We start from the raw sequence: 144,179 nt of genomic DNA, 5'->3' as shown, positions 1-144,179 counted from the left end.
CTTCAAAATACACATCACGGAACCAGAAGGTCAGTTCAAGTTTAGGCTAGCCAGATGGCAAGCCTTTGTCAGTGCACATCAAGGCCTGTTTCACTGGCCTAGAAGCCATTCCCATTTCTTAGGCATAGTATCTTACTGGTACCTTTTCCTTTCATCTCTCTATTATAGACAAGTGAGTCCGTAAATGGCTGTGGAGGCCAATTCTGGATTCACACAGATAGGTAGCCGTGTTGGTCTGCCATAGTCAAAACAAAAAAAATTCCTTCCAGTAGCACCTTAAAGACCAACTAAGTTAGTTCTTGGTATGAGCTTTCGTGTGCATGCACACTTCTTCAGATACGTCCTTCCACAATGGGGACATAAGTTTCCAGGTAGGAGTTGATCACGGTGAGGGTTTGCCAAGTGTGCCTTCCTCTTAGCACATTTTTCCCTTTTGTCCTGAGTTCAAGGGTCTTAATTTCATGAGAAATTCCCATTTCTTAGGCATGTTATCTTACGGGTACCTTTTCCTTTCATCTCTTTATAATAGACAGTAGAGGAGGGGCAGGTTGGTTCATAGATGCAATGGAAATTCATGAATGCAGGGGTGTCATTGTTTTAGGATAGCTCTTCAAAAATTATAACTATCTTGCAAGAAACTTGTTTGCCTAGAGAGACCAGGTTTCAGGTATTTCACATTAATAAAACCAGTGCATGTTCCTTCCTTCCTTCCTTCCTTCCTTCCTTCCTTCCTTCCTTCCAAACTTCAATGTGACAGTTTAATTTTTGAGCAGAGATGGCAGCTCCAATAAAGGCAAATTCCATGTTAGGGATAACTAGGAGAAGAACTGAAAATAAAATGTGACTCTCCCCATTTATGGTATGAGATACTCCAGCAAGTAAATCACTCCAAAAGAGGAACAGGAGTAGGTGGTTTGGGAATGTTATGAGCTGCTGATTTTAATATGAAGGTTTGGATTGTCTTCCGTTTCAATGGATGGTTCCTTTTGCATCAATGGATATTATGAAGCCCTGAAACATATACATCAGATGATACTTCTCAAAGGCCACTCCTTTCACCCCCAGTTCCTAGAACACCTTAGAAGACAAAGGAATTTCTCCATGCAACCCATCTTCTAACAATCCTAGAATAAAGCCCCGATGCTATAGCCAAAGTAATAAAACAGAGCCAAATTAGAGCAAACATCAGTCACTGAAAGAAAGCAGTAGGCTGTAGTGGTTAAGAGTAGTGGACTCGTAATCTTGTGAAAACCAGGTTCAATTCCCCGCTCCTCCACATGCAGCTGCTGGGTGACCTTGGGCTAGTCACATTTCTCTGAAGTCTCTCAGCCTCACTCACCTCATAGAGTGTTTGTTATGGGGGAGGAAGGGAAAAGGAGATTGTTAGCCGCTTTGAGACTCCTTAAGGTAGTGATAAAGTGGGATATCAAATCCAAATTCTTCTTCTTCTTCTACCTAGCTTGCTACATCCTTAGCAGAACCACAAGAACTATTAGCCCTCTACGCTGGAGAGGATGTGGAGCGAGAGGTACCTTCTATCATATGTGGTGGAGCTGCCCAGGATTCCTGGGCATGGAGATTTCATGAAGTCTCCCTAACAGCAAGCCAATTAATATCACCTATTCCTTTGATGAGGACGCAGGTGGCGCTGTGGGTTAAAGCCTCAGCGCCTAGGGCTTGCCGATCGAAAGGTCGGCGGTTCGAATCCCTGCGGCGGGGTGCGCTCCCGCTGCTCGGTCCCAGCGCCTGCCAACCTAGCAGTTCGAAAGCACCTCCGGGTGCAAGTAGATAAATAGGGACCGCTTACCAGCGGGAAGGTAAACAGCGTTTCCGTGTGCGGCTCTGGCTCTGGCTCTGGCTCTGGCCAGAGCAGTGATGTCACGCTGGCCACGTGACCCGGAAGTGTCTCCGGACAGCGCTGGCCCCTGGCCTCTTAAGTGAGATGGGCGCACAACCCCAGAGTCTGTCAAGACTGGCCCGTACGGGCAGGGGTACCTTTACCTTTACCTTATTCCTTTGATGGCTTTCCTGTCAATATCTGACAGAGAAAGATCTGGTGTACATTAAGGGAACCTGTCAAATTTCCTTTTTTTCAGCAGTAAAAATCCAAATATACTCATTTTTGCAAAGCAATTTCCTCATATACAGTGAAAATTCTGTGTGGCGAATCAGCCTTCATTAATGTATGCCTTTGTGTGTGTGCATTTTACCCTAGACAATGCATTTCGGTACACATTATTTGACTGTGAGAACTGCATTGCAAATTTCAGAGAAGTGTGGATTTTGAAATATGGTTGTGTTTTGGTTCACATATTGTACTGGAAAGTGCAAATTATGTAGGTTTGCCTTTAAAACACCCCCCTTGCATCCCTAGGTGTGTGTGGGGGGGGGAGAGACTTCTGAGGTGATAAATCTTCTCTCCCTAATTTGCAAATTGTAATTATATGTAGGGAGTTCTTTTTACACGAGAGAGCTTTCAAAACTGATGTCACTCCCTGCAGTCTGAAATGATACTGTTTGCCCTAGTACCTCAGAACTCCTCATTCTGCTGCATGCATATACCAGACTTCAATGTCCCATCCATGCATTTGCCAAAGAATGCTGCAAGCTTGCCTTGACAGATGGAACATTTTCTCTAGGAGTTTAAAAGGTCTGCATAATATGGAGGACAAAAACTAGGTGGCGAATCAGCTGCAACTGCATTTACGAGGGATCGTTGACAGCAATCATCTGGAATTAACAGCTGAATCTCTCAAAAGCCACCCTCTTCAATTTCACGAAATGTTTAAATTATTGCCCTTTTGGGACCTCGTGCAATCAGGAAGGAAGCTTGAAGGAAACTAGATATTATTCAAAGATGTCAGTTGGCTGCTGATTGGGTTGTTTACTGAACAGCTGGAAGAATGAGGAAAATGTCTTTCTGAAGTTGCTAGATCAGCAGTGTGCTCCTCAGACAGAATCTGGCCTCATGTGCTGATCAGGGCTGCAATGGCTCATCTACCAGAGTGCAAGCTTGGAAGAGCTGGCTGAGGTCCCTGCAGAGACATGGGGCTGATATCGCAGAAACGCCTGAGTGATGTCGGGTCACTGCCCTTTAAAGAACAACACTCAGCTTTTCAGGGTTATCTATCTTATTATTATTTCAAATGGTGAAAATATCCAGCTTCTTCCTCTTAGAACATAAAGCAGTTGAACCAGAATCCCGCTCACTAAAGTCCACCCAAAATTGACTTGATAAAGAACAGTTTTTGGGACAATTGTGTTTCCCCTTCCTCAAGGATTGTGTTGGTTTTGCAAAAACCAGGTAGTGAAGACTTGCACTTCTTCTCTTTTGTTTTCTTCCAGGCTCTTTTCCCTTTTAATTGTGTGTGATTCTCAGCAATAAGCAACCCATAGGAGCCAACTCCTAGGAGCCGAGGTCCCTTTGGCCCCCCCCAATAAAATATTTGAGGGGGCTGCCCCCCCAAAAATTTATAGGCATTGCTATTCAAATGGTGTGTGCTCACCGTGTCATTTGATCAATTCTGCAGGGTGGAGCTTACCTGCCCCCTCATATTTTATTAAAGTTGGCACCCCTGCCTTAGGAGTGCCCACGTGTTACATGAAACGAGCAGTGCCGGCCCACCCATGAGGCAAGGTGAGACAAGTGCCTCAGGCGGCAGGATCCACAGGGATAGCAGATCCAGCCTCCAAGGAATGCATTGCCCATTGCTGCTCCCTCCTCAGCAACAGCTCCCAATGCTACAGTAGACTCTTAGGGAAAAAGGCGCTGCTGACCTCCCACCCTTGTTCCTGATGTAGATCTTTATTCCTGCCTTGTTCCTGATGTAGACCAGGCACGGGGAAACTCAGTCCTCCAGATGTTTTGGGACTACAACTCCCATGATCCCTAGCTAACGGGACCAGTGGTCAGGGATGATGGGAATTGTAGTCCCAAAACAGCTGGAGGGCCAAGTTTGCCTATGCCTGATGTAGATCTTCACTCACCCCTTCTTCCGGGCTGTGTATGGTTCCTGTTCAGGTGCCAAAATGTCTTGGGCTGGCCTTAGCAATCAGTGTACAATCTGTACACTTGTGTACACAAATCATTGAGCTGTGCGCTCATACAGTTACTAACATGCAATGTCCAACGAGCTTACAGCCAAATTAGATGTGTGCTTTGGTACAGTGCATACCAGCAGTGGCGTAGCGTGGGTTGTCAGCACCCGGAGCAAGGCAAGTAATTTGCGCCCCCTAACCCGTGGATTTTAGTAGGGGCAGAGAGCTGCGAGTGCAAGCGCCCCCCCCCCCCAGATGTTGCGCCCGGTGCAGCCGGCCCCCCTGCACCCCCCACGCTATGCCACTGCATACCAGGCAGTTCCATATCTTTTGTTCCTAGCCCAACCTTTACTGTGGAGGCACCTGCATGGGCAGATGAGGCTTATCTCTTCACCTCCCTCCAAGATTGGAGTGGAGATTCCACACACAGGGAGAGAGAGCTAGGAGACTTTGGTGGAAAAGTCCTCATGGGCACCAACATCTTTGCACCAGAGTGAAAATATTGCTTCATGCAAGAAAAGCTTCCCAAAGCAAAGAGAGGTCATCCAAGAGCTCAAACTAGGACCAACTGGTGTCGGTAGGGGATATCCCCTCAATACAAAACAAAACTAGCTTGTGGAAATATTTTCTTTAGGGTTGCATTAGCGAGGAAAGGGTTGAAATCTCCTCCTTTGCTTACTGCGATCCCATTAGCATTCTGCCCCTCTGCTGATGCAAGACAAAACAAAATTGTTTAATTTTAAACACCCCAGAACGCGCGCCAGCCACACCCTTGTCTGCTCTCCACCCCCGGTGCCAGAGCATGCAGTTTCGCCACTGATCAGGAGCATGTTAATTTCCAATTCTTATTATCTCTGAGAGAACTTTTGCCACGGCCAGAGTCCCGTATATACTCGAGTATAAGCCAACCAGAATATAAACCAAGGCACCTAATTTTACCACAAAAAACTGGGGAAACTTATTGACTCAAGTATAAGCCGGTTCACCACACCACAAACCTGGTGGTAGTGGCAGCGGCGGAGGAAGAACAAGCAGCCTGAAGGGACTGCTTTCGGGCTGATGGTTCCTCCGCCACTGCCGACAGTGGCAAAGGCGGCGGAGGAGGAAGGAGCAGCCTGAAAGGACCCTCTCTCGAGTATAAGCCGAGGGGAGCTTTTTCAGCATTAAAAATGTGCTGAAAAAGTCGGCTTATACTCGAGTATACATGGTAATATCATTTGTCATATATTCGAGAAGATACTTAAGATGAAAGGTTTCGGAATTTCCAGATAAATTTACCAAGGAAGGAAGATGCAAAATGCAAAATATAAAAATGAATCGGGAAGAGAGGGAGAGAAGGAGGGTGGCAAGGGGAATTTTCCCTCTTTGCTCCAATCAAACTGCCCCCATCCTGGCCAATGTACATCGTCAGCCCTGTGGGATGGAGGAAAGACAGGCAGGGAAGGAGGGAGGGAGGCTAGAGCAACATCATCTAGCCCTGATCCAGACACACTGTGCCCTCTCCACCACAGGGCAACAGACACCATTGGCCCTGTGGCAAGGAAGAAGAGAGCAAGGCAGGGATTGAGGCAGGAAGGCAAAGGCAGCTGTCAGATTGCTGCACTGGCTTATTTTAGTATTTTAAGATTGCAAAGTGCCTTGGGTGCCTTGCCTTATTATAAAGGCAATAAATAAATAAGGAAACCCTGGAGCATGCCTAGAAGCAGAACAAAAGTGGCAGAAAGTCTCAGCTTCGTATTCTTCCATCCTGGATATAGTTTTTTGTTTTTAATGTGAGCATGAAACCGAATGGATTCTCTGTGCTTTGTGTTTGCTGATGGAATATTACCTGCTCCGAGAGCTACCCTTTGCGAATGTTTGTGTTTTCCTGTTTTGCACTGCGAAGAAAGGATCCCTTGTTCTTCAGGAAGGGAAGAACGGTAAACATATAACTAGAAGATTACACGTCCTCACGATAACTGCTACTTCTAAATAACCCACATACCTCTTGCATTGTCTCCTGATGAGTGTCCCACTATGGCTAGTGGGATTTGCTAGAACGGTTAGCAGACTACAGCGTCTAGTGCAGCTGCAGACCCTCCAAGTTCCCCTGTTTTTCAGGGATGTCCCTGATTCAGAAAAGCTGTCCCGGTTTCTGATTTGATACCGGAATGTCCCACGTTTCCTTTAGGACATCCCTATTTTCATTGGAGAAATGTTGGAGGGTTTGGAGTTATCCAACCCCTGAGCCATCTGAAGGCAATCCTGTACAGTGGTACCTTGGGTTACATACGCTTCAAGTTACATATGCTTCAGGTTACAGACTTTGCTAACCCAGAAATAGTGCTTCAGGTTAAGAACTTTGCTTCAGGATGAGAACAGAAATCGCGCTGCGGTGGCGTGACGGCAGCAGGAGGCCCCATTAGCTAAAGTGGTGCTTCAGGTTAAGAACAGTTTTAGGTTAAGTACGGACCTCCGGAACGAATTAAGTACTTAACCCGAGGTACCACTGTATAGGGAAGGGTTTTTTTATATTTAATGTTTTTATTATGTTTTTATAGATGTTGGAAGCTGCCCAGAGTGGCTGGGGCAAGCCAGTAAGACATGTGGGGTATAAATAGTAAAATTATCATTATGCAATGGGACGTCCTTATTTTCACCGGAAAAATGTTGGAGGGTATGCAGCTGTCTCTCTCCCCTCCCTCTTAAATTCTGTGGTTTGAAATCTGCTAGAACAAAGCAGAATAAAGCCGCTGTTTGTTCTGATTTTAAAGCAAAATAATGAATGTCCTTCACTTGTACTGCCCCCTTTTACAAACAAGAAGCCCACCCCAATCCTAGAGGAGCTTGCACCAAGGAATAAGTACATAAACTACAGTCCTACATTGCAATCCTGTCCTTAACTCAGGTAAGTGTGTATAAAGGGATTGCAGTCATAATCTTTCACTTTCCCCCATAAGCTGTTTACAGAGACTGTCTTAATAGCTTTGCAATTTTAAAAGGAACAATATTTGCATAGAAACAACTCTCTTGAACTTTGCTTGCCCTGATAAACTGGCTTCATCCCCAGCATGTCTCCTTGGCTGGAATTATTATGAGCACCATGAGTAAAATCTTGCAGTGGAAAGGAAGTTTAATTTCTTGAAACCATGCTGGTGTTCTTGAGCACCATCTACTGGAACATATTCTAGTGGCTTTCTGAATTGGAAGAGATTTGAAGGTCATTACTTAGCTCTTTGCATTCTCCAGCTCATTTGGGTGTATATATTTTTTTAATTGGGTGTATATATATTTTTAATAAAAAAAGGATGGTAACAATATTAATTTTTTTAAAAACCCTAAAATCATAAAATTCATGTTGGATGCTCCCTGCTCATATAATGATGTTGTTTCAATTGCCCAATCATGTGTTAAGTCTCTATAACTTATGGTAGATCCTAACTCTCTCCGCTCCTGTAAATGGGAGAACTGCACTTGCTCAACTCTCCTTAGTGAGTTTAGAGCAGGTGTATGGAATCGTTGGTCCTCCAGCTGAACCTCAGCTCCCATTGTTGTTGTTGTTGTTGTTTAGTCATTTAGTCGTGTCTGACTCTTCGTGACCCCATGGACCAGGCATGCCAGGCACTCCTGTCTTCCACTGCCTCCCACAGTTTGGTCAAACTCATTCTGGTAGCTTCAAGAACACTATCCAACCATCTCGTCCTCTGTCGTCCCCTTCTCCTTGTGCCCTCCATCTTTCCCAACATCAGGGTCTTTTCCAGGGAATCTTTTCTTCTCATGAGGTGGCCAAAGTATTGGAGCCTCAGCTTCAGGATCTGTCGTTCCAGTGAGCACTCAGGGCTGATTTCCTTCAGAATGGAATCGGTTTGATCTTCATGCAGTCCATGGGACTCTCAAGAGTCTCCTCCAGCACCATAATTCAAAAGCATCAATTATTCGGCGATCAGCCTTCTTTATGGTCCAGCTTTCACTTCCGTACATCACTAATGGGAAAACCATAGCTTTAACTATATGGATCTTTATTGGCAAGGTGGTCATTAGCCATGTTTGCTGAGGTTGATGGGAGTTGTAGTTCAGCAACATCTTGATGGCCAGAGACCTGAATTAAAGGTTAAAACCCAAGCTGTTTTCAACAGCACCAGTGAAGGCCATTTAGGGTGGCCAGGTGAAATCAAAGCAGGATTCTTTTAACTTGAATAGTCTTTTTTTAAGAATCATAGTTGTGTAGAATAGATTTATTCCGCACAACTATAAAATGTGCAGGTACCCTGTTCTCTTTTGCATCTGGCTGTTCTACTTGGATTTGGTGTGAGGAGAGGGACCAGGATGCCTTTGTCCCCAGATTTTAGGATTTCCCCAGGCAGCAGGATTTGGTTGTTCCTCGCCAGTGGAGGAGGGTCAAAGACATGCAAATTGACAGTGTCCTGGTTGTCATGAACAGAGAGGGGACTCTCACTTTTCATGGGACTCATCCTGCCTCTGACACACTCCTGCCGGACTGCTGGTGTGCTCTTTAAGATCCCATTGTGCTCTCAGCTTGGGGGGCGGGGTTGCTTACATAACCTTCCAAGTCTCAGCAAGTGTCCTGCCTCACTTGCTTAATAAGAAGAATGAATTTTTATTTATACCCCGCCCTTCCCGGTTCAGAAAACCAGACTCAGGGCATCTAACAACAAATTTAAAACACTTAATTGATGCAACAAAAACAGCATAAAAGAGTATAAAATGTGAATAACAATAAATTCAGAATTCAAAAATCAATTTGCCTCCTAGAGGCAGCTCACAGTGGAGGCATGCTATATGCTTGGGCAGGTCTACCTATGAGGAGTCCAGACACTCCAAGTGTCCCTATTTTCCAAGGACAGTCCTGGATTTACAGAAGCCACCCCAGTGTCTAATATGATCACGGAATGTCCCACTTTTCCTTAGGGTGTCCCCATTTTCACTGGAGAAATGTTGGAGGGTATGCAGTTATGTGACCCCCAAGACTGAATGCATTGCCCTCGGCTGTACCCAAGGGACGATTCCAACAGATTCCACACGAAAAACGCTTATGTACCTTTGGAGATGGCAGTACCGAATCAGTGGCTCATGCCCTTCTGGCTTGCACTCTTTATAAAGACTTGAGGAATGAAATTATCACCCTCTTTTATTGTCCATTCCAAGTCGCCCAACCACTGCCACAGTGCCCTTTCTCTTGGCAGATCAAGATGAGCAGGTGACAGCAAAGGCTGCAAGGTTTTTAGCTGGGGCGATCAGAATAAGATCCACTATTTGACTATTGATTCAAAACCCTAACATGTATTTTATATAACTGACTTATTTCTATTCTTTGTATATCGTATTGTTGTTTTATTGCTATAGCCAATGGCTGACACAAATAAAGATTTATTCATTCATTTGACCCCCAAGCCAAGGAGATAAGTAACCATACAACCTTTAGAAGACATCTGAAGGCAGCTCGGCATAGCAAAGTTCCTTAAGGTTTTATTATGTTCTTATATATATGTTGGAAGCTGCGCAGAGTGGCTGGGGCAATCGAGTCAGATAGGCAGGGTATTATTATTATTGTTGTTGTTGTTGTTGTTATTATTTATTGAATAGGACATCCCTATTTTCATTGGAGAAAAATTGGAGGGTATAGGAGCCCTGCTGGAGAGTGGCATGCAGTGAAATTTTCCATAGGGGAACAGAGCCAGCTTGCGAGGACGATTGCAGGTTGTTTGTGTGACTTTGTGACGTCTTAACATTGAGTGTGAGAGCATTGCACCTCCCTCCCTAAACAGGACAGGAACTTCCTAGGCTTTGGGAAGGAGATACCAGGCCTCTGACAGAATGCTGGAGCTCTGCTGTCTCCTGTTTGCCCAAACTAGGAGAGCTTTGGGGAAATGGCGGGAGGGTTCTCAGATCTAGTCTACTGACCGCACTCCACTGCTGCTTAATCCCACCAAAGGCCAATCTAGTGCAGTGTCCCATTTCCCACAACAGCTGATCAGACAGGTTCCCACCCAGATGGCTTCCAAGACAATGTCTGCCTTGTTTTAACCCTTGGTTTCCTGCGCCTTTGTGAAATCAGCCAGGAAGGGAAAGGGGAACTCATGCGAAAGGATTTCCTGGCAGATTGTGAGGCGAATCTACAACAACAGGATGCCTTGAAAGGAGTAAAGTAAAAGCAACTTTGTCATCACTTGTAGCAACATCTTATAGGTTCTGTTCAAGGAAAAAGAGACACTAAAAGCAGATAACCTGTCAACACTGGAAATACAAGTTTCCGCTTCACAAAAGATGCAAAAGCAGGGCAATGTTTCCAGCTATCCCCCACCCCCAAAGGCAAAGAAATAAGAAATGATACACCAAGACTATACAGCTCTAATACATTGCTGCACACTTGTGGGAGAGAAACTGTGGTCCCCTCATTTCAGCTTCTGAAACAGTGAGAGTTTATTCTGAATTCTTCAGCAGAGTTTGGTTTTATTGTTATTTTATTTTTCAAAACTTGGATTCGGACTCTTTTCGCAATCTTTGATGTTTTAAAAATAAGCTTCTAGCCTTCATTGGTCCAAACATGAATTGGAAATCACCAGGCAGAATTACAAAAGGCTCAATTGACACTGCGCATCATTCCTGCAAGAATTTTCTTTTTCTGATGAAACATAACACCACTGTTATACATCTCTTCATCTAAATTTCCTCTTGCTACCATACTCCCCCTCTCAAAAAAGGTATACATTTCCCATTCTACAAAGGTGCTTATTAAAAAAAAAGATACAGACTAGAAAAAAGAATTTACTCAAAATCTGCTCAAATTTGATACAGAATTTGAACCAGAAAAAATCAAATACAACAACAACAACAACAACAATTTATTTATACCCCACCGTCTGGCTAGGTTTCCCCAGCTACTCTGGGTGGCTTCCAACAAAGATTATATATGGTGAAATGGGCACAAAGTATTGGAGAAAATATTCCTTTGGACACCTGGGGAAATCTATGCATATCAGATTCACAATTTTCCCTTCAATATGGGTAATCTAGAAAATTGCTGCAAAGTTATGAGTGACTGGTACATTACACCAGCAAAGATAAATGAAGTTAACAGAAATTACCCATCTTTGTCAAGGAGAGGTAATTCCACCTGTGGTGGAAATGTCAGCTGTCAAAAATATTAGAAGATGATAATAAAAAAATCAAGTCACAAGCATTTTGGGATATGAAGTACTACTTCACCCTGTTTTCTTTTTACTAACCTACAGTATATGAAACAGTTGGCTAGACCAGAAAATAAAGAACTAGTTTCTTATATTGCTGCCTCAGCCAGAATTATTCATGCCAAATATTGGAAATTACAAACTATACCTAAAATCAAAGAATGGATTGATAAACGTCAGGATTTTGCAGTTATGGACAAATTGAGAATATATCGAGAAGGAAGAAAGAGACAAGATAACACATTTTGGTAAAATGGCAGAAGTTTATTTATCATAGTAAAACATACGGAAAAGCAATGGGTTTGCAAAGTTGATAATGGGTTTCAAATTTATGGCGCCTTATGGTAAGTAGATATAGATATGCTTTATTATTTTGAAAAATGTTAGCAAAATGTTGAAACCGTGCTCCTGGTGTGTTTATAATTTGGGACTAAAATAGGTAGGAATGATCAAATATATCCTTCTGTAAGGTTCTTGTTATAATTTCTGCTCATGGGTGAAGCGATGATAGTTTTATTGCTTGCTCTTGTTAGGACCAATAATTTTAATTTATTTTTTATCTGGCATGAAAATATGTATGTTGTTGTGAGCATCATAATCAGTGGAAGTGGAAGTACAAAGGAAGTAATGTAATAGCCATCTCTATAAAAGAGAGAGAGAGAGAGAGAGAGAGAGAGAGAGAGAGAGAGAGAGAGAGAAATGGCCATGTTGGGTTCCATATAGATGTAGCCATCGCCATGACACCTCCTGCCACAGAGTCCTGGGTTGGTGACTGAGAGATGACTGCTTGTGGACTTAAGCTCAAACAGTTCAGTTCATAGTTGAATAGGAATGCAAAGGGAGTTCTGCTTGATTAGGCAAATGCTATAGACACTATACCACACTGCCTCTCCCCCATGCAAGGATAGCCTGGAGGCTGAGGGTTCAAAGCCGTCTGTCCCTCATGCTGAGAACAGGCAAGAAACAAACCGATAAATGTGTTATTTTTTATTAATATTTTACTGAATGTTCTATTGAAGAATTCTGGGGGTTTTTTTTAATGAAAGTACCCTTTCAGAACTGAAAACCATTAAAGGTTTTGCTTTGAAAGATGGCCATGTGTCCTACTTTACAAAGGATAGTGCTCTGTTTGAAGGAGTCTGGTTTTGAGATAAAGAAGATCTGGTTTGAAGATAAAGAAGGGAGAGGGGCGGAAGCTCTAAAGCTGCTCATCAACAGGTCACCTGCTCAGTTTTCTCAACGGTGGTGAGATGTATTGCATTTGTACTTAAATCATAGCAATTATTTCTAAATTTACATCAATGCAGCTCAATTAGAATTTGCAAACTTTATTGAAATCTGTGTCCTTGGTTGGTTTTTGGTTTGTTTGTTTTTGGCGATTCGTTTCCTCTCTTGTTTTGGTGATGAGTGAGTGGTTGGTCATCCCTATTACTCTGTTGTTGTTGCTGCTGCTGCTGCTGCTGTCTATCAGAGGTGAAAGACACTTTGTGTGTGCTCAGAGGAACTGTGATCTTGGGTTCATTTCTGCAGACACCAGTTCCCTTCAGAAATAAAAGGCACTCTTTAGAGAACGTAAAGGTACTTAGATTAAGGAGCAAATTTTTATTTTATTTTTTAAAAAGAAGAAGTTCACACCCCTGCTTGTTCAGCCAACAAGGACAGAGTCCTGTGCACTTTTAACAGAATGATGAGCATGTTTTCCAAAAAGCAGCTGCAAACTAACATCCTGTGAATCTCCCACTTACCTGTCAAAAATTCTCCTCTGGCATTGAAACGCAGAGAAAAATGTTTATTGTTCTTTTTCCGATGAGAACTCCCTTGTCCCAGAATTCTCCCACGTGATTCCAAACCATCAGCAAACTTTCTGGGGGGGAAATTGCTCTTTGGAAAATCAGTCAGGGTTAGGGCTTTTTTCCCAGGCGGAACTTGCCGGAACTCAGTTCCAACCCCTCTCATTTGGGCGCCATTGCCCTTCTAAGAGAATGAGGCAAATCTTCATGGTGAGTTCCTCATTTTCTAGTAAAATAGCACTGGTCCGGGTGATAGATTCTCAATCTTCCACTCCCTTAAAAAAAGTGTTTAAACTGCTTCCTGTGAAATGAACAAATATATCCTAGTCTGACTAGCATTTCCCGAACTTCTGACTGCTGAAGCACACTTTGTTTCCAAACTAAAAAGTAGGAGGCGTGCATTAGTCTCTAAAAAAATAGTTTTCATTTAGCATGTTTGCTAGTAAGGCTGCATACAGATATATATATCAGTTCAGCTGTGAGCCCAATGTGAAAGTATACCCATCACATATCTGATAAGCGTAAAGCCGTCTTTTGAGGATTGGACTCAGTTGAGCCTGTTCTTCTAGTTTAGAACAGAAAACAAATTTCCACAGCACAGACCTGCTAGCCATTGTATCAATCATGAAGCAAATCTATCAGAGCCGGTGTGGATTGGGGGTAGCCATTTTATATCAGTCTTGAAACCACCTCCCCTTCCTATCAGAGTAGATTTCAAGGTTTGAACAGACTGTGGGAAATAAGCTCTTTAAAATGCTGAACAAACCAAAGCAGGTAATCTACCCGGAACCAACTACAGACAAGCACTTTCAATCTCATGTGCTATTGAGGAACAAAAAAGTTTTATGTTTTGGACGATGGGGGAGATAACGTCTCTGACAGCAACCCGTTCGTGAATGGCTGAGTCAGACAAGTGATAACAGCAGGAACCTTTACTAACCTAACAGAACCGGACAACAGGGCCAAAGTAACTGCTTATATACATTTCACAAGGCCTGGGCCACTCCCACTCTCAACGTGATTGGTTGCCTAAACTCCCAAGCTGCAAATCATGACTCAGAGTTTAAGGGCCAATGGCAGAGGCCCAAATCCTGAAATGTTCTGTGATTGGATATCATGTATCAAATCAGATCACAGGGGCTCAGAATCCTTAGTCCAGTCTCAAGCTCAGGCAAACACAGACCACTGAATAGAAAAAGACTCTCGTTCACTAATCCAGCCCATGGCATCTCGTGGCCACAGAGCACGCTCAGTCCTCGCTGGGCTGTTCAGGGTTCACTTGAAAAATGCATTTATTAGAAGATATATACACAGTAAAAAGCGGACTAATTGTTCTGAGAATTCTTTTTGCTTGAGTCCAATCCTACCGGGGTTCATTCCCTGATAGGATTGGGTGGATCTGTCAATTTCAAGTTTTTAATGTTGGATGTTTTATTGTGTTGGATGTTTTAATTTGTTGGAAGCCGCTCAGAGTGGCTCGGACAACCCAGTTAGATGGGCGGCCTAGAAATTGTTGTTGTTGTTGTTGTTGTTGTTGTTCTCATTTATTAAGTTCAATTTCAAGCATCTGTTTGCATTTTTCTTAATATAACAAATGTGGTGAAGGGAACCTAAGATTGAAGAAATAAGAAAAAGCAGAGAGACTGAAACTCTCCATTGCTGCAGAGGGGTGAGCCCCCTTGAACAAAGGTGGGCTTTGTTGTTGTTTAGTCGTTTAGTCGTGTCCGACTCTTCGTGACCCCATGGACCAGAGAACGCCAGGCACTCCTGTCCTCCACTGCCCCCCGCAGCTTGGTCAGACTCATGCTGGTAACCTCGAAAACACTATCCAACCATCTCGTCCTCTGTCGCCCCCTTCTCCTTGTGCCCTCCATCTTTCCCAACATCAGGGTCTTCACCAGGGAGTCTTCTCTTCTCATGAGGTGGCCAAAGTACTGGAGCCTCAGCTTCACAATCTGTCCTTCCAGTGAGCACTCAGGGCTGATTTCCTTCAGAATGGAGAGGTTTGATCTTCTTGCAGTCCATGGGACTCTCAAGAGTCTCCTCCAGCACCATAATTCAAAAGCATCAATTCTTCGGCGATCAGCCTTCTTTATGGTCCAGCTCTCACTTCCATACATCACTACTGGGAAAACCATAGCTTTAACTATACGGACCTTTGTTGGCAAGGTGATGTCTCTACTTCTCAAGATGCTGTCTAGGCCTGTCATTGCCCTTCTCCCAAGAAGCAGGCGTCTTTTAATTTCGTGGCTGCTGTCACCATCTGCAGTGATCATGGAGCCCAAGAAAGTAAAATCTCTCACTGCCTCCATTTCTTCCCCTTCTATTTGCCAGGAGGTGATGGGACCAGTAGCCATGATCTTCGTTTTTTTGATGTTGAGCTTCAGACCATATTTTGCACTCTCCTCTTTCATCCTCAATAAAAGGTTCTTTAATTCCTCCTCACTTTCTGCCATCAAGGTTGTGTCATCTGCATATCTGAGGTTGTTGATATTTCTTCCGGCAATCTTAATTCCGGCTAGGGATTCATCCAGCCCAGCCTTTCGCATGATGAATTCTGCATATAAGTTAAATAAGCAGGGAGACAAAATGCAGCCTTGTCGTACTCCTTTCCCAATTTTGAACCAGTCAGTTGTTCCATATCCAGTTCTAACTGTAGCTTCTTGTCCCACATAGAGATTTCTCAGGAGACAGATGAGGTGATCAGGCACTCCCATTTCTTTAAGAACTTGCCATAGTTTGCCATGGTCGACACAGTCAAAGGCTTTTGCATAGTCAATGAAGCAGAAGTAAATGTCTTTCTGGAACTCTCTAGCTTTCTCCATAATCCAGCGCATGTTTGCAATTTGGTCTCTGGTTCCTCTGCCTCTTCTAAATCCAGCTTGCACTTCTGGGAGTTCTCGGTCCACATACTGCTTGAGCCTTCCTTGTAGAATTTTAAGCATAACCTTGCTAGCGTGAGAAATTAGTGCAATTGTGCGATAGTTGGAGCATTCTTTGGCACTGCCCTTCTTTGGGATTGGGATGTAGACTGATCTTCTCCAATCTTCTGGCCACTGCTGAGTTTTCCAAACTTGCTGGCATATTGAGTGTAGCACCTTAACAGCATCATCTTTTAAAATTTTAAATAGTTCAGCTGGAATACCATCACTTCCACTGGCCTTGTTATTTGCAGTGCTTTCTAAGGCCCATTTGACTTCACTCTCCAGGATGTCTGGCTCAAGGTCAGCAACCACACTACCTGGGGTATATGAGACATCCGTTTCTTTCTGGTATAATTCCTCTGTGTATTCTTGCCACCTCTTCTTGATGTCTTCTGCTTCTGTTAGGTCCTTTCCACTTTTGTCCTTTATTATGGAAATCTTTGTACGAAATGTTCCTTTCATATCTCCAATTTTCTTGAATAGATCTCTGGTTCTTCCCATTCTATTGCTTTCCTCTATTTCTTTGCATTGCTTGTTTAAGAAGGTCTTCTTGTCTTTCCTTGCTATTCTTTGGAAATCTGCATTCAATTTCCTGTATGTTTCACGATCTCCCTTGCATTTTGCTTGCCTTCTCTCCCCCGCTATTTGTAAGGCCTCATTGGACAGCCACTTTGCTTTCTTGCATTTCCTTTTCATTGGGGTGGTTTTCGTTGCTGCCTCCTGTATAATGTTACGAGCCTCCATCCATAGTTCTTCAGGCACTCTGTCCACCAAATCTAAATCCTTAAACCTGTTCCTCACTTCCACTGTGTATTCATAAGGGATTTGACTTAGATTGTATCTTACCGGCCCAGTGGTTTTTCCTACTTTCTTCAGTTTAAGCTTGAATTTTGCTATAAGAAGCTGATGATCTGAGCCACAGTCAGCTCCAGGTCTTGTTTTTGCTGACTGTATAGAGCTTCTCCATCTTTGGCTGCAGAGAATATAATCAATCTGATTTCGATGCTGCCTATCTGGTGATGTCCATGTGTAGAGTCGTCTCTTGTGTTGTTGGAAAAGCGTGTTTGTGATGACCAGCTTGTTCTCTTGACAGAACTCTATTAGCCTTTGCCCTGCTTCGTTTTGATCTCCAAGGCCAAACTTGCCAGTTGTTCCTTTTATCTCTTGACTCCCTACTTTAGCATTCCAATCCCCTATAATGAGAAGAACATCCTTCTTTGGTGTCACTTCTATAAGGTGTTGTAAGTCTTCATAGAATTGGTCAATTTCAGTTTCTTCAGCACCAGTAGTTGGTGCATAAACTTGGATTACTGTGATGTTAAAAGGTCTGCCTTGGATTCGTATCGAGATCATTCTATCATTTTTGAGATTGCATCCCAGTACAGCTTTTGCCACTCTTTTGTTGACTATGAGGGCCACTCCATTTCTTTTACGGGTTTCTTGCCCACAGTAGTAGATATGATGGTCATCCGAACTGAATTCACCCATTCCCGTCCATTTTAGTTAACTGATGCCCAGGATGTCAATATTTATTCTTGCCATCTCATTTTTGACCACCTCCAACTTACCCATGTTCATGGTTCTTACATTCCAGGTTCCTATGCAATATTTTTCTTTACAGCATTGGACTTTCCTTTCGCTTCCAGGCATATCCGCAACTGAGCGTCCTTTCGGCTTTGGCCCAGCCGCTTCATCAGCTCTGGATCTACTTGTACTTGCCCTCCGCTCTTCCCCAGTAGCATGTTGGACGCCTTCCGACCTGAGGGGCTCATCTTCCAGCGTCATAACTTTTATATGCCTGTTGTCTTTGTCCATGGAGTTTTCTTGGCAGGGATACTGGAGTGGCTTGCCGGTTCCTCCTCCAGGTGGATCACGTTTGGTCAAAACTCTCCACTATGACCTGTTCATCTTGGGTGCCCTGCTCGGCATAGTTCATAGCTTCTCTGAGTTCTTCAAGCCCCTTCGCCACGGCAAGGCAGTGATCCATGAAGGGGAAAAGTGGGCTTACTTCTTGGTAAACATGCACAGGAGTGCACTGAGGAATGGTTGTGTACCAGAAAAAAAACAAGCAAATATGACTTTTTAAAAAGCTTTGTTTCTCTCAGGAGTTTCCAGAATAGGCACTCTTGATAAATCAGTGCGACGAAAGATCTGAGCAGCATAGGACTACATGTGACATGCAAATCAATATATGCACTACAAGCATGTTCATGTTTACTCAGAAGTAAATCTTAAAAAGCAGAGACATCACCTTGCCAACAAAGGTCCGTATAGTTAAAGCTATGGTTTCCCCAGTAGTGATGTATGGAAGTGAGAGCTGGACCATAAAGAAGGCTGATCGCCGAATAATTGATGCTTTTGAATTATGGTGCTGGAGGAGACTCTTGAGAGTCCCATGAACTGCAAGAAGATCAAACCGATCCATTCTTAAGGAAATCAGCCCTGAGTGCTCACTGGAAGGACAGATCCTGAAGCTGAGGCTCCAATACTTTGGCCACCTCATGAGAAGAGAAGACTCCCTGGAAAAGACCCTGATGTTGGGAAAGATGGAGGGCACAAGGAGAAGGGGACGACAGAGGACGAGATGGTTGGATAGTGTTGTCGAAGCTACCAGCATGAGTTTGACCAAACTGCGGGAGGCAGTGGAAGACAGGAGTGCCTGGCGTGCTCTGGTCCATGGGGTCACGAAGAGTCGGACACAACTAAATGACTAAACAACAACAACAAATCCAGTTGAATTCAGTGGGGCTTACTCCTTAGTACAGGCTTCCTGAAACTCAGCCCTCCAGACGTTTTGAGACTACAATACCCATCATCCCTGACCACTGGTCCTGCTAGCTAGGGATCATGGGAGTTGTAGGCCAAAAGCATCTGGAGGGCCAAGTCTGAGGAAGCCTGCCTTAGAACGTATGTTTAAGACTGGCCCTGTTTACATCGATCGAGTTCCAGCACTCAGTCTTGTTTTATATCCCTCTGATGGGTGGTTGTGTGCATAATATATGTCCAAGCATAAGTAGGCACATAAATGCACACCCTCTGCGTGGGAAGCCTTGTAGACCAAAGCATAGAAGCTATATATGAGGTACTTGTGACCTTCGTTCCAACAGAGCATGGGAAGATTTGTTTTAAAGGCGGTGCTTTCCAAAGTCTGTAAAAGAAGTAATGGTTGGCGATTAAAAGCATATCAAAGCCACATCAACATCTCAAGGTTGCTGAATACCCAGAGTGACTCATCATGTGCTCAATGCGGTCATTCTTTCAACACATAGAAAGAATGTCACATAGAGGAGGGAGAAGGGTTGTTTTCTGCTGCTCCAGAGAAGCGGACACGGAGCCATGGTTCCAAACTACAAGAAAAAAGATTCCACCTAAACATTAGGAAGAACTTCCTGACAGTAAGAGCTGTTCGACAGTGGAATTTGCTGCCAAGGAATGTGGTGGAGTCTCCTTCTTTGGAGGTCTTTAAGCAGAGGCTTGACAACCATATGTCAGGAGTGCTCTGATGGTGTTTCCTGCTTGGCAGGGGGTTGGACTCGATGGCCCTTGTGGTCTCTTCCAACTCTATGATTCTATGATTCTAACTTCCCCTCTCTGGTTTGTTTATGAATTTTACTATTGCTCTCAGTCAACAATCACATAAGGGAAGCAGTGGTTAATGGCAGGACACTGTGTGAGAAAGCCTCATCCTACCTTCCACATTTCCCATTTATAGGGCCAAGATGGGGAACTCACGTCTCTGAATCGGTTGTTGGGCTCCAACTCCCATCAGCCCCACCCAGAATGGACAGTATTAGGAATGCTGGGAATTGTAATCTGGAGGGCCACAGGTTCCCTATTTTTGCCATACGTAAACTGCTCTGTGAATTCTGCCTTTACTAGCCATAAAAAGGTAAAGGGACCCCTGACCATTAGGTCCATTCATGGCCGACTCTGGGGTTGCGGCGCTCATCTCGCTGTATTGGCCGAGGGAGCCAGCGTACAGCTTCCAGGTCATGTGGCCAGCAGGACTAAGCCGCTTCTTTTTTTTTTTTTAATAATATTTTATTGAGATTTTTAAATACCAATGCAAAATTAGTAAACAATGTAACATATTTCATAACATAGTTTCATAACTTCTTTGGACTCCCTCACGTCTCCCACTCCCACTTACATCATTATAAATTTTTGCCAGCAATTTATCAACTTGTTTGCGTTCTTATGTCCCGCTCGTTTAAATATAATTAATAATTCTCCAAAAAATTTATATTTTCCTCAATCTCACTTATCATCCTAATTCCAACTATTTTAGCGGTGCTCAATTGTTTGTGATCTAGCATCCTTATTAACATTCAACCAAATTACAATATTTTTGTAGGTAAATCTTGAATTTCTTCCAATCTTCTTCAACCCTCTCCTCTCCCAGGTCTCGGATTCTGCCGGTCATCTCAGCCAGTTCCATATAGTCTATCAGTTGCATCTGCCATTCTTCCAGTGTGGGTAGATCTTGGGTTTTCCAATATTTAGCGATGAGTATCCTTGCTGCCGTTGTTGCATACAAGAAAAAAGTTCTGTCCTTCTTTATCACCCTCTGGCCGACAATACCCAGAAGAAAGGCCTCTGGTTTCTTAAGGAAGGTATACTTAAATACCTTTTTCAACTCATTATATATCATTTCCCAGAAAGCCTTCACTTTAGGGCACGTCCACCAGAGGTGAAAGAATGTTCCTTCATTTTCTTTACATTTCCAACATTTATTATCAGACAGGTGGTATATTTTGGCAAGTTTAACTGGGGTCATGTACCATCTATATATCATTTTCATTACATTTTCCTTCAAAGCGTTACAAGCAGTGAAGTTCAACCCAGTGGTCCACAACCTTTCCCAGTCATCAAACATGATATTATACCCAATATCCTGTGCCCACTTTATCATAGCCGATTTAACCGTTTCGTCTTGTGTGTTCCATTTTAACAGCAAGTTATACATTCTTGAAAGTACCTTAGTCTTAGGTTCTAACAGTTCTGTTTCCAATTTCGATTTCTCCACCTGGAACCCTAACTTTTTGTCATTTTTAAAAACTTCTTTAATCTGAGCGTAGTGTAACCAGTCTCACACTTTATCCTTTAATTTCTCCAAACTCTGCAATTTCCAATTGTCTCCTTCTTTTTCTAGTATTTCCCAATATTTTGGCCATTTGGCCTCCATATTGGGTCTTTTTCGGGCCTTAGCTTCCAGAGGTGAAAGCCACCTTGGAGTTTTGTTTTCCAATAAGTCTTTATATTTTGTCCAGACATTAAACACTGCTTTTCTGACAATATGGTTCTTAAAGGCCTTATTGATCTTAACCTTGTCATACCATAAGTATGCATGCCAACCAAAAGCATTATTGAAACCTTCCAAGTCCAATACGTCAGTGTCTTCGAGAAGTAGCCAATCTTTTAGCCAGCAGAAAGCTGCGGCTTCATAATACAACTTTAGGTCTGGCAGGGCAAAGCCCCCTCTTTCTTTCACATCCGTTAATATCTTAAACTTAATTCTGGGCTTTTTGCCCTGCCAGACAAACTTAGAGATGTCTCTCTGCCACTTCCGGAAGCACTCCGTCTTGTCCACAATCTGCAGTGTTTGGAACAAAAACAACATTTTTGGCAATACATTCATCTTGATAGCAGCAATTCGGCCTAACAAGGAAAGTTTCAATTTTGTCCAACTATCTAAGTCTCTCTTAATTTGTGACCAACATTTTTCATAGTTATCCTTAAATAGACTCAGATTTTTTGCTGTTATGTTTACCCCTAGGTACTTTACTTTTTTAACCACTTTTAATTCTGTCTCTCTCTGAAACCGTTCTGACTCTGTATCTGTCAAATTTTTTTCCAACACCTTAGTTTTCTGTTTGTTTAATTTAAAACCCGCCACCCGACCAAAGTCTTGAATCAATTGTATTACTCTTTTCGTACTAGATTCTGGCTCCTGCAGGGTCAAAACTAGGTCATCTGCAAAAGCTTTAAGTTTATATTGTTTCGCTCCGACCTGAATTCCTTCCACCAACCGGTCCTCTCTAATCATATTCAAGAGCACCTCCAGGACCGAAATAAAAAGCAAAGGGGAAATGGGGCAGCCTTGTCATGTTCCTTTTTCAATTTTAAACTCTTCTGTAACCACATTGTTAACTATCAATTTGGCCTTTTGTTCTGAATATATTGCATCAATCCCATTCTCAAAACCCTGTCCCACTCTCATTTCTTTTAAATTTCCCTTCATAAATTTCCAGGAAATATTATCAAAGGCCTTCTCCGCATCTATAAAAATTAATACTGCTTTTGTATTTATATCTGTTTGCAGAAGTTCCAAAATGTCAATAATGTTCCTTGTATTGGCGAACAAATGTCTACCTGGGAGAAAGCCTGCCTGGTCCTTGTGGATTACTTCATTTAGAACTTTTTTGAGTCTACTTGCCAAAATGTCTGCAAATATTTTGTAATCCACATTTAAAAGAGAGATGGGACGATAGTTCTTAAGTTGTGTCTTTTCAGCTTCCGATTTTGGTATCAATGTGATAAAGGCTTCCTTCCACAATTCCGGCGCCCTCTTCCCCTCCATAATTTCATTGCTAACCTCCATCAATGGTTGTATCAAGTAGTCTTTTAATGTCTTATAATACTAGGAGGTCAACCCATCTGGCCCTGGAGATTTGCCCAGTTGCATGTTCTGAATGGCTTGTTCAATCTCTTGTCGTGTTATTTTACAGTTCAGGATTAATCTATTTTCTTGTGACAATTTTGGTAGTCCATTTTTTTCCAAAAATTGTTTAATCTCAACCTCATCTTGCGGCCATTGAGTGTATAATTTTTTGAAGTATCTCTGGAAGCACTTTCTAATGTCTGCCGGGTTCTGAATGTTTCTTCCTTCAATCTCTAGATTTGTAACTGTATTTAGTTTTTGTCTCCTCTTCAACTGCCAAGCTAGCAGTTTTCCACATTTATTCGCCGATTCAAAAGTTTTTTGTTTCATTAGTTTAACCTTCCACTCTATTTCCTGATTTATCAATTTAGAATATTGAGCTTGATAAAGTTTAATTTCTCTCAGAATCGGCTGTGACTTCGGGTTTGATCTTAACTTCTTCTCTAATTCTTTGATTTTCTCCAAGATCTTATCTTTTCTCTCATTTTGTATCTTTTTCTTTACAGCGTTCTGTTGTATCAAGAACCCCCTCATCACAGCCTTACTTGCATCCCAGATAATTCTTTTTTCCACCGTAGTGTTCATGTTTATCTCGAAGTAATCCTTCAAGGCTTTTTGGGCCTTCTTAATAATCTCCTGATCTCTAAACAAGTTGTCATTCATCTTCCATCTAAAGGAACCGGTTGGTAATAGTGTCATATCCATCTTTACTGCGTTATGGTCGGAGCAGGTCTTTGGGCAGATTTCCACCTTTCTGGCCTTGGGTGCCAGACCTCTAGATATCCATATTTGGTCGATTCTTGTCCAGGTCAGCTGGGCTTCAGAGAAAAATGTTCCCTCTCTTCCCAAGGGGTTCTTTGTTCTCCAGGTGTCAATCAGATCCATATTGTCTGTCATTTCAAAAAAAGTCTTTGGTAGTCTGCCGTCTTTTGTGACGTTTTGGCTTTGTGACTTATCCATGTTAGTTGATACGACCCCATTCATATCTCCCATCATAATGATGTTGTTGTAGTCCAGATAATCAAACATAGTCTCATGCAACTTCTTATAAAATTCCGATTTCCCCTCATTAGGTGCATAAATTCCTAATATCAAAAGCTTCTCTCCTTGATGCTGTATCTCAATTGCCAAAATTCTTCCATGTTCATCTTTAAATAAAAATTTAGGTGACAGGCTCTCTTTTGCATATATCACCACACCTCTCTTCTTTACTCTGTCTGAAGATATAAATTCCTGGCCAAGTCTTTTATTTATTAACACTTTTCTATGGAGCCTAGTCACGTGTGTTTCTTGTAAACAAATAATGTCCAATTGTTCTTTTTTTAATATATGAAATATTTTCCTCCTTTTTTCTGGGATGTTACAGCCATTTATATTCCAACTCAAAAGTTGCAGAGACATCCTGAATAAATCTGGTTAATTTCCTGGGGGTGGTATCTTATTCACTGGATCTTCCGGTTCCGAAGGTGCAGGTACCGCCGGTGCTCCAGGCCCAGGAGGTAGTTCAATTCCTTTTTGAAGGTCCTCTCCGTGTGCAATCAGAAATTTGTCTCTATCTTCCAATGTTCTGATTTTGACCTTCTTCCCTCTGAAGGTAAAGGATAATCCTTGAGGAAATTCCCACCTGAAGATAATTGAGTTGCTCCTCAACAGTCTGACCAATTCCAAGTAAGCAGATCTAAGATCCAACAGTTGTTTAGGAATGTTTTTATAAATTTCAATTCTTTTGTCCAAAATGTTCAGTGACTTTTCGTAGTGTAGGACCAAAATCTTATCCCTTTCCTCCTTTGATCTCAATGTTATCAAACAATCTCTGGGCTTCTCTTTCTTTGCCAGTCTTCCAAGCCTGAAAGCTGATACAATTTTTAAGTCATTTTCCTCTAAATTCCAAAACTTGGAAAATTCTTTGGTCAAAAACTCAGCTAAGTTGCCTTCTTCCGCTTCTGGTATCGACCTTATCCTTAGGTTACTCTCCCTATTCCGCAGTTCTATCATAGAGAGATAGGTCTGGTGTTCACCTACTTGTTTGCAGAGTGGTCTTACCTCTTGTTCTAAATTTCCAAGTCTTTGGCTAGTATCCTCAGCCAATTTCCGATTTTCTACTGTGGCCTCCGTCAGTTCTCCAATTGCTTGTACGTTCGGTGATACTTGACCAGTTAATCTATTTAGGCATTCTGTGTTTTGGTCAATTTTAGCTGTTTGTTCGTCAGCTTTCTTATCCAAAGATTCCACTCTCTTATCCAAAGATTCCAATTTTTCATAAATTTTCTCTAATATAGAAGCAGTTGCTCCTGAGGCCATATCTTCCAATTGTAATTGCTCAATTTCTCCCTCCCCTGCTTGTGGCAGAGAAGCAGCTTCTTCCTCTGAAGGCAGAGTAGGTACAGATGATCTACGTGTCTGTGAGGCTGAGGTTAAAGTTGTTAAAGTTGTTTGTCTAGTTTTTGGTCCCTTTTTTCTTGCGCCACTCATTCCAGAGTTATCTAAAAGTCAAGGTCAAGCTGAGTTGTTCCCATGAGAAAGCAACAGCCCAGATGTTAACAATCAAACAGGAGGCCGGGAAAAGGAAAGTAAAATGATGTCACTGTTATAAATCCCAAATCCTCTAGGGGGAGCTTAAAATGTCTTTAGGAAAGAGATCAGTTCTGGTAAAATTACTAGAGTCAAGTTTAAAATCCAGGAACCTTCAATAACAGGTTTTAAGCAGAGTTAATATTGGCAGTCACAATTGTTTCAGACAGTGCATGCTGGTATTCCAAATGTTACTTCAAAGTAGCAAGTCCAAACTCCCTCAGATTGTTGCAATTTTTAATTCAAAGTGTCCAAATCTGCAAACTGACAGCTCAGTTGCTCAGGCAGCTCCAACACCTGGGTTTCTTACTCAAATTATATTTCCAATAGAAGAAAGGTATCACAATGCAGATAAAGAGCATAAATCAAATGCTTAAAGTCCTTGTTTGCTTACAGGAAAATTCAATGGGTGCTCAGATCAATTAAGTTAAAAATTTCTTTCTTTGCCTCCACTCCTCCAGCTCTTTGCTTTGAGGTTCAGTGACAGCGGAAGACGGACTTCCTGTTTTTACGTCGCTCCGCTTTCAGCCAAATTCAGTAGTTTTTAGTCTCAGATTTTATAAAGTCCTTCTTTACTCACGGGTTGTTGCTTTTTCGAATCAGAAGTTTTCAGGAAGAGAGGTCAGCGCTCACCGGCAGCAGCAGCGCGGCTTCACTCCGCAGATCGCGAAACGACTCACAGTGCCGCTACCCCTCCACGTTCCGGAGCCCCTTACGGGGTTCCTTCAGCGCTTTGGGGGTCGCTTCTGGCGCCCACCGAGTCTCAAGACCACAGGCTCTTGCTGCCTGTGGGTTTCCAAAGTGGGTCTCCGCTTCGCCGTAGCGGACGACCCAATTCCGCGGAGCTTCCTCCTCACTAGTGGAAGAGGACCGCCATTACCGTTCGCGCCGCCTCCGGAAGGACTAAGCCGCTTCTGGCGAACCAGAGAAGCACACAGAAACGCTATTTACCTTTCCGCTGGAGTGGTACCTATTTATCTACTTGCACTTTGATGTGCTTTCGAACTGCTAGGTTGGCAGGAGCAGGGACCGAGCAATGGGAGCTCACCCTGTCGTGGGGATTCCAACCACCGACCTTCTGAATGGCAAGTCCTAGATTCTGTGGTTTAACCCACAGCGCCACCCGCGTCTCTTTTACTAGCCATATCGCTGGATAACTTATGCTAATATGTTTGTTTCCATATGAACTGACCCAGACCCTCTGCTTGTAATCGGAGGCCCATCTCTATGTACCCACTCCCCAAGAGGTTTGAAGGGTGACAACATGAGAATGGGCCTTTTCTGTGGTGGCTCCCCATCTGTGGAATGCTCTTGCCAGAGAGGTTCACCTGGCACCATCACAGGTCTTTAGTCACCAAGCAAAAATGTTCCTCTTTTCCCAGGCCTCCAACCATTAAATAATCTGAATAATGTTAAAGTTGTGGGGCGGGGGACCATTATTATGACCATTTTTATTAGTATGCTGTCTAATACTATGCTTTGTTTTATGTGTTTTATAATTAACCTCCGTAAAATGTTTGAAAATGTTGTACGCTGCCCTAAGATATTTTGATAACGGGTGGTATATAGATCAAATAAATAATAACAATAAAAATCATTCCCATTTTTATTCTATTCCTTTCCCTAAACTGAGGGTATGTAATGATAGTTTCAAGGGCAGGAGGTGTAACAGAATACAATGCCCAGCAGAGGTGCATATCTTTTTCAAATATTTGCTGGACGGTTGGGGACAAACCAAAAGCTTAGCAAAAACAAACATAGAGGAAAGATGGTTTCCCCCCCAAAAAAAAATTTTGGGGAGGGGATTGCCGTTTCCTTACCCTTACAAGGTGGAGAAGACTTTCCCATTTTTTATTTTATTTTAAAACTTAAAGTCCCCTACTGCTCAGGAGCTGCACTTCCCGGAATATTTTAGCTTAAGGATGACTGAAAAGATCCCTCTCCCCACCACTCACCCCATATGTTTTTTAAAAAATCACATACAGCTTCCCAGCTGGGTTGAAAGGAGTAGAGAGTCAGTGTGGTGTAGTGGTTAAGAGTGGTGGACTCGTAATCTGGTGAACCGGGTTCGCGTCTCCGCTCCTCCACATGCAGCTGCTGGGTGACCTTGGGCTAGCCACACTTCAGAGAAGCGGACACGGAGCAATGGATCCAAACTACAAGGAAGAAGATTCCACCTAAACATTAGGAAGAACTTCCTGACAGTAAGAGCTGTTCGACAGTGGAATTTGCTGCCCAGGAGTGTGGTGGAGTCTCCTTCTTTGGAGGTCTTTAAGCAGAGGTTTGACAACCATATGTCAGGAGTGCTCTGATGGTGTTTCCTGCTTGGCAGGGGGGTGGTCTCTTCCAACTCTATGATTCTATGATTCTATTCTATGAAGTCCCTCAGCCCCACTCACCTCACAGAGTATTTGTTGTGGGAGAGGAAGGGAAAGGAGAATGTTAGCTGCTTTAAGACTCCTTTGGGTAGCGATAAAGCGGGATATCAAATCCAAACTCTCTTACATGTAAGTACATATGTACTATCAATTGGATGGATGTAGAATCAGAGAAGGGAAGCTGGCATTCTGTCAGCCTAATAAATATATTTGGATGCAACTCTCCTGCAGCTGGAGCCTGTGATAAGAAAATGCTTAACAATACATGTCAGTTGCTTTGTCAATGTGTCTGCCCCAAAACAGCTCTACGCAAGGCTGCACCAAAAGGTTTACTTTGGCTCTGTGCCAGTGTGTGTTGCAAATCCAGAATAAATTTTGGAGTAACTTACTTTGACTCAAAAACCAGTCTAAGAAGCTAGAAGAGGCCCAAGGTTTCATAGTAGGTGAGTGTGAAGTCTGGGTCAATATCTTTTTATGCAATATGGATGCTGGCTCCCTCGGTCAATAAAGCGAGATGAGCACCGCAATCCCAGAGTCGGCCACAACTGGACCTAATGGTCAGAGGTCCCTTTACCTTTTTAAGCATCGGTTGGGAAGGGTGTTCTGAACTCACTCTCCATCCCCTGAGGCCAGTGCAAAAAGGTGTGCCTTGGCTTGACACTGAGATGTATACAATGATGAAGCTAGGGAGAGTGGACCTGGGGGCCACTGTAGAAAAGGCCCTGTCATTCACTGCCAACACACTAGCTTCACAGAGGAACACAACTGCCAGCTAAGCAAAAAAAAAAAAGCATATTGCTGGGGTAAATATGAGCATAAAAATGTGTATAGTCATGAAAACCACGAACAAAGCATTATTCTACTGGAAATATTACTGCAAAAAATATAATTAGGGGAAACATGTCTATTAAGACAAATTGTCGTAAAAATGTTGATGCATTTCCATGGGATATATATATTGGGGGGGGGGGCTGAATTTAATAGTGGAAAAACTGAGATAAACTGAAATTCTGATATTTGCCCTACCAATTTAGTAGATGGACTGGGTCTTTATAATTCATAGCTTTTTTTTTTTTTTACATACTGATCATAGCTTTAACTCTAAAAAGTGCTCCCCCTCCTTTGTCAACAAATCACCCTTCACTGAGAAAGGAAATTAGATGACAAGGACACTGAATGTTCCAGCAGGTACACGGCCGGATGGCTGCATGAGAGTAGCAGCAGTACCATGATAAACCTCAGTGACTCAGTGGAATGGACATATATTCTGTGGAGTGAACATTTAAAAACAACAACAACTAGCATCTTTTGCCAAGAAAGGCATTTGATTTATACTTTTTTAACAACTCTGATAAGAGATAATTTAAAAAAAAAATACTGACAGAAAGCATTTATTAAGGGGTCTTTTTTATAGAAACAAAAATACATTTCTCTTTTAGAGCTAAAATAAAATTAAAGCTTTTCCCATGAGGACTTGGGGTTGTGGGCAATTAATTCCTACTCAGAGTAGGCCCACTGAAATTAATGAACCTGGATCACATCCCATTGTTAACAAGCAGCAGCTCTAAGCACTGTCTGTCTAACGTATGATGGAGTTTTGCTCCTCTCCATTTGCAAGTAAAACTTTGACAATGGCTGCTTTGAAGTCCAGGTTCTGTTTGAAGAAATCGGAGCATAGATACATCTACTTGAAGGATTGCTACCACCCCCAGCTCTCCTAACAAAAAACTAGATCTTTTCACAGGTTCACCACAGGTAGGCTATTCTAATGTGCTGGTGCAGTTTCCGCCAGTGTGAAACTGTAGTGATGATTTCAGATATTTCAGATTTCAGAAATTTCAGATTTCAGATTTAAGGTAAGAATCCTGCTAGGAAGAAAGAGGTCAGCCCCACACCATACCTGGCTGCTAATATGATTCTGTGGTTTTATCGTTTGGATGATTTAATTGTATTGGTTTTTAAATTATATGCCACCCATCGTGTCCCGTTACTGAGGGCCAGCTGATCAACAGCCAAAGAAAGTAAATAATATGTGAATATTATCACATAAGCAGAAACTATGTATATGATCTGTTTAAGCTTCTTTTGTGTGCTTATCCTGCTTTTGATCTCTGCCTTTCTTCCTGGTGGCAAAGTTTCCTAAGTAGAATCAAGGAGCCTTTTAACAGTGTGACTCTCTCAAATATCCCAGTGTGACTCTCAAATCTGTCAGAGCAATGTTATAAGACTTTGGAATGTGTGTCACATGCTAATCAGTCCCAGAAAGAAAGAAAAAACCCCTCTCACTCACTGCAACCAATTATTGTCGGGAGTGATTTCAAGGGCTAAAAAGAAAAAAAAAAAACTGACATGAAAACCCAGCCAAGAAAGAAGAGACTTTGAAAATAAACATCACATTCCCGTGATGAAGCCAGAGCGGAAAGGAGGTTCTTATAGCAGCCGCAGACAAGAGGAATTTCTCATTCACGTGGTAAAGCACTGAAGCACGGGACTTGACACAGGACTTGTCATCACAGACTGTGTGGGGGACTTTCGTTCAACAACGGTGAGAAGCAGTATTAGACATCTGGTCGGGTTAATATTCTACCATTTCAGTCTGACCCACGCCCAGATTTTGCAGTAAGATTGTCATTGCACAGCTAACGCATCCCAGAGATTCTGCTGGGAAAGCGAGTATGTTTGCACAAGAGCAATGCTTTTATGTAATGCTTTTGAGGGATTGTTCCTTTGAAATATGTCTTCACTGTCTTGGTGTTAGAACTCAGCACCATCAGGTAGCTGCCAATGACCCATTCTCACAACCGGACGCCTTCATCTGCCCCAACTGCAACAAAACATGTCCCTCTACAGCTACAGCAGGTTTGTCTTCACCCCCGAAGGTGGAGTCTTCCATTGTCTCCCAAGACAGATGGGTGCCAACCAACGAGAAATTAGCACTAAAATGCTGGCTAATTTTCATGAGAACCTTTTGGGGTGGGGGAAGAACCAGCTGAGGTGGAACTGATTGGGAGAATAAGAAACCAAAACGGAGAGATTCAGTCACCCATCCCTAGGCACAGGTGGCTGGGGAGAAAGTCTGGTCAGATTCCCAGAGGAAGCTTGGCTTACGTCTTGCCACTTGCTTAGTGTGGGAGACATGATCCGACCTACAGTGTAAATGAGAACCTGGCAATGCTCTCATGGAGAACTAAAGCACAGCTGCTGGGGCATACATCGGAAGACTGTCCAAGCGTCCTTGCTGGCAAAACAAAACATAAAGGCAGTGATGTCTGCACCCAGTACAGAGATAAAGACAGCAGTGACCTCATTCCCTTAACTCAGCATTGGACCGATGAGTCTGTAGCATCCTGGCACGTCCCCTGTGGCTCAAAACATGTGTCAGAACAGAACAAGGAGAGATCACGGCTCCGGCCGGCCTTCTGCATTTCATTGGTTCAAAGTATAGCAAACAATGTCCCAGATTTTGTAATGGAATATTAAGAGATTGGTGACAGGATAGAAAGTAGTAAGAGAGAAATATCGTCATGTCGAGAGACACACGGAGTCCTCTGTGTGCACTTAATGCAGTTCTTGTCATTTCATTTCACAAGAGTATAAAGCTTTTAATAATAATAATAATGATTTTTTATTTGTATCCCGCCCTCCCCAGCTGAGGCTGGGCTCAGAGCGGCTAATGTCATAAAAAAATCCATTTTTAGAGATAAGGGAAGAGAACAATACCAACCACCAGGTCCTTGAAAAGAGACTACAATTCAAGATTGAAAAGGGCAGGGTTCCCTTAGCTTGGGCAAGGAGACAATTAAGGTGAGGGCGTGATTAAAGCACGGAACGCTTTGCGTGGATTTTCAGAACGGAATGGTGATTCTTTGGAAATCCTTCCTTGGAATGACCCACAAGTCATTTTCTTGAAGGTGCCTCTCAAAAAAGGTGAAAATATTTTTGTTCCCAGAAGCTGTCTTTGTGGTATTAGCTATATAAACTCCAACTGGGCAAGGAGAAGAGACCCCTGACCATTAGGTCCAGTCATGGACGACTCTAGGGTTGTGGTGCTCATCTCGCTTTATTGGCCGAGGGAGCTGGCGTACAGCTTCCGGGTCATGTGGCCAGCATGACTAAGCCGCTTCTGGTGAACCAGAGCAGCGCACGGAAATACCGTTTACCTTCCCGCTGGAGCGGTACCTATTTATCTACTTGCACTTTGACGTGCTTTCAAACTGCTAGGTTGGCAGGAACAGGGACCGAGCAACGGGAGCTCACCCCATCGCGGGGATTCGAACCGCCAACCTTCTGATCAGCAAGTCCTAGGCTCTGTGGTTTAACCCACAGCACCACCCGTGTCCCGGGCAAGGAGAAAGGGGGAGGCAAATAAAGCTAGCGTTCCATTTCAGTCCACGCTCTCCGTTAACCTGGTCGCCTTCAGCTATTAACAATTCTAATTAACTCCTTTAGTTAAATGTCTAAGTCATATTTGTGTGTGGGCTGGTTTGCACATGTGTAACGTGTACAGGGCTCCATTAAAGCCCAGTTTGTTCCCAGTTGTCAGAGGGGAACAAGGGGTTCATGCAAACTTGGGGGGCCACTAGGGGGCGCATCAGAAGATGGCTGACAATAACATCTCTCCGACCCACGCGAGGTAATTTGGAGGCTATGATGGGAGTAATTAGCCTCCCTATCGCCCCCAGGATGGTGGGGGGGGGACTGCCCTTCCCTGCTGTGCCCTATACCACCCCCGAATTTGTGGGGATGGGGGCACTAGGCACTGTTATGTAGTGAAGTTTCACCCTGGGCCAGCAGGGGAATACTGTAGATAGTTTTCACTCAGGTCTGTAGATAGTTTTCACTCAGGTCCACGTCAGTTATTTTAGGCGGGAAACTCTGGGTTGTTGTTGCTACAATGTTGACAGCCGGCTGCCTATAAAAGCAGGCCGGCTGAGCTGTTTGCTAGTCAGTTCTATTCCAGCTTACAAAATAAAGAGCTGCTTTGGAGAAATCGCTGTGTCGTCTGCTATGTCAACCCACAACTTAACACTGGCGACGAGGATGGGATTGATGGACATCAGAGCACAGCCAGATGCGGCCAGCCTCTGAACTGAGCTGAATCACAGAGCGAAATCACTGAGCGAAATCACTGGACAGAACCAATTCAGAGCTGACTGTTCTGGCTAGAGCACTGTGTTCCATCCATCGCCCTTCACGCCGGCATCGGAATCATGGCTTCACTTGTGCCTCTACCGCCGTTTGCGCCATCCTCTGAATCATGGGACTCCTACCTCGCTCGGTTCGACTGCTACCTCCAAGCCAACGAGCTGACAGAAGTATCAAAGGAGAGGAAGCGGGGCCTATTCCTCAGCCTCTGTGGGCCTGAGGTGTTTGAGACGGCCCGAGCATTGGTTGCGCCTGAAGCAGTCCAGGCAACACCATGGGACACGATCCAAGAGAAGCTCCGCAACCACTACGCACCAAAGCCGTCCAAGATTGCTGCCCGCCATGCGTTCTACCACCGGAACCAGGCAGAGGGGGAGTCAATCAACAACTACACCACCGCCCTGCGACAGGCTGCAATGCACTGCGAGTTCCGAGACTTAGACGATGCCCTGATGGATCGAATCGTCTGCGGGGTCCGGGACATCCATCTGCAATGGCGTCTCCTCGCCAAGCCAGACCTCACGCTACAGAAAGCCATTGAGGAGGCTGTGGCTTCAGAAGCTGCTGAACGCTCCGCCCAGGAGATCCGCAAGTCCAGCAGCCCGCGTCTTGCTAGGGAGCCAGTTCCGGTGCATCATGAAGAGGCCAGCAGTGATGAGGCATCCTCCAGTGAAGACGATGACGTGCACCAGACAAAGCGGGAGCGCAGGAAGTTCCAACAGAAGTCCAAGGGCCAACCGGAATGTGCCGGCTGCGGAGGCAACCATTCCCGTGCCAAGTGTCGATTCAGAGACGCCATTTGTAGGAAGTGTTCCAGAAGGGGCCACATCGCTAAGGTCTGCCGATCGGCTCCGTCTGACACCCCCCCTTCACCGACTCGCAAGTCCAAGTCTTCACTCCAGTCTGCCAAGGAAAGTTGTTTCGCTCTCACCAACTGCCGCTGCCTGTCTGGAACCACGATTGGCCAAACCGGCTCGCCTACGCGACGCAAGCTGAACGTCACGGTGCTCATTGAAGGAGCTCCATGTGACATGGAGATCGACACCGGGTCTGCCCTGTCCATCATGTCTTGGAGCACCATCAAAAGACTGGTACCCAGAGTGTCCAAAAGGCAACTCGACTCTCACCGCGTACACCTGAGAGACTACCAGGGAAACGACATTCCCGTGGTAGGCGTTGGCTGGTTCCGGATCGCCTTCAAGGATTTTTCGGGCCTGCTCCGGTTGGTGGTGGCCAAAGGTCAGCGGCCAAGCCTCCTAGGGCTAGACTGGTTTGATGCCCTCGGCCTGAAAGTCACCGGCATCAACTACATCTCTAACGCAGAGACTGAGGGTCTGGTCAAAGACTTTTAACAGAAACCATCTCGATTTGAGGATTGGAAGAACGGAAAAATTCACACAGGATTATTATTGGTGTTTATCGGCTTAAGGAGACTATCAGAAGAGATCATAAAGAAAAAAGAGAAAATATATGAACAAGATGTGATGTGGAAACAGCAAGATAAGACTGGATAGAATTATGAACTCTGTTTGGACTGATTTGGATTGATTTGGACATTAACGCAGTAGCAAGAAGATGATCAGAATCCCCCTTCGGATCTTGAAATATGGGTCCCCCCAACAAAAATTTAAAATTCGGCTTTGTAATTCGGAATTTATGTGATGTGATTTAATTTGATTTTATTGGCCGGTTAATAAAAAATTATTTAAAAAAAAAAAGGGTTCATGCAAACTTACCTTTTGCCCATGCTTTGTAGGAATAGATCCATGCATTCCCAGTCCATGTCTGAATACTTTTTTTTTTTTTTGCCCTGATGCTTTCCCTGCCAAAATCTTTTTACCACTGAAAACAATTCCGCAGTGTTAAAGAGCGGGGGGGGGGGGTCTGGAGAAAGCCACAGGAGCTTAAAAACACAGACCTATGCCTATATATGTGACACGAAAGGAAGTCTGGGAGAGCCCTGTGTCCATACCATTGGGTACCTTAAAAATCAGCCTAGCAACACACTTTTTAAAAAATAACATCAATTGGAGTTTTTGGTGTTTTTTAGTGTGAGTTGGTCACTCAAAATAGTCTTCCAGCACATACATCATGGAAAACGCATGCACAGGTCTGCAGTATAGATCAAAACCTTTGTTTTAAAGTAACGTACAGTGGTACCTCAGGTTAGATACGCTTCAGGTTACATACGCTTCAGGTTACAGACTCCGCTAACCCAGAAATAGTGCTTCAGGTTAAGAACTTTGCTTCAGGATGAGAACAGAAATCGTGCTCCTGCGGTGCAGCAGCAGGAGGAGGCCCCATTAGCTAAAGTGGTGCTTCAGGTTAAGAACAGTTTCAGGTAAAGAATGGACCTCTGGAACAAATTAAGTACTTAACCCGAGGTACCACTGTATTTTCATCATCTGATTCATCTTCTTCTTCCAGAGATTCCTTAGCATATTTCTCTGCTTCTTCCTTAATTTCTTTTGGGACACCTTCATCTTTTCTATTGGTTATTTCTCCAACGCAACTGAGTTCAAGTTCAAAAGCTTTATCTTTTACTTCACCACAGCTCAAATCAACAAGGCAGTCCAATGGTTGCACCCTGCTTCCTTCCCCTCCCAACTTTTTCTCTTTAAAACATCTGATATGGTGTGTTCATCCACCCACAGCCTGAGTGGCTAGCGTTTGTGGGTGGGTGGGCTTCTGAAGTAGTCCATTGATCTCACCTACCAGGATCAGCCAGGTGAGCAAGGCAGATTCCTCCTCCATCCCTTTGGGCTACACCCACTTTTGTGCCCTGCCCTCTGGCAGCCCCTAGCCTCCCACAGGGGTTACAATGGGGCAGTGCTGGAAAAGGTTATCCATCTCTTAGCTCAGCAAAGGACAAAGGGCAAATGACTTTGGCACTGCTGATTCAGTCACTGACTGACTCAAAGCGTTCTTTCACCCCCTTCTCCCAAGGAGTAGCAACAGAGGCTCTGTCCAATCGATACCCCTTCTCTTTCAGATCGTGTTTCCTTGAGGTCTATACTGTAAGAGAAAGTCCTTGTTGCGATTCACAGTGGAGTAATTTGAGCTGTTATACCTTGGCTCTTGTGAGTGTGTGGTGTTAAGATAAATAATAGGTAGGGGGTCTTTATTATTGGGATGTGCTGGAAGTCTGATATAAAGCATGTACGCTTTAGCGATCAGGCAGTGCCGGCGTTTTATACTGTTGGGATCATTTTATGGTATTATACCTTTTAATGGCTACACTGGATGTCCGTTTCTTTGTTTCTCTTCTGAGGACCTCAAAACGGGGTACATGGTTCTCCTCCACTCCGTTATTACTTAATGAATATTACTTAACAAAAAGTAACCAATAAATGCATATATAATGCCAAACAGCTATTTTGCAAAAAACTCAAAGCAACTTTAAAAGTATATATGATGCCTTAAAGTGTCCAAGACTACAAATGAATTGCGGAGATTGGAGAACTCACATTTGCAGGTAACTCTAACTCACTAGTCTTCGACCTCTTCAGACCTCTTTCAGCCCAAAGAGACTTCCTTCCTTCCTTCCTTCCTTCCTTCCTTCCTTCCTTCCTTCCTTCCTTCCTTCCTTCCTTGTATTTTTATGGTGCTATCATTGCTGTTGCAACTTGCAACCCACCTTAGATCAGGCTGGAAGCCAGTAATGGGGGGACTACAATTCCCATCATTCATGACTGCTGGTCCTGCCGGCCAGGGATGATGGAAGTTGTAGTCCATAAACAGCTGGGGACCGAAGTTTGGGAAACCCTGCTCTACACAAACCAGTTCATAACCTATGGTTTGCAATTGTCTTGCGACCAGAATCAACACTCTGGGTCTAGCAAGTCCTAGGTTCTGTGGTTTAACTCATAGCGCCTAGCTAACTCACATCTCAGTTTGCTTCTCTGTATGTCGCTATACACACACACACACACTCCTGCCCCCTCCATCGAGCTGGTATGGAGGTGAATCACCTTCCCATAATTCTGATGGATCTTCCATTCAAAACACATAAGAAATACCTCTATATCTAGGAGCTATGCATCACTTAACAAGCCCATAAGAGGATATCAACTGCCCATTCAATATTCTTAACAAGCTTTTTACTGAATAAAGAAATAACCAGCTAACTTACGTCACAATAGCATGCCTCTTTGGCACTGGCCAAAAGAAACAGATTTGTATACATTTCGCAAATTACTTTTAAATTCCAGTTTTGCAGTAGTTATCCCTAATCCTGAAAAATAATCCAGCGAAAAACTGTGGATTCCATCATCTGTGGAAGCCTCTGAACTGAACTGAATCTGTTTATCTTTAAACAGATTTTCAATAATTGTTGAACAAATGCCCCGACATTTGTGTTACAAAACATAATAACTCAAAACAGGTTCAACTTGAAATAGCTCCTGGAACAAACCACCAAGGATTGCTGTGGCCAGGGTGGCATCCTTAAGAATTTCTTAAGCTGAAGTCTGAGACTCTTCTGTGCAAAGGTTTGAGACACTCCCATTGTCATCAGAGGTCTTTTGATGAAGCTTGAAAACCCTTCTTAAAACCAAAAGGTCATATAACTTCACACACACCTCTCTTAAGGATACACACACCTCTTTGCCAGAACAGACAAGATCATATTCAAACCCTAAAATTGAAAAGCTCAAATCACATTATTAGTGGTGATGAGGAGAAATGCCATCTTTCTCAGCTCAGGCATATAACCAGGCCTGTAATCCTATAGGATACACACTTCCCTAGGAGTAAGTTCAGTGGAGCTCAGTGAGGCTTTCTTCAGAGAAGACATGTATCGCTGGAAGGCAAAACAGCCGTCTCCCCCACCCCACCCCTTCTCCAAACTTCTGGCTGATATCCCAACTTTTTATTTCTAGCTTGCCCCAGTGCTCTGTCCTAACAGCAACAAAGAGAAACAAAACAGAGCGTATAAAATATATGCAAGCTGTTTAACACAGAGGTGAAAAGAATGCCATATTTATTCTTAACTGCCAGTTTAAACGACAGGCCCCTCTAGATGGTTTGGGTTTTTCCTCAGGTGGACACTGCAACATGCCACTGGCACAATAATAGTGCGTGAGTGGTGGATTTGTACTGGAATAATGAAGTTGTTCCACTTATTAGTTGTTCTGTGATGCTTCCTCGGTGTTGCCACATTAGTGTTGCCTGGAGGGGCGCTTCTGAAACAGTGCAACAAAAGCAGGACAACCCACAGCACGTTTGTGGCAGAGATATTTGGGTTTGGGCATGACCCATGACTCCAACCAGGTCCCAACCCGCATCCCCACTAAGCCTCATGTCGTTGCTCACCTCCTTCTCCAACAATTTTGGGGTATTTCCCACATCAAAAGGATGGCCGCCTGACTTTTCTCTGACTTGTCATGTACTGCAGTTAAGGGTGTCCTCAAGAAAGCTTCCTTCTGAATCAAACAAACCACTAGACTGCAACGTAAGAGAAAATGGCTGGATGGACAACAGCCAGGAACTTAATTGGAACAGAGTTCGTTGAGATTTATTTTCAGGCTGGAGAAGAAGGGTTTGTATCTGCAGCATTAATAGAGTGAAAACCACAACAGAGTGTCAACACAGTCATCAGCTGCCATGCCACTGCAGATGTTAAAAGGATTTTGAGCACATTAACTTCTGGATCCGTACTAGAGACAAGCAGGAGAAACTGAGGGCAGTTAAGACTGCCATGGCACTGTTTCATTATGCCACAAGCTTGATAGATGGACATAGCTATTTCCATGTGGCTGGCCTTGATTCTGAGAAATCATTCCTACTCAGACACAGGGAGGTAACACAACTGCAAGGGACAAGTGGGAAGAGACAGGAAGCGGCAGCAGCCTAACATACAACTAGGTCCTTACATAGGGCTTTCTGGCTGAAGAACTGCAGACAAATGTATTTGCGTTCTCCAGAACCAGCAGCACATCGTTCTGGAGATGTCCTCACTCTGGCCCTGGCATGCAGCTCTGCCTTGTGCACGGGTGAAGTGGGCACTTTTGGTATTCTGGCATCAACAGTCCTGTGCCCTCCATAAGGAACTTTTTCCAGTGCAAGTAGGGTGCCAATCGGATGCTTGGCAGAGCATCTCTAATACTCCAGCTTAGGCACAACGCTGTACTACAACCAACCTGCAGCATTCAAAGTGGTGGTGGGGGTTGGTGGTGGTGGAGGAGAAACGACATAGGAGAGATGGGGCATCTGAAAGCTCAGTCCCTCTCACTTGCATAGAAATGAATGCTGCTCCAAGTTTCAGCACCACGAAGGTCTGCTTGCAAACGTATGCTTGAAATTTGGAGCGGGGCAATGGCAGGTAGATAAAGGGTTAAACCTGGAGTGTGGAATCCGTGGCTCTACAAATGTTTAACACAATCAGTTGTGTTATTAAAAAAATATCAAAGTGGTTGGATTCCAGCAATACTTGAAGAGTCATACGATTTCCACCCCTGGGTTAAGTGATCCCGCTCTTGCTGATTCTTCCTTCTTAATTTCTCCTGCCCAAAGTGGCATTTCAAATTATTATTTTCTTCATTTATTTTAAGAACACATTATTTGTTTGTTTGTTTATGACCTTTCATATAAATTTCAACTAAAAATAGGTTTTAAAACACAAAAGACAACAATTAATGATGCTTTACATGTACTTTTCTAAAACAGTATGATAAAAACTGTAAGGCTACAGTTCTATATGTTGTTCTTGTTGTTGTTGTTTAGTCATTTAGTCGTGTCCGACTCTTCGTGACCCCATGGACCAGAGCACACCAGGCACTCAACATCTCGGTCTTTTCCAGGGAGTCTTCTCTTCTCATGAGGTGGCCAAAGTATTGGAGCCTCAGCTTCACGATCTGTCCTTCCAGTGAGCACTCATGGCTGATTTCCTTAAGAATGGGTAGGTTTGATCTTCTTGCAGTCCATGGGACTCTCAAGAGTCTCCTCCAGCACCATAATTCAAAAGCATAAATTCTTCGGCGATCAGCCTTCTTTATGGTCCAGCTCTCACTTCCATACATCACTAACAGTTCTATATACTTGGGTGTAATATATAGCTTCAGGGACGCAGGTGGCGCTGTGGGTTAAAGCCTCAGCGCCTAGGGCTTGCCGATCGAAAGGTCGGCGGTTCGAATCCCTGCGGCGGGGTGCGCTCCCGCTGCTCGGTCCCAGCGCCTGCCAACCTAGCAGTTCGAAAGCACCTCCGGGTGCAAGTAGATAAATAGGGACCGCTTACCAGCGGGAAGGTAAACGGCGTTTCCGTGTGCGGCTCTGGCTCGCCAGAGCAGCGATGTCACGCTGGCCACGTGACCCGGAAGTGTCTCCGGACAGCGCTGGCCCCTGGCCTCTTGAGTGAGATGGGCGCACAACCCCAGAGTCTGTCAAGACTGGCCCGTACGGGCAGGGGTACCTTTACCTTTACCTTTAATATATAGCTTCACTCCAATTAATACTGGAACCAAAGCAAGTTTTAAAGTGAAAAAAGACAACAAGGTGAAAAATAAAAGCTTTTCTTCTTTTAATTCCCAAGTGAACAGTGTAGCTTTGGAAACATTTTGCCTTGAAGAGGCTTCCAGTGACAGCAGTGTAATCAAAAGCATGTAGCAGTATCTAAAGTACAGAAGAATGTATTATTATAAAAAAAAGCCTCAGACTTAGATGGCTCAGTGCTTTGTGACTGCAGCCTGATGCAACAGACCAGCTCAGCTGAAACATGAGATAGTATTTCCTTATTCATATATACTTTTTACTGGAGAATGTAAAAGCAATGCTTCCCTTTGTTTTTGGATTGAGAATTTACCTCCCCACCCCCCAAAAAACGGCCTCAAACAGAGGCTGAGGGTAAGTTACCACACTTGCTAAGGATTTCAAGAACTTTTCCCCCAACACAGTTCAGAAATGAAAAGCAAATGAAGGAAATGAGGTACCAAACCAGAAAATATCCCTTGGCTTCCTAATGTGGAAACCGTAGCTGGCATTCTGTGGGTGGATTTGCTTGTTCCAAGCACCCAAGACAGGGACTACCATTTTAAAAACATGATTCTCTCTTTACAGGTTATTGGTGGATGCACACATTAGAGAAGAGAGACAGTCTGAAGCATGGGAGAAGAAGACGATGCAATGTTCTTCCTGGCAATATCGACAGTGATTGAAAAATGTCCAGTATCGTTGGAAAATGCTTTTCTGGGCAGTGAAGATGTAGATATGTGCTGTGTCGTGCTGCATTGTACAGATAAGAAACCACGAAAAGGAGTTGACGGAGGGAGGAAAAACAACAACAGTTAAAGTTAAAATACTCTGTGCATTGAGCTACAAAATCTGCATAGAGAAGAATCTGATTCACAGTTGGCCACTTCCCAGAATATACAGTATCTGGAATTTATCCAGTGCATAATTACCCAACCCTGCAATGGGCCAGGGTTTGTTTAGCCAAGACTCCGTGATAAAAAAAGGTACACATTGTCCTGCAAAACTGGGTATAAATTATATTGCTGAATAGTGCCCTTGAGCAGAAGGCAAAGTTGCAAAGCTTTCCAATTCCCCCCCCCCCCCCACAACTGGCTCCCTAGCAGTCCCCTCACGTTCAACACATCAAGTCAATTTCCTGCGTTTCTAATAAAGGCACAATCCTATCTTAATCTGCTATCATCTTTATTGTTAAATGCCTTCTGCAGTAAAATAAATAAATAAATACCTACTCCAGATAGTTATCATTCTAAACAAAAACTCAGTTGGGAGTTTTAAAATTACATTAGATTTATCATACACTACAGAGTCAGGAGGGAACAGGTATCAGTGCTTCCCTGGTCAACTACCAATTAGGAGCACAAAGGCACTATTGGGGAAAACTTTGCTTTGGGATTTGAATCATGAGAATCTAATTAACTCCCCATCCCCAAAGCAAAACCCTCCTTGTTCATTATTCCCTCTCTCTCCAAATATCTCTCGTGCAATTCTGAATGCCAAACATGCAGATTAAATTGACTAGATCTTCCCAGTTCCTAAGCAAAAATAAGCAGGCCATTTGCCTCTCGGGTGAGACATGAAACAGGAGAACAGAAATAAAGTGTCCACAAACACACCTCTTGGTTGAAAACGTATTTAAAATTACCAAACAGGCAGAGCTAAGTGGCAAAGGGGATCTTATATATTGAATGGGGTTATGTGAAGAAAGAGGGCCTGTTCAGACGTAATGGGAAACTATGGATTACGTAAAAGAGCTTGAACAAGAATCAGGATTGCACACTTCCTCCTTACCCTGCCTCCTTTTGAGTGGCCATGAGGATGGTATCTGAAGCATTCGCTTATTTTTGGGCTTATCCACACTAACTTTTCCCAGACACAGTCCGCACTTTGAAGCTCTGTGTCTGAGCATCCTTTTTTTGATCTGGAGCTTTCCCAAACTGATGGGTGCTCTGATTGAGCACTAAAGAACGGGTTTTCATGGGAAAAGCTCCACAGCAAAAAAATAAATACAATGCTGTTGGGCACATGGACCTGTGCCTGGTAAGAGCGGGGCAAAAGCTAAGTGTGAATAAGCCCTAAAGCAAACCACAGTTCTCCATTATGTCTGAAACCCAGGAACTGTGGTTTGTTTAAACTGTAGATTGTTAAAACAAAACAGGAGCAAATCATGGTTCCGGCTTGTTCTGGCTTGTTCTAAGAAAGCACAATTTAAACTTCCTTTTGTGTGGACAGAATAAAGGGGAAATGATTTCTTTAAAAGCTGAAGCTTTTGATATCCTCCTTGTGGCCAAACAGGAAGAGAGAAAGAAGAAATGTATGAACCTGAGGGTCATTCGTGTAGCAGGAAATTGTGGTTCTGCATTATGTCTGAACTGGCCCATATTTTTTTAGCCTTGAAATACGTTTTAAGCATGAAACAATTACTGTTTCTCTCCCTTGATCAAAACAACTGGCTCAGTAATAGAGACAGGGGTGGTCTGATACTATTAACCACATTGTCCTCTAGATGTGGTTGGACTCCAACTCCCATCAGTTGCAGCCAATGGTCAGGGATGAAGGGAGCTGCAAATCCAAAGGACCACAGCTTTGCCACATTTTGGTTGTCACTGAAAGGCTCCGCAGATTTTCCAGCGCGAGATTTTCAACACAGTTCTAAGGTGCATGTTCCATCAGTGCAAGGATTTCTCATTGTGCAGTGGGAGGTTCCTCCCTCTCCTTTCCCCATGCCCTCCTAGATTTGTTCTAAATTTGCTCCACCAACCCTCTAGAGCAGATCTGGAGACAACGCAGGGCACATATGGGGAAATCCTGTTGTGCAAACGGAAGTACTTCTGCTTGCGCAATTGTTTAACTGAATGCCACTCTGAGTCTTTTTGACCTGATGGTGCTAAGAGCCTTATGAATAGTGTCAGTGACATCACTAGGAACCTCACTGCCTGTCCCAGTTCCCTAGTTCCCAAATTAGCTTTGCAAGATGAAGGTGAAAGGTATCAGTTTTGTGTGCATGTGCAGTGCTGCTTTTTTCTTTTAAAGGACACAGATTGCCCAAAACATAATTTGGGGTTAGGGGAGACAACTGAGGGCTGGCACAACGTTGTGGAATGGGAGGCAACTTGCTGGAGGAGCATTCAGCTCCCTCATATGTATGTCTGTAACAAAAGTTTCAAAGTGGGTTCACATTGCAGGCAAAGGTCTCCTGTAACTGCCCTCCAGAATGCTACATCAGTCTCCCTCTTAGCTTCCAAGAAATTTACTGTGTTATCCATTCTTTTGTACACAGTTAAGTCTAGCAGACAAGAAGAAGGTTACCAAAGTGAATTCTTAGCACCACATACCATGCCACAGAGAGCAACAGTAACAGGATGGAGCAGAGAGCAGCAACTGACCCCAATAAAACAATAGTCAGACGCTGTGGCGGGGATGATAAATCTGAAAGAAAAGTAAATTAAAATTCAAGTAGGCGCCCACCAAATGACGCAGTTCAGTCTTGTGATTCATTGTCAGAAGGGACTGAAGTTTACGTACTGTAACAAAGCTCAAATGCTGGGTTTCCTGCTTTTTTCTCTCCAGACATCAACCAGACAGTAGCCAGCACCCAACTGAAGAAATGACACGAACTACATGGAATTGTCTTTCTCAAAAGCAGTTGTACTTCTTACCCATGGCTTTCTTGTCTTCCTTTACGGTAATGTGGTGATCCCCAAACTTCCCCATTTATCCTGGGGCTTATAGGAATCCCCAGGATGCTGAACAAGATAGATGAATTCAAGCAAAGGTAGATCTTGTTAACTGCATGCAATGGTGACCAGCTGATTTCTAAGGTCCAGAGACAGTCCTTGGGACTTCCCAGAGTGCAGGGGAAAGCCAGCCTGCAATAGCACCCAGCAGAGTGAGTGAATGGACTTCCTTTCTCTACATTTTGAGAGTTTTGTCACATTCACCCATCTGCTCTAGTCCTTCATCTCTTTAGTTCTGAAGCATGATAGTGTGACATATTGTTATGGGTTTAAGAGGGGGAACCTCCCCGGAACCCTAGAAATTAATAAATGCCAGGGATTGGATTAATTGGAATAGGGATTAAAGTACAGAACGGTGCCAGATAGGGAATTCAGTGAATTCCTGAGCTGGCTTATGCAAAGCAGCCTGGATGACTGAGTGAAGGTCAAACCTATTAACATGACAAAAGGTGTTGGTGGGCCATTGTTACCAAGGTTTGAGGGGACAGGCAAAGAGTTTCTGGGAAGAAAGAGGAAGAAGAGCTGAGATCCATCTTGGGCAGGCAGGCTGAAGGTTGCCTGCACTGCAGTTAGCCATGCTGTAAGATCTGGACTCCCTCCATGCAGACTGAAGGTGTAAATAAGTGAATAAACCATATTTATGAAAGCCACGACTGTCTCTGCTGTGTCTTCAGTTCTGCAAAGGAGCACAGACGCTGTGTGGGTACCTGGGACTCCATGGGCTCTTGCCACCGCTCAGCAGAGGGAGGGGGAAGGCATCTGACTTTTGTAACAATATAAATTCGTTAAGCAACAGCCACATGAATTGCTATTTTCATAACAGGAGCAACTGGAAGTTAGTTGTTGCTTCCTCAGTCAACAGAAAACTTACCTTTAATTTGAGCCCAGACTACACAGGATTGCTTTTTCACCTGAGGAAAAAAACAAAACAACCTGCATCATTGCTTTCCTAAGGGACAAAGGCTGAAAGCTCACACAGATATAATTATTTATTTTGTTCATTTATATATCACCAAATTGCCAGGTCTTCTGGACACTTTGGGGGGGGGGGCTCACCAATAAACTGCAAATACAAACAAAATCAATACATGCAATTAAATATCAAAACAAAAAGAACATAGCATAAAACCATTGCAAAAACAATAAAACCCAGCAAGGGGATTAAAATGCACTGAACCAAAGGTATCAAAAAGGCTGGTAGAATAAAATAGATATTTGCCAATAACTTCCTAGCATAGGCACAAGGTCAAGCCTTTCTGTAATCTATATCTGAACTGCATTATATTAGATGGCAGAGTGGGGAGAGGGAGCACTAAATATTCCTCCACACAGAAAAATAAAATTCCTGAACACAGAAAGCTGGCATGTCAAGGAGAAGTGTTCTAGCCTTGCTTCATAACCTATCAGGGAATTTTATTTATTTATTGTATGGAGGAAAATTCTGTCACGTGAGCTGCGCCTGCAGTCCGAATTAATACAGTTCAAGAACAAGATAGGAATTAGGGTTTCAGGTTTGCCACCCTTGCATTACTGTGACATCCATCTCTGACTGCAACCCAGCACACCATCAATGACTGCTTGCTAGCTACATTGACATCAATGGGCTAGACTACAGCCTACTTCTTTCAGAGGTTTGAGTATGATGTATTGTATCCATTAATGGCATTTATCATTAGGTATAATGCCTAAGGTCCATTAGCTGCGACCTAGGGTTTGGACATACTTTGTGGGGTTTTCTTTTATTCCTTTTCCCTATGCTGAAGCATAAGCGACTTTTGAAACACCCTTTGGCTTCAAATGAAGTTTGCCATGCATCATTGGGGATGGGGCTGCTCAGAAACCACATCCAAAATCTCTTTTGGACTTCTGGAACTAGTTACATTGTTCTGTGAATCCAGGGCCATGGCAAGTATCCACTGCGTACTATTATTTGAGCCTAGGTTTTGAGATCTGTGGGAAGGTTGGGTGGGCTGTTCTTGGCAGTGGAACTCCCATCTCCACAGCGGCCTGACTGTGGCGCTTCAGTCGCCAGCAACTTGAGATATCTTTATTCATCTGGGTTCATGATGGACCTAGTTAGGCTGCACTAATCCACAGAAGTTTTATACTGAAGTTATTGTCCTGTTGGACCATAAAGAAGGCTGATCGCTGAAGAATTGATGCTTTTGAATTATGGTGTTGGAGGAGATTGCAAGAAGATCAAACCTATCCATTCTGAAGGAAATCAGCCCTGAGTGCTCACTGGAAGGACAGATCCTGAAGCTGAGGCTCCAATACTTTGGCCACCCTGGAAAAGACCCTGATGTTGGGAAAGATGGAGGGCACAAGGAGAAGGGGACAACAGAGGACGAGATGGTTGGGCAGTGTTCTTGAAGCTACCAGCATGAGTCTGACCAAACTGCGGGAGGCAGTGGAAGACAGGAGTGTCTGGCGTGCTCTGGTCCATGGGGTCATGAAGAGTCGGACACAACTAAATGACTAAACAACAACAAGATGCAATCCTTTGTGTGTTTACTCATTTAGTTGAATGGGAAAGGATAGCAGTCACAGAAGGGATTACTAGTGTTTAGCTAATATCTTTTCTTTAAAAGAAGCCAGTGGTGAAAAGCAAAAGGGTTTTAGGATAAATGAAGCTGCTACAAGAAACAAAAGTAACAACTGAGCAAGTTTCTTACACTGGCTAATAATGTTGGGAAGGGGAGTGATTGAAGCTTATGACAATGCATAAATGAGCAAAGCAAGTTTCTAATTGCCAAGAGCGCTGGTGTTTGCCAACATTTTTGTTCTGCTTAATAGCACTCACTGTTCTGCTGTTTCATTTAGACCAGTGCCAGATTTACGTATAAGCTAAACAAGCTATAGCTTAGGGCCCCACTCTCTTGGCCCCACCCCCCCAAATATACTTCTTCTTAATTGTATTTCACTATTAATAAACTTCTTCTTAATTGTATTTCAGTTCAACAATCACTTTGAAAAATACATATTTTGTTATGAGCAAATGGCTTTAGATATCTATTATGTCCTTAAATTACCATACAGTCATACCTCATGTTACGTTTGCTTCATGTTACGTTTTTTCAGGTTGCGTCCCGCGGCGACCCAGAAGTACTGGAAAGGGTTACTTCTGGGTTTCACCGCTCACGCATGCTCAGAATTGCTAAATCACACTTTGCGCATGCGCACAAGCACCAATTCACATATCGCAGATACAGCCCTTCAGGTTGCGGGCTTTTCATGTTGCGAATGGGCCTCCGGAACGGATCCCATTCGCAACCAGAGGTACCACTGTATAGCATATATTCAGCACAAAAAAACAGCGACAATTTGTTGTTGACAAAGGACAGCTGGACATATAAAGGGCCCCATTACCTTCAGTAGCTTAGGGCCTCATCAAACCTAAATCTGATTTAGACTATTTGTCTAAAAATTCACTGCTGTTGGAAGCAGTGAAGACTGATCCATAAGGATGAATGGGGCCCTGTCCCACCAACCTCAGTCTCTCTTCTAACTCCTACCTGTAATTACTTCCTACCTGGTTGGAAGGAAAAACCCAAATGTATCATTGATGTGATTTGAGGAAAATATTTTATCACACAGAATGGCCTGCAAAACAAATGGCTTAGCCTGGCGGAATTATACTTTGGGATGACTAAAGGAAAAAACCTGTCCTGATACAAAGATTGAATTTCCTGTCCACAGTTGGAAGTGAACGCAAAGCTTTAAAGAAAACAGCATCTTGGAATGAAACAATTTGGAAGAATACGCCACACAATAACCAACTACTGTTCACTAAATATGCACAACTTTAATTCCACTGTTAATAAGATATGGTACATGTGCCTCACGGGATCATTTTTGCTTTAAGTTTCTATTTTTAATCCTATTTCAACATATAAAAGGATATGTCTATTCATGTGACGAGGATTTCTGAAAGCACTACTTAAGCTTTCTTCATTTGAAAAGGGTGAGTGACTTGAGAAGAATTTGGAAAACCAGACATTTCAATAAATGAAAGTTCTCTTTTCACACAGGGGATATAGTGCACTTGGATACCTTTTTAAAAAAAATTGATAGATTAGGAGTTTTATGGGGCATTTCTGTTGGAAATCTTGAATTTGTTTTGGACAACTAGGGTATAGAAGTTATAATGTTAAATATTTAAAAAACTGTAAAGTTATTTAATACAATGTTTATATACAATGTGTAATATCATGTTATAAAAGACCAACTTTTCCATATAAAACCCATCAGTTTGGGATTAGGATGCCTGAAGGTTTGCTTATCTCTACATGTACACAAAGATCAATTCCACAGTTATAGTCCAACTGCGAAGTGCTCTCTACATGGATCCTTGCGGGTGTTATTTTGGCGCCTGCCAACCTAGCAGTTCGAAAGCACCTCCGGGTGCAAGTAGATAAATAGGGACCGCTTACCAGCGGGAAGGTAAACGGCGTCTCCGTGTGCGGCTCTGGCTCGCCAGAGCAGCGATGTCACGCTGGCCACGTGACCCGGAAGTGTCTCCGGACAGCGCTGGCCCCTGGCCTCTTAAGTGAGATGGGCGCACAACCCCAGAGTCTGTCAAGACTGGCCCGTATGGGCAGGGGTACCTTTACCTTTTAATTATCATCATCATTATTATTTTCCCAAGTTCCTTAACCTTCTGAACAAAGTATTTTATGCCGTCTGGTGTCTCTTTTTAGTTCCACTAACTGCATTTACAATATACAGTCGCACCTTGGATCTCGAACGCCTTGGCTCCTGAACAAATCGGCTCCCAAACGATCGAAACCCAGAAGTGAGTGTTCCGGTTTCCGAACGATTTTTGGAAGCTGAAACATCCGGTGCTGCTTCTACAGCTTCTGATTGACTGTAGGATGCTCCTGCAGCCAATTGGAAGCCGGGCCTTGGTTTCCAAATGGTTCCAGGAGTTGAACAGACTCCCGGGACGCATTCTGTTTGAGAACCAAGGTGTGACTGTAGTCTTTTAGGCTGCATCCGAAAGCAGATGCTCCACCACTGATCTACAGCTTTTCAGTTCAATGGGAGTTGGGGCCAGCCCAAGACATTTTGTCACCTGAGATGGACCCCCAAATGCTGCCCCCCTCCCTGGCAAGGAAAGATCTACACTAGGAACAAGGGAGGGGAGATAGATTGACATCAGAACCTGCTGCCCCGGTGGATCCTGCTGTCTGAGGCAGTCGCCTCACCTGGCCTCATGGGTGAGACTGACTTCTGTAGCTCAGTAGCAGAGCATCTCCCTTGCATGCAGAGGCTCTCAGGTTAAATCCCCAGCATCTCAAGGTAGGGATGAGAATGTACCTGGTCTATCCTGTAGACAATGAGGAGCTGGGTGGACCAATGATTTGACTCCATCTAAGGCAGCTTCTGACATCCCCAACTCAATAAAACTTACTTCTGAAAACACATGTATAGGATTGCAACCAGGGCTGGATTTAGGTATGATGAGGCCCTAAGCTACTGAAGGTAATGGGGCCCTTTATATGTTCAGCTGTCCTTTGTCAACAACAAAATGTCACTGTTTTTTGTGTTGAATATGTGCTATATGGTAATTTATGGACCTAACAGGTATCTAATGCCATTTGCATATTAACAAAATATGTATTTTCTCAAAGTAATTGTTGAACTGAAATACAATTAAGAAGAAGTATATTAATAGTGGTAGTGATATTTAGGGAGCAGACTAGCAGGCGGGGCCCATTATTTACATCATAGGAGCCTACACAACACAAAACACTGTTGCTGTATGTAGGTTTTATTTTATTTTTTTATCTTATATTTTGGAAATGTACATCCAGGTGTTTTTTTCTTTAATTTTTTTGGGGGCCCCCAAGAGAGTGGGGCCCTAAGCTATAGCTTGTTTAGCTTATACGTAAATCTGGCACTGATTGCAATGTTCATGTTTTCGTTTTAATTTGCTTAACTTTTTGTAAGTCATCATGGGAATCTGTTGAAAGGTAGGGTATAAAATCAAATCAATAAATGCATCATTCTTGTTCAGGAAGAATTTTGGCCTGCGTCCTTACCCCATTCCATTTACTGATTGTCCTCAGTATAACACAATAATCTTTTCCTTGTTTCAGGGGAGCATTGTAAAAATCCCCATAGTAAAGTCTGTCTCCGAGGGCAAAGATCCGAATGTTGTCAGCAACGACCTTGGCTGGGATTTCTGCTGCCACATAGCCTTCTGAGTCAGTGCCTCTGCTGAAATAGTCTAGCCTAGTCAAGGAGTAACAATCAAAGTTGCACTGTAGGCTCCAGGGAATGACAATCACTTGGTATGAACTAGAAAGAGATGGAAGAGCATCAAGGAGTGTCAGAAGTGATTTATACACAACTGCCTTTTGATTTCTGCATTGATTTTCTTCAACGTGCTGCTTTGTTTAAAAGCGCTCAATCACTGGCCATCACTGAATGGCTTGTTGTACTGTATTTTATTTTATAAAAAAACCCTGTAATCCTAAATTGTTATGCTTTCTTCAATAACGCTAGGCTAAACCACACTATTCAGAGCACTGGATTTACAAAAGAGCAAGTTAACTGGGGGGGCTTTATTGCTTACTTTACCAATGCTGGGAAACTGGGAAAGAGGGGCATATACTGCAGGGATCTCAATAGAATGTAGTGTGTCTCTTGGCATTCCACATAGAGAGATCCATTCCATCCATAGCTGTCAACTTTCAGATTTGAAAATAAGGGATCAGCAGCCTTGAAAATAAGGGATCAGCAGCCTCACCTGTCCTGGGGACAGTCTACGGGATATCTAACAATCCGGGATAGTAGCGGGAAGCAGCGGGAAACGGTGCTGGAATAAGGGAATTTCCCGCAAAAAAAGGGAAGGTTGACAGCTATGATTCCATCTATTGTTAAGCATCTCTCTCCACTGAACACAGAGGCAACAACCATTAGGGACAGGTGATGCTACATCCAATGCCTTAATCCATACGAGTAAATGGTAGCTTCTAATTTACAGGGAAGAAAGTACTGTCTGGGACCATTTGGGTGAAGACAGCTAAACCCATCCCCTCGCTTTGAAAAATAGGCTAGCCCCTATTCTAGCAGTCTTGGGTAACGCAACCGTGAGGTTTCCCTGCTTCCATGGAGGCCACGTAAATCAAGCTTGCCTCTTCACCTCCATTGTCCGGCCCTAAGGCAAATTAGATATCTCTTATTATCTTTTCCCCATACAGTGGTACCTCTGGTTAAGAACTTAATTCGTTCCAGAGGTCCATTCTTAACCTGAAACTGTTCTTAAGATAAGGTACCACTTTAGCTAACGGGGCCTCCCGCTGCCACCACACGATTTCTGTTCTCATCCTGAGGTAAAGTTCTTAACCCGAGGTACTACTTCCGAGTTAGTGGAGTCTGTAACCTGAAGCATTTGTAACCCGAGATACCACTGTACTAATGAACCTACGGAATGAGTACTTACTTATGGTGAAATGGAGATCAAAATCTGTTATGGACTATAGCTATGGAACTGAGGGGGTTTGTCTAGATTAAATAAAGAAGACTGTAAGGGCTATAAATCTTGCATACATGGCACAAGATTCTGTGTTTTGGTTGATTTTTGCATCTTTGGGTCCAAAAGCAGTTAGCTATATGCGATAGAAAGTAAATTCAGATATGGAGGAAATTAAATCCTTTGAATTGTAATGAAATTTGAAAGGGAAAAAATAATCTAAGCAAATAAAGTTTGAAGTGTAAGTATTATGTGTTTGGGGAGTATCTTAAATGTGTAGCAAAAATCCAGAGACCTTATTGGTCCATTTTTGTCTTCTGCCTTCCTCAGGCTGAATAATGGTGCAGAACCTTGTACTGATACAAAGTCTACTTCCGGAGATGATGGATCTAAAAAGCAAACAACATGTCATTCTTATTACAATGGTATTATTCATGCGTTACTTTTTTTTAAAAAAAAAAAAATCATAACCTGGTCTTCTTCACAAAGAAAGCTGAGCAACTTGCAAAATCAAATGCACGGCAGTATCAACAGCAATGATAAAAACCAAAAAAGTAACAGAACAAGGGTGTTCCTTATATTGGTGCCACAACCAAGGCGGCCCTGGTCCTCACAGACCAACACTGCATTTCAGCTGGCTGGGAAATCCAGGACAAAGCCTCTGATGTTCAGAGGAACAAGCAGGGCAAGTTAGTCCTTCAGGCATGTGTTACACGACCATTTATACTGTTCTGTACACACTTTTTAAAAAGCCATTATTTGCCATCCGTTTTAAAGATAATAAACTGAAGGCTTATGTGTGCCACCTTTAATTTTTATAAGTATTTCTATTAAAATTATTGATTCTGCTCCCAATTAATTGGGCTACCTTTTTAGGTAAGTAAACGGTGCTGCTAAATGTTGCTGCCAAATATTTTATCCCCTTTCAATCTAGCAGTTCAAAAGCACGCCAGTGCAAGTAGATAAATAGGTACCACTGTGGAGGAAAGGTAAACAGCATTTCCGTGCACTCTGGTTTCCATCACAGTATCCCGTTGCACCAGAAGCGGTTTAGTCATGCTGGCCACATGACCCGAAAAGCTGTCTACGGACAAACACCAGCTCCCTCGGTCTGAAAGCGAGATGAGCGCCGCAACCCCAAAGTCGCCTTTGACTGGACTTAACCGTCCCGGGGTCCTTTACCTTTACCTTTTACCCCTTTCTAAATCTCTGTAATTCATTCAATTCTGGAATTATGAACGTTGCTTTTTCTACAAACAGCTAAAAAGATATTCTTTTCTATATTTTAAGCTTTGTCCATTAGCCCACCCTGTTTGCAATGGTAAACATACAACTAGTGCTCTGTACGAAGGGAAAAGATGTGCAATGGTGAAAGTTGCAGGTGGGAGAAAAGCTGTTGAAGAAAGGATTCCGCACGTCCTCAACATCCACAAACTCCACTGCGTCTCCCTGCAAAACTGCGACATCTCAAAGCTGTGTCTGTTTACAAAAACTTGTATCAGGGCTTTGTTTAGCATGTGGGTTTTGCCCATCAATCCCTTTCTCATAACCCAAAGAGCAGGTATTTGAATTGGGAGCACCAGTAATTTGAAAGACTGGGGTACCGGCAGACAGCATAAGGAAGTTTCCTGCTCATGGGCTGCAAAAGGAAACGAGCACAGCCTGTGCATCCTTGCAATGTAGGCTTGTCCACATTTCCGCTTGACTAGTGCCTAGAAAGCACAAATCTGACCCATTTCCTGCCTCTCTTGTGCTCTCTAGGCAGAAGTTTGAGCAGTTCTGCCTTGCCCCACTGCTTCCTGTCATAAAACCCACTCTACCACAAACGGCAATCGGCAGAAAACCCAGTTGGTTGAGCCCTAAGCTGAACTCAGTCCAGCTCAGCACATCTCCTGTTTATGCTGCCTGGGAATGTAGGGACTATGGAGGGAGGGATGGGGGCATCAGGCAGCTGGAAGAACACAATGAATGGCTGATGATGATGAATTTTGCTTGGTGAGTCACAAATTCTGAAGGCTTGGAATACAGGCAGATGAATAATTCAGCAGATGGTTATATCGAGTTGGTGGACAAGAACAGCAGCAGGATCCTTACTGAGCTATTTTAAATACAGAACTATCCACAATATGTGGCAAATACAGCACATGACTATCAATCGGAATAAAAAATTTAGATTGTGTTTTATGTTTTAAGCTCAGCTGCAGTGCACAGGCAGAAGAAAAGAAGGATGGGAGCAGTTGAGGTTATTAAGGGGGGTGGGACTTCTCTGTTTCACCCTAACAAAGGAAGGAACAGCTGAAGACGCTGAAACAATTTATCTGCCGAAGATAAACAGCTTCACCTAGCGGATGATTACAGACTGGGGAGAAATGTAAAGAAATTGCAAAGACTGCCTTCTTCTGGTTAGCAGACAGAGTAACCACAAAGTGCATGAGAAATGGCAATGTCTCGTCCTCTTTCCACACAGCGCATGAGAAATGAGGATGTTTTTTCAAGTTTATGCAACATTACAATGACCAAGACTGTATGGTGTTCCATACAGAGAAGCTATTCAGTCAGTAACTTCTCCAAGCCCACTCACATATCTACCCCATTCATATCTAAAGCAAGCACAGGTGCCAATTCCCTGGGATCTTGGTTGCCCAAGCACCCATAAAAATTCCCCATGAAGGGGCCAGGTATCCACAAATTTCAGTGCCAAGGCCATGCATGCTGCATGGCACCCACGGTCCTGGGCACTCAGAGTCACAGGGCCTAGTTGGCACTCCAGAAAGCAAGGGATGAGAGGCGTAAAAGGAGCACACAGGAGAGGAGACTTGAACCCTCTCCCTCGTGGGCCTCATCTCTCCTGCAGCTGGTTGCTATAACCATTTTTTTCTCTTCCTGGTTCTGATATCAGAAAAGAGCCCAGAATGCAAAAAGTGGCTGGAGCAACAAAATTAGGGGAGGTAAGGAATGGGGAGGGATCAGCAAGCTTCTTTTGCTGTTTGAGAATCACCACCCACCCATTCACACACACACCCTATTCATAAGTGAACAAGAATGGCACGTGAAACAAAATGTACCTGTCATCATCACTGCTGGTTCAGCAATCAGCAGGTTATTGGGAAAACATGTATAGTCGTACCTTGGAAGTCGAATGCCTTGCAAGTGAAACGTTTTTGCTCCCGAACGCCACAAACTCGGAGGTGAGTGTTCCGGTTTGTGAATGTTCTTTGGAACCTGAACATCCAACGCGGGTTCCACAGGTTCCATTTGGCTGCAGGAGCTTCCTGCAGCCAACTGGAAGCCGCACCTTGGTTTCTGAACAGACTTCCGGAACAGATTCCATTTGACTTCCGAGGTACGACTGTATTTGAATCTAGGTGTAAAGGTAAACGTAAAGGTACTCCTGACCATTAGGTCCAGTCACAGACAACTCTGGGATTGCAGCGCTCATCTCGCTCTATAGGCCGAGGGAGCCGGCGTTTGTCCGCAGACAGCTTCCGGGTCATGTGGCCCGCATGACTAAGCTGCTTCTGGAAAACCAGAGCAGCACATGGAAATGCCGTTTACCTTCCCGCCGGAGCGGTACCTATTTATCTACTTGCACTTTGATGTGCTTTCGAAATGCTAGGTGGGCAAGAGCTGGGACCAAACAATGGGAGCTCACCCTGTCGCGGGGATTTGAACCGCCAACCTTCTAATCGGCAAGCCCTAGGTTCTGTGGTTTAGACCACAGTGGCACCTATGTACTCAAGTCCAAAGGTAGCTCTCGTTCCATCATGGCAAGAGCTGGTGCCTCTGATGCAGTAAGACTCAACATAAGCACTAAACCTCACTCTTCATATTCTACATCTTGCTAAGTCATTGTGATGTCGGTAGGGTAAGTGGCATAGAAAATTATTTGATCAAGTAAGGGAGGGGCTTCCTTAGCAAAAATGGAAAAGTGAAAGGTAGTACTGTAAATTCTATGGCTTTCTTCCAGATGGTATAAAAATCAACTGAAGTGACGTCCTGCACTTTTAATTTTCCAACCTTGTCAAAATACTAGGAGAAAAATACAAAGCAAGGCCTTACCAGTGATGGGGGTTCTCATGTAGATGAGAGCACTGTGGTTGAGATCGGTTGTGGAGATGTTAACGGTGTAATTGGTGCCCGGCAGTAAGTCAAGGCACACTGCTGGAGTCTGAGAACTTGTGGTGAAGTTATAGGTCATGTTATCACGGAATTGTTTCTGATACCACCGTAGACCCTCTATCTGAAGCTGCAAATGGAGTGTGTGACCCAGATGAGAATGAAACACTTTAAACATTTGGCACATATTAGTAGCTAGTGGGGCCTCTTAAATTTAAGTGCACTAAGCAAACGTTTTGGTGGTTGCAGCAGGAAGCAGAATACACTACGTTTGTCTGGTCTGAATGTCCTCCATCTATTGGGAGTGCCTGTGCAGCAGAATGAAGCAGAAAGGAAGTGCAAAACCACTTTTGAAAGCTGCCCCACTGTAAAGTGCTCTCTGAAAATGGAAAACTAGCACAACAGGACAGAAGTGTTTTAACCTTTAACATAACCTGTTTCCTCCCCTTAATGGATCACTGCCTTGTTGTGGCAAAGGCGCTTGAATAACTTCAAGAAGCTATGAGCCATGCTGTGCAGGGCCACCCAAGACAGAAAGGTCATAGCCGAGAGTTTAGAGTACATGTGATCCACCTGGAGAAGGAACTGGCAAACCACTTCAGTATTTTGCCAAGAAAACTCCATGGACATAAAAAAAAGGAGAAGCTTTGAGAAGAAAGTGAGAATTTCCAAGGCATGCTCTGGCTCCTGGGGTCACGGAGAGTCAAACACGACTAAGACGACTAAACAACAACAACCTGTTTTCCTGCTGTACTAGCTTTGGTATTTGCAGAGAGTCTTTTATGTCGGGGCCTGTTAAAAAAAAGTGAATTCCTGCTTATAGTCTGAAATGGTACAATCCGTTCAACCACCTCTGGGCCACTTCTACCATCTCATTCCCACCTCCTTCTTTAGCTTGTGCAGACCAGGTTTCAGATAGCATCATCGGCTGAGTCACACCTGCAAGTTCATCCAGCCTGACCAGATTTCCAGGATTCACATTTTGAGTCCTGAGGGAAGGCCTGCTGTGTGTGGAGACAAACGTAGCATTCTATGAGCTGTCAGAGCAAGGTCTTAACTAGGGCTTTTTTGTCCCCCAGGTGGAGCTCACCGGAGCTTAGCTGTGACACCTCTTTTTCTAGAAAAACAGCACTGGTCTTTACCCACAATATAAAGGTTTGCATGTTTTGTTGACTGGCAATTGGTTTCTCAGATCAAGAAGTTCTGACAGCCCTCTCTCTTCCCCCAAAGCGTTCTGCATTAGGTAGGCTGTTTGGCTTTAAAAAGAGTGATAAGCAACATGGAACTCCAGGAAAGGGGCCTGAATTTTAATGAGGGGGGCAGATAATCTCCACGGCTGGAGTGCTAACACACAAGAGACTATACAGAAATCATATGTCCACATGATCTTCCTCAGAATATGTTGCAAATAAGAATGTATGGCACACAAGTCCCTCACAAAAATTCAGCAGTTTGCTTGCAAATCTACACACTACCTAATCAGTCACTGCAACGGTTATATCTGGTATGTTTTTCAACCGCGAGGCATTACACTGGGGAACATTTTTTTTTTTTCATTTTCTGTTGCATGAGATTTTTCAACTGTTCTTATATGTTCTCTTAATGCTGATTTCAAATCTGAAATCGATTTTCGTGTACATGCTATAGTTATCTTGCAATTTCTGACTTTTGACGATATGTCATATTTACACTGGGGATAAGTGGACACTGACACGTTGATCTACCCTAACCACATGGTAATTATTGTTTTGCAAACTTAATTTTTCTTTATTTTTATAGTTTTGTAACCTAAATATTTGTATTTTTCAGATCAGACCATGGCTTCTTCAAGTAGACCAAAATGTGTAAACGAAATTTGTTCCCCAGTATACTGTGTATCACAAGGGAATACATTTTTTTGCATACCTCCAACTGTACATAGATATACATGTCATTTTCAATGCTATACATGTCATGTTCAATGCTATATAAGTCACTTACATTTATACTCATATTGTACTACTTTGGCTATGTGTTTAATAAAATATTGAATTCTAGTATTGTGAAAAACAAAGATTATGGTGAAAAGTGAAAAACATGAATTGCAAAAAAAACCTAGAGCTTACAGAACAAAACCACCTTCAGATATGAAATCAACACGTCAAAATTAGGTTAGAACAACTGCAGGTGTCAATGCAACAAAAATATTGTTCCCCAGTGTTATCAGAGTTCAAGGGGACACCGCAGCCAGGCAAAAGGGTGTGTGTGAAGGAAGGCTGCTGACAGATGTGGCCTGAGAAGAATTCCAGTTGTGAAACAGAGACCTAGGGGGCTGCATTTGGCCCCTAGGCCTAAGTTCTCCACCCCGGTAACAATGGCATTGTTGACTTTCTTGAATAAGTAGAGATCCCTGTTGTCTCTGATCAAACCGTTTCTTTGAAATGCACCCAAAATCTGCAAAACTTGTATCAGGGGTGACAATGGGATGGATGCTGTACTGCTGTCAACACTCTGAAACACGCATGTCAACATGAGATTTAGTCCCAGTACTTCCCACTGTAATCAGAAACTGTACATCACTTACTACATAGTTTTCCTCAGATGATGATTCTCTTTGCCATTTAATACAGGTGTCATTAAATATGGAGATGTTGCTGAATGCAGCTTTCTTTTCTGGGGGGGAGAAGTGTGACGGGGAAGAGAAACTCTTAATCAGCTATGCTATGCTGGTATGTTATTAATAATAACAGGTAACGCAACACAAAGAAGTTGCCTGCAATCAGAACAGCTTGGTTTGAGCAAATCCAGTATGCAAAATTCAGGCCCACTCACCTGTTTCTTGACTGCCATGGCTATTTTTGGGTAGCCAGGTCACAATGCTACTGCAGAAGACACAGTTGGCATAATTCCTGATTTGCAACCCAACTCTCTTTTGACCCCTTCCCTTGCTTGCCCTCCTGGTCCAAAGCACACAATGTCTCTAGGCCCTATATGTAGCTTTCCAATTTGGTTCTTTGGCTCATTTTAATCCACTAATCATTATCACAAGGGTTCACCAGCCCATTGTGCTACAGAATCTTTAGCATACAGTTGCAATCGAAATTATTCAACTCCATATCTGTCAACCTTCCCTTTTTTTGCGGGAAATTCCCTTATTTCAGTGCCATTTCCTGCTGCTTCCCACTGCTATCCCAGATTGTTAGATATCCCATAGACTGTCTCCAGGACAGGTGAGGCTGCTGATCCCTTATTTTCAAATCCAAAAGTTGGCAGCTATGCTGCTGATCCCTTATTTTTGAGGCTGCTGATCCCTTATTTTTGAGGCTGCTGGTCCCTTATTTTCGAGGCTGCTGATTCCTTATTTTCAAATCTGAAAGTTGACAGCTATGTTCAACTCCCCCATTGCAAATCAGGTTTATTATCAAAAATTTACAGACTTTCAGCTGTTTGCAATGAGCAAATCAATTGAAATAGCTCAACACAATGGATGCTTCAAGTGGTTCCCCCAAATTCAGCTGAAATTGCAACTTATACTGGCTTCTCCAGTCTTACTTTTATTCAATTCCTTCATGGCAAGCATCTTTAGTACTTAGTAAAGCAGCCTTTTGCTGCTATGATCTGCTGCAAACGAGATGCATGGCCAGATCTTAGCCAATCTTAGCGCCTTCCTCATGAGCAGTGGCCTCCAGTTCAGTATTATCAGCCACCAGTTTAAGAACACTGTTTTGTGTCATCACCAGCACTGAAGATTTTCAGGTAAAATTTCCTAACTATCAGTATTGATGATTTGCCAAACTGCAGCACCTACCAACTACTGGGTGCATTATTCGGACTTTTAAAGCCAAATTGGTGGATCCTGTAGTTACTTCCACACTGTAGTTTGCATCCTGACGTAGCTCCAAGCATATCTTTATAGCCTCCTCGGCTGTGGTATAGCTAATCTTTGATTCAGCCACAGTTTTCTTCGAATCATTCCCTAGCATTCTCATTGTGAGCTGCATGGGAAATGAAAGGGAAGTCAGTTCTCAGAAACAAAACTTCAGGGCATAGCTATAATATAAACTTGGTTAACGATCCATTTTGTCTCCTCAAAGAACTCCGGAGATGTTCATTTTGAAAAGGCCACACTTTTACCACATGGGTTTTTCCAGGAGTCTTTGGGGAAGAAGTCAAGACAGATAAGCTGGTACAAATTTGTTTATTTGTTAAATTTCTATACTGCCCTTCATCCGAGGATCACAGACAGGGCCGGATTTAGGTTTGATGAGGCCCTAAGCTACTGAAGGTAATGGGGCCCTTTATATGTCCAGCTGTCCTTTGTCAAAAACAAATTGTCACTGCTTTTTGTGTTGAATATATGCTATATGGTAATTTATGGACCTAATATATATCTAAGGCCATTTACACATAACAAAATATTTATTTTATCAAAGTAATTGTTGAACTGATATACAATTAAGAAGACATATATTAATAGTGAAATCATTATTAAGCTCTAACTTAAAATGATTTTTTACTCAGAAAAACTTAATAATGCAAACACATTGGCATTTGGCAATAACAAAAGTTCCTTTAGAAACACAATTTACAAAGACTCATAATCTATCTTTAGAAACTTGCTATAACATGAAATAATAATAGGTGTAAATATATGATGCAAACTTCTAATAATTATAAATAGCTTTATTAATATGAAATTAAGTGTTATAACCTGTACAATGCCATTGTAGTTAATACAATCATTTTTAGGTTTTATTTGTTTTTTATCTTTATATTTTGGAAATGTACATCCAGGGTTTTTTTCTTTAGTTTTTTGGGGGGAGGCCAAAGAGTGGGGCCCCAAGATATAGCTTGTTTAGCTTATACGTAAATCCGGCACTGATCACAGAGCCATTTGAAATATAAAAACACAAAAATATACAACATAGTAACGAAAGCCCACAATAACACACCCACACTGTGTTTAAAGGGCCATAGATTATTTAAATAGCCAAAGGCCTGAGAGGAGAGTATGTTTTTGCCAGGCACCTAAGGATATGTAATGAAGGCAGCCAGGCAAGGCACCCTGGGGAGATCATTCCACAAATCCTATTTACCGAGATTTGTATATACCCTCAGAATAACTGTGAGATGGAAAGGAGACAGGCCAAGACAGTTAATCAGCATTAAAGACATAACTGACTTGGCCAGAACAGAAGCCCTTCTGGCCAATCAAGAAGCAGTTATATATTTATCAAGTTGCAAATGTCTCCAGGCAGCTCAGAAGTTCTTTGTTTCTGCTTTACTTTGTGTCTAGATGTTATGGCATCTAGAAGAAATGGTGAGCAATCAAATCACATCCTTTAAAAAAACATTTGCAGATGTTATTGAGCAATATTTTATTAAAATGTTTATACATCCTCCCGTACTTACAGAAACCTGCCTGTCCCCCACTAGAAAGCTAAGAACCTCTTATCTTTCTAGTACAAAAAAAGATTTAAAATATCTCACGCACTTGGTAAGTCTCGTTGATGGCTGTATTTCCATTAAGCCTCCTCCACGTCAAACAAGAGTTATTTAGTGCAATACCGACAAAATCTTTAACTTCTGCAAAAATAACAAACGAAAACATTTCCCATTGTTGAATGGCATGTAAAAGCCAGTTTCTTCTTGTCGCTGTTTCGATTGCAGGATCTAGTAGTGGTCAGCTGCAATCTAAATCCAGCTTTTTCATCATACAAACTTTGCAACTTGACAGGGAAAGGGCAGTCATTCTTTGCCATCATCACTTACCTTGTTCCATCAACAATACAGGGAACTGCCATATCATTGCTCTAGAATGAGACCTGTTACGGCTTCTGCTAACGCTTCATATTACATCTTGCCTATTTGCTGAACCCAGTTTTGATCAATCATCATTACTATATTTGTCACATGCATGTTGTTAACAAAGAAATCCACTGGATGCCACTGTTGTTCTGTTAAACTCAGAGCTCCAAAAACTTCAAGAGTCCTCTCTGAAAGTTCTACAGCATGGGAGAGGGTAGTTCATGAGAAGAGAAGACTCCCTGGAAAAGAACCTGATGTTGGGAAAGATGGAGGGTACAAGGAGAAGGGACGACAGAGGACGAGGTGGTTGGACAGTGTTCTCGAAGCTGCTAGCATGCGTTTGACCAAACTGCAGGAGGCAGTGGAGCACTTTAACCCTTTCTCCTCATCCAGGGAGATTCCAACAAACAACCTCCTCTGGTTCTTAACCCGTAGACACCTGCCAAAGGGATAGTGCCCTCACTTCGCTACAAGAGCAATAACAACTCCAGTGTCCCTTAGTTAGAACTTGCCCACAACGTCTGTGCTAGGATTATCATCATGCACTTACTTTCACATCTTAGATCCAAGATTTCCCACGATCCATTTTTGGTACAGAATGAATGTTTTTTCATGCTCGTGTTGTAGAAGCCCTTGACACATCTGTATTCCACAAGGCTTCCCGGCTTTGATATCCCATTCCATATCATGTTGGAGTGATGTATGGCAGGAGGTTTGCCACATTTTATTTCTAAATGGGATCAGAAGCTGTTTTAATTCAGAAATGCAACTGCAGTAGTCTATAGACTTTTTGTCATCCCAGTCTAAACCACTGAGCCTCTTGGGCTTGCCAATCGGAAGGTCGGTGGTTCGAATCCCCGTGATGGTGTGAGCTGCCATTGCTCGGCCCCTGCTCCTGCCAACCTAGCAGTTTGAAAGCACACAGTGCAAGTAGATAAATAGGTACCGCTGTGGCAGGAAGGTAAACTGTGTTTCTGTGCGCTCTGGTTTCCATCACGGTGTTCTGTTGCGCCAGAAGAAGTCTAGTCATGCTGGCCACATCACCCAGAAAGCTGTCTGTAGACAAACACCAGCTCCCTCAGCCTGAAAGTGAGATGAGTGCCATAACCCCAGAGTCGTCCGCGACTGGACCTAATTGGGTCCCTTTACCTTTTTTATCTACCATATTGGCCCAAATATAAGCACTGCATGCTTTCAAACTGCTAGGTTGGCAGGAGCTGGGACAGAGCAGCAGGAGCTCACCCCGTCGCGGGGATTCGAACCGCCGACCTTCTGATCGGCAAGCCCAAGAAGCTTAGTGGTTTAACCCACAGCGCCACCTGTGTCCCCAATAGGGTAGAAACCTGACTACAAGATAATAAACCTCTTGTCAAGCAGCAATGGGATAGAACTGGGAATATGAATATTTAATAATAATAATATTAATAATTGTATTATTCATACCCCGCCCATCTGGCTGGGTTTCCCCAGCTACAGCATGTATAAAAATATTGTAAAACATCAGGCATAAAAAAATTCTCAATACAGGGCATATGACCATCGTGCCTCGTATACCGTGTTCTCCAATTTCCATAACCAAATAGAAAATGTAAACCAAGAATCAGCCATCTGAGCAGATGAGAGGTGGAGCTTTTTCCAGGGATGCTGTTTAACTTCTCAACTAGTCTGAACCTGAACCTCTAGTACTTGTCAAGATACCTAAAAATCATTTTGCCATTATTAAGAAGAGGTAAGAACCTTGGGATTTTCAGGAAAACATTTCTTCTTCTTCACAAAGGATAGTTATTATGGTGGTGTTCATTCATAAATAATGAGCGTTTTTAATGTAGATTACAGATGATATTTTTACCTTTGCATTCAAAAGTGATGTTTCCCCACTTCTGAGATGCTGTGCATTGTGAAAAATTATGCTCTCCAAAAGACTGAAATCCTTCCCTACATTTATAGTATATCGTGCTTCCTAAAGTTGTTCTGTTATTCCAGATAATATATGTATTATTTGGAAACCACCATGGTTTTCCACAATCGATTTCTAATGGGAAAGAAAGAGAAAGATGACAGCATTATTAAGATAACGGTTTCCCCATTAATATTTATTTATCAGTAAAATATTTTCTGCTGAGTATTTTGTGAAGCAGCACTTTGACCAAATGAAATCAAGAGAACCAAGCCATTTAACTACATACTTAAGTCCCATTTACTTTAATTTATAAAAACTTTGATTTCCTTGCAATTTAAGAGTGCCTAATTTTTTAAAGATATGCTTACAATTAATGTAACAAATAGTCTTTGTTGAAATAAATGTTGCAATCATTAAAGCTTTTTAATTGTTTTCTTTACCTTTGCATACAAAATCAGCTTCCTTCCATTGTCCGCTGGAACTGCAAACTGCAGTGGAATTTCCACTTTCAATGACATAACCAGGCTGGCAAGTATAAACAACTTTGTTTCCATAAGTTGTTTTGTTGACTGCAGAATATGCATTTGGAACAGAAGGTGGGAGCCCACAGTCCACAACTGCACCAAAGGAGGGGGGGAGAATAAGTTAAGACACTATAAGGCACTATGACATGCAAGGCCCAATTTCTTAAAGTAACAATGGCTGCCACTAATCACACATTTGAAGCACATTCGTCACCCCAAAGAATATTGAGAACTGCTGCTTAGCCCACAAAGCTATAATTCCCAGCACCCTCAACAAACTACAGTACCCAGGATTCTTTGGTGAGAAAAATGTACTTTAAATATATTGTGTGTATGTAGCCCTAGGGTACACAACACAGAACTGAGACAACTCCAGCTGCTTAAATCATGAATTTACAAACACATTTTGCTACATTTACCGGTATATGTCTTTACTGTTGCCAGCCACTCCAATCTCTGCTGAGCAGCAAAAGATTCCAGGGATCTCGGCATTTAATCAAAGTTTGTGTTTCCTTTGAGGAAAATGAGGCATGATGGAGACCGTAGCGCCTTTATGAAATATGGTTTATTTGCACATATTTACACCTGAGCTTGGATAGAGAGAGGATTCTGAGCATCACAAATTGCGAGGGGCTTGCTCCCGACAGCAGCACACCATTGGGTTCAAAAGCAGCCCAAACACCATCTCTAAGTCTCCCTCCCCCCCCATACCATGTCTATCCCTCAGGCTGTATGGCATCTCTCTCCACCGTTCTTCTTCCCCAAACCCTTGCTAAAACACAACCTGAGCCTCATGCAAAAAGGACACTTTTTTCTGTGGTGACATCACACCCGCTGTAGCCCTGGCAACCTCCCCATCCCAGCTCTGCTATTGGCTTTTGCTAACTGGCACACAGCTGGGGGAGGGACTCCACCTCACTTCCTGTCTGCCACTGAATGTCCCGATGGGTAAAGACTATGCCATCGCCTGTTTTGTTCTTTGATGGCACCTCTCGCAAGTTAGTCTCCTGAGGAAACTGGCTTGACTATTGTAAAAAGGTAAAGGACCCCTGACAGTTAAGTCCAGTCACGAACAACTCTGGGGTTGCGGCGCTCATCTCGCTTTACTGGCCAAGGGAGCCGACATTTGTCCTCAGACAGTTTTTCCGGGTCATGTGGCCAACATGACTAAGCTGCTACTTGCAAAACCAGAGCAGCGCACAAAAACGACGTTTATCTTCCCACCAGAGTGGTACCTATTTATCTCCTTGCACTTTGACGTGCTTTTGAACTGCTAGGTTGGCAGGAGCTGGGACCGAGCAACAGGAGCTCACCCCGTCGTGGGGATTCGAACCGCCGACCTTCCGATCGGCAATCCCTAGGCTTAGTGGTTTAGACCATAGTGCCACCTGCTTCCCTTGTAGGCCTTGCTAAATCCATTGACCAAACCCCACATTTACTGATTTCAGACATTATGGGGAGCACTGGCACCCAGAAATTTTAGGGGATCCTTGCCCCCCCTGCAAACCCATAACAATACTGTTAAGGAACTAATGAGAATAATTACAGTTTTGATCAGTGGCGTAGCATGGGGGGGTGCAGGGGGGGCCAGCCGCACCGGGCGCAACATTTGGGGGGGCGCTTGCACTCGCAGCTCTCTGCCCCTACCTGGCTCACTCATTTTCTCTCACTGCAGTGCTGGCTGTGCGAATCCGATCCGAGCTGCCGGGTCGCCGCCCACTGTGGAGGGGGAGGGTGCCAGGCGTGCGTTGCGGTGCAGAGCGGAGAGAGAGCGAGGGAGGGACTATCTGGGGGAGGGACAGTGCAGCGTCCACCCAGCGCAGCGCTGAGCGCGGGAGAGAACCACACCCAACCAGCCCAGGCAGCAGCAAGAAGAAGCTGGCAGCGGCGGCAGGTTAGGGGTTAGGGGCGCAAATTACTTGCCTTGCCCCAGGTTAGGGGGCGCAAATTACTTGCCTTGCCCCAGGTGCTGACAACCCATGCTACGCCACTGGTTTTGATGCCATACTTTTTTGGGAGTGGTTGGGCAGGGGATGGGGGATGGGAGCAGCTTTGTGATGTGCCAATTTAAAAGGGAAAAGCAGCGGAGGCGAAGAGTGCTAAAACCCTTTCCCATATTTTCCTGCTCAGAATCACAAAGCCAAGCAGCTTTCTCTCCCCAATGGGTTGAAACCACTGGAAAACATCTAATTTGAAAGATGAGAGGAACATGAGGATAATCTGTAGCAAAGAAATGACAGGTGAAGCTAAGCACCTCTCCCCATTCACATCTCTGCTCTCTGCTCAAAACTGCCCTCCAGCAGAAGCCTCTTTTTTTAAAAAAAAAAAAAATGTTGCAGAAAACAAAGACAAGAAAACATTGAGATTTCAAAGCCCATTTAGTGAATCTCCAGCTCTGCTACTAACTACTCTAGAAGATTGACACTTTTGCACTTTAGGTGTGGCATTTAGGTCAGATCGGTGTTAGTGCAAGGGCAGGAACTATCCCCTCTTTTATCAGATCCTCTAGGCCCATGCTGCAGCACATGGGACCATCATCTCTCTAAAATCCCATACTTCACATAAGCCCTGAGTCGGTTGAATTAGGTACCTAGTAGAGGCACTGGATGTTTTTCACCACAGTTCTAAAACATTTCCGCGCCTGCCTGCGATGTTGCCATAATACCACTGCGATGCCTGCATAGCATCGCCTTTTGAAATGTGCTGGCACACCTACTGGCATGGCTCATCAAAAGCCTGTGCGCTGGTACAACGAGTCTTGCACTCAAGCAATTATATAGCCTCCTTGAAGTATTCTGCCTTTTTATGATCATTATTATAATGATTATTTCTACTATATTATTACGATGACTGCCAAAGCACAGTTCTCAGGAGGTGCTGCTATCTTATTTAAAATGAGTCATCCGAAGATTATGCCAACTCCACATGGCAAAGTGGTAAAAGCTCCTGACTCTTGCAGGAGTGCTGCTGTTATTACTTTCATTTCTTTACATTTCCCCCCTGAAAACACAAGTCACTGTGATTATATATTTTCCCATGAGATAACTATCGTGCTAGGCATTTTCACAGAGAAAAAAGTGACAGAACTTGGCAGTTAAATTCTGTGTGTTCTTCCTCTTTTTAGGGTCCCAGACAATCGTACAACACACAAGCGACAATGTCTTAAACCGAACTGCTCCAGAAAACAGAAATTAAAAAGCAGAGGGCTGTTTTATGGGTGTAGGCGCAGCTACATTTTTTCTGAGTCGTATCTAGGACAGACTTTCCTGCTCCCCTTTCTCTTGTTAGCAGCGCATAACATGGTTGTTTTTACACTGTTTTACTGCAGACCACAAGGCAGAGGGAAAGAAGAAGAAGAAGAAGAGTTTGGATTTGATATCCCGCTTTATCACTGCCCTAAGGAGTCTCAAAGCGGCTAACAATCTCCTTTCCCTTCCTCCCCCACAACAAACACTCTGTGAGGTGAGTGAGGCTGAGAGACTTCAAAGAAGTCTGACTGGCCCAAGGTAACCCAGTAGCTGCATGTGGAGGAGCAGGGAGTGAACCCGGTTCACCAGATTACAAGTCCACCACTCTTAACCACTACACCAAGCACTGCCTTGGTAAAGAAAAGAAGGAGAGTTATGCTATCACCTCTGCTGAGAGGCCAACTGCCTTTCAGCCTTCCGCAGCTGTCACCTAGTGGCAACCATTCCATCAAGCTCCCTGAACTTTTTCATTGCAGCTGGTCGTTATAATATCTCTAATGTAAAAAACTAGCACGTAAGGATATATTTTTTCTCCTCCCACCCCATCTCTTATTCTTTGCATTTCAGGTCTTTTAAGCCTGAGGGCAGGGGCTGTCTTACTACCGATTTCATTTTTTTTAAGCCACTCTCTTTTCAGCTAAACAGAGCGGAAAAAAATTAATTACTGAAATAAATAAATGCATTGCTGCATTTATTCATTTTATGCACTACTGCTTTGTTTTCGTAAGACACTGTGAGATATATGAGGAAAAGTGGGGGTATAAAATACTTTAAACAACACAGCTCTACCATTCAGTGTTTTGCTTTTTACGTTAGTAAAAAAATGGAATCTTACTTTCACTATGAGTAATAATTCAATTGCCTAATACTTGCAATGTAAAATGAAGCATTTTCAGTAACGTAGTAACTATTAAAGAGCTGGTCAAAACTGATAACAAAATGATACCAAGGTTTACCATCAGCATGGCTCTGTCTTAAGGGAAGGGATTTATCATGTAAGGTAAAGGACCCCTGGATGGTTAAGTCCAGTCAAAGGCAACTATGGGGTTGCGGCGCTCATCTCGCTTTCAAGCTGAGGGAGCCGCCGTTTGTCCACAGACAGCTTTCCGGGTCATGTGGCCAGCATGACTAAACTGCATCTGGCGCAACAGAACACTGTGATGGAAACCAGAGTGCACGGAAACACCATTTACCTTCCTGCTGCAGTGGTACCTATTTATCTACTTGCACTGGTATGCTTTCAAACTGTTAGGCTGGCAGGTGCTGGGACAGAGCAAAGGAGCTCACAGCATTGTGCGGATTCAAACAGCCGACCTTCCGATCAGCAAACCCAAGAAGTTCAGTGGTTTAGACCACAACGCCACCCACATTCCTATTTATCATGTAAGCTGCAATCTTATGCCTGTGAACCTGGGAGTAAGTCCCACTAAACACTGTGGGAAAATGTTCGCAAACCTGAACACTTAACTTTCAGGTTTGCGGTGTTCGGGAGCCGATTTGTTCGACAACTAAGCCATTCAGGAACCAAGGTACCACTGTACTAGGGATTCAACCTTGGAATTTAGTGCTTGTCAATCATCCCGGTGCCTCATCAGCTAGAATACTGGAAGATGGGTTTACCACTTACTGTACAATTGGGCAGAGCATACAGACATGTTTTCCCTTGTATTTCAATACCTAAAGGGGCCTAAAACTGTACTCTTTTTAAAAATACAAGCATTCACCTTTGCACGAAGTATTTGCTGTACGCGAATGAAATGGTTCCACTCCATTTTCTGTTCGATATCCTTCAATACAGTAGCACTCATAGCTTCCTAATGTATTCACACATCGTCCTCCAAGGCCACAGATGCCTGAGATTCCACATTCATCAAGATCTAGAAAATGTAATACAATTGTGACCGTCTTTTTATGAAGACTGCTTCAAATATTTTGAACCCATTGGTAGGCAAGAGCCAACATGCAGCAACAATTATTGTTTAGAGCTTACCTAGCACCAAGTTGCCCCACTGAAATTAATGGACCTAACTTAGCCATGTTCATTCATTTCAGTGGGCCTGCTCTGAGCAACTACCACACATAGTGCTTTAAACTATAACATACATGAAAATGACTAGTCCTTGGGTCAGGGGGCTTTCAACAGTGAGGGAAACAAGAAAGGAAGGGGGAGAAATGAAGAGGGAAGTATAACTGGGGTGTGTGAAGATGGACTAAGGATGGAATCCAGTGTTGTAATATTATGACTGTTCTGTGAACACAAGCATTGCAATTTGCCCGACAGAAAAAAACCCCATCCCTTCCAGCTGCTGTGGGGTTTCTCCTGATCAGCGGCAGAGCATATGCCCATGCTGCCCAGGGCAGGCACGCTCCCAAAGGGGGAGGGACGTGGAGGGTGCCCTCCCAGGCATGGGATAGCAGCTCAGGTGCACAGAGTGGCGCAAGTGGGCCGCCCATGGGGGCGGAGCGAGCCGCCAATGGCGGACATTCGGCACACCACCTGCCCACAACTCCCAAGCCTCCCCCAGCTGTCAAAATGAAGGGGGAAGGGGGGATGCAGCCGGCAAAGCGGCGCAGCTCCCCCCTTCCCCTGACGGCTCGGGGTAGGCTGGAAGTCGCGGGAAATGTCACCCACCTCAGCGAAGACACCCAGGGTGATCCGTTTCCAGCGCACCCCCCTTCCTCCACCCCTGCTCCTGATGCCCCCAGAGCCAATTCAGGGGGGGGGGAGAAGCCCCACTGCACAAGCAGAAATATTTGTGCCTCATTAGGGGAATCCCACCCTTAGTTTCAAATGATAAGAGGACTATGGAATTAAGCCAAAGACTTGTTGAAAGAAATGAGGGGAAAGTCCCTACCAGAGAAGAATGACAGATTAAGTTGATGGATGATGCCGAAATGGCTAAAATGACCAGAAGAATCAGAAATCAGGAAGACCAAAATCTTAATAAGGAATGGGGGGAATTTATAATTTATCATAAAAACCATTGTAAACAGCTAAAAGCGTCAGTAGGTTTAGAATAACACTTGTAGTTTAATGGTGAATTTTGGCCATAATGGAGATGTAAAAGATTTTGGATTATCATAAAAGATGCAGGAGGAAATGATTAACAATAGGACCCACAAAGGGGAGTTCAAGAGATTCCTTGGAATCTTGTTTTTATGTTGTATGTTGGATATGTGACTGTAAAATGTTAGTCTGGAAAACCAAATAAATAAATAAATGAGAAAAAGAGGAGGATGGCAGTAAGCAAGTATTTGGAGAAGGGGGTGCAAGGGGGAAAGGGCAGGGCTATTTAAGAGAGCAGGAGACTTTGAGGTCGCTGAAATTGGAAATATCAACAGATCAGAGACATGTCAATAGATAAGACTGGGGCAAGCTCACACCAAAGTTTCAAAGGTAAGGGCAAACAGTTAACACTGGGCATGGAAGGGGATGGGAAGCCAGTAAAGAGATCTGAGGAAAGGCATCAGCTGGACTTAGATCAGGAAATCTTGGACTCAAGTTCTACCCCTGTCAGTGGCGGAGCAAGCCGATTGGGTGCATAGGGCAGCGTGCGTGTGGGGGCGGGGCCAGCCACCCGAGGGGCAGGGCCAGCCAGGGCAGGACACTCCGAGTCTGCCTGCCTCCTCCCTCTCAGCTGCCCTGCAGCTGAGGGGGAGGGCAGGCTGTTTGGGGCAGCACAGAGCCTTCGGGCACCCAACTACCGCATCACTCCCAGGAGAGACATGTGGCACAGGTGCGCTGCAGGCCCCGCGGTGAGTGCCACCCGACATTTTGACACCCCCCTCAGTGGTGACACCCGGGGCGATCTGCCCCCACTGCACCCCCTTCCTCCGCCCCTGATTCTACCCCTGCCACTGATTTGCTATGTGCCCTTCAAGAAGTCAGTCTCTCACATCTGCACACATACATATTGCAGCACTGAAGCAATTTTCCCACATGGAAAGTAATAACCACGAGCTTGCATACACAAGACCTCAGATATCAGAGTACAAAACACAATGGCTATGTTATCAGCTGTGGGAGAAAACAGATGCAAAATACGTAGAACAGTAAGCCTGGACTTGGACTATGATGAAGAGGGGCTGGGGTGATCTGTCAGACCAGCAGCACGAGAGGCCTGGGTGACAGAAACCAATGCCAGCCTTGAATTGGGGCCTCCAGAGTCCATAAGGGCTCATGCAGACTCCCGCTTGGTCCTGCCACTTTCTCCTGTAGAAATCCAATCTTTACTGCTGGACCGGAGCAAACATCAATTGGATTTCCTGTGGATTGACGTTTGCTCCAATTTAGCACGAAAGAGCTGGTTTTCCCAGGGAAAGCAAGTGGGGCAAACAGAAGGTTTGTCCACACTTCCAGTTGTCCTGTGCCTTAGAAAGCATGGATCTCAACAGTTTCCCATTTGTCTCATGAAAAAACACTAATATAGCACATTTAGATGTATATATCGCAACAAATTCAAAGCTTTACCTGGAAATTATTTTTACTGGGAAACTTGTAAATCTATTGCAGACTCAAATATTCCCTTCCCTGAACATTAATTAGGTTTCGGAGGTGGGGGAATGAAGGCTTCTCTAAATCAGTTAAAAATAATAATAACTACAACTTTTATTTTAGATTTGACTGGTATATATTTTAGTTGTCAGCTTAATCAGCATGATAGTCACTCCTGTATCTTATTAATTTTATGAAACAATGCATTTCTAAAAATGAAATACTTTCTGCCAAAAATATATAGCAGAAAATTCCCCCTCTCCTACATAACTATGTGGAAATATGGGTTTGATCTTCCTCAATTACAGCTCCCAACAATTTTGAAAATGAAAAGTATCAATTTAGACATGCTCAAGTAGTGGAAAGGACATACATTAAAGAGAGAAACAGCTTTAGATGGAAACTAAAACTCTGTGTGTGTGTGTGTGTGTGTGTGTGTGTGTGTGTGTGTGTTCTAAAAAGAACATAAAGGAAAACAGTAAAAATTCCTTATGACTTGTTGCTGCTGTACTTACCTATACATTTTGTGCCATCATTGGGAATGAATATCTTGTTTTTACTGGAAGCCTGGAAGCCTTCTAGACAAATGCAATAAAAGCTTCCTTGTGTATTGTGGCATGAAGCATGCTCTCCACAAATCTTGCTTGCCCCAATATCACATTCGTTTTTGTCTGACAAAACATTTTTTAAAAATTGCAGAGGTTAAAGCAAACCATTAAATATCAGTATTATTCTCTAATTATTTTCTACCATTTAAAAAGAGAAGTTGTTTTGGTTTGGGTTTTTTTAAAAAAAAATTATTAAGTTTTCCACAATTATACCACATAACAGAACAGATAACACAAAAAGGAAGGGGGGGAGTGCATCAAAAAAGAAAACAGTACAATAAACATCTTATCCACCACCATAAAAGAGATAAACAATATGAGCGAACTTAATCCTTTAAAAGCCCATACTTATTTACATATTGGTTGACTTCCTCCATTCCCTTCCTTCTGAATTGCCTTGTGTCTGTATGTAACAGCTTTCCAATATCATTCTTAAACCAAAATATTTCCAGTTATTATCTAGCTTATTCACTTTTCTTACTTCCTAAACCCCATTTATTTAGTAAATCCTATTTTAATCCTAGGCCTATTTGGTACTTTCAAGTGATTTCTAATTTTTTATATTAGAATATTTATTCAAATAGTCTTTTAATTTCTTCCAATCATCTTGGTATTCCTCTTCTTTCCAGTTGCAGATTCCTCCAGTCAGGTCAGCTAGCTCTGAAAAATCCATCATCTTCATCTGCCAGTCTTCCACAGTTGGTAATTCTTGTATTTTCCAGTTCTTAGCTAGTAAAATTCGAGCAGCCGTTGTGGCATACAAAAATAATTTAACATCTTTCCTGGGCAATTCCAGACCTGTTATCCCAAGAAGAAAGGCCTCTGGTTTTTTAATAAATGTATATCTCAACATTTTTTCCAATTCATTATAAATCTTCTCCCAGAAGTCTTTCACCTTGGGGCAGGTCCACCACATATGAAAAAAGGTGCCTTCTTTTTCTTTACATTTCCAGCAAAGATTATCACTGTTGTGGTAAATCTTTGCTAGTTTTACTGGGGTTAAGTACCACCTACACATCATTAAAAAGAGAATTTGTTAAAAGAAAATTGATTCCATCAGAGGCGTAGCAAGGTCAGGTGGTACCTGGTGCGGAAATTTTTTTGTCCCACCCACCCACACCACATCGACGGCTCAGGGTAGTCTTGGGAAGAAGACTATTTCAGCCGTATTCAGCATAGACGCAGTGAAATTAATGAACATTACTAACCAAAGTCCATTGGTCTCAGTGGGTCTATTCTAAGTAGAACTTAGATGTATACAACCCATTGTTCAGATAATTCACCCAATTTACTGTGAGCCCCTGTGGGGGTTCTATCTGTAGGGCCAGATTTAGGTTTGATGAGGCCCTAAGCTACTGAAGGTAATGGGGCCTTTAATATGTCCAGCTGTCCTTTGTCAACAACAAACTGTTGCTGTTTTTTGTGTTGAATATATGCTATATGGACCTAATAGGTATCTAAAGCCATTTGCACATAACAAAATAGGTATTTTATCAAAGCAATTGTTGAACTGAAATACAGTTAAGAAGAAGTATATTAATAGTGAAATAATTATTAAGCTCTAACTGTATGTAGGTTTTATTTTAATTGTTTCTTATCTTATATTTTGGAAATGTACATCAAGGGTTTTTTCCCCTTTAAATTTTTTTGGGGCTCCCAAGAGACTGGGGCCCTAAGCTATAGCTTGTTTATCTTATACGTAAATCCGGCATTGCCTATCTGTGAAGACAACCTAGCATGCCAGGATAGTGCTGGTGGGGCAAGCTTCCCACATCACAAAACCTGCCTTGCCACACTCTAACGTCCTATATCTATACAGTGGACACTTGGGTTGCGAACATGATCTGTGCGGGAGGCATGTTCACAACCCACAGCATTCACAACCCGCGACCTGTGCGTCTGCACACAGGCGGTTCGCAATTTGGCGCTTCTGCACATGTGCAAGAGCTGAAACCCGGAAGTAACCTGTTCCGGTACCTCTAGGTTTGACGCAGTGCGCAACCCGAAATCACACAACCCAAAGCGTCTGTAACCTGAGGTATGACTGTATAGGTTTATGTTCTAGTAGATGTGTCTATCTCTTTAAGGGAACAAACTTTCACAGAGAAGAAGCGGAGCAAACTGAAAGTTGCAAGCAACGATTCATGGGGCTCAGTTTGTTCAGTTTAGGGACCCCTGACCATTAGGTCCCGTCGTGGCTGACTCTGGGGTTGCGGTGCTCATCTCGCTTTATTGGCCGAGGGAGCCGGCATTTAGCTTCCGGGTCATGTGGCCAGCATGACTAAGCCACTTCTGGCGAACCAGAGCAGCGCACGGAAATGCCATTTACCTTCCCGCCGGAGCGGTACCTATTTATCTACTTGCACTTTGACGTGCTTTCGAACTGCTAGGTTGGCAAGAGCAGGGACCGAGCAACGGGAGCTCACCCTGTCCGTGGCGTAGCGTGGGGGGTACAGGGGGGGCCGGCCGCACCGGGCGCAACATCTGGGGGTTAGGGTTAGGGGGCGCAAATCCACGGGTTAGGCGGCGCAAATTACTTGCCTTGCCCCGGGTGCTGACAACCCACGCTACGCCACTGCACCCTGTCACGGGGATTCGAACTGCCGACCTTCTGATCAGCAAGTCCTAGGCTCTGTGGTTTAACCCACAGCACCACCCGCAACCCCAGTTTGTTCAGTAAAGGCATATTATTAATATCTGGAGTATATCTGAGCAGTTCTGCGTGAGCAGCAGTATGTCACGCCATTCACCCCTGGAGGCCTTTGCGTTGTTATAACAAATCCTAAATTGTAACAGTTCAATTGTTATTCCACGCATGCCTTTGTGAAGTTGCAAGGAATCACAAATGTCCACCTACCTTGACAGTAAGTCCTCCCATTGCCCACAAATCCATAATTACAGGTGCAGACATTTTTGCCATCTCGCTGCTGGCATGTGGCATTAGCATGGCAAGTGGCGCACACGTCAGAAGGTAAAGCACTTGTAGCATCTATAAAAATAAAGCACTGTGAATTAGGACTAGGGGATTACCAAGAAATGCACTGGACAACAAACATTTGGGGCATTTTCAGCCTCCCAATGAATCACACTCAAGTATAACAGCAACACAGGTACACAAGATAATGTGAGTTGTCATACCAGCACCATGTGCTTCTAGAGCCAAGGAGCAGAGAAGCAAGGCAGACATAATGACACAAGCCTTCTTCTATCCAGATAACAGGCCTAGATGGGCTCATTCCCACAAAAAGCTAAGGATTAATAATGACTGCAATGCGTTATACGTAGGGCTGCCTCTGAAGATGGTTCGGAAACTTCAGCTGGTGCAGAATTCAGCGGCCAGGTTGCTCAAGATAGTTTGAGCATATTACACCGATTCTGGTCCGACTACACTGGCTACCAATTAGTTTCCAGGCCTAATTCAAAGTGCTGGTTTTGACCTATAAAGCCTTAAATGGCTCAGAGTCACAATACCTCAAGGACCGCGTCTTTCCATATGAACCTACCCAGACCCTGAGATTGCCTTCTGAGGCCATTCTTCATGTGCCTCTTCCTTGAGAGGTTCTGAGGGTGGCAACATGAGAACAGGCCTTCTCTACAGTGGCTCCCCGTCTGTGGAATGCTCTCCCCAGGGAAGTTCACCTGGTGCCTTCATTATACACCTTTAGGTGCCAGGCAAATACATTCCTTTCTAACCAGGCATTTGGTTGACTTGATCAGTATCCTATACCCTTTTAAAATGTGGCTCTTTGGGGGGGATATTATTGGGTTATTGTTTTTATTTTATATACAGTGGTGCCTCGCAAGACGAAAAGAATCCGTTCCGCGATTCTCTTCGTCTAGCGGTTTTTTCGTTTTGCGAAGCAAGCCCATTGACAGCTTAGCAGATTAGCGCTATTAGCGGTCTAGCGGCTTTTAGCGATCAGCTGTTAAGCGGCTTATCAGCGGAACAGCTGATAAGCGGCTTAGCGGCTTAGGAAAGGGGGGGGAGCGGAAAAAAAATGCAGGAACTTGCAATATTTTTTCATCTTGCGAAGCAACCCCATAGAGAAATTTGTTTAGCAAAGCGCCTCCAAAACGGAAAACCCTTTCGTCTAGCGGGTTTTCCGTCTTGCGAGGCGTTCGTCTTGCGGGGCACCACTGTATTGTGATCTGTTTTGTAAACTGCCCTGAGACCTCCGAGTATAGGGCGGTATATAAATTTTAATACAGTGGTACCTCGGTTTACAAACTTAATCCTTTCCAGAAGTCCGTTCTTAAACTGAAACCGTTCTTAAACCGAGGCACACTTTCCCTAATGAGGCTTCTGGCAGCCGGTGCCCTTCCATCGTTCAGTTTCTGTTCTTAGACGGAGGTAAAGTTCTCAACCTGGACCATAAAGAAGGCTGATCACCGAAGAATTGATGCTTTTGAATTATGGTGCTGGAGGAGACTCTTGAGAGTCCCGTGGACTGCAAGAAGATCAAACCTATTCATTCTTAAGGAAAACAGCCCTGAGTCCTCACTGGAAGGACAGATCCTGAAGCTGAGACTCCAATACTTTGGCCACCTCACATGAGAAGAGAAGACTCCCTGGAAAAGACCCTGATGGTGGGGAAAATGGAGGGCACAAGGAGAAGGGGACGACAGAGGACGAGATGGTTGGACAGTGTTCTCGAAGCTACAAACATGAGTCTGACCAAACTGCGGGAGACAGTGGAAGACAGGAGTGCCTGGCGTGCTCTGGTCCATGGGGTCACGAAGAGTCGGAGACGACTAATCGACTAAACAACAACAACAACAAAGTTCTCAAACCAAGACACTATTTCTGGTTTTGTGGAGTTTGTAAACCAAATTGTTCTTAAACCGGACTGTTCATAAACTGAGGTACCACTGTAATAATTAATTAATATAAGCTGAAATTCTTCAGAGTGGTGGAAAGAAGGAAATCTGAACCACCAAGAGGTAGCCTGATTGTGGCAACAAGCACCCCTGGATTATTTTGTATGTTTTTTTAACGTTTTCAGATGTTTGTTATACTTTATTTTTAACTGTATTGTTTTATTCACTGATGTGTTTGTTGCTTTGGCTCCTTTGAAAGCAAGGGCAACATATGAATTTAAATAAAACAATACCTGCTCCAAAGCAGGGCAATCCACAGTCCAGTTACAACACTGAGTCTTGGCCTAAGCTTCTGCCCTCATTTCTGTGCTGCTGCCAGCCTAGGAGCAAAACTACCAAACACAGGCATGGGGACTGAAAAAAAAATGTTGGCCAGTACTCTTTGAGGATTACTCTGTTGGCCCCAAGTAACTCTTGGTTTCGGAGCAGCAATTTTCAGGGCCACGGCAAGGGAGGAAATGGTTAGCATCTTGAACAACACCAACTGTGATCCCAATAATTATTAGTCTACCCACCATGAGTGGTTACTATTTGCATTTTTAAGAAAAGTGAAGGCTAAATGCAGACATTAACCCAAAGGAATTCTACTCGGAATGCTAAAAATGCACAGCTGAGCGCTCAAAACAAAACCTGGAAGCGGGCAACCCCCCTGCAGAAATGTGGGCGGTTTTCAGGAGAACTGCTATTTATACATTTGTACGCATTAGCATCTTAAAACGCGGCAAGGTTGTCCGTCCCCCCATCATATTTACGTATTGCTGTACACACCAGAGAGGGGGCAGGGATGTCCTCACCTGGTGTGCATTAAACCTGTTTTCTTTCCCTGGTTCTCCCCACCCCAGACCCCCCAAAAACCACCCCTTTTCGTGAAAGCTGTCACCATCTGTGCACATGCAACGGCTGTCTTCGACACACACACCTCGGCTGCTAAGTGAACGTGGATCAAATTTCCAAACCCAGTGGAAGCTGCTTGGAGGAGAAATGCAACAAACAGGCATCTTTCTCCACGAACAACAGGATAGATATGGATCATGGCACATGTCCTGCACACAGCGCTTCCAAAAGGGGAGCATCCCAGAGCGAGAATATGCGCAGCCACTAAAAGTGCGAATTTGAAGAAAATAGGAGGAGGGGGGCATTGGCATAACCAGGATTTATTTGGGGGGAGGCTATATGTTGGGGGGGGGGGACAGAACCAAGTTATCTGTGATGCAGTTGGTCAGTTAGTTAAGTATTTTAATTAATAGGGGACAGGTAATCCCTGCACCATATAATTTATCACATGCACAACGTCTGGATGGCAATGCGCATCAACTTGGGGGTGGGGTAGGTTGACCCAATCAAAAAAAAATTGGGGGTGGGGGGCAAAGGGACCTCGGCTCTTATGGCAGCCAACACAGAATCACACAACTCATACGAACAACAATTGGTTTTCGGTGCTACCCGCCCCCCCCCATCCTCGAGCTTAAAGCTTCTTTTTAAAGGTGGGCTAGAAAAAAGTTATAGAAAGAATGCTGGAAACGCGTCCTTCTTCTGCACTGTTTCCACGGTGGCTGGAGCTCAGCTCCGCCTCCGCGCGCTCCCCTCTGCACATGGCCAGAGGCCCTCTTGCTCCAGCAGAGATCCGAAACGCGCGCTAATTTCTCCCTTTAGCGAGGCCGAGGCGACGCTTACCCGGGTCCGCCTCTCCTCCTGAAGGGGACGAGAGGAGCAGCAGGAGGAGAAGGAGCAGGAGCGACGGAGGCGGAGGGGGGGGCTGCCGTCGCGTCTCCGCCGCCGGGCTCATGGCGCCTCCAAGGTCCGTCTTTCCGCGTCTCCCCGCAGCTCTGAGGCCCGGAGGGTGAAGGGCGCCTGGGGCTCGTTCTCCACGCCCCCTCGGCCGCCAGGCGGCGAGCGGAGGGCTCCTGCCCGAAGCCTCGGTTCCTGCCCGCGAAGGCGGCTTCGCTTACTGTTTTAGTACCCACCCATAGGTGCCAACTCCCTGGGGTGCCCGAGCAAAATTCCCTAGGAAGGGGCAGGGCCAGGTGCCAGGCCATGGGCAGCAGCCAGGGTTTTTTTGGTGGGGGCGCAGAACCTCAGTTTGCGATGTATTTTTATTTATTTGGGGGGAGGGCAGTTGCCCACCTTCCCTTGGCAACGCCCATGGCCAGGTGCAGTGGCGTAGCGTGGGGGGTGCAGGGGGGACTGGCCGCACCGGGCGCAACATCTGGGGGGGGGCACGCTTGCCGCCTCCGGAGTCACCGAAGAGCCTCGGGCGCAGACTGTAGCAGAGCCCCATGTCTCGCGGAACCGACGAGCTGTGCGCGCGTCCGGGCTGAAGGCGTCCGGCAGGCAGTGGCTCTCAGCGCTCGCCGCGGTCCCCGCACGTCAGGGCCGCGGAGGGCACCCCAGGCAGCCCCTCCTCACAGCCCTGCCGCCGCCGCTGCTGCTGCAGCTGCTGGGCCATGTTGCATTTTCCTCGCCTCTCTGCCCTCCTCCTCCTCCGGGCAAGCGGTGTCGTTTGGGCGGCAGCGCCAGCGCCAGCGGCAACTCGCCTCAGATCACCTGACACGGACCCGCCGCTGCTGCCGTGGCTACCTTACCGTAAATACCCCAGCCCAGGCAGCAGCAAGAAGAAGCTGGCAGCGGCGGCAGGTTAGGGGTTAGGGGCGCAAATTACTTGCCTTGCCCCGGGTGCTGACAACCCACGCTACGCCGCTGGCCAGGTGTAACAGCAACAACTTTTAAGCCCGTGTCATAATGACTAAGCCCAACTCTGAATTATGTTTCTGGCTTTGTTTCGACATTTGGGGTTTCAGTCCTGAGCTATTATTCCTTGAATATTGCCTATCTTCTTTCCATATGCCACCCTTGCTGCGGTCTCTGTTTGAAACACACAAGTGGCCGTACTGATAAGAATTATTTGTGTCTTTACGAAACGGTGGTTATTTTCAGCTAGCAGCCAAAATGGTGATTCTTTGTTTCTGTAAATCCCCTTATTCTTCGTGTTCAAACTGAAAAGTCATATTTTCTAAATGGAATATGTAGTTACAGTCTGAAAAAAGCATCTGAAAAATCCAGTCGCAATCTTCAAAAAATACCTGTATTTTTTCATAGCAGGACAGCTAACAAGTATAATTTAGGTCAGGATAACAGCACAGAGTTTAAAAACAAAGCCTTTTCCAGTGTCACCTCTCTCACCTAATTAAAACCAGCAGTGGGTGAGCTTTGAAGCAAAATAGCTATAAATCAATTGTTTGCTTCCTTTTGGCTTTTTTCTTGTACGCCATCCCAATAACTTTATGTTACAGGGTTGCAAACAAATGTCACATGTAAATGAACATCTGCTTATCTACCTGATGAGCCCAAATTATAAGAATAGTATAGACAGAGATAGTTATTTGGAAGCTACAATGTTTGAGATCATAAGGGCTGCGCAGTGTTATAGTTTGTCACACACTTCAGTGTGTTTTGCAATGCTTGTAGCGGGAAACATGGTCAGGAAGCAAGAACCTCACATTTTGGAAGTTGTTTCAACAGCATTTCAGTCGATTCCTTGGTCATATGCTACCCTGCACATGGGATTTTAAAAAGGGAAACCAAAAGGTCTGTTGCAACATGTTACTGAGCTGTACTGTGCAATTCTAACCATGCCTGCTCAGAAGTAAGTCCGGATGAATTCAGTGGTGGGGTGCATTCCCCAGAAAGGCGGGTTAGGATTGCAGCTGTAGTCTTTCAAAGCATAACTGAGTTCCCATTTTCACAATCAGTTCCCAGTGTAGTAGACTAGTATTAGTTACTACCAGTGTAGTAGACTGTTGGTTGGTTGGTTGGTTGGCTGGCTGGTTGGCTGGCTGGCTTGCTTGTTTTGTGGGGCAGACATGTAAAAGCAAGTGTGATCAAACTACAAAAGTTAGCAGGGCGAGAACTGCAGTTCTTATGGCTGCCCTCCAGAAGACTTTCCCATTAAGCTTTTCTACACAAATTTAAATCATTTGTATCATTCAGTTTTCAGCATGATACACAGTGAAAGTGAAAATAAGCAAATACTTTATCAAAATCAAACAACAAATTTTGGGAAGGTCAGGGGAACACAAAAACCTTTCAGGATCACAGAATCACAAGTAGGGGCCTGTAGAAGTGATCAGCAATTAAAAATAATATTACAAAAAGAAAAACGGAGACAGTCGTGAAAATGGGCTTGATGTTAGAAAATAGGTCGCAAGTTAGAAACAATTTACTTTCCCATCAAGCTACTGTATTTTCTTTTGTCCTGAGAAGTATTACAAGGTTCAACTGCCTTGCATTAGAAGTACGCCAGCAGTTTATGCAGCATACTTTCAACAGACTCTTCAATTCTTTCAAGCATAAATATAGACAGCAAATACAGCAAATAAATATGAAGGACTTTTATGGCTTTGGTAGCAGGTTTTATATATATATATAATGAAAGTTGCCCTTCAGTAACCTGGAAGTAAGCTCAGTGAATATGGATTACCCATTCAAAATGCAACTTGCATTTATTCTTATATGCTCTGTTGGTTGCCTGCTGACCAGCTGAGATGAGAGTTGATGGAATTTGATGGAGGGCTGCCTATTCGTGCCTCGCATGGGGAGCAAATACTGTCCTTCTGGCCTATTTGCAAATCAGATTAATTAACAATTCCTCCTGTTTCTCCCATTACATGACAGGGCAAGCATAAGCAATAAAGTGGGACTGAAAAATAGCTGGCCAGACCAGGGTTCTCTAATTCTCATCAAAACGCTTCAGTGGTTATTGTGCCACCTAAGTGTTTTTCTTGTAATAACACTCACTGCGAAGAAAACATGCTATCACTCAAGTCTGATGGTGTTGGCAGTGCCTCTTAAGTTCATATTTCTTGTGATTCCTCACTCACAAAAGCGTAAAATACACAAACAGAACAAGAAAACCAACACATGTGAACACAGCTACCACTATAGAAGTATAGAGAGGGGAAGGTTAATATACATTGGTACCTCCAGTTGTGGATGGGATCTGTTTTGGAGGTCTGGTCAGATCCCGAGGTTTCTGCAACCTGAGGACATGCAGAAGCAATCTACCGCTTCTGCGCACACGGCGAAACCTGGTAAAATACCTCTAGGTTTGCCGCATACGCATCCCAAAGTTTACGTAACCAGAGGTTTTTTTTTCATGATTTTATTGTTTTTATATTTTTGATGGGTTCCCCCCTCCCCCCCAAAAAGTGGTGTATAAATTTTATGAAATAGGTGTTATAAAATAATATTTCACAGGTGCACTCATGCAGACACAGTGTTTGTAACAGTGTGGCGCTGAATTCCATCCTACATTTCATCAGTCCAATTGCATGTGCTGTTTATTCCTTGTACATATCCAGATGTAGAATAATAGTGACCTTTGTGGGGAAAGGAAATGGTCCCCCTCAAATATTAATTGAATGCAGCACATACTCCTTATGTTTAGATAATTTATAGTACCCCCTCAAGGGACTATACTCTTCTATGAGATGTGGATTTCTCTGCAGTGAAAACATTTGCCACCTGAATGAGAAGGCACATTTGCAACTAGAGCATACAACATAGGGGGTTTTTTTGTATTAAAAACCTTTTAACCCAAATACATACCTTTCCCTAGACTGATAAACACGGCTGAAGGTTAAAAGCAGGGCTCTTCATGAGCTTACCAAAAGATAGCAAGTACTGCATATGGATTGAAAAGTAGAGTATGAGCAAAGAAATTCATAAAGACACAGAAAATATGTTTCTTTCCTCTTTGCAATAGACCGTCTGTCTACATTGCAGGAAAAAAGATTTGCAGCTTATATATTGTATGTCTTGTTACAAACTTCACTGCGGTAGCATATCCCCAAAGTGCGGATGACAATAATTTGTATAATATTCTTTAACTTCTATAAATTATGTGTTTATGCACACTCATAGGTTATGATGGTGCTAGAGAAGTATGCTCTTATTTGCTGAATGCTTGCTTTGTGTTTTATTAGCTAAAACGAAGGCTTCAACGTCTATGTTCATGCAGTGTAATAGTGAGAATGAGTGGGCCTCTTAAGTATGGCCTATGTGCTGTTTTTCATCAAAGCCTTTTCTTTACTTAAGAATATTTCTGAGGTCTGCCTCATGGCAGAATCCACCACCTGGTTTCTGCAACTTGGACAAAGCCCCTTAAGGGTGGTGATATGTTTGGAAACACCCACTAAAAATAGTTGTGATTCGAGGACCCGCCACCCGCTTGAGGATAAGAAAGACACATGCACACGCTATATTAGGTTAATGGGCTAAGAAAAGGCCACAACTTTATTGATTACAGCATGTGAGAGGTATTGGCTTAGGCATTGGATAAAACAACAAAGCATGACTCCACCCCCTCAGAGAGGGGTGAGTCTATCAAGGGTTAACCACCAGTGGGAGGAGCCTGTTGATGCAAATACAACTGAAAGCTCCCCCTGATGTCACCGGGGGTCGTGCCATGGCCCTAGCCACCAGCAAGGGCGTTGGACAGGATCCACGACCGCCGGATTCCTTTACCGGAATACCCATAAAGTGGAGGGGTAGGTGATGGCCACACCCTGCCCTCCAATACAAAAACATATCCCAATGCCTAACCACCAATACCAAAAGTTGTGATGATTTGCTATGAGGTAGGCGAAAAACCAAGTGGCCGGTGCCAATTTGCCAGTTAGGTAAAAATTCCTACCAGACCCCTTGGCCAACCAAGGTGACCAACCGCAGGTCCATAGTAATGTCAAGAATCAAGCACTGAACTAAAGGGAGGGTGGGTGGGTGATCCGACAAAAGCCAGCAGTGCAATGGATGGGGAGCGCTGCCATGGCTGTGTTTGAGTGGGGAAACCCCGCCCCCAAGCCTCCACCTGATTGGTTGGCCACCCGGGGGCATGGCGCGGCAACCAGGACAGCTGGGCAGGGGCCGAAACGCCCCCTGCCAACGCGGGAAACGGGTCCCCCTCACAACTCCTCCCCTCTGCAAGGAAGAGAGGCTATGTGACAACTTAAGTCAGTTTGACTCCTGTGTCCATTAACAAGGGAGAGCTTCACCTGCATTTATCTTTTGCGCATGGCAAAAGCAGAGAGGGCAGAAATAAAGCTGGAAGAGAATTAATAGCAGTGATAGATCAGGACTTCATAGCTCATTGACATCAGAATAAGTCACGATACATATACAAATTGGCCTGATACACTATACACATATGCACACACGTTTGTGCACGCACACGCACACACACCAGACTAGGGATTGTTTTGCTGCAGAAATTTTGTTTTACTCTAGCATGCATACTGCTTAGGAATGAGGGGACCCTGCAGTTTATTATTGCCTCCTGTCATCCCACCATCATTTTTTTGTCCACTTAGGCCAGCTCAGGAATAGGAATGTGCTTTCTGGGCAACACTGATTCATCTGGGACTCCCCCATACTTGTCGGCTAGCTGTACTCACATTCTTATCTGCAGCTGCCACTGCCTGTATATGAGCCAGCAAGTGGGTTGTTAGTGCAAAAGGGGGTGTTGCTGCTCTGAGTGGTGGATGCATGCAATATCACAACTTAATTTTCCTTAAGAGCACAAAAGTGGGCCCTGGAGCACACAACTGGAAACTACTGCCTTAAGAGATGTCTTGTTGTGCTGACTACAAAAGGACTTTCTCACAAGTTATGCAGTTAAAGCAGCATCTACATGACCATTGCCTAACATGCAGGTTTCTTTTCAAAACAGGATGCTGTTACTAAATCACTGCAGCTACAGCCAGGAACCCAACACAACTACATTTGCGCCATAGTGCAGTTAGTTTTTTTCACAGCCGGCCTCACTGTAACTTCCATTTTGTCAGCAGAATGCAAGAGATCAGCCATTGGAAATGGCATGCTGTAGCAAGAATACAAGTGCCTGACATTTCTCCCCCCCCCCCACTCTTGTTTTTTCCTCACCAAGCCTGCGCATTGATCCAAAACAAAAAAAAAAAAATTCCTTCCAGTAGCACCTTAAAGACCAACTAAGTTAGTTCTTGGTATGAGCTTTCGTGTGCATGCACACTTCTTCAGATACACTGTATCTGAAGAAGTGTGCATGCACACGAAAGCTCATACCAAGAACTAACTTAGTTGGTCTTTAAGGTGCTACTGGAAGGAATTTTTTTTTTTTGTTTTGACTATGGCAGACCAACACGGCTACCTATCTGTAACATTGATCCAAAGTTACCCACTGAGCTCCGTGGCTGGTAGTCCAAGCGGGAGATAACCAGAGCATGCACCACCCTGGCAAGGCAGTCCGCAGGCAGATAGGGTCTCAGCCTGCATACCAGATGGAACTGGTAAACAGCTGCCCTGGACACAGAATTGACCTGTGCCTCCATGGACAGCTATGAGTCCAGAATGACTCCCAGGCTGCACACCTGGTCCTTCAGGGGCACAGTTACCCCATTCAGGACCAGGGAGTCCTCCACACCTGCCTGCCTGCTGTCCCCCAAGAACAGTACTTCTGTCTTGTCAGGATTCAACCTCAGTCCGTTATCCGCCATCCATCATCCAACCGCCTTCAGACACTCACACAGGACCTTCACTGCCTTCACTGGTTCTGATTTGAAAGAGAGGTAGAGCTGGGTATCATCTGCATATTGATGGACACCCAGCCCATTAATACTTTCCTGGGCCACCAGCCAGGAGCTGCTGACAGCATCCTGACACCCCCTCAATCCTGTTAAGAAGATGATGCTTCTGTGGTCCCGAATACCACTTGCTAAGGGTCAGTCACAAGGACGACTCATGTGCTGCTTGTGGCATCCGGCTGGCCACTGTGAGAACACAATGCAAAGCGAGATGGGCCTTTGGTCTGATGATCTTATGAAATGTCTGGTTATCAGTACACTGGCCACAGCATCTAACTTCAGATGTTCATCGCTGTAGGTAGGGTGGGAGAGTTTGAAGATAAAGCAGAAGACATGGTTTGAAAATGTTGAGAACAGAGATAATGAAGGAGGCATAGCCACTGTTTCCTATTGATGTTTTCCCCCAGTGCGCCCCAGCCTAGCAGTTGAAGGCACAGTCGAATGGAAAATTCACACGGCTGTGAATAAAGCTGAAGTGTGTGGTGGGGGAGATGTTTGCCAAAACAATGAGGACTGAGAGTGTTCAATTGACATATAATGCTGACTGTTACGGGGAGAAAAACAGAAACGTGGGTTAGAGAAGGAAAAGAGGAGGGCGGAGGAAGAAGACACACAGAAACAAAAAGTGTAGAAACTAGGGCACATCATGTTTCACACTGAGAAGCTATTTTAAAATGTACCCAGGCACAGCACAATGAGCTGCCCATATACATCAGTGGAGAAATACAATGTTTTAATGTAGTGGGGATAGAATACAGCACTCTCCACAGCAACCCAAACTCCTGAAATGGAGAATCTTCATCCACCTCAAACAAGCCAATGATTACTGAGCATTCTCACAGGGCATAGAATAATGGCAGGTGGAAGGGGGAAGAAAGAATGAAACCCCGACAGCACTTCTCGCTGCAACATTCTGTTACAGGGCCCCATGAGCTTTAAAAGCAGAGTGGCATAGAATCGCCTTACATTCAAGAGTATCAGGAAGAGAATCTGCAACTTCCAACTAATCCCAAGCCACTCCAGTAACTCCCTCATCTAAAAGGCCTGGTGTGGGGTACAAATGAATATATAGAGACTGTGGAGGTTACGTTCTGGGGAAAGTGCACAAAGCCAAAACTGCATATAGTCAAAACACACTGGGTGCAACGGCATGTGGGATTGCCTTAGTCCCCACCCCAAGATGCCCTCCCCCTTTATAACCCTCCCAAGTGTGCAAAGCTGAATGCGCCCAAGTTATGGCACATTAAGTCATGGGTCTACTACAGTATAGTGATTTCAAACTGTTGCTAGACAATAGTTAGCAAGCAGCCCTTGGTTTCCCTTGGTTCTTAAGGTAGCTTGGTTTCTCAAGGATCATTTTCAGGTGGTGATGCTGAGGCGAACCTAGTTAGACACAGGGCAATTGGCGTTCTGTGTCCCTCGGGGTTTAAGGTTCTCACCTATGATGCTTTTAGGTCAACAATATGACAACACACAGCTCTGTTTCTTCTTTCATCCACTGCCAGAGAAGTTGCAGATATCCTGAAAGGGTGCCTTTACAGATGCCTCCAGAGCTTGCCTCTCCTGCAGGGGATGACTTGCTGATGCCCGAGGTGCCTTCTTCCGGAAGGAAGCATCTTCGGTGGCGGCAATCCAGGAGCAGGGCAAAGAGAAGCAGGGATGATGCTTCCACTTCCTTGCAGGTACAGTATATCTGAAGGAGCATCTCCACCCCCATCGTTCTATCCGGACACTGAGGTCCAGAGCTGAGGGCCTTCTGGCTGTTCCCTCACTGCGAGAAGCCAAGTTACAGGGAACCAGGCAGAGGGCCTTCTCGGTAGTCGTACCTGCCCTGTGGAACTCCCTCCCACCAGATGTCAACTACCAGACTTTTAGAAGACATCTGAAGGCAGCCCTGTTTAGGGAAGCTCTTAATGTTTGATGCATTACCGTATTTTGTTGGAAGCCGCCCAGAGTGGCTGGCGAAGCCCAGCCAGATGGGCGGGGTACAAATATATTATTATTATTATTAACCAGACAAGACAGAAGTTTCCCATAATCAGGAAGATGGACTAGGGATTCAACTTGCTTTGGGTGGGGTGGCAGTGCCTCTGAAGAATTGGAGAATTCCTAGGGGTGCCAGTGGCCAGATGTGTCTTTGCATTGTTCAGGCTGGTGTGATAGTTGTGCCCGTTCCCGAGGACTGGCTCAACTAGAACAAAAGATGCTCTATCCCCATCTAGACTGGATTCGTGCAATGTACTTTCCAGTGATGTTAGCAGCCGATTACCCCATGGGCTCACAGAACACCTGCCCTGCAATGCCTGCACCAATTACCAGTTTCTTTCCGGGAATAATTTGAAGTGTTTTTGTACATTGTAAAGCCCTACCTGGCTCAGGTACAGGGTATTGCCTCCTATATCAACTTGCCCACTTATTCATATCTTGCAGGAATGCCCTTTTTGGTATCCTGCCAGCTGTGGAAAAGTACAGTTGCTTGGGACAAGAAATACAGCCTTCCTGGTGGTTGTACCAGTATTATAATCTGAAGGCCATACCTCAGGAGGCAAAGATGGCTCCATCTTTTGAGTGTTTGACAAAAGGTTGCCAGAACAAAGTTTTTACAAGGCAGGGTTATTGACAGTGGAAAACTATTTGTGATGTGTCGTGCTTCTTCCCGCTGAGTTTGGTGATATTTTTATTTGCAGTTTTACATGATGTGAGCTAACATGTAATTCATGCATCTTAGAAAGGTGGGAGTATGTAGTTTTTTTAAATAAAAAAATCTATTAAATAAATGTTTAGATTAAATAAGAGGCACAAATAAGGTAGTGCAATTTCTTAAGCATCTCAACAAGGCTCAACTTTAAAGCATGGGTAGGCAAACTAAGGCCCAGGGGCCGGATCCGGCCCAATCGCCTTCTAAATTTGGACAATCCGGGAATCAGTGTGTTTTTATATGAACGTGTCCTTTTATTTAAAATGCATCTCTGGGTTTTTTGTGGGGCATAGGAATTCGTTCATTATTATTTTTTTCAAAATATAGTCTGCCCCCCCCCAAAGGTCTGAGGGACAGTGGACCAACCCCCTGCTGAAAAAGTTTGCTGACCCCTGCTTTAAAGAGTCATGGCGAGTGGCTCAGCATAAAATGTTGGAAAATTGACTTCTGTAAAATATTGAAGCTGCTCAGTTGTTCGTATTGGGTTATAGCCAATAAAGTAAGCACAAATGACTTCAGCTCCTGAAGTAGAATTTCCCCTTCCCATGTGTCCTGCATGCACACACACACAAATATGCTCCAAGGGTTCCCCTTAAACTTCCAGAGCAGATGGGGGGTATATGAGGGGGAAGGGGAAGAAGTGATTGCCCAAGTGGAAGTCATTCTGCTTACATAATGCCTTTGTTGGATAGCACTGTTGAAAGACTTGTTTTGCCCGTGCATGAGAAACAAGAGTCAGCCTCTTCTTGTTTCTTTGAAATTATGTGATGTTACTTAAAACATAAGGATGCTCTGTGAAAATGTAGCTTGTCACAGACTTTAAACACAATCTGGAGAGAGCAAGTGCAGATGGCCAATAGAAGAAAGGAACACAAAAGAGAGACAGACATTAGCTTTACAATTAGAGGGGAGGGGGGAACCCAAAGTAATAGACAAGAACGCAGAAAAATTTGAGAGTACAGATGTCATGACATTTATTAAGAGGCATGCTACAACTAGAGTTGTTAGAAAAAGAGTTAAGTATAGATACTCAAGTAATAATCAAATACACAAAACTTAAAAAGGAATGGAGCATCCGGCAGTGTACAGAAGTTCAAATTAACCATGCACTACGCAGTTAGAAAATAGGTTTCTTTAATATTTCAACTTCTTTGCATTTATAACATCAAGTCATCTCAACAACATGAAATCCTTTCCCCCCTCCAATTGCCACAAGCTGCTTAACAAATGAAAGCTGGTACTGTTGCTTATCAAAATATACAAGATAATTGATGTTTTTTTTAAAATATAAAAACCATTTTATACTTGTTCCCAAAAACCTTTTTTTTTTTTTTGACAGGTAAAAAATGTTGTTATAAATATTTACAGCATTTTCTTGTGTTAGATGAATATTTTTACAAACTTAAAAAGGGATTTGTGAAGACATGAAAAGGGAATGTTTTGACTCTTGTAACTGCGCACCGTTCTTTCTCTTAACACAGCACTCTCTTTCCATCAGCCTCTTGCCTTATGCCATTACATTTGGTTTGCTTTTCTCTTTTTCTTTTTTAAAAAAATCTAATTTCCCATTAAGTAGTCCATTCACCAGTAACATTCATATAAAAGGCCACTTTACACCGAGTCTTTCAGGGGAAAAAATCGCTTGAGAAAGAGAGAGAACTGGCAAGATGTCTCAGTAAAACCAGAGCAGACAATCTTTGGTCATTGCAATGAGGTGACAAATCTGATACAACAATTTGCTTGGTCAGCAACTGTATTGTGAGACTGGGATGAGTTGTTTTCAGGAACAGGAGAATGAATTTGGAAAACAGCAAAAAACATCGTCAAAGAGAGATGAATCTAAGTACATCGCTGGTTAGACTTTTCACTATCATTCCTAATACTGCACATAGATCCAAGAATTGAAAATTCTACCAAAGCATGCACTCTTCATTTATAACTGAGGATTTCTGGATACAAGGATCCTCAATATTTAATAATGTCCCAGTTGCAAGCTACTGTGACAACCACGAGCCACATGCCTAGAGTTGAACATGAATTCCTGTGTGGTGCAGCCTGATTCATGTTATAATGGTATAAAGCAAAGGGATACTAAACCCAAATGAAAGTTAGCAATTGACTGCACATATGGATAGTTCATGGGTCATTTGGTGTGTTTTTTTTTACTATATAAATACACATTTTCTTGAAAACAATAGTATTTATTCTAAAGACTGAAAGAGATAGCAAAAAAATTACACAAGACTACTGAAGGCACATAAACTTTGGTCCCATATTGTTTTCTTCTTCGTAAAAACCCTGAAATTAAATCTTCGAAGTTTTAAATTTCTTCAAATAATTCCTAATTGTTAAGATTTGATTTAAAAATTAAGAACAGTCTCATATACCACAGACAGATAATTGCAAAGACAATTAGGAGTTAGTTTGCTTCAAGAAAATCTCTGTGCGACCTGAACAGTTTTCAGCACAACTGTTTTAAATCTGACAGTTTTGTTCAGAGTTACCAGTCCACAAAAAAAGTCAAGGCAAATAAAAATGGCTTTAATACAGTAAACTACTCAGCCCCTCTCCTTTGAAAATAGCAGTACATATTATATATAACAGGATGAAGACTGAAAGAGCACATCTCAGGTTTGTCATTCCCAGAAAAAAAGCCCATATCCAGCTGTCTCTCTCTTGGTCATAGTAAAAAGTGTAGCAGTTAGATAGGCTCGTTCACTGTAAAATTCACACGCTCTGCTTTATTTTACAGCAACAAGATTCCACTGCACAATCTCTCTGTCTGGGAAAAAGAGGTGTCACGTGGACAACTCAAGGCTACATTCGGAGATAGATATAGGCACGACGAGCCCTCAATAAATTCTCCAAGCACAGTAACCGTGCAACTGGTGGGAGACACGAAAGGCAACCAAGTTTGGGGGCAAGGCTTAAAATGAACGTATCTTTGAAGTTCTGTAACTTGCAAAAAGTGTCTGGATGGGCTTAGTTGATTCAATGGTGCAATAAAAAAATTCATTAGAGTATTAAAAGCTCCTCTCCCCAGATTATTGTGGGGCTAAAAAGCAAAGACTGCAAGACATGAAGCCTTGTAACTATGCACTCTGGCTTTCCTGAGCCAGTTTTCCTTTCCAGTTTATATCCAAAAGCTAGCAGCAGTTTTTCTTTCGGTTGTGAAAGCTATAATGGCTTAGCCTCTAGAAGTAAGAATCATAGGCAACTGTAGGTGACTAATCAGTTAAGTAACTTAAAATACCATTTTTAAATCTGGCCTCTCAACACCAAGGAGATTTAGGCTGGTTTATTTTATAAACCACATTGGCTCCTGTGGTGTTACATATCCCTTAATTTGATTTGTTAGCATTTCTTTCTTACAATGAACGAAACTGCAAATCTTCCAATTGAGAAAAATATTTCCTTTGCCCAAAATGCTAAAAGGGAACCTTTGCTGAGGTTGCATATTGAGCAAAAATGTTTAAATGTTATTAAAAGCCAGCACTCTTCAAAGACTTCATTGGCCAAAGCCCTAAACACATATCCAATACTCTACAGGTGACAGAAATGTCTGGCACGCAGGTGACACAAACAGAATTCACTTTGAAAGCAAGGGCCACTCGCAGCTTAAAATCACAACCGCTTTAGGGCGAGAGAAAATTCAGTTGATAATAGGAATGCTAGCAAAGTCTGGAAAAGTAAGTTCCTCTGCACGAAACTTCTTGTCAAATATTTTTTCACAAAGGGATGCTAACAGCATCCTCTTGAACACCTTAATCTTGCAGGACATTCACTGTAGATCTGCTAAATGGTGACAGAACAGATGCTAGCGTTCTGCAACAAAAGAATAAAGGGGTCAGAAAGTGAGAAAGTGCCGCCTTTGTGGGACTAAGTTTCTTTTGCTTTGATGGGGAGGGGGGACATCAAGCTTAGCTATTGCTGCAAATGGAATTACTGTTTTAAATGCAAACAAAGTGTGTACTGTACTGCCATTTCTCGTATTTGCACCTCATGGAGAAACAATTTCAAAAAGGAAATCAACCACCCAACACACATGCACTACAACCAAGATGATCAATACAGAATATAACATAATTATGACAAGACCACACAGAATATGTTGAGTATATCCAAAATAAAATTTAAAAAAAAAAGTTTGCCAGCATATAAACTGTACGCCCTACAACTCAAAAGTAGTCGAAAAATGACTACTTACAACGACACGTTGGCTAGAAAGGGCATTTTCTAGGGACTAAGTGAAGCTGTCTTTCATGTTAGGATTAACCATTTACTTCTCTGTTAAGCATTATGAAGGTACGTTTTGTTTTTAGATTAGTTAAGTCAATAAATTAAATGCTTGTAATGTGTATTAGCATACATATAGGAAACTTCACACAGCACACATGTGTGCGCACACACACACACACACACACACACACACACTCCCCACCCTTGATATTATACATGCTAATGCTCATTCTCAGAACTTGTTTTTCCCCTACTTCAGGTACATTCATCAACTGCAATAACGTCCCCTTTGTAGCAGCATTAAACACATGGTGACCAAGATTAAAAGGTAACTTAGCAAATTATTCTAAAGAGGAGCCATATTGATTGGGGATATAAATCCAAAAAGCTATTTAATTTACACACCTAAATGGGCTGTCATCTTGAACATGCTTACTTCAAGTCATGGTTCCATGGAATGAAGAAGAACCATTTAGGCTGGAATTTGGGACCAATTAAACTGCATTGCTAAAACAAAAGAGGATATTGGTATTCTAGGTGTTTTAAAATGCTATTTTCAAACAGCTGCAAAGCAGTGGTGGACTTTGAATATGGGATCAGTTATTACTGGACGTTAGTCTAGCGTTACACACACTCTTATCGGGTGACAAAATGAACACATTCATTTAATGTCCAAAGGTGATTTATCAGCCAGCTGACACAAATATAGCTAAATAAGGTTGCAAAAATGTCTCACTGACTATCCTTTCATCCTACAGTGATGTTATCAAGAAGCTGACATCTCAAAGATAAGTTACCAAGTTACCATTTTAAAAGAAGCTTTCAAACTAGATCTAAAGCTATGGAATTCTTTTTGCTGACCAACAGCCAGTCTTCACAGAGCAATTTGACTTGCTAAAAAAATCCAAAAGCAGAATGAGAGCTACAAATCATTACACTCCATTTCACTTCTTAAGTCTCTGTGTCCATTTTCAACACAATTTAAGGATTAATAACCCTTATACTTGAGAGGAATACCTTACAAAACAATGAAAAATTTCAGTAGACGTAACATCTTGAGACACCTCTAAAAACATTGTATTACAATCATAGAAATAATTTGTGTATGCCTAGATTTCACACAAAATAGTTAAGATTGCATCTCATCTTGCTCTCCAAAGAGGAGTGAACATTCAGTATTGAAGTTGTGATATTTATGGAGGAAAGCCAGTCCACATTTAGTACAGCAAGCAAGTACTGTTGGGTGAAAAGGAATCCTGAGGCAAAATATTCTCAAAGAGCCAATGGCTCTACAGGTTAGATATCATGCAGAAACTGGAGAACATTCTTTAAAACCCAACAGTGGTGTCACTCAACTGCAACCTCCAAAATATTGTGAGGCCTATAAGGATGTGCATTGAGTTATCTTTAGTCCCCCACCACCACCCCTGTACCAAAGCACCAAAAATCTGATTTGACTATTACTTATTAAAACATTTTTTTTAAATCACCAAGCGTTTAAAAACTAGGACAAAGGAAAAAAAAATCTCACCAAGCCACAATACAGTTTAAAGATACTTCAGATAAAACTCTAACTATTGTATCATTATAAGCACATAATAAGGCACGTAAGAAATTAAGTAAATACACAGTAATTCTGATTTAAGTATTAGAGATTATAGTGGTACAAAAAACCCTTGAGGTTTAATTTTATATTTTTAAACAAGACCTTACCAAAAATAACCTTTCTAAAAATTTGTCAAACCATATGACAGACCTGAATTTTTTTCCTTATGAGTGTAAACATTTTTTTTTTTTCTGAAAGAAATGTACAAAACTTGAAATCAGGACATATTTCTTCTTTCATTTTCTCCAAAATCTTATTACACAGCATTTCATAGTAATAAAAGTTAGTGGTCTCTTACACCATGATTCAATACCAGGTTTAAAAATTCACTATGATCACATTAAAATAATTTACCTGTGCCACTTACACAATTTATTTGAAAAAATTTACTTTGCTCCATGGAAAAAGAAGGCACTGCCTTTCCTCCAATATGTTCAACAGGTACTGATTAAAATTATTAGCTAAGGGGTCAAATAAATCCCCCACAGAACACTCTATGTGCTTAAAATAATCCACTAGATCTATTTGAAAACATTATTTTGTTAAGATAGTTTAACGGGACACAGAAATGTTGTGTAACATTGTTTTGGAATAAAAACCAAAAAAATATGCCTCTGAAATAATTAAAAACAAAAGAGGGGCTTCTACTGAAAATGTTGCGTTATTAAATACTACAGAAGTAAATTTCATGGAGGACTGTTAGCCATTTAAACAGAAGAAGATATGAAAAATCATCCCTTGATTCATTTACTGTGTAAAGTAATACACATGAGCCACACAAGTTTAATGGTTTATGGACGCAGCGTTGGTTTTGGCTACTCCAGTCTCTTGTCTGAATTTTACTGGTAGTTGTGGGTAGAGTCTTAAAAAGCAAAAGGTCACAGAAGTGTCAGATTGTAGATTTGGAGAAGGAAACTCTGAGGTGGTGGTTCTCTCCAAGGTCATGATTATGAAGCTCAATAAGAGCCTGAATTGCTTCTTCCACAGAGCCCAACTGGATGAGAGCCATTTTGCGGTCTTTTCTAAAAGTGAAAAGGAAAGTGTCAATCCCAACCACATCTTAAAGACTTCTTCACTTCCCAAAATCTAAGTGTCAGGATAATGTCAGGCTCCGGGGACCCAGCTTCCTCCTCCCCTTTGGCCGTAGATAAGCAGGACAAAGCGAAGAGTCCCTTACCATTTAAAGAGTCTTTTAATGATCACAGCAAAAGAACAAAGCATTCATTCTCGGAATAAAGGTGTTCCCAATTAAGGATTCCACCCACTTCCCTCCTAGTTACTTCCATCTTGCAAAGTGATCTCGCAGCCACCATGCTTTTTGTATAGCCACCTTATCAGGCACGTCCAACTCCCAAGAAAATGCGATCTACAGTGGTACTTCTGGTTGCGAACAGGATCCGTTCCAGAGGCCTGTTTGCAACCTGAAAGGAACGCAACCCCCGTCTGTGCGTGCTGCAATTCGCCGCTTCTGCGCATGTGCGTGACGCCATTTTGCCCTTTCCGGTACTTCCGGGTCACTGTGGGACGCAACCTGAAAACGCTCAACCTGAAGCAAACGTAACATGAGGTATGACTGTATTCACAGTATAAAAATACTGGCTGTGATCTACCCATGGTCATTGCCAGGCAAAGTTGTGCTTTTGGGGGGGGGGGGAGCCAAAGTTTTTGAGCTGCTTCTTCTTTTTTTTAGGGCAGGCAAACCTGTTAAGCTTCTTTTTTGGTGGGCGGGGCGATCACTAATGATCATGTGATCGACCAGGATCAACCATGGACATCTCGTGATCGACTGGTAGATCACAATCGACCTGTTGGACATGCCTGCTCCATGCCTGACCTTGGACTGATATGCTGAATACTATCCAGCAAGAGAGAGTCTGTTAGCTCTCTCTCTTCCAGTTCTTCTTCACTTTGCTGTTCACACCCCAGTTCATTCCAACTTTTGTCTTCAGAACTATGCCCCTCTGCAAACCACTGTTCCAAATCTATACTGCTCCTGGGCAGCTTCAGGATCCTGGTCAGGAGCAGGGGGAGGGGGATGTTCCCACCATTCCTCATCAGAGCAGCACTCCTCAGCTTGATCTCTGACAGATAATCAGTGAAACAGAACCACAAGACAATTCCAAACACACAGTATGATATGGTACAATCTGTAGGCATTTCATGTATGGTCTTTTATTTGGCCTTCATCTCAAGATATGAACACCAAGAAGCTCAGCCGCTAGCTGGTTAAGTCTCCCTTCCTTCCACACATCAGTTTTCCAAAGCCTTGCTTAGTGCAAGATTATGCTGAACCAAAGACTTCCAGCTATAGCTTCTCAGCTTCTGCAGCTTTCTTTACAGGAAATTATGTGTAAGAGAAAGGACCTATTTAAGTGGTGCAAGTTCATATAATTACATCCTCACCCCACCCCGGATTAAGTCCCAGTATTGAATGTCATGTTCCATCTGTATTTTCCATCTGTATGAATGCAATGGATGAATTCCTTGCTTTAAAAAACTTAATTTACAGTGGATACTTACGGGAAGAATTTGAAGGCTTTCACAATACATCCAGTACCAGCAAAAAGATTCTTCAGGTCATCTACTGTGACAGAAGGTCTGTAATAGATTAAATCCCTCGTGTTAGCTAAATATCCAGGTCTCGATGACAACAACAACAAAAACCACCACATTTTTTTATTTATGTCAAAATAAACTGGTTAGCTTTTAAGGTGTGTTGCTTTTTAGTGTGTTGCTGTAACTTACTACCATGGCTACCTGTCCAGAAACAGAGCTCAACAACACCCCCCTTTTGGCTTTTTCCCAATTCACAGACAATCTGGGTTTCTTATATTCTAGTGGCATCACAAATAAAGGGTAAGCAACCAACCTTTCTGGGCTCTTATCCCCTCTTACGTGCAAATTTATCTGGCAGAATTTGTAATATTTTGTTTAACTTCAATGCCTCTGAATGATGTAACCTTCTTAGCTCTGACAGGTTGTAGGGCTGTCTTTTTATTATGTACTATTGTGGAAGAATGTGGGCTTGCTGTTTTTACTTTTTTCAATGTTGAATATTTTCTTTAACCTTGCTTATGCCATTAATATCCCACCCACTCCAGGGTGATTCGTAACTAAATAATACTCAGAGCAGAGTCACTGAAATAAATAGACAGACATAACTTAATTCCATTGTTTACAATGGAACTAACTATGACTATGACTAATGTAGGGTATCACCCAGTATTAGGAATCTAAAATTCCCTTGAGCAATTGATCAGACATAATCCAGCACCAGTTTAGATCAGAGATTGAAAACCAATGCTATATAGAGAATTATGTAATAATAATAATAATAATAATAATAATAATAATAATAATAATAATAATTTATTATTTATACCCTGCCCAGCTGGCTGGGTTCCCCCAGCCACTCTGGGCGGCTCCCAACCAAATATTAAAAACACAATACAACATGTTTTAGACTACTTCAGAATTCTGCTGTTCTTGATGACTGTACATAAATGTTTGAGATGCTCTTAAAAATCCATGGAATTATTGCACAAGAAACTCCACCCAGGATGCAGACATTCTGAAGCAACTCTTCAGCATCTGCTGATGCAAGCTGCTGCTGCTGGAACAAAAGAATTTATTTCGAGCCCATGAGCAAATGGCTTCTCTGTATATAGGCCATGGCCTACAAGCTGGCTTGTTTTATTTGTCATGTAAACAAAACCTGTAAGTCATGCAGCAGACTGTTACAGAACACAAGTGGTTTAGAGGAGCTGTCCTGCAATTGAGATGTGCCATGCTCTTTCTCGCCTCTCAAATCCAGTTGTTCATGTCCAGGGCCAGCCCTGCCATTGGGCAAGGGATTTCAGGTGTCATGGAAGGGCAGCAAATTGTTCTCCACTTAAATTAATTATTGTTATATGATTGCAGAGGAGAAAAAGTCACTTGGGCTAGTTCTGTTCACATTTAGATACTTACGGAATGTTGGATAGGTGCAGAGTGGCAGATGGTGGAAATATATTTTGGAAGTTCTTTGAGCCGGGTTTCTTGAAGCGATGCAAAGGGCTATTACTATAGTCCTTAGTCAAACCCTGATCCTCTTGTCCCTCACGAGGAAGCTGTACTGTCTGGTGCTTTGAGAGTGTGACACGCAGCACCTTCCCATATAGTTTTTGTCCATTTAAGTGATTCATGGCTAGAAAAAGAAAGAGAACAGATGGAAAGCTACTCCACTGAATCTGTGCTTACAAAATGCTTGCCCCAGTTATCAAATAAGTGAGGAGTAGACACACTTCAACTCAGCTTTATATTCAGTCACAGTTGCACATTTCAGGAGTTCTGATTTGCAGAGAGCTGCTGAAAGCACAGAATCTTGCTACTCCAGCACATCTTTTATTTTCCGTCAAGCGTATTTCCTACTATGACTGAATACCTCTTTCAAATTAATCGTGGACACTTAAAATAATGGATCAAATCCATTTGGTCCCTTCCGCTTTCAAAAGGGCTTTTGATTCACAGCAGACCCCCTTAACGGAAGGTGGTGGAGAGACTCATTTTCCCCTGAAAACCTGCTCAACTAGTTTGGGGGAATCCCCAGAATACAGAGAAGGTGACACAGAGGAACCAGCAAAAATCCCCTCCCCCTCCCATTAATGAAGACTCCAAAAGCAGTAGGCGCTCTTCAATTGGACCTGTGTAAACTGTAACATGACACTGTTATTACCTAGTTGGGCTTGGGTTGCATCTGCCATCTGAACTAAGGCATTTTCCTTCTTATTAAACATGATTTTTACACGGTGGACATCACCATAAACACCTGCAAAAGCAAAACAAGTATTTTTCAACACACCTTATGCACCAATCTCATTCAAGTTATTGGCTACTATTTAACCAAGTAGATCCAATGGAACGAATGACCAAGACTTAGTTCTATTAATTTCAATATCTCTATTCCTAGTAAAACTTAATTGAATGCAACCCTTTATATGCAACACTGGAGTATCACGTCCACGTCATGCTAAGGATCATTTCAAAGAGAACATTTAAAACAACAACCAGGAAGCTGGTGAAGCTTGTTAGAAATAGAGCCAGACATTGCACAAATATGATGAGTGTACTAAATACATACATCTTCCACATGAATGCATAGATCCAGAGTTTGTTTTATCCTAAGCTCAATTATTCCATCCTGAAGTAATCATTTACCTGGCCCAGTACATATATGTTTAAGAAGCACATAATGTGCATCTGATTATCAGTGTTTGCAATGAATACAGTTGAGAATGCAGCAAGAACTAGCAAAGAATCTAGACACATATCCATTTACTAGTTACTGGGGAGACAGATTATTCTAAAACAGCAATGGGAACCTCAGTCTAGGAGCAAAAATACAACCCAGCCCTTGTAAATGTAAAGATAAAGGGACCCCTGACCATTAGGTCCAGTCATGGCCAACTCGGGGGTTGCGGTGCTCACCTCGCTTTATTGGCCGAGGGAGCCTGTGTACAGCTTCCGGGTCATGTGGTCAGCATGACTAAGCCGCTTCTGGCGAACCAGAGCAGTGCACGGAAACGCCGTTTACCTTCCCGCCGGAGTGGTCCCTATTTATCTACTTGCACTTTGACGTGCTTTCGAACTGCTAGGTTGGCAGGAGCAGGGACCGAGCAACAGGAGATCACCCCGTCGTGGGGATTTGAACCGCCAACCTTCTGATCGGCAAGTCCTAGGCTCTGTGGTTTAACCCACAGCGCCACCCGCGTCTGGCCCTTGTAACTGTCCCCAATATATGCCCCATTTCCTCAGACCACATTCATCACCACCCATACTTCTCACCCCCAAATTCTTTTGCATGACTATGTCCTCTGATAATGCCTCTTTCTTGTCTGGATAGATAATACAAAGGCATGTATCAGTGTGCAGAAAGTGGCCTCATTCACAAAGGTAAAATTCATATTTGTTGCCCTGCCCAATTCTGCCCAGTCTATCACTGGCACATGGTCCTCAGAAGGTTGATGAGATTGAAATGCAGCCCTCAGGCTCCAAAAGCTTCCTCACTCCTGTTCTAAGATATAACTACTGCCTAACAGTTAAATAATCGCCACATGTAGACAACTCTGCAGAATGTAAAACCAACACAATTTGAAAAACCAGTCCCTCAGCTAATATCTTTCTTATTTTAATCTGGTGTTGTACACAAACCAACTTACCAAACAGAATAAAGAGTCCATCTGGTGTGATTGCCTGCGAAAAAATCACAAGGCAATATTTTTTAACCAAGCATAACGTATTAAAAAGAAAAGGTGCGTCAATTATTTTAGGATTGCCAGAGAACCTTAACAGGTAGCAAGTGCATGAATAGATAGTGAAATACAATATTAGGTAAACCAAAGTGCTCTTCTAAAGTAAAATTACTTCAAACATCCCCTGCCCCAGAATGTTCCAAATATATATCTATATACACATCATGAAAAGTTATTTCAGTTATATTTTTCATTGATAATACTGGTTATTATCCAATCTTTAGTTTAAATTTTGGGTTAAGTGTCATAAACTTAACTGCAAACTATGTTTATGCTATAAACTTTAGTACTATATATGAGGCTTACATCAGGATTGAGATTGCTAACAAGCAAAACGAAATTTCCGGGCATTCCAGTCATTCCTGGAATAGCCATTCGCCCAGTCATAGCAGAGGTGGTGATTGCAAGAGGACCAAGTGCACTGGGAACAGCTGAGACGGAAAGACCTGGAAAAGTCAAAATAGATCTATAGAAATATTTCAGAAGATGCACATGGCAGTTCAATTTTTATCTCTCATTTTAAAGCACAAGCTCAGAGCGAAACATTCTATAATAAATGCTTCATAAATAAGCAAAGGCCTGCCATTTATTCCTCCTCACCTGGTTAAAATACCACAAATAAATCTTTGCAGCCTATCTTGATAAGACAAACCGAAACTGTACCATCCCGTTCTTACGGATTTTCCATTTCTTGATGAGTTAAGATTTATTTCAATACATTGGGGGTTTGAGTTCTCATACTTCCAGCTAGTTGTTAAATACAGGTACAAAAAGAACAGCCCCACTACAATGATTCACTTTAACATGGCAAAAACATTTTCCTGTCCAAAGATAGATGAATTCCCCAATGCCCCAAGCTCTCCAACTAAAATTAAGTGCAGAAAAGTATAAAAGACACTGCTTTCTGACAGTATCATGGCCTACATACACAAAGGCGTGCTAGGTCCTTCGTCTACTCCAGTGCCCATTTTAATTAATTTGTTTAAACAAAAACAAACAGACAGACCAATAACAGACAGGGTTTACGCATACAGAAAAGGACTTGCCTGCCTGAGGAAACCCAATGGCAGGAGCAAAACCAGCAGCCCCCGCATATGGTGAGGAGATGATACCTGGAGTGCCTAAAAAAGAGAAATTAAATGAGAGTGCAAGAGATTAACTGCTAGAGAAAACAGAAAGCAATTTCAATTCCTCTAAAGCTTGCTAAATTAACCTGGCACTTATTTCAGGAGTTGGATACACACATTCAGTGCTTTTAGTCACTTTAGAGCAGGCATCCCCAAACTCGGCCCTCCAGCTGTTTTGGGACTACAATTCCCTTCATCCTTTACTGGTCCTGTTAGCTAGGGATGATGGGAGTTGTAGTCCCAAAACATCTGGAGGGCCGAGTTTGGGGGTGCCTGCTTTAGAGCCTACATGTGTCTGTGCTGGTTGCTCCTACTTCAAGACGATACAGCAATCATGGGATCAATAGCAGCTGTGCAATTTGCACAACTTGGCTCGCAATCCTATATTCACTTAGCTATAAGTGTATTTTATTATTCATTTAATTTATATACCACCTTTCATCTGAAGATCACTAGAGTGGCTTACACAGTATAAAGTTGTTGTCGAGGGTTTACTTCTGAGTAGATGTGTATAAGGTCGCGCCACAAAGATCCAAAATCTAGCGCAAGAATCAGCTTTGTACACCAGCCCTTTGTCTTATTATTTTTTTAAGTTACATGACTTTATTTATTGCATATTTATATACTGTTGACTGTAAGAAACAAAACAAAACCCCAAAGCTGTTTACAAAAAGAACAATGAAATTATCCGTAAAAACAGTTAGGAACAAAATATAATTAAAATCAACAATGCACTAAAAATAAGCTTAACAGGTGGTAGTGTTCCTTTTTGTCATACAGCAGTCCAAATCATGCTGTTCCTTTTCTGTGGCAGATTTGAAATTGTGATGAGGGAAGGAAAGAAAAATCTGACTATTATATATTTTCAGCCAAATCATAATAGTTTCCCCAGCTCTTACTACTTAGGGCAAAATCCAACAGCAAAATAACTTTGAATGTTTAGGTCGAACTATTGCTCTAAATTGAGGCATAATATAAAAAAGCTAGACGATAAATATTTGGGATTTATAATATGCAGATAGTCCTGATCAGAGAAACTCAAGCTACGTTTCCTGAAGTATACTCACACACTTGAACTGTGATACTTAACCTAATTAGATGCAAATTGCTACATAAACAGCTGTAAATTGTCCTTCCAATCTAAACAGACTCAGCAGCTTCCTTCACCCCTTATCTTTAGTGACAATATGGCAGTTACACAAATACAGCAAAAACACCATATATTAAACACCTATAATACATGGATTGGTACCATTCCTACTATTGGCAATATAGGTATTAATCATTTATTCACAATTCCAATTTCCATTGTAATTCATTATACATGCAACCAGCAACAAAGCACTTATTCAGTCAGACACAACCTGCATGAATACTGATACCAAACACAGAAATACAATACCCACCATTTTTACCTAGATTAGCAAGAATTCTAGTATGCAAATACTGGTGGGCTGCCTTTCAATTTGTGGTGAAAAGCTGTCTATAAATATTGGAAATCTTGGATTAAATCTGTTGATGTTGCCAATGATATTGTCCGCCCGCCCCCCTGGAACTGCTTATATTATTAGCTATTATTTTTAAGGATTATATTTTATTGCTATACATTGTCTGCTGTACTATATGATGCTGGTAACCGCTCTAAGTTCCTTTGTTTAATGAAGGACAGTCTAGAAAATTGGTACATAAAATAAACACACAGAGAGAAATGAAGCGTTCTTACCAAAGGCAGCAGCCATAGTGGGATCAAGGGAAGGCTGTCCATCACCTGAAGGAAGGTCTAAACGAGTAAAGTCTCTGCTTTTATCATTGTTGTATTTTACATTAAGGCTTGTTAGCTTGGAGAAATCAATACGAAGAGTGCAGCAAGCATTGTAGATATTCTGACCGTCTAGAGCCTGTAAAGATGATAGAAGAGCTGACTTGAGTTTATGAAGTCCTAATCTTTTACAATACTGATATATGCAAGATAATCCTTTTAGCAATCTTGAACATGCTTTGCGTAGAGCAGAAGGGGCAAGCAGCTAGTGAACATTTCTTGTGCCATTCCTCCATGTTTTTCCAAGTCCATTCTCTAATATTCACTACAGTCTTAAAGAACGGCATCATTCATACAGTTCCTTACAATATTACCACCACATGCCATCAAGGTAAGCAGCACACACATCCAAATGCCATAAGCATTTTGTTTTATTATCTGCATTGGTCAAGCTTATGGTGTATCATTAATGCTTTTCCAATTAGAGTACCTGTAAGTTACGGTTGTCAGTCATACTTTATGACAGTTGCAAAGGACGACTGCTCTGTAATTTCTTAACATGCAAAGAAGAGATTTTTACAACTATGCCCATCCAACCCCAACATTAACTATCTGGGCCCTTTATGCAACATCTTTTAGGTGGACAAGGTAATATTCATTCATTCAGCCTTCACTGGCATAGTTTACACAGTAAAATCATTTTTTAAAAAAAACAACGAACACTCACCATCCATAAAACATTAGTAATCCAGACATACTGAACACATAAAACATATAAAAGACTCAGTATCCACCATTAAATAAAGTAGTTTTAAATCTGACTTTAAAAATCTTGACTAAATATCTAGAAACAAAGCCTGCTATGACAGGTTTGTGTAGACAATCACTGCACCGGTATGTGCCACAAATGTATATCGGTTATGGACCTCCTTTAGCAACTCCAAATGGGATACTAGTGACACAAAACACTGGAAAATTAAGATGCATGTTAAACTCAAAGTCAAACGCAGCAAATTGTTAACATGGTCAATATCCAAAATTTATCAGGTGTATAGTTTTGCCCTTACCATTTTGGCATAATGTGCATTCATTGGATCAGCATATTGAAGCAAGGCCTGGAACTGGTTGTTTTTTGTGAAAGTGATAATCTTCAAGACTGTCCCAAACTTGGAGAAGATCTGAATAAAAATGCAGGTAGCCAATTCACACCTCAATACTTTCCAGAAAAGTTTTGAGAAGCAAACTTCATGTGTACCCGACCCCCAGCAAAATAATCAATGTTACTTATTAACCACGTGGACAGAGATGTTTTTCTGTCATAAGAACCACATGTAAATATAACAAAATCATTAAGTGAAATCTAGTGAAATAGCTAGATAGCTGTGCCTTATACTAAATGAAATTGTTTGGCTATATTACTACTCTTGCTGCAGAGTGAAGCAAACTCCACTCAATCATTTAATTGTTCTATAGGGAATGATTGCTTACATACATACAGCTAGAGCACAACAGAATTGTTAAGAATATTTAAATGAATACATAAGTAACCCCTATTAAAAAAGATAAAGGTAAATGACCTCTGACAGTTAAGTCCAGTAGCGAATGACTCTGGGGTTGTGGCGCTCATCTTGCTTTACTGGCCAAGGAAGCCGGCGTACAGCTTCCGGGTAATGTGGCCAGCATGACTAAGCCGCGTCTGGCGAACCAGAGCAGCGCACAGAAACGCCGTTTACCTTCCTGCCAGAGCGGTAATAATAATAATTTATTATTTGTACCCCGCCCATCTGGCTGGGCTTCCCCAGCCACTCTGGGCGGCTTCCATAGAAACCAAAAATACACTAAAATATCACACATTAAAAACTTCCCTGAACAGGGCTGCCTTAAGATGTCTTCTGAATGTCAGGTAGTTATTTATCGCTTTGACATCTGATGGGAGGGCGTTCCACAGGGCGGGTGCCACTACCGAGAAGGCCCTCTGCCTGGTTCCCTGCAGCTTTGCTTCTCGCAATGAGGGAACCGCCAGAAGGCCCTCGGCGCTGGACCTCAGCATCCGGGCAGAACGATGGGGGTGGAGACGCTCCTTCAGGTATACTGGGCCGAGGCTGTTTAGGGCTTTAAAGGTCAACACCAGCACTTTGAATTGTGCTCAGAAACGTACTGGGAGCCAATGTAGGTCTTTCAAGACCTGTGTTATGTGGTCTTGGCGGCTGCCCCCAGTCACCAGTCTAGCTGCCGCATTCTGGATTAGTTGTAGTTTCCGAGTCACCTTCAAAGGTAGCCCCACGTAGAGCGCATTGCAGTAGTCCAAGCGGGAGATAACTAGAGCATGCACCACTCTGGCAAGACAGTCCACGGGCAGGTAGGGTCTCAGCCTGCGTACCAGGTGGAGTTGGTAGACAGCTGCCCTGGATACAGAATTGACCTGTGCCTCCATGGACAGCTGTGAGTCCAAAATGACTCCCAGGCTGCGCACCTGATCATTCAGGGGCACAGTTACCCTATTCAGGACCAGGGAGTCCTCCACACCAGCCCGCCCCCTGTCCCCCAAAAACAGTACTTCTGTCTTGTCAGGATTCAACTTCAATCCATTAGCTGCCATCCATCCTCCAACCGCCTTCAGGCACTCACACAGGACCTTCACTGGTTCTGATTTGAAACAGAGGTAGAGCTGGGTATCATCTGCATATTGATGGACACCTAGTCTCTCCCAGCGGCTTCATATAGATGTTAAAAAGCATGGGGCAGAGGATGGAACCCTGAGGCACCCCACAAGTGAGGGCCCAGGGGTCTGAACACTCATCCCCCACCACCACTTTCTGAACACGGCCCAGGAGGAAGGAGCGAAACCACTGTATAACAGTGCCCCCAGCTCCCAGCCCCTCTAGACGGTCCAGAAGGATGTTATGGTTGATTGTATCAAAGGCCGCTGAGAGATCCAGCAGAACTAGGAAACAACTCTCACCTTTGTCCCTAGCCCGCCAGAGATCATCAACCAGCGCGACCAAGGCAGTTTCAGTCCCATGATGAGGCCTGAATCCCAATTGGAAGGGATCCAAATGGTCCGCATCCTCCAGGCTGCCTGGAGTTGTTCAGCAACCACCTATTTACCTACTTGCACTTTGACGTGCTTTTGAACTGCTAGGTTGGCAGGAGCTGGGACCGAGCAATGGGAGCTCACCCCGTCACAGGGATTCAAATTGCTGACCTTCCAATCAGCAAGCCCTAGTCTCAGTGGTTTAGACCACAGTGCCAACCGCGTCCCTATTAATCTTGAGTTAAATATATAATTCCAGGTTCAGATCTTCCCTTTTGGCCAAACTTATCGTCACAGTCTAGCAAAAGCAACTGACATGAAGAAACAGGTTTCTCCAGAGCAATTGAGGGGAACGATCTGTACCCATATGCATCTGTCACTATTTTGGAGGGAGAGAAACAGGCTGCACTCTGAATCGTAGCTGCAAACTTTCCCCCTTTTTAAAGGGAAATTCCCTTAATTCTGAATAGGATTCCTCGCAAGAAAAGGGAAAAGTTGACAGCTATGCTCTGAATGCATGCAAGTGACCAGATAACCGGTGCTGTTCGCTCCAGTCGCTATAGGCATATACTCTCTTTGGCAAATAATCATCACCAGATGCCCTCCCCTTGTCAGAAAATAGATGACCAGCCCAACACTATGAAAGATCAGCCCTGGAGAGGAAGTAGTGAAGGAATAAGCATCTGACATTTTGTTTTTCATTACCAAATACAACAATGTAAAAAAAAAAGGAATGACTTTTCCGTGTATAAGACTAGGTTTTTTTCTTTTAAAATTATGCCAAAAAGAGGGAGTCGTCTTATACATGGATAGTGCACAGTGCAAATTTCTTAAATTTGAGTCCCCCAAAACAGGGTCTTATACACGGAAAAATACGGTAATTGGTTTTTTTTATGTTAAAGTCTTTTACCTGATACAGCACTTCTAGAGTTACAGGGTAGAAGAGATTCTCAACTATAATTCGAAGAACAGAACTCTGACCAGGAGGTAGTCCGCCTTCAGTCGCAAGAGCACCTGCAAGGGCCAAGCCTCCGGACTGCACCGCATTCACTGCTTGCAACGCAGCTTGCGCTCTCTAAGGAGGGGGTGGAAAGAAAGGATGGAAATGTTTTGTGTTAAGTTGTGAGTTAACATATCAGACGACACAGCGATTCTTCAAGCAGCTCTTGTTTATTCAGAGGCCAGAACAGAACTAAACTGAAGGGTTCAGCCAACCGGCTTATATAGAGCTCCAGTACAACGTAACTGTAACAACTTTCTGTAACTATCCAATCACTGAACGTCACTTTCGATCCCTTATTTGCATATGTGGACCTGAACTATCTACAGTATCCCCTTGCTGGCCCAGGGTGAGAACTTCAGTACATAACATTTTGTGCATTGTACATGCCATTGTTAGCTTGCACACATGTTATTTAAAGAGTTACAAGGTATAAGGATCTATGTGCCCCCAAAGCATAACCTTACACTTTCTCTCCACTGCACCCAGTGGGCAAATTGTTCATCTACGGCAGGGGTCGGCAAGGTTTACCATGCCTGGGCCTGTTCACTCCAGCGGAGAGCCCTCCATGGACCGGAATGCGTGCGCACATGAGCGCACCCACCCGCAATTTATGGCGCCTGCACAGATGTGGTTTTTGGCGCCTGCGCAATTTTCAGTGCCATGGAAGCGAGTCCCCGCACCACACCGGTTTAGCACAGTGCGCGGGGACTCGCTGAGTGGGCGGCTCAGTTCAGGCGCAGCTCGTGGGCCGGTTAAACAACCACCATGGGCTGCTTGTGGCCCATGGGCCTTAGGTTGCCTACCCCTGATGTACAGAACATACTAGTGAAGGTTACAATTTTCCCATTCTGTATTTAATGCTTCTGAAACACCAAGCGTAGGGCTTGCAAAGCCAGCTCGTTTTCAGGAATTTAGTGTGTCAGGTGTCTGGCACCTGTCAAAAGTCCTTGGCACAGCACTCGAAGTGCCAAAAAACCAGGTGCAGTCAAGAGAAAATCAGAGGGGGGGGGGAGCAGAAAAGCTTCCCCACCCCTGCTGTTGACTGTCTTGTGTAAAAATCTTTACAACGTAATTGTTCTTATATATGCAATTGTTTTTACTGTTTTTATAGTATATTGTAAATTGCTTCAGAGTGCGTCACTGGGAACGATTTAATAAACGGAATAAATATTATGAGTGAGCAAAACCTTGCCTTTGCAACATTTCACTCCTTCAAAAGATGTTTCATTTCCAGGTGTTTCCCCATCCCAATGTACACACCCCCTTCCGGATTTTTCCAATGGAAAAGTTGAGAAGTCCTCATGGGGTGGAGAAAACCTCTCCTACCACAGTTCCCGCAACCCTCTGACCTTCACATATGTAGTCAGCACACCATCAGACTTTATCTATTAGCTGTACTGTCCAGCCTAGTAACAAAACACGAAAGTTTTTAAACAGCTAACTAAAAGTAGCTGAAGTTCAACTTCCTTTGCTCCAAATCAAAGCACTGGCCTGCTTTCAGGAAAGTAAACTGAAGGCTTATAAAAACAGGATATTTAAGTGGTTTGAAAATCATTTACGTACTAATAGTTCTAATGAATATTATGGATTCCACCCCGCCCCCCAAAAAAGTACCATACTCACAGCCTGATGGGGTAGATTGTCAGTCTTAAGTTCTCGGTGATTGGAATACTGAATATAAACAGGCTGGCTGCGGAGGTGAGGAGTAACAGGAGTGTAGTAGTTCACCATAGTAACGGCAGCTTCTTCTGAAGCCATTTCTAGGAAAGCCTGCAATTAACACAAACAGAGGAACGTTATGATTGTAAAACCACTTTTGCTTGAAAACAAACAATCAAACAAACGAACAAAAAACGGTGCACAGACTGCTGCTTTTATATTTGCTATGTACTTTAAAAACACATCTATTTACAAAAGAAAACATTGCATTTTTTATTTATTTTTACTTCAAGTAGTTCCTTATTTTTATTACGTAAAGGTGCCTTATTTCACAAATTGGAGATAGACAGGCATTTATCAATGTGTGACCCAATATAAGTTTTTTAAGAGTGCATTCTCCAAACACCCAATACCATTATAACTGCTAAAGACATTGCAAGAAACAAATAAAAATATTTTTGTTTAAATAACACAAGTTTTCTATATATCTAGTGATTTCCCCCAAAAGCTTTTTTTTTTTTTTTTAACTTCACAACTATACAGTGACCAGCTTCAGATGTGATGAAAAACCATCTTTTTCTGCAACCAGGCCTTTGGCTGAATAGCACCCTATGTTCTTTCAAATGTGTTTGTGGGAGGGGGTGGGGTGGGTTATTGGTTTGTTTTGTTCTTGCTTTTATTATGCATTTTGTGCTTTTATCTTGTATTTTTTATGCTGTGAACTGCCCTAAGATCTACAGTTGAAGGGCAGTACAGTATACAAATTTAATAATAATAAGAATATTCCTCTACAAGAGCGCGCCTCAGAATTGCACGTTCCCTTCTTCTACCTCTTTTGTACACCGAGAAGAAGGGATTGAAAGCTTCCACTTCTGATATTAAAGCCAGGTCCAAATTTTGAGACATGTGTTTTGTTTAAAACTATGGTCTGAGAGCAAAGCTACGATACAAAATTACACTTTCGTGGTTCATGCAGCTGAAGATTGAGGACACCTGCTATTGACCTGCGCTCTTGGACTGCAAATGGCAGGCAGCTCCCTGAAGGGCTGGAGAGATACTGCAGAGAACTTCTTTGTAGCCCAGGAATCATGGTCAATAGCCTTTTGGGGGCTGGGTGTGGGCTAGGCGATAATCTGAGTAACTTCCTGGTTTCAGGCACATGCTTGGCTAATTTTAGAGGCAAAACTATTGTGAGACAATTGGGAGATTTGAATTGCTCAACTCTTAACTATTCCACTGAATACTAGCCAAAGAGCATACGCTACATAAACTACTTTTTCTTGTATTTTGGGTATTTACTGCAAAGTATATACATACCTGGCTCTTGTCCTTCAACATCAAGAGATTGGTTACTTTGCCAAAAGGTAGACCTAGAGAAATTATTTCCGCTTCAGTGACGTCATTTGGAATTTTACGAAGATGAAGGACTCGAGAAGGGGAGCAGGGAGATCTGTCTCCTTTAAATTTTTTGTTGTCATTCCCATTAGCTAAGATATAAAGAAACACTTCAGATAAAAATGTATAGCATTGCTAAAAATTTTGCTTGCAGTGCGGGTCACAACATCAAATCACCTGTACTAAGCAATAACAAGCTTTTTGTTTCCTTATGACATTTGTGTTTGTTCACTAATCTCTAATCACAGGAAGGTTCTAATTCTGTTTTAGATAAAGTCTGTACGGGTTTATTCCAGTCACAGAACTCGGGAATTTTTCTTTTGGCTCACTAGACACTCTAGGAAATCATGGTAACTAATTCTACAGCAACCAAAAGGGCTTCAGCAGCTGGGCCTGTTACTGAGCATGTTTCACAGAGAGGTTTATAAGCATATTACCCAGCTACTGGCTGCTTTGGAACTTTATAAGAGTAATAAAGCCCCCTAACATCATACAAAAGCATCAAGAAAGGTATTGCAGGAGAGATCAGCGCTCCAGGGGAGATTGTGAGAAAATCAGAGCATGAGAGTCAACAATGCTACAGCCTGTTTTGACGATGGACCTTTTGCTAATCTATGCACTAATAGCATCTTGGTTGATTCTGCAGACAACCAATTTACAGTACTGCACAGAGGATCTTAAGTGTCAATAAAATATATTTTAGCTTTGCCAAAAATGGAAGAGGAGGATCACTGATCCCCACCCTAGATTCCTGAACTAGCACATGCACAGTAGCCATGGACTGACTATGTTAGGAAGGGAAAGAGTGGGTGAGTCCACTATCTGCTCACACAGACATCCTGAACGAAGTGAGGAAGCCTCCATTGCTGCTGCCAGCTCACCAGCCATGGGAAATGGGCCAGTAAACCAATCACCAGTAAATTATTGCAGAAGCCTATTGCGTAAAGGCGGTTTGTACATGTGCTCATAAGCGTAAGCTTGATCTGCCTGGGGTGAATATATCAGGCTGTTTTGGAAGTAGCGGATCTCTATGCAAGTCACTTCTTCAGAGGTGGATTTTAGGGGTACACCTGAAGGAAGCACGCAGGTCAGGACTGAAGACTCTCCATTCCTCTGCTTCAACTCTTCCGTTTTTGCAGATTCTCTCTGCAACTCCTCCAGATATGCTACGTCACTTTTCCCCAATATGGAAACCAGAATGACAATATTCAAGTACTGAGAAAAACGACCAATTGCAAAGTATTATGTTAACGTTCCTTTGCTATTTACAGCTCTGCCTGTTGAGGTTTGCTTAACTGGAAAGGTTGTTCTCAAATTCATTACTGTTTTCTCAAGTTTTGAGAAAACTTTTTTGAAATTACTAGGGCAAGGGGCTGACTGAAGAAAACCTTTGACTGACCGTTGAGATAATTCAAAAATTAACTGCAAATGGTTTATTATTTTATTTATTTCATAAAATTTATACACCGCTTGATTGCAGAAAACCATCAAAGCAGTTCTTAGTGCACTTTTTTTAAGTAAGAGCAATAAATGATACTTTCATGCCTGCTTTACAGGTAATTCAAGATCTTTCATAGCCTCTTTTAGACCTAACTAGCTAAAATAATTTGACAGCATCTATAAATTCACCATTTCATACCTTTAGCTGATAATGGAAGGCTATCTACATAAATAAGGCTGTTCACTGGAACACTGTTCGCTGTTCCATGGGGAATCCAGTGGTTCCCAAATGTTTTTCCCCATGGACCACTTGAAAACTGCTGAGTGTCTTGTTTTAGGAATAGGAATGCACTGCTAGATGCTGTACGGTTTATCTGTATTTTTACAGACAAGCCGTGTACCACCTGAATAAACCTTATAGACCACTGGTGGTCCACAGAGCAGAGTCTGAGAACTTTCCCAAACTTCCTCTTCCTTCTCATTTTGAAGCTGATTACAAATTATTCCATGCCAATTATGCGCAGGGAAAACTCTTATGCAGATGTTACATTAACCATAGTTATCTCTTAAAGGGAGTAAGAGAGAATGCTCACACAAGAGGGGAGGAGCGTGTGAGTCTGGGGAGACTCCCAGTTTTAACCATGGTTAGATTAGGCAGCATTAAACTAAAGAACGTGTTATGAGTGAGTTACAATATAAGGCAATGGGAATTCAATAGCTATCTTGATCATTGGAGGCGTGTTCATCTACTTCCCATGGGTCCTTTCTTAAATAAGCCATGTGATAGACCCTCCACTGTTGCTACAAGCACAAGTCCCATGGAAAGTTGTCACACTGATCAAACTGGGGTGGTGGCAGCAATCCTTGGGGGTCTGCCTCTACTTACGTTAACACACTGCAGAATAGCTTTGCAAATAAGTCCTCAGACGTGACCAGCTCATAAAAATTGAACTTTACACAGGAAACAAGGCGAGGGGCTATTTGCAAACCTGCTGCAAGGTGTGTTCTCTAATCATACAATCATACCTGTAGCAGGAGTAGAATTGCTCATGGTAAAAGGCCCGTAAGCGAAACTAGGTGGAAGAAGCTCATCAGATCCACGCTGGAAAAAATACCATAAAAGTAAAATGTAAAAATACTTGCGCCTCAAGTTTTATTTTAACACATGTATTTCAGAAACTTTTGATAACAGGAAGATTTTTGTTGAAGGAAAAACAAAGTTTTACTTTAAAAAAACAGTTTTATTGTGGATTGAAAACCACTATTTTAGCCTATCATTTTATGCACAATGAAAATGTTTCAACATATTGCACAAAGAAAAGAATCCACCCTACCAACCATCCGAAAACAAATACTAGACCAACATTTAGATGGGTTCAACACTCACAGGCTTCCACTTATTTAACTAGTCTGTTTTACACTCTCACTCAAGCTGGCATTCCCATATATACATCTAATATAAGGTTCCCTTTTTATTTCTCACATTTCTCACAAAACTATCATTCATATCTCTACACATTCTTGTTGAGGTCTCATATACTTGTTCAACAGAAAGGAAAAAACAGAAAGTCACAGTTAACCACAGCTTCCCATTTTGGGAACCAGGAACTATGGTTTCTTTAAAAAACGGCAGGATTTGGAACCAAACACATGGGAGATTTTTGAAGCTCCACAGGCTGTGCAGCATAAACAGCCCTATCCACTTGGCATGCCAAAAATGAAATAATTATGAGGTATAATGAGATATTTCAATGCAAGAGTGGCTTGCTATGAACCACAGCTGCATTTTCACAACTAATGTATTTTTTCCTCTTCAACAATGGTTTCATAATGCTTAAATTTCTTTCTCTTGGCTCTAAAAAGCTGACAATGGTAGATAGCTTTAAAAAATAAAATAAACACCCAATAATAATAAAATATGAGAACCTTAAAATATGCCCCGCTGCCTGAAAATAAAACAACCCTCAAACTTGTGTTCTACATGAAACCTTGATTGACCTGGTTTGCTAGGCCAAACCGTGGATTAGCACAAATGTGCAAGCATGTGGGCTCCCAGAAAGGACATTACAACTGTTTTGGGCCTCCCCAGTTTTGTTGCTGCATTGTGCCATGCTAATCCATAGCAGGGGTTCTCCCCCCCCCCACCAGGGCCCACTTAAGAAGTATGAAAATTACTGAGGCCCACCAGCCACAAAAAGGCAATGCAGAGGTGGAAAATACCTTTTATTTTTGCATTTCCCAAACATGTCACTTAAAATATTTTTACACATCTCCTGTCATTTATTCTCCCCTTCCCCTTTCACACTTAACTTGTATTCTATTTCCCCATAAGAAGAAGAAGAAGAAAAGTTTGGGTTTGATATCCCGCCTTTCACTCCCCTTCAGAAGTCTCAAAGCGGCTCACATTCTCCTTTCCCTTCCTCCCCCACAACAAACACTCTGTGAGGTGAGTGGGGCTGAGAGACTTCAAAGAAGTGTGACTGGCCCAAGGTCACCCAGCAGCTGCATGTGAAGGAGCGGAGACGCGAACCCGGTTCCCCAGATTACGTGTCTACCGCTCTTAACCACTACACCACACTGGCTCTCTAAACTACTTCTTTCCTCCTTCCTCATTGCAGCTTTTACATTTTTTGTCTTCTCTTGGCTTGTTCCTTTCTATTCCCAATTATTATTAATACACATTAACCGTTTATCTGTCTAATATATTTGACACCTGCTCTGCCCCTTTCCCCTTAAGAGGAATACCTCGCTTTCCTCCCACACTGAACTGTTGTCTTCTAGTCACCAGTTTGTGGGGAGATGTTGAAGCTGGTATTGTTCCAACAAGAAGGCTATGGCACAGCAAAGGGGGTGGGGTGTTAGGCAAGTGAGGAAGCACTGGGCAGGTTGTGGCCCTGAGACTCACCTGAAAGGAGGCAGGGGCCCACCATTTGTGAAACACTGGCTTAGTGTGTCATCCACCTGAACTCATGGTTTAACTTTCTCCAGACTAACCATGAGCAGGAACCAAGGTTTGCCTGTTAATAGCTTATGGTTGGTCCTGGAGATCTAAGCCAAGAGTTCAGAAGACATACCAACCAAAACTATGACTTAGTTCATTGGAGCACAACAACAAATGGTCAGGAAGAAGCAATACAGCTGTGGTAACTTCTCCCAGCTCATATGTTTGTACCAAGGGATCATGTGGCATAACGTGATGTGCAAATCAGGCTATTATGTGGAAGCAAAAATATGTCCTTTGCTGAAACACCATATATTGTTGCAAAACATGAAATTCTGAACATTTATGTGTGAAGATACTTCTGCTGATGGGGGCTCAATTTTTCTCCTTTCCTTGAAGGACACTCCCCCACAAACATTCCAACTCTAGAAGATAAGGATTTTCCAGCTTTTAAGGGGCTGCAGACATAGGGGAAATCAGTGAACACTACTGCCATGTGCATGCAGAAATTCCTTCTATTCATGCAATGGGATCTTGCAATTCCAGTCATGATCTTGCTTACCATTTGCCATAACAAACCCCATTTGTGACTAAGCAAAAATGTGGATCGACTTGAAATACTAGTTGAGTAACAGTCAAGTAATTTTAACTGTATTACACTTAGATCTACAGATCTTTTAACAATGGGGGGTTGCAGTTTAACTAACTAACAGAGCCTGACAAGCATGCAGGTTAGCACGAAGCAGTTTCACTATAACCCTCAATGCCTCTTCTCTTTGAAGAGAAAAAAGTATTGTTCAAGGCTAGTGAAAACTTCATAGTGCATTGGCTATAGAGGTAATCAGAACTGTTACAACTGCATTCTCCAACGTAGTTCCTTCCACATATTGTTGGGAGTCAAAACTCCCATCATCCCTGACCATTGGCAACACAGGATGTGGCTGAAGGACTTTAGCCCAAAACATCTGGAGGTTGGTTGTTCTGCAGTTATTTTAGTTCAACAGCAAGTGGGAGTCTTCTCTAAATCAAGTTCAGAAAAATGTGTAGGGAACAGAAGCTCTGTTTAAACACTCTGCTACGTTGTATTCACACACCTCTTCTTTGTAAGCAGGACAGAAAACCGACAGAGTGGAGTTTGACAGGTCTGGAAGCACATACTTAAGTTCACATGCCAGAAGGAATTAAAATCAGAAGGAATTCGCTTTCTTGGGTCTAAAAATTCCTGGGCTGCAGCTGCTCATCACGGCGATACTTGCAGGTTCAATATCTGTATTGCCGAGATCAGCAGCAGTTAGATGGAACAGCAGAGAATTAAAAGGCAGGTGGTTCACACATTGCATGACACTCTCTGCTTCTGCTCTGTCATTTTTAAATTCACATACAGAAGTGCCAACTTGAATAAACTACCGTATTTTTCCCTCTATAAGACGCACCAGACCACAAGACGCACCTAGCTTTTGGAGGAGGAAAACAAGAAAAAAAATATTCTGAATCTCAGAAGCCAGAACAGCAAGAGGGATCGCTGGGCAGTGAAAGCAGCAATCCCTGTTGCTGTTCTGGCTTCTGTGATAGCTGCACAGCCTGCATTCGCTCCATAAGACGCACACACATTTCCCCTTACTTTCTAGGAGGGAAAAAGTGAGTTTTATAGAGCAAAAAATACGGTATTTGGTGGTGGCAGGTGGCAGGTAAGCTCTGCCCCACAGAATCAATCACTATGAGGTGCACACACACCATTTGAATGGCAATGCTCATTAACTTTGGAGGGGGCAACCCTCCTATGGATACACAAAGGTGCCATGTCTGAGAAAATTATACTTCCCTTACTCACAAAGTACCGTAACTCAAACCAATTAATTTGAATACTTACCCCCTAACCACATTTAATACCCCAGATTTAAACAGTCAATGATTTGGGCAGAGTATGAGGTTACATCTGTGTTAAATGGGAGGATTCTTGGTCCAGTGGGCCATACTACAAATAAGCAATAGTAAATGGATCACTATTTCAGAGAATAGCATAGTGAATCTAAGATCATATCAAGTTGTGCTCCTGGAGCAAAGGCTGGCAACCTGGTGCCCATAGGCACTGTGGAGCTTGCAAAGGCCTTCATTGGTACCCCGGGCATTCCCTGCAATGCCACTTGGTTGAATTTTATAGAATGTGCATGCACACTTCCTCTTAATTGGGACCTCTCTAATCTGTCTCCAATCTAGCATGTTCTGATGTCCTAGCCAAGTAGTAGTTTCTGCCTGTAGTAGTATCATGCTACTTGGGCAGATTGCTTAGGTCTTCCGCTAAAAATAAGAGCAGACTTTACACAATGTTCCCCTTTTAACTACTACTAAGACAGGAACCCTTTGCTTAACCTGCCTGGCACTTGCCAATTATAATACTTCAAAATGTTTGCACATTTCATATCATTTGCCCGGAAAACATCAAAGTTACAGGCAATAGAAGAGAGTGGGATTTCCAATAGAAACTAAACTCATTGCAGACTACAAATATTTAATCAATCCTATTTATTTTTGCAGGCTATAAAATAAAGCCTCCTTGGAAGACCTGTTTGGGCTGGCCTTAAGGGCCCACGGGTTAAGTCAGCGAAGGGTGTCCTGACTGTAATAAAACCTCAACCCTTCTCTCAAAAAGAATACAATGAAATTATCAGTAAAAACAGTAAAACGTGTATTTTGAAAATTCAAAAAATAATATCAACAATAAATGTGTGGGGACTGCTTTCAAGTATGCGTCACACAATTCATATGACTAACTCTTAAAAATAAATGGATTGGGTTTCTCATATGCACACACTCTTGATTAACTGACTGCTGTCATAAAGCAAATCCCTCTAGTTTGAGGCACAGGAGTCGAATTTCCAATTTCACCATAATCTAGTAAAGTCTATATTATGCCTTAATCACTCCCTAAATAGCTATGCACCAGAGTTAGAAGTACTTTTTACTTTAAATAATCTAAATCAAACATATTTCAAACCAGACGGCAGCACATCCTTAATAGATGTATGTTTTACGTTTAGTTCAAAATGAGGCAAAATGTTTGTCAATTTTTATTTCTTAAAAGTGCCATAGATGTGTAGTTCACTGTTACGGCTCATGCTTCCTCCCCCATTCTCTGTTTCAGTCTCACATTAACAGCCACCTGGCATTATCACAAACAGTCATTGATTCTGCAATACATCTGGAATGATAAGAGTGGTAGCTTCAAATATCTCAGATGTTTCAACATTTAGATTTCACTATGTGATTCCAAAGAAGATCTTCGTATTGTTGGCACATTTTATGTGAATAGCTGACATTCAAGTTCAACGAGACTAGAATATCCTGGTTCATGCAAGTACAGCTATTTAGACAAGAGTGAGCAAAAAATTAGTAACCTGAGCTTCTGCACTAACATGTTCTATTACAAAATGAACACAAACCATTAAGACTCTTATACTCAAGTGTATAGGAAATCAGAAACAAGGGTCTTGTACTATTATATTAAAACATATATTTCAAAATTAATATTGATATACAAATCTCACATTGCTTTCAAACATTTATCTAGTCACCTATCTTGGGGGGGCGGAATAAAATTCTACTCTACAAGCAAACATATAGGTAAGCTACATATATAAAACTGTTTTAATCATGTTTAATGTTTAGGTCATATTGTAAATTGCTTTGAGGTGCCTCGTGAGATGCAATTCATAAACGGAGAAGTAACAACAACAACAACAATAACAATAGGTGCTGAGAGAGAAGTACCCTTGGTAATCTTCCCCAGTCCTGCTAGAACATGTTCCACTTGCCTGCTACTTTACAGAACTTCAATTTCAGCCTTTTGATATTAGTACAAGCTTGATGAAAATTTGTACAAAATGCCATTAGGCAACCCCCTTCCAAAAGTGCCAAATGATGGGTGGGCTTGCTTGGTAATCTTTCACCTCAAGTGAAAAGAGCAAAAACAGCAGGAAACAATACTGAAATTTGGGATGAATTCAAAATAACTATCGTCACATTTTTTGGGTACTATTTTAGTTCCAGCTGGAAACTCTTTAGAATGAAGTAACCTAACACATGCAAAAGAGCTTCTGGTGTCACTTACATAGATGCCAAGATTTCCATTTTCCAGTATAAACAAAGTCCGTGTGGCGCAGTAGCCAGAGGGTTGGGTTTCAGTTCAAAAGTCCCGTTCAGCTATGAAGCCTTGAGCAAGTCCGCCTCAGCCTAAGCCACTCTCACAGGGTAGCTATGTGAAGCTACAATGCTGTTCTGAGCTCCTTGCAGGAATGCAGAAATGCAGATGTGAATGTTGATTCGTAAAGAAGAAGAGCCATTTAGGCTTTGACACGGAAAGCTGGCCTCAGATGGTAAAAAAATCTGACAGAGAAAATCTAGAAGCAAAATATCGTGGTTGTGTTGGCCCTACATACATACCATTTCATGATGCCAAATTACCTAAATGAGATAGCAACAAGCTTCACTGACAACAAAGACGTCCCATTCCAATACTAGTCCAACAAGTTGATCAGCAATCTCCCTAGAAACAGGGCTGTTAAATTAACAGAGGGAGCAGCTGTTTCAGCCTTGCCTTCTCACTGGCACAGTTAGTTAGCATGCAGCTAGTTCCATTGTCTCATGTATCAATTATTGAGGCTGCCTGCTAGATCAGTAACAAGATACTATGGGCCTAACAAAAGGCACACAAGACTGTAATTAAAGAGCCAGTGGAAAGGATGCCTATAATTGAAGGAATGGCTTCAGCAACTATGTAAGGACTACAAGGAATAATAAAATCAAGATACCTAAAGCTCAAGAGACTCTTCATTCACAAAGGCCTTAGAATATTTCTAGAATTCTCTTTTCACCAAGTTAAAGTATGAGACTATACTTTGAGAAATTGGTGGTAATTTTTGACTGAGAAAGGTTTCATGTTAAAAAAAAACCCACTTTCAAGTACAGGTTCAAGTTCAGGGGGTGGCCTCAATGATCCTACAGCTTTTGGTTCCCCAACCAGGAAAATGTGAACAGTGTGCTAAGTCCAGCTCCTGCCCTGGACAAACTGTGCTCATGAATTGTACCCATGTGTTTGCCCCTTATCTATTCTGCAAAGACGTAAAATGCAGCAGAAATTTGCAAGGAACAGAGAAGTGGGCACCAGTAATGTTTGGGTCTGGAAATTTACCTCAATAGCAATACAGTCGTACTTTGGAAGATGAACGGAATCTGTTCGGAAGTCCATTCAATTTCCAAAACGTTTGGAAACCAAAGCGCAGCTTCTGACTGCCTGGGTTCCAAACAATGTTCGCAAACCAAAACACTTACTTCCGGGTTTGGGAGCCAAAACGTCTGAATACCAAGGCATTCAGGATCCAAGCTATGGCCAACTGTACACAGTATCTGATAGCAAGCTAAATTGGGGTGGGGGTGGGGTACATTTCTTTATATTTATGTATTTATAACCTGCACTTTCATTAACAATATATCGTGGTATACAACATGTAAGAATAAAATCAGTGAAAAATATCAAACAAAACATCAATAAATACTAATCGGTTAAAGGAGAAAAGTTCATATTGCACAGGCCTCTGCTAAACCTCTGCTAGAGTAGAGTTTCAAAGCGCAGGGCATGCCATGCTAAAGGCTTGATCCCTAGTGAAGGCGAGCCAAACCTGAGGGTCGTGGGGAACCCGGATCTCAGTGATCAAGGAGGGATGTAACTGTTGGTTTCTGCTCTCTTCACTGTGCAGCGAAGTGCTTGTCACGAGACAGGTGTTTACATTCCACAGTCTGTGCTGTTGGAGTTTCTCACGGGAAAGGAGACTGGATGTGACGTACACTGGTTTCCTGTTTTTCACTGTTCACACTGAGTTTCTCTCCGTGCTTTAGAGGAGAGAGGATGCTTTCTCTGCTCCGGCAGAGGCAAGATGTTTTTCTGTAATCTACCAGCTTTGAAGTGTAAATAAAGTAATATAGAGTATGTGGCACGTACTCCTCATCATTCCGCTGTGCACGGGCTACTGCAAATTTTCAACAGTAACAATACTTAAGGTACTTTGAGCCAAAGTTGTTCAGAACATTGTGAATTAACACAAGTACCTTGGAACCTGGCCTTTTAGTAAATCAGCAACAAGCGCAGCTCTAACAGCAGCAGGGTACCACATTGCCAGTTATCTGTTCCTGTGATCCACCTGGTTGCTGCATCTGTGCTAGATGAAGCTTCTGGACCAGATACAGGGCCAGCCCCATATAAAAGTGTATTACAATAATCAAGCCTTGAGGTTACCAATGCATAGACCACTGTGGTCAGGCTACTGTGTTGTCCAGGAATGGTTACAGCTGATGTAGGAGTCACAGAGCTTCAAGTGACAGAGATGGATCGAAGAGCATCCCCAGACTGTGTACCTGCTCCTTCAGGGGGAATGCAACAGATCTATCTCCCAGACACGGCAATCACCCACCCACATGGCCTGCATCTTTTCCAGATTCAACCCCACTTTATTGATAAACATCCAGTCCACCACTGCATCTATAATGTACAGTTGTGACCAATGTTTTTTCCTATCTTGTACCTACATATTTCCATTAGAAATATGTGGTTTTTTGCCATTCCAGTTGAAGTCTCCTGGGCAACATATACAATGTGAAAATCAGTCTCAAAGTGTTCAGCTAACAAAGTGAAAAATAAGCAATTGAGAAACTGCAAATGCAGAAAATCTTGGACTTTTCACACACAGCTGTGGAGTTAGTGGCTACATAAAACCAGAATATGTATGAGTCACTTGTATTTTTTTCATAGTCAAATGATATTTAAAGAAAGCACCCTTAAACTACAATTCAACCAATTAAATAACTGGCTTCTGTATTACCAAAAATACAAGCAAGTTTGAGATGCATAAGGAAATGCCCAATTGTAGTTTTTGTTAGAAACAAACAACATATTTAGGACAACCAAACATGAACAGTGCATTTAACCAACCGCTCCAACCATGAATATAGGCATTCTTGAAGTAGTTGACTAAAATTGTAATTTAATAACTCAATAATTAAATCAATACTTAGTTATTTAAAGCAATAAAGGTTATTAACCCTAAACTTAAATAAAGTTAGTAAGTGCCAACCTAACCCAACAGTATTTAAATTCTAAATATCATGGAAACCAAATTGACGATATGGCCTATACTGAATAATAAGAAGTACTATGGGAGCAACTGCTTCTTTCCTATGTAAACTGCTTATTGCACACTGCTTATTATATACTACTTGGAACTGTTCATATATAACTATAAAAAGGATGAAGTTAAGAACATTCAGGACTATTATCTCCCAGGAAGTCTTATTAGCTAAGTCAGTCCTGTTAGAAAACTCGTGTGATCCCCCACAGACACCGAAATTACAACACTAATTTTAAATGACAAATGACTACTCAGTGTCACAAAGCAGAAAATGTATGGCAATTAAGGAAACAATGTTAAAATAAATGAGCAAAAAAGGAACTAGGAGGCACATTTCCTCCATCTTAAAGTGAATTCTGCAAGAGTAAGTTATCAGATCCTGCCAGAGGAGCAAGCATTATTACATTCAAGAAAGAAAAATCCTAGCTGACAATTGGCTGAAAGCGATATTGTGATATACAACTCTATTGTTTTTCTCTTAGCAACCTTAAGAAAACTTCCAGGGATGGAAGGGGGTATCATGGTTGTTTTGAAGAAATTTAGGTTGACATTGCATCTGGTTAATAACATACTTGTACAGTATGCCACCCAGGAATACACAAGTCGAAACCTTGACTGTGAAAGTGAGGTAACTAGAAAACATATTGGTTGTATCCTGGAATGAAGATGTCCTGCTAATTATGGATCTGACTTACTTGAAATAACAGCAAGAAGTTCTTAAGGCAACAAAACAATTGCTCTGGATTCTATGGTTAGAAATGAATTGCTCTGGATAAGAACTTTTCAAACCATATTAGAATGTCTTAGGGCTCCTTGGAAGCATATTACAGATTCCTCAGAAATCCAACAATAAAACTGTTAGACTAGATTTATGAAAAAAATAAGTTGTATTCCATATACCCTGTCAATGTGCATCCACAAGACTGTTTTTGCACTGTTGGGTGTTTGCATTCCAAGGCTGCAATCATAACACCATTTACCAGGGGTGGGGGAGACCCACTGGATTCAATAGGACTTACTTCTGAGTAGACATGGTCCAGAATGCACTATTATTTCTTGACCGCATGCACAAAGGATCATCTACAATATGCAGGGATCCCTTCTCAGAAAAGTATAGAAATTATTCCAAAAAGATGGCAAGGTTGAAATAACACTGATCTAGCTACATAGTCTGTCTGGTATGAAAATGAACTCTGCCTGGGAGGTGACCACAATAAATTTGAGCAATAGATTGGTATTAGGCCTCTATAACTGGTTAGTAAACTGTTAGCAACTGAAAAGAGGCAACTGTTAGAAGGCTCAGTGTTCCAACAGCTGTCAATCTTACCTCTTTTCTCAATCAACCTCTTTTCTACAAGCAACCTCAAAAAATTAAATTGACCACAAACGGTCTGAACAGAGAAAGTAAAATCCAGAATTAAAATGTGCAATTCATCTGTAAGAAACCCAACAATTTCAAATGCTGTCGGACTTCAACAGGTGAGTGCTACTTCTTAACTTTCAAACTAATGAAAAATTTCTTTATTATGCTTCTGGTGCTGAACCTAAAACTGTATAGATTCTGATTAGTAAGGAGTCCTAAAAGATAACTTTTCAAAAAGATAACATATATGCAATCTGTGTAAGACTTTCTTTCTTATCACTGTACAATTCTATTCAGGTGTTCTACTATGTTTAATCAACATACAAGGGGGAAGCAAAGACAAGCTTGCTACTATTGCCTGTCAGTTGTCCTTCACAAGCTGAAGTGATAACTTCTGCCGTGGGGAACCTTCACAACGTGTGTAGGCTTCCCATTTGATTTAGGACTCTGAAAAACTGGGATGTAATCATGGGGAGTCTACGCAAGCGGAGGGTGACATGGACAGCAAGAAGGGGCAGTGCTAGAGGGCTTCCCCTTCCCTTTCAACCCCACGGCGCTGTGGTCTAAACCACAGAGCCTAGGACTTGCCAATCAGAAGGTCGGCGGTTCGAATCCCCACGATGGAGTGAGCTCCCGTTGTTCGGCCCCTGCTCCTGCCAACCTAGCAGTTGGAAAGCATGTCAAAGTGCAAGTAGACAAATAGGCACCACTGCATCGGGAAGGTAAACAGCATTTCCGTGCGCTGCTCTGGTTGGCCAGAAGCGGCTTAGTCATGCTGGCCACATGACCCAGAAGCTGTCTGCAGACAAACGCCGGCTCCCTCAGCCTACAGAGCGAGATGAGCACCGCAACCGCAGAGTAGTACCTTTACCTTTAAGCTGCAAAATGGACTGCCCCTCATAGCTTACAAAATTACAAGGTGAGCGGGGGGGGGGGGACAAGTTGGAGCCATATAACATGCTTTATCTGAACCAATTCTTTGCTCTCTCTTAATTCATGAGACGTTTAGACTCCAACAGCTTTGTTAATTATTGAATTAAACAGACTTGCCTCCCAAATCTCAAAAGGCTACAACAACACTAGATTATATTAACCAACCTCCTGCAGTTACTAGATACCTATATTATAATACAGCATGCAATTTGGTGGTGCTGATTAAGTAGAGTCTATGAAACTTACTAGCTAAGCTGCTCTGGAGTCATGGAATTTTCACACATTCAAACTGCTCAAGGAGAGTGTCAGCAAAACAAAAAGTCATTATTTCTTCCCTTCCCCTTCCATAGACTTTACAAAATCCTACATATGCATTGTACCCAAATCATAATGCAGCATACAGTATAATAGGAAGAAAAGACCTAATACATTTCTTGAAACACTGAGGTGTTAAGAATTACTCGAGAACAAACTAGAGGGCAAGGCCCCTTAACCAAAAATCACAGTATTTGTTCTCTGGCAAATCTAGCTCTCTCTTCAGGTACCATTTGAAGAGGACTAAAATGCACTACTTCTTATTGTACTCTTAGAAGTTGACACAGGACTGCTCCTGACATTCTAGTTATATGCTGGTATCAAGCCTCGTAGATATCTGGCTACATGGAGAGTTGTGTGACTGAAGTACTTCCAACAGTGTTCGAAATTAGCCACTTGCAACCGAGTAAAGAAAATGTAGAGATAGCCAGTAGCAGTACAACAGCTAGAAAACAACAAACAGACAAAAAAGCAATGGAGAGATTCTGGAAATGCCACTATAGTATCTATGAACTGTACACAGAACAAGCAGGGAGCATAGAGTTTTTGCGAGGCCATATAACATAAAGCTGGATATTTTCTTGCCGCATCAGATGGACAATTCAGACTAATGGGGGGGATACTTCAAAGAGTACTGACCGTGTGCACTCAGATGCCAGAATTTGCGTACCCTGGCACAAAATTTAATTTGCACTTTATCATATACAGCCCCAATGATAGATACCATCTGTATAGCATAAGCATGCACTAAACTTATTTAAAACTTAAGTATCCTTAAGACTGGTTATGTTTTCCAATTATGTGTACCTGCATCCCATTTTTCTGTAAAAATGGGTTACTATGCAGATAATTGAAAATATATTGTACAAATATTCAAGATATTTATCAGAAGTCCTATTACAGAATTGGTTCTGCCTAACTAAAAACAAACAAACCCCGAGACCAATAATCTCTTATAAATATTTCATAACATGCAGCTTGGCTTCCTTTTGACCTCAAACTATAATATTTTGCCAGGTTCACTTCCGTTTTGTCTTTAAATCTTCTGGTATGTTAAGTAAAAGCAATGACTCAACCGATAACGAAATTTGATCCAAATCAGGTCTTTTAAACCCTGAAGTCTAAAACCGGTCTTTTATTCCTAAAGAGTGATCTCCATGTCTTAATAAAGTTTACCTCTTCAGAAAACAGTATACAATGTAGTTCAATGTATAAAATATTGCATGTTATTCCCCCCCCCAAAAAAAAATTAGACATGACTTCTTTATTCTTTTGTTAGCTTGTCTATTTTCAGAGGCTTGCATAAAAAGTTTTCATATTTTTTCTACTTGTTTATCTGAACAAAGCAATTACGTTTTCTATGGCTCGAGTCCTGTATTCTTACTTGGGAGCAAGTCCCTTTTAGGTAAAGGGACTGACTTCTGAGTAGATACAGTGGATCTCTGGATACACACCTCTCTGGTTGCGTATCTTTCGGGTTACGCACGCGGCAAACCCGGAAGTATTTTCCCAGGTTTCACCGCGCACGCATGCACAGAAGCGCTCTACCGCGCCGTGCACATGCGCAGAACAGGCACGTCTGGTTGTGAATTCCTCAGGATCCGATCAGAGCTCCGAAATGGATCCCGTGCGCAACCGGAGGTACGTACTGAGCTGTAAGGAACATAATATTAGAGCACTATCTTTCACTGGCATACGTGGACTACAATTTTCTTTTGAAGCTGTAGCATTCAACAGCCTTGTGATGGTACAGTAAAAGTATGTCTCAGTATTGATCGTGAACACAACAAGCCATTTCCAATGCAGCAGCTACAATGGCACAATGGAGCAGTTTCCTGTGAACCCTCAAAATCAAGTGGGGGGGTTGGGGTTGGGGAATCCTCCAGAGCAGATTTTGAGGGCATGTAGGGGCATGAGAGGAGGCAGAAGTTCCTTTCCAACAGTGGAACTATGCAACTGGAGCACTGGAAACAACCCAATATATTCCAAGACTACAAATTACATGGTAGCCTTCATTTTATGAGACAAAGAAATAAAAATGCTGTTCTTACAAACATCTAAAGAGCACAGAGCAGCTAGGGGGTTAGCTAGAAGTCTTTAGCAGAACTGAAGTTCAGAGACTGCTATAACGTATTAGTCACTTGACCTTTAAAATTCAGTTTCTGACAATCTGATTTTATTAATATGGCCTGCACAGGTCTAGAGTACAATGCTTTAGATAGTTATTATTAAGAACTAATTCTTAAACACAGCATTTTGGTCATTAGGATCTGAAAACAACCAAAGTATGGAGACTCAAAACCATTGGTATTAAGTATCTGCTTTTCTCATTTGACAACTTACAAGCAAACAAAAACACTTTAATCTCTGGGCTACAAATGACAGCAAGCTGAACTGGAAGAAACATAATTGTAAAGGTGTAAAAAAAAAAACTGTAGAGACTTCTTTGGGAGGGGAGGGGAATCAGACTGAAACAGAGCAATGCCACAAAAGCAAAAGATGCGTATGAATACCAAATCTGAAAATAAAAATGGAGTAACAAGTGCATATGAAAGGACAGAAAAAGATGCCTACCTTTAAACCGACTGCTATAAGATCTGTAACAACACTGTGTGAAAAAAAATGGGAGAAAATGGAAAAGTTAGAAAAATAGTTATTGCACAGGCAGTGGTAAATAAAGCTTAAGGAAGAAAAAATATAAGAATGAAATGAGTTGTGGAGCGTTTTGCAAAAGAAATGGGACAGTTTAGTAACACACAGTGTGAGAAAAGGAAAGTTTAGTTAGAACATGTAGTAAAAACAAAAAACAAAACCCCTTTACACAACTCATTAAAGGAGTTTTTAGACACATCTATTACACAGGAAGTAGTGGAGACGTTTCCTTTACAAGCCAGACACATTTGGATTAAATTTCTACTGCTTTTTAGGGTGGGAAACCGTATGAAACCAGGAAAAGTGAAATACTCCTATAGCAGTTATTGCTTCTGTACTGTACAATAAAACACAAGAACAAGACCACACATCCTACATTGCCTCCTTAAGGGTAATGAAGTCTAGTAAAGTTATGAAAAGTAGTTCCACTTCTCTCATATTCCTTTCCATGCCCAGTCCATTTGTGGGATTTCGTTGCCATTCATCCTAAAGATGATACAGCAGACAGAAGCCACTGAGAAACAGATGGATAGGATCTTTCAAGGAGATTGTTCTGCAGTAGGGCCATAGCTTCTCTAAACAACAAAATATAACCCTGGGCATCCAAGCCCAAGCCCTGAAACATATTTCAACAAGAACCAAATGAAGGCAAAATTTAAGTGAAATTTAAACTACCTTGAGATTAATCTAACAACTAATCGTTTACTTCTGTTCTTCCTACACTCTACTGTATCAAACAATTTCCCAGAGTTTCCCCAGCCACTCTGGGCGGCTCCCAATCGAGTGTTAAAAACAATACAGCATTAAATATTATTAACTTCCCTAAATATTATCATCTTTAAGCTCAATATATTCTAAAGAATACAATCCCACCATGTCACTTCCTAACTATCATTGAGTAGAAGTTAAAGCCACAGCATCTGGCCAGTAATTCACCGCAGCAATCAGACCTGCTCCCCCACAAATAAGAATTTGGGAAATGGAAACTGGGTGTGTATCTCCTCTTCATCTCATCTATGTCTCAACTTCACATTCATTAAAACTGCTGCTTGTGAGCAACTACTTGTTATTTCTCACCTTCTCCAGCCCAAATAAGAGCTCTAGAAAGAGATGTGTGCTACTGGGCACTCTGGCAAGCAGACTTATTACAGTGCTGCTTCGCAAGACGAAAAGAATCCGTTCCGCGAGTCTCTTCCTCTAGCGGTTTTTTCGTCTTGCGAAGCAACCCTATTAGCGGCTGAGCGGATTAGCGCTATTAGCGGCTATTAGCGGCTTAGAAAAAGGGGGGGGGGCGAAAAAAACCGCAAGACTCGCAAGACGTTTTCGTCTTGCGAAGCAAGCCCATAGGGAAATTCGTCTTGCGAAGCGCCTCAAAAACGGAAAACCCTTTCGCCTAGCGGGTTTTTCATCTTGCGAGGCATTCGTCTGGCGGGGCACCACTGTATTGTATTCTATAAGCAACAGACAACACTTTTCTTCTAAATATCCTGCCAAATATCAAGAGAGGAGCAAAATGCAGGCTGTTCCTATATGTAGATGAGATGTTCTGTGATCCTATGTAATGCAGACCAATGTTGTAAGTGCTAGAGGGATAACACATGCTAGGCAGAATGTGTGCTCTTGCTTGGATGATAGAAAATACTTTTGTTCTTGCTGAAAGATGCAAGATAATCTGTGGTGTATGGAACTGTAACTGCTAGCTAAAACTGAGCAAGACTGTTATTTGATTTGTGAAAATGTGATGCAACATTAATCAAATTACCGCTTCCTTAAGTTTATTAAATTCATAGATGCATGGTAGATAGTGAAATGATACAATGAATAGAGATCTTCACCTTTGCCAAACACACCCACACCCAAATCTCTAAGGTTACAAACCACTTCTGATAGGACCTGCTTCATCTATCAGTATCACACGTAGCATTAACTTCTTATGCTAGCCATGTGTAAATAAAACAAAAATAAATGAAAAAACACATAACCAGAATACAAATATTTATGTATAACACCCAACCCATTGTAAAGATTATTAAACTATACAGAACAGTTGGGTAAGTATAGATACAGAATTAGTTTCATATGTGATAGTTTCAAGTATGCTCACTGTACAGAGATGAATGTCCCTAGTAAAAATACTAAAGTTCAATGCAAATGAAATGATTGATGAACTTTGGGTTTTTCCTTTAATTTTGAAATTGATTTTAAAAGAAAGAAAGAACAGAGATAAAGGAAACAGGACAAAGACAAAATAAAGTTATTGCAAACTTGAGTCCGATTTGGAATACAACCAGATAACTTATGCCTCTCTGAGAAACTATGTCTCTGAGCAGCATTTTAAAATATGTTGCATTTGTTTTCTTTGTTCTTTCTAGTACTATTAATACTGTATTATTTTTCTATTAATTGACATGAAGACTGACATAATCAAGGAAGCAGGCACATTGTGCAAGGTTAATATCTAGATTTTTGTTGGATGATTTCTGGATGCAAATTGTGCACAACACATGCAAGCTATTGCAAAGATCTGGGCAGCTGTAGAACTGCTATGTCAAAGCAATACTTCAAGTTTACACCGAACAAGACCCTTGCATTGCACGAGCACTACACATTTTCAGCCGCAACTTTCACTGATGAAGAATGTTTGCTCTCAAGCCAACAAGAGAATGGTTGGATCCAGAAAAATGCTGGCAGAGTGGCATGCTCATCCCCAGCAGTTCACCAAAAAGTCTCCCCCAAAAGGTTGGGGGACTCTGCAGAATGGAGTGGGATGTAGTGGCCATGGGAGGATGTCTGGCAAACAAACCAGAGTACATGTTATAATAACCACAGTTGGCTCCAGCACCAAAGGGAAGGCTGCTTTCGGTCTGCTCAAGCCACCATAGCAAGATGGGACACCCAAATTATACACCTGGTAAGTTCAACTTAATAAATAAGGTCATTTGTCCTATTAAGCACTTGCAGGTTCAGTTGACACTATTCATCAGAAACTTTTTTAATGTCAGGAATTACCAGAAAACGCGGGTCATCAGCTTGAGTACAGGCCAAAGAATCAAAATATGCAGTAGTTTTAAATTGCTTTCACAGATCACTCAACTAAAGTAGATTCTCTTGAGACAACAATAGGAGAACAAATCCATTTGTATACTAACAAGATTCCTCTCATCTGTGCAACCTAGTTCTTTTACTTGAACAACAGTAGGGGAATATGGGAAGAAGAACAACGGTCAAATCAGGTCACAATAATATTTAATGTTTTTGTTCAATGACTAGACTATGGCTGGGTGATGCATCAACACACCGTCCAAAATCAATTTGAAGTCTACATTGTAGTAACAGTTTCATAATATTCGGCATGGTGATATATTGTGAATCACAATGTGTGTGAGCGCGGTATGTAAAAAATTGTGATGTGGTAACAACTGTGAAGCCAATCATTGTTTCTTTCGTGATTTCTGCCACAGTGTCTCTCTGTACCAGGGCTCAGCAACCTTTTCCAGCCATGGGCCGGTCCACCTTCCCTCAGACCATGTGGTGGGCCGGACTATATGGGGGAGGGGAAAATGAACGAATTCCTATGCCCCACAAATAACCCAGAGATGCATTTTAAATAAAAGGACACCTACTACTCATGTAAAAACACACTGATTCCTGGGCAGTCCGCAGGCCAAACTGAGAAGGCAACTGGGCTGAATCCGGCCCACAGGCCTTAGGTTTCCTACTGCTGCTCTGTACTATAAAATAACAATTGTAACAATACATTAAAGGTAAGTAATGGTGTATCAGTTTTAGGCCCCTAAAATAGTAGCAGTTGCCAGGACTTCACCCTATTTGCCTCTACATACAGTGGTACCTCGGGTTATATATGCTTCAGGTTACAGACTCTGCTAACCCAGAAATAGTACGTCAGGTTAATAACTTTGCTTCAGGATGAGAACAGAAATCGTGCTCCGGCGGCGCGGCAGCAGCAGGAGGCCCCATTACCTAAAGTGGTGCTTCAGGTTAAGAACAGTTTCAGGTTAAGAACAGACCTCCAGAACGAATTAAGTACTTAACCCGAGGTACCACTGTACTTACATCAGACATTGTGATATATAGGCAGCCCCCCGTTTATGCGCATTCAATGTGTGAAACCGTATATATGTGCATTGCACTGAATTCGGAAGAGACCCGGAAACGTCATAAAGACATTACTGAAACGTCACTTAAAAGGGTGGGTTGTGGGCGGAATGGGAGGTTTCTGGGCTTTTTCAATGGGTTTCGATTATACGCAATTTTACTGATGTGTGTGATGCATCAGAACGTATTCCACACATAAATGGAGGGCTGCCTGTACTGGTATATTGCAATCTTTACCTGGTGGTATATCTTGATGTTGAAAACCAGCCACTGCTCAGCCCTAGACTAGATTGAGCTCAAATTAGGAAGTTTTTGCAAATTCCAGTGTACAATCCCTCTGTAGGTTTGTTTACTATTTTACGTAGTAAAGTGGTTCACGCGAGAATGCCCCCTCCCCCCCCAAAAAAAAAAGGTCAGGAAATGCCCCACAAGAACCACATCAGTGTCACCTGAATACATACACACTGTACCTGATATTCAGCTAACAGCACTGCTCTCCCCAGCAGCTTCATTGACAATAAAAATACTCAACCTATTCCTAATAATGCTGCCACACAAAGCCACACCGTGGCTCTCCAGACTATGTGTCCATATCCCAATAAAATGTACTATCTTGGATTCTCCATATCCACATAGCCAAGCAGTCATTCCCCTAATTCAAATATTGCAATGATCACGGATGAAAACCCACTTGTTTCTTCCCCAAAAGAGGTTTGATTTGGGGGGGAGGTGTTAAACACAAATATCCTATGCAGAAGCATCCTAATCTGAAGTCATTTTACTTACAGATCTAATTGGTTTTGTGAGAAATACAACAAATTCATAAATAAACATATTGACATTTGTTGCTATCCAATTATTTTATTATAGACATGAACATTAAATCAATATGGTGTATGGTGCCCGACGCATATTTGCAAGCATTTAAAAGAATGCTGTTAGTATGGCTGTAAATATTAATTAGCCGATTAATCAACTAAAGCATTAATCAATCAATAGTGTGGGCAATCTTAAACTTTAAGGCTGTAAGTTACTTTTGAAGTCATTTTATTTCCAGCATATTAGCACCACTGGGAATGAACAAAACACATTCAAGTCCACCTTTCTTCTAAAAATGAATGATAGCTTTTAGTAAATGTTTTGCTAAGTATCTGTGTTGATGTTTTGGTGATACGTAGATATATCAGTTGCCTGAAAGGCAGAACAAAAAAACATTCAGCTCTATTATTTAGGTATCAAAGTAAATTATTTACATCCCTTTAAAAATATAGATTTGTTTGTTCTATATCACAAAATACTTAACATTCATTTTTTTTTTACAATTAAAGGGTTATTTATTTGCCTCTTAGCAATTGTTCACCCTATCCATCAATATAAAAGATACCGTATATAATTTTCATTAACTTTAATTGGGGAATACTTCCTTCAGCCATTCAACAAACTAAAACTAAGCAGAAATGTTACACAACACCCCAGTACCTAAAACTTACCAAATAAGGTTCCTAAGCACCATGTATTAATGCATTCTAGATACAGTGGTACCTTGGGTTACATACGCTTCGGGTTACATATGCTTCAGGTTACAGACTCCACTAACCCAGAAATATTACCTTGGGCTAAGAACTTTGCTTCAGGATGAGAACAGAAATCGTGCTTTGGCGGCGCGGCGGCCCCATTAGCTAAACTGGTGCTTCAGGTTAAGAAGTTTCACGTTAAGAACAGACCTCCAGAACGAATTAAGTACTTAACCCGAGGTACCACTGTACTTTTGTTACACAACCCACACCTCACCCACATTGCAGCTTTAGTATAAGTAAAGCCACATACCAACAGACATCTTGCCTCATTGTAATTAGCTGAATTAAGCACACAGACACCCATTTACAGCATGACTTGAGCATCATTTCTGTGTTAAAAACTTGCACCTTTGAACCAATTTCCTACACTCTTAGGACACCACTATTGCACAGACTTCCCCTTCCCATCTGCTCTGCTGAGCCTCCCAGACCTCCAGAGCAGATTTTGGGTCAGTCTCGGGGACTGGATGGGAAATCCATTGTATCAATGAAGTCTGTTCCACAGGCAGAGGAGACACATTATATTTCATTCTTAATACTTACTTTGCCTCCAGGACAAACTGCAAGCCCACTATAAGTGAAGTGATTGTGGTGGGGAGTGAGATCACAAGATAGTTGTAATGACTGGCATGTAATACTTTTCTGTATGTCTACTTAGAAGCAAGCTCCTGTGAACTCAGCGGAATCAACATATATAGAGTTAAACTGCCAGCCTGCTAAGAGTGTTGCAATATGACCATAGTTCCAATTTGTTTCTAAGAAGCTGCCCTGTAACCAAGTTGCTTCCGATTCTTTTCCTGGTGACTGTGTCTGAGGAGGCAGCAAAACTGACTCCATCAGGTTAGCTGGCTCCAACTGCCATTTTGCTTCCTTGTTTCTCAGAACTGCCTCCTCAGCAGCCATTTCAACTGGTCACTACAAGTTGAACTAGACTAACTTTAAGAATTGATGCGTTGAATGTGCTTTATTGCTTTCATTCCTCTTTCCTTTAATACGATACGTCTAATAAACATTATGCCTGTGGGCATAGCCTGCCTCGTATCTTTAATCAAAGTACAGAGCTTAGAACAGTCTAAGCACTGCAGAAATTATGGTGGATTGGGAACTTGGCACAAGATGGGTGGTTTGTGTTTGTTAAAGGAAAATTATTCTCCTTAGTCTACCTATAAAAATCTCATGTCCAAGCCAGAAGTATGCTTTAAGGGTTTAAATATGGTGTGGGTGAGGTTGCAGTGACAACTTCTGAGAAGTATTGTGGACCTTCTGCATTACAGCCTTTGTATTAAGTACACATCAGGCTGATAATCGTTAGCTTAAAACTGCCTAAAAAATCATGGCTAAGTATGACTTTAAACCCAAATTCAATGCTGGTATTCTACCGAACAGACCAAAATTTCAAAGCTTCGTTTTACACTTAGGTAAAGGTAAAGGGACCCCTGACCATTAGGTCCAGTCGTGGCTGACTCTGGGTTGCGGCACTCATCTCACTCTATCAGCCGAGGGAGCCGGCATTTGTCCGCAGACAGCTTCCGGGTCATGTGGCCAGCATGACTAAGCCGCTTCTGGCGAACCAGAGCAGCACACAGAGACGCCGTTTACCTTCCCGCTGGAGTGGTACCTATTTATTTACTTGCACTTTGACGTGCTTTTTAACTGCTAGGTGGGCAGGAGCTGGGACCGAGCAACAGGAGCTCACCCCGTCGCGGGGATTCGAACCGCCGACCTTCTGATCAGCAAGTCCTAGGCTCTGTGGTTTAACCCACAGTGCCACCCGCGTCCCTGTTTTACACTTAGGAAGTGGTTAAACCTATACCTACTTTATATAGTGAAGTAAATATAAAGTACTTTGCACATTTCGTGTAATCTTCTAAAGCAAACTCAGAAACCATAGTTTAGTCATTTCAATTTTAAAGGTGGGCACCTAAGCAAAGCTGGTAGAACCAAATTCACACCTAAAAGGGGATTTGAAGTTTGTCTTCTGGCCAACCTCTTCATACAGCGTAGAACTATAAACTATGGTGTATAATTTATATCAAGTAGGAATTACATCTTTTAACAAATAGGACACATGCAACTAAGACCACCAGACACTTATTGAAATCCTGAGAATATCGGTTTCCTTTGTTTGAAATGTGCTACAACCCATGTATTTGCAAAAGAGTACCTGAAAGGGTAGGGACGCAGGTGGCGCTGTGGGTTAAAGCCTCAGCGCCTAGGACTTGCCGATCGAAAGGTCGGCGGTTCGAATCCCTGCGGCGGGGTGCGCTCCCGCTGCTCGGTCCCAGCGCCTGCCAACCTAGCAGTTCGAAAGCACCTCCGGGTGCAAGTAGATAAATAGGGACCGCTTACCAGCGGGAAGGTAAATGGCGTTTCCGTGTGCAGCTCTGGCTCGCCAGAGCAGCGATGTCACGCTGGCCACGTGACCCGGAAGTGTCTCCGGACAGCGCTGGCCCCTGGCCTCTTAAGTGAGATGGGCGCACAACCCCAGAGTCTGTCAAGACTGGCCCGTACGGGCAGGGGTACCTTTACCTTTACCTGAAAGGGTTAAAAATGTAGGCTAATTATATTTGTTTTTTCATTTCACAGTTTTGAAGATGGAAAAACACATTTGGAACACTTGTGCTTAGCAGTATCAATTATTCAGCTTACAAGGAGAGGTGCTGCTTTTATTCAAGATACTGGGGTTTTTATTGAAAACGATACACAAATGTGCACTCTAAACATGGTATAAATCGTGCATCTACACTGCATGCTACTGATTCACTTTAAATTTCTGAAAAGGCTTGTGCTCAACTACCTATGGTATAACAGTATGAAAGTCAGCTTTCCACAATATCACTTATTAGTGGGGATAAATCATGTTGTATAAAGGTTAGATTAACCCCAACGATGTCATGTCTAGATGAAATCTACTAAAGTATATTTTTAAGAGTTATTAAGTAACAGAATCCTGAAATGCGTTCGCCATAGAGAAACATTGATATTCAAGTTAGAGGTGAAGATTGCAATCCTGTACCTAAATTCCTGGGAATAAACCACACTGACCTCAATGGGAATTACTTCTCAGTAGATATGCTTCACTCAGTAGTGAATCACGATTGCACACTCAATTGTACTATTCATAATCCCGTATCATTTATTACCTATTTATTTATTTATTAAACTGCACACCGCTTGATTGCTGAAAGCCCTCAAAGAGGTTTACAAAAAGATAAAACAAAAGTATACTTCCAAAAAAGGTAATGGAAATCTGGGCTTAGCAACTAATTTTATGAAGCAACCCACTCACAGTTATGCATAAGAGCACTGAGCCTTCTCAAAGTACATATGCTTAACTTAAATGCCAGTCTGAGTCTTGTTTACAGTAACAGAAAGCAGAAACTTTCAGTGCAGGAAAACATACTGCAAAATATGAACACTTTTATCTGATCTTCATCACTAAATACCACCCAACTTTTCATGCATGCTCCACCAGGCAGATACTCTTGATCTGCACACAATGGTCCAAAGAATGAGCACCCACACTGATAGCCAACAATCAAATGATCAATGTGCACAGACACAGTACCAACCAATATATTCTCCATAATATAGTATGCACATGTGTGTGTGTAAATATTTTCCACAATAAGAGTCTCCATAATATTCACATGCCCTGTATTTCAGGATAAAATAGCATGTGGTGGGGTTGGGGTGTTAATCAGAACCTGAAATGCACCAACCCATGAAACTTAAAACACACATTTGAATTTTGCATTACAGTCGGGACAGAAAAAGCTGCAATTGAGAAAACCACCATCGCAAGGCAACATCCAGAGAGAGAAGGTACAGGTAAGACTTTTCCAGAGGCTGATTTAAACACCTGAAGAGCAAACACGACGGGGTCTGTTTTCATTACTGCGTGAGACTAGAGTTCCAATTAATTAGTTAATGGCCTTCACCAGTCCCAAGTAGAGATTAAAGCGATAAGCTTCTCCAGTTGTTGCTGATGACTGCGCTTTACAAGGCGGCGGGCTACTACAGTATCTGCTTAAGAAGAGGGGGAAAGAAATCTGAAGGGAGGGGGGCAGAAACACCGCGAGTCACGATGCAATGTTAGAAGCGGGCGCGTCTGCAACCTTTAACTTAAGGCGGCGCTCTCCATTTCCTGGTTCTGCTCTTGCGCAGCGGCGGAAAAGCCACGATGCGCTCCGGCAACCACCCCCTCTGGTGGGAGTCTCCCCGGGCTCAACGAGGAAGCGCTCCTCCCGCGGCCTGCTCTCGCTCACCCCCCTTTCCCCACGACCAGCAAGCTCCGTCTCCCCCGCGCGCGACGCGCCTTCCTCCCTCCCCAAGAACCTCGCCACGCTTTCCTTCCTCGTCGCGCCAAGGGAAAACTCCAGTTCCCCCCCACACCTGACACGCAGCAGCTGCAAAAAGAGAGAGAAGCAAGCAAAACAAAACGCCGCCCTTGCAAGCCTTGCAACTTAGGCTCGTCTCCTTTACTGCTGTCGCAACGAGAAAGAGGAAGAGAGAGCGGGGTGGGGACGGGGAGAAATCTGTTGCTCTTGTAGGAGGCTTCCTTTTTGGAAGGAGGAGGGGGGGGAAAGAAAGATCCAACAATGGCCAGCGAGGAAGGGACGGAGAGAGACTTAGAAAGTCGCCCCAGCCAGCTGCACGGCTCCCGAGCGCAACAAGACGTAAGAAGTTTTCGAGGCGGGCTCGTCACGCCGTACCTGGGGGAAAAGTTGCGCGCTCGCTCTTTCTCCTCCTTCTCCCCCACCCCGGCAGGTTCGGGGGAAGGGAGAGGAAGAGGAGGCCGGGCCAGCTTGTTTTTCCTTCGCCTTCACATGCCCGAGAAGCAGCTCCCGCTGCAAACCCATGACCCCTCTTCTCCTCCGCCCCCCCCCCCACCCAAAGACGCGAGGAGAAGGAATGCGAAGAACCGGATTTTGGAGGGGCGGGCGCGCAGATCCGAAAGGAGGCGGCTCGAAGCAACATCCCCCAACACATGCGCCAGATGCCGCCCTTCCCTCCTGTCCCACCTACGTATTATGCGCCCCACCCCACCTACCTACTTACCTGCCCGGGTGACCGCACCTTTTATCGCCGCCGCCGATCTCCACCCCCCACCCCGCGCTTCCTCTTTCGCTCCCACCAGCCCCGCCGCTGCCCTCGGCGCCCCTCCACCAAGCCGGGATATTTGGCAAAAAAAACCCCAGAGGTAGAGAGATAACAGTGTGCACAAAGCGAAGCAGCCACTGGCCCCGGGGAGGTGGGGACGGGGGAGGGATTGGGAGGGGGGGTTGGAAAGGGAAAGACACCCCCCCCCCGCTTTTCGCCTCCACAGGCGGGTGCAATCCGCCCGTCCGCGACCGCCGGGGCGAGGCAGGTACTTACCCATCCATGGCACAGACAGGAGGAAGGAAGCGGCGAGGGACGGGACAGGGCGAGGGGGAGGGAAGGGAAAGGGAGCGGAGCGGCCGCCTCACAGAAGGAAAAACGAGAAAGGATGGGCGAAGCGGGGGGGCGGGGCTGCCGGCGGCGCGCAGGCGCGACAGCTGGGCCCGGCCCGGCCCGCCCCTCCCTCCTCCTCCTGTTGCCGCCGCCCAGCTCGTCGAGGCTCCGGGACACACCCAAGCGTCAGCTGGAGAGGGGCGGGGGAGGCGCGCACGCGGGCACGGCAAGGTGCGCGTGCGTCCCCCCCCCCCCGGCTTCGAAGGCTTCTTGCCTTGCCTGGGAGAGGCGAGCGAGAGCGCGCGCCCGCATGCAAATGAACACGCGCGGCTCCCCGGGAGATCTCGGGGCGCGAGCCTTCGGCGGCAATAACAACAGGCAGCAGCTGTTGCTGCTGCTGTTGCCGCGGGCGGGGGGCGCGCGCGCGCGCTGCCCTTCCCCTCAGACTCGGCAAGTCCATTTCTCCAGGAATGTTTTTCGGGGCGGGGGGGGAGAGACGTGGGAAAGAGTCGGCACGCGGGGTGGATGGCACAATAATACGAGAGAAAATAATCTGCTGTATTCGCAACGGTTCCGGACCTGTTCTCAAAGTTTTCCGGTACTCCTTGCCTCGTTTAGCCAGACTTAAAATGGACGCATATATAATAATGGGGGGGGGGGGGAGTGAGAAAGAAAAAGCTTTCTCCGAGTAAACACTGAGAAGCGCCTTTCTGCCCTCCTAATGGCAGACGTAGAAGACAGAAAGCAGGGCGGGTTGTAGTTGGCGGATTGTTTGCTACCAAAGCCATTTTGGGAACGTCCAGCAGCTCCCGGAGTGCAAGGGTTATTTTCCATTGAACATGTAGCAGTAGGAATATCTATGTGTGGGCTACAAACCAACCGAGTAAGGCAGTGTGTTTAACAACACTATCCTAAGCTTACAGGCTCTGAAGTAAATTCCATGTTGAGTTCAATAGGCTACACTCCTATAACTTGGAAGAAAACCTCATTGGAGGCAATGGAACTTCTGGGCATGTATAGGATTGCATTGTAAAATGTTCCTAACTCTGTATTGGACAGTGGCCAAAAAGCTTTCCAAAAAGCCCATATTACAGGGGCAGGGTGACCTGGCTTTCACACCCCAGGACTGGAGACACTGATAACTTGAGGTTCCCCAAATTGCTACAGGTACAGGTAAAATGTTAATTCTTCTCAATCCATGGGAAAGCTCTTCTTGCATGCAATGAGAGATATTAGCGAACAACCATCTGTGGGCAGGGCCATACCAGTCTGAAGAAATAAATGCTTCTGTGCTGCTAGGAATAAACATAATTAAAGGCTCTTGGGAGTATCTGCCTCTTCTAAGGACAGGTAATTCTGCAGTTGTCTCTGCATCCAGGAGAAAGACTGAATTATCCATTCACACCCAATTCAAAGATGTGTCAGAATTACCTGGCGTGCCATGTGAATCTCTATTCTGAGCCAGTGTTCTAGTCATTCATACAAAGACATAGCAGGTAAACTCCTAGTCTTTGCCAGGCTAAATGAGAACAGATTTCATTAAAATACTGCACACTGTATGTCCATTTTATATTTCAGCTTCAGCAAACCATATTTGGGTGTGGCTCCTATTTAGATTTTTTTCTTGGTTGGAAGTGAGGCAGTTGTTGCTAGTCCTCAAGTTACTGACGTGAAAGGAAACTGAAAGTTCATCTTCCATTATTTTACCTTGGACTTTCAGTTGCATTTCCATTCTGTAACCTGAGAACCAAGGTAATCCACTCTACAGATGACTATGAGGGAATCTAATTAGCAGCCATACCAGGCTTTCATTTGTCCAAGACCAGGATTGAGACTGCCGTGGTACAACAAAAGGAAACTTTCCAAAAGGAGTAAAATGCAAAAAAATAACCCAACAACCCTAACCCTCCTCCACCAGAAAGAGCACACAGTTTGTATAATTTTCATTGTCCTTGACTCACCCTAGTTAGTGGCCTTCTAAACACATGCAGTGTGATCCTATACACATTTACTCAGAATTAAGCTCCACTAAAATAAAACTGACTTGCCCCCTAAATAAGTGATTGCAGCTTTGAAGAGCAGCAGGAATGGTGGCTTAGGGATCACACTGTATCCACAGCTCAGTCTGGGGTTACTTAAACAATTCTTGACCCTGGATGGATTCTGTACACCCAACAGTTGTTGCTGGGTGTTGTCATTGGCCATGCAATCTAAAGCAGACTATTGATTTTAGTGGACAGAGCTGATCCATATTGAAATTAATTTTAGATAAACTCTTCTGAGAGCTTAAGTACTTCCTTGGGAAATGAGACCAAAGGTCCCATTTAGTCCAGAATTCTATCACCTGCATCCAGCTAGATGTCTCTGGAAGGCTCACAAATGCACAAATGCAGCATGATGGCACCCCCTGTTGTTTGAACCCAGGATATGGTAATCGGAAGCAAGTGAAGAGCTCCACATGCACAGGAGAATCCCGTAGACAGCAGAACCCAGATAGATTGCCTTGTGCCAATGAAGAAATCTAAGGGAGTTGTTCAAGTCTTTGAAACTCAAACCCTGTTTTACAGTGTCAGTTGTCAAAGCTGCCAGTTTTGTTTGTTTTGATAACAGATGCCTAAGCTTTTATGTAAGGGCTGGGAGAACTGGGCCTTGAATTTCCCCCACACTCTGCATTTTAGTATAGAGTATTTTCCCACCAGGATGTTTAGAGCTCAGTAATGCCCAGCCACAAGCATTATAAAAATGTGAGCCAAGCCTTTCTTTTTTTACATCCTATTAGGCTCTCATACTCAAAAGCACCATGATAGCATAAAGTCTCATTCACCCCATTGGGCTTATGCCATTGAATCACTGCAGATTAAGGGTGGCATGTAACTTAGTTTTACTCAGTTTAGACCCATCAAAATTAACTTAGTCATGTTTATTAATTTCAGTGGGTCTACTCTGAGTAACAGTTGGATTCCACCCCATGTTATTATTTTTAAATCTTTAATCATATTTCTGTTTCAGATTCTTTACACAGGCCACATTCTACATCTTTTCAAATAAGAGAGTCATATATTTGGGGCACACAAAGCCCATAACTACTTTGACTTAAGTGGTACCATCTGAATGGCAGTGCCAGAGTCAGACTAGACCTGTAGGAGACCATACTTGAATTGGATGTAGGCACTACAGCCCGAGATCAGTTGCTGTCCTGCAAAAAGCTGAAGCACAAAGTGCCAAACTGCAATATGAAGCACGGCTTTATTGGGGAGCCATGGAACAGGCTACTAGCACCTATTTTATGCCTGGACAATCCAAATTTCAGCAGCTTTCTTCCATGACTTACTAACATGGTGCCTATGACCAGTGGCGTAGTGTGGGTTGCTGGAGCCTGGGGCAGGCACAGGCATGCCAGGTGGCAGGGCATGGAGGCTGAACGGAGCCCACCACGCTAGCCCAGTCTTCACTGCCGCTGCCGCTGGAGTGACCACCCCCACTGGAGCCAAGCAAGGCCACACTGTGGCACCTACCCACTCATGGGCGGGGGGAGCCCAGCCGGCAAACGTGGCCATGGGTGGGCAAATCCCCCCAACACCTGCGGAGAGGAGCACCATGCTGGAGTAGCCTGCATGGGGGCACCTGGTTTGTACCACCTCAAAATTGTGTGCCTGGGTCCATGGCCCTGCTGGCACCCCCCGTGCTATGCCCCTGCCTATGAGCACACATAGACCCTCAGAGACCTTCCTGGCACCCTTCCTCTGTTGAAATTGGGCTTGAAATAAACATTCTATCAAAGCCAGCGGAATAGGTTGTGGTGTGTGCTTGGTTAAGTATGTGTGTGTGATGTCCACAACAGTTCCTCTGGTGTGCAGATGTGCTCACGGGCCACAAAAGGTTGGCAAACCTTGCTTTATACTTTTCCTTTATACATTGTTGTGCCCACCATCTGGAATGCTCTCCCTACTGAGATGAAATGTGGTACAGTGGTACCTCAGGTTACAGACACTTCAGGTTACAGACGCTTCAGGTTACAGACTCCGTTAACCCAGAAATAGTACCTCGGGTTAAGAACTTTGCTTCAGGATGAGAACAGAAATCGTGCTTCAGCGACAGCGGGAGGCCCCATTAACTAAAGTGGTACCTCAGGTTAAGAACAGTTTCAGGTTAAGAACGGACCTCCAGAATGAATTAAGGTCTTAACCCGAGGTAGCACTGTATAAAAATATTTTAAATGTATAAATGAAACAAAATGCTACCTAACAATTGCAGAGACCTATATTGCATGCTCCTATTTTGTGCCTAAATAAGGCCATGAGATATGAGTACACGCAGTCCCCAGGGTTGCCAACTCCTGAAAGACAACTCTGAAACCTGAATGTGGCCCTGGCAGTGGGACCTCAGAGAGTCAGGACTCAACAGGTTGAAGGACGGGATCTTAGTGTGAAGGGCAGGTGATAAATTGTAATCACAAAAACAGTGATAGGAGATAAAGTGCAAGGCCTTGTATCCTAGGGTACGGCCTTGCATCAAAGGTGTGGAGTCCTTTGCCTGGATTAGAGTGCAGCTGCTCATCTAAGGTATACTGCTACACCAAGGATTTGTTTACAAGTCCTCTGCCTCCAAGCAGTACATCTAAACATGATTCAAGGCTAAACTCTTAAATGTGTCACAAGCACAAAGCAAGAGCAAAAAGATCACAGCCAGAGTCATAGATTATTAAGACATACTGTATATGCAGTATATTATTAAGGAATTAGAAGATGTTCTAAAAAAACAACAAAAAACACCCCCAAACAATTTACCCACTTTGCATATGGAAAACACTGGTGCTAAGTGACAGCCCAAATGACAAGCAATGAAAACATGGTGAAGAATATTAAGCAGATCAACCAACAAAGTGAGTCAACCTAATGATGGTACAAGTTGTCACAACAGGAATCATGTCAAAGAATTAAGTTCGTTGAAAACATTTACCCCTTGTTTGCATGCATACCTTGTTTTGCCTCTCATAACACACGGAGAAGCAAAGACATTCACAACCCCCTTCCATTACCAACAAGAATATCTCCTGCATTCATACACAGACCCTTCTGTCATCCTGTATTCCACTTCTGCCCCATCTCACCTTCTGTTTGGGGCTGGAAAACATGATGCTGGGGCAGGGTTGGGGCCAGGTTGCTCAACGTGGGTAGCAGGAGTGCTGGCAGTGACTGGCTCAGGAAAGCCAGGAGTGGAACAAAGCAGCCAGAGCAGCTGTGGCATGGCTTCTCCAAACCATCTTCATTTACTGCTAGTTTGTAGGCTCATCTCACCCAAAGCATATAGGGAACAACAGAGGCTGAGGACCCTAGGCCATAGGAAGGAATTGGGAGGGAAATGGGACTCAGGAGACGCAGCCCAAGGGGCACTGTTGTTGAGCTTTTTTGCAAGATTGCCCAAAGTTATTAAGCTTTTTTTTGGGGGGGAGGGATAGCTCTGCCCAAGCCAGGCATCCAGGAGGGACAGTGGCTCCAGCACCCGGTACACCCAGCCCCTGCTTTCCTACACTACTGGCACTGTGGTGGACCACTTTGATTTCTTTCACTGCTGGCACCAGCTGCTTGCACACAAGATATGTCACTGTCAGTTATCTCTTCAGCTACAACATGCATGCTGCCATTCTGCATATGCAAGTTGCAATCATACAATATATTTTTTTTAAGAGTGCTGGAAAATGAGCCAAAGGCAGGAAAGCTTCCCTCTCCCTTGAACAGGTGGGGAGGAGTTCTGGTCGAGTAAGCTGGTCAAGTTCTGCTTGGTTGACTACCTTCATCCAGCATCATTGGTCCACAAGGTTCCTTGTACCAACTATAGAAGGCAAATAATGTGTGGAACTGCATTTTTATCTATT

At 43.0% G+C, this 144,179-nt stretch overlaps 2 protein-coding genes across 2 annotated transcripts; both read right to left on the bottom strand.

Moving 5' to 3' along the window:
* Nucleotides 1-40,186: 40,186 nt before the first annotated feature.
* On the bottom strand, nt 40,187-78,777 carry SUSD1 (sushi domain containing 1). Its single transcript, XM_079959354.1, has 16 exons — nt 78,606-78,777; nt 74,911-75,042; nt 71,961-72,116; nt 68,675-68,827; nt 63,619-63,795; nt 63,128-63,310; nt 61,829-62,008; nt 60,965-61,056; nt 59,279-59,465; nt 58,055-58,143; nt 55,435-55,621; nt 51,671-51,764; nt 49,940-50,198; nt 44,767-44,806; nt 43,494-43,587; nt 40,187-40,911 (listed from the first exon to the last, which is right to left on the bottom strand). Exons 1-16 carry the CDS (start codon nt 78,715-78,717, stop codon nt 40,767-40,769), a joined length of 2,280 nt encoding a protein of 759 aa, XP_079815480.1. The 5' UTR covers nt 78,718-78,777; the 3' UTR covers nt 40,187-40,766.
* Nucleotides 78,778-89,358: 10,581 nt separating this feature from the next.
* Nucleotides 89,359-138,379, bottom strand: PTBP3 (polypyrimidine tract binding protein 3). The gene is made up of 15 exons (XM_079959915.1): nt 138,248-138,379; nt 127,098-127,131; nt 112,820-112,895; nt 110,276-110,445; nt 108,923-109,069; nt 107,207-107,371; nt 104,330-104,440; nt 103,227-103,401; nt 101,419-101,497; nt 100,683-100,842; nt 100,284-100,317; nt 98,801-98,893; nt 98,056-98,272; nt 96,607-96,684; nt 89,359-95,108 (listed from the first exon to the last, which is right to left on the bottom strand). The coding sequence occupies exons 1-15, from the start codon at nt 138,253-138,255 to the stop codon at nt 94,976-94,978; spliced, it is 1,680 nt and encodes a 559-aa protein (XP_079816041.1). The 5' UTR covers nt 138,256-138,379; the 3' UTR covers nt 89,359-94,975.
* Nucleotides 138,380-144,179: the final 5,800 nt, after the last annotated feature.

The sequence above is a fragment of the Podarcis cretensis genome (assembly GCF_951804945.1).
Source record: "Podarcis cretensis genome assembly, chromosome: 17".
In the NCBI taxonomy this organism is placed as follows: domain Eukaryota; kingdom Metazoa; phylum Chordata; class Lepidosauria; order Squamata; family Lacertidae; genus Podarcis; species Podarcis cretensis.
Note: the sequence above shows the minus strand (reverse complement) of the source record. Positions and strands in the feature narration are given on the sequence as shown.

Coding starts and splice junctions, on each gene's coding strand:
- SUSD1 (XM_079959354.1), bottom strand. CDS start 78,717: ATGAGCCCGGCGGCGGAGACGCGACGGCAGCCCCCCCCTCCGCCTCCG. Junction 72,117..74,910: donor TGGGAGGACTTACTGTCAAG/GTAGGTGGACAT, acceptor ATGTTTTGTCAG/ACAAAAACGAATGTGATATT. Junction 40,912..43,493: donor CTGTTGCTCTCTGTGGCATG/GTATGTGGTGCT, acceptor TGTACAATGCAG/CACGACACAGCACATATCTA.
- PTBP3 (XM_079959915.1), bottom strand. Junction 103,402..104,329: donor ATGCACATTATGCCAAAATG/GTAAGGGCAAAA, acceptor TCATCTTTACAG/GCTCTAGACGGTCAGAATAT. Junction 100,318..100,682: donor TTAGCAATCTCAATCCTGAT/GTAAGCCTCATA, acceptor ATTTTTTCGCAG/GCAATCACACCAGATGGACT.